Source organism: Nyctereutes procyonoides, unplaced genomic scaffold (genome assembly GCF_905146905.1).
Source record: "Nyctereutes procyonoides isolate TBG_1078 unplaced genomic scaffold, NYPRO_anot_genome, whole genome shotgun sequence".
Lineage (NCBI taxonomy): Eukaryota > Metazoa > Chordata > Mammalia > Carnivora > Canidae > Nyctereutes > Nyctereutes procyonoides.
Window position 1 is genome coordinate 5,462,339 of NW_026575029.1, and position 144,179 is coordinate 5,606,517.

A 144,179-nucleotide genomic window follows, 5' to 3' on the forward strand; every position below is an offset into this window, starting at 1 on the left:
AGGTAGTCCTGCACGTAGCAGGTGAGCAGCCGGCTCCGCTCCCCGGTCAGGAGCGCGGCCGACGAGTAGAGTTGCTGCTGCTGCTGCCCTAACATCCTGCCGCCGCCGCTGCTGCTCCTCGCCGCCGCCGCCGCCGCCGCCTCCGCATCCAGCAGCCACACATGCACCAGCCACGGCCGCCGCGGCTCCTCTGCTCGGCAGCTCGGCAGCCCGGCGCCGCGGGGACGCCGGCAGCCGCTCGGGAGGGCACCGCCGAGTCCCCCGATCTCCACTCCCCCCAAAAGCAGCCCTCACTCCCCGCCCCCGCGGGAACAAGCCCAGGGGCGGGGCGAGAGCGGGGCTCCCTCCTCTTTCCCCTCCCTCCCCAGGACTAGAGCAGCGGGGATCCCCCGGCGGAGCTGGCGCCGCGGTCCCCGGCGTGGACACCGCCGCCCCCCGCGGAGCCCCCGGCGCTAGCAATGCCGTCCCGTAGCCCGGGTCCCCATGACAAGCCCCTCGCCGCCCCCCTCTCCTCGCAGTCGCCCTCCGTGCCTGTCGGAGAGTCTCTCACTGGACTGCCCCCGCCCCTCCGCCTGCGGCCGCGTCTGCGCCTGCGCAGGACCCGCTCCTAATAAGGCCGGGGGCCCGCCCCTACCGCCCTACCGGAGGGTTCGCATTCTCCCGCCTTCCCTCCGCCGCCCGGGCGATTGGTCTGTCCGCTCTCGGCCGCGGGGGGAGGGTGCGGAGGACGGCCAAACGGCAGGCTGCGCCCCGCCCCCTCTTAAAGGGGCAGCGCTGTCAAGCCCGCCTCTTCGCTCAATGTCTGAATGGGACTGGAGAGGGAAGGCGGCTGGCTCCTTCTTCCGTCGTTCCCACGGGGAAGGGGACTCTCGGTGCGAGTCCCTCGGCCCGCTGTTACCCACATTTTCCTTCTGGGGGGGGGGGGGGAGCGCCCTGGCGCGGCGCGGCAAGTCGCGGGGCTTTAAAAGAGCAGCAGGCGGCCGGCCGCTTCTCGCTACGAGCTGGAGGAAGGCCGGCGGGAACTACGCTACCCAGCGTGCAGCGGGCGCGGCTCCCGGCATGCTCGGCGGCCGTGTTCCCGCCAGGCCGCCGCCTCGACGCGGCCCGCGGGCCGGGCGTCCTCCTCCTCCTCCTCCTCCTCCTCCTCCTCCTCCTCCTCCTCCTCCTCCTCCTCCTCCTCCTCCTCCTCCTCCTCCTCCTCCTCCTCCTCCTCCTCCTCCTCCTCCTCCTCCTCCTCCTCCTCCTCCTCCTCCTCCTCCTCCTCCTCCACTCCTCCTCCTCCTCCTCCTCCTCCTCCTCCTCCTCCTCCTGCACTCCGCCGTGCAGCCCGCATCTGCCCCCTCCCGTCCCCCCACCCCCCAGAAACGTGTTTTGTCCAACACACAACCTTTAGAAAAGGATTTCCCCCTCCTCGGGGTGTCGGAACGGGGGAGCCTCAGACGTGCCCACGCCCCCCGCCTCCATCAGTCCTCGCCCGGAGGCCGAAAACCGCAGGGGCTCGGGGGCGGGAAGAGGGGAGGCGAGAAGAGAAGCCCTGGTCCTCCTCCGTGCGGTCGACTTTCAGGGCTCAGTTTCCGCGCAGTGTTCGACGCGGCGGCCGAGCGGAGGGGCCGAGGTTGCTGCCACAGGGACTCTCAGGACGGGATAACGTGGGACTCGGGGAGACGAAGCGGCCCTAAAGAGGACGAACACGCGGAGAATGTCAGCGGCAGGCTTGCGAGAGCAGGTGCCTTCGAGTCAGACGGGGAACGTCAGGGGGCTGTCCCCCCGGACACCCCCCCCCCCCGCCCCGCCGCGTCCGGTGCGTCCGCAGGGGCCGCGCACCTGTCCGGGGACCTCTGCAGAGCACTTTTGAAAACCAGTGTTTGTACGAGTGCCCCTCGACGTGCAAAGAGAAGTGCAGGCTCTGACCTGCAGGAAATTTTGCATTTCAAGGCAAAACAGAGCAACAGCCTCCGGAAAACTCGGCCGCTTGGGGACAACAGAAAATCCTGCACGGGGCTGGGAGACGGCCTGGCGTTCTCCTGTGGCCCTCTTGTCCTCGACTACTCGAATATTACATTAACCCAGGCGGTACCGTGCGCTGTGTTTGTGAGAACCGTCTAGGGATTTCATTGCGCTCGGTCTTGAGCTCTTTCAGAGTCAACAGCCAGGTTAATGTCAAGAGCCAGTCACGTTAAAAATTGCATTTTACTGGTTTTTTTTAAATTTTTTTTTTTTTTATGATAGTCACACAGAGAGAGAGAGGCAGCACACAGGCAGAGGAGAAGCAGGCTCCATGCACCGGGAGCCCGACGTGGGATTCGATCCCGGGTCTCCAGGATCGCGCCCTGGGCCAAAGGCAGGCGCCAAACCGCTGCGCCACCCAGGGATCCCGCATTTTACTGGTTTTTACCTGAACCCTACTGTTCTGTTTGTTTACTCCTGGGTTTGATTCGGGTACTCTTTATTGGAGGCCCAGAATAATGCAAGATGCCCCCCTTTTTTTTTCTTTTTACTGATTCAGGTTAGACACTGAATGTACCCATGGATTTTATTCAGCCTGAGAAGTAACCTGCAGGCAGACAGGACACGTGGTTAGAACCTAGCGGTAAGAGAGGCGGAGACGCAGAATACTTAAGACTACCTCGTCCAGGAACCCAGAGCAAGAAGAGAGGAAAGGAGGCTGGGTATGATCATGAAGATCTATACATTATTTTCACCTTTCATAACTCTGTTGAACAGGCTGAAAGGAAGCAAAAAATCCAAATAGTGATTTTTTTTTTTTCAGCTTGTGTTGGTCTGTGCCTATAAAGAACACTGTAATTTGTGTGTGTGAGAGAGAATTATTTTGGATGTGCTTTGTTTTGGGATATTGATTTGTAAAAGTTTTTTTTAAATGTTCCTCCTTTATTTTTTTAAAAGATTTTATTTATTTATTCATGAAAGACACAGAGGAAAGAGAGAGGCAGAGACACAGGCAGAGGAGAAGCAGGCTCCATGCAGGGAGCCTGACATGAGACTCCATCCTGGGACTCCAGGATCGCACCCTGGGCCAAAGGCAGGCGCTAAACCGCTGAGCCACCCAGGGATTTCCCTGATTTATAAAAGTTAATGAAAGATGTATTCCTGCCATGTTTATGTAAGCACACTGCATGGGAAGAGTACTTTATGGAAAAAAAAATCACCATATTCCCCAAATTCAACTTTTTTTTTTTTTAAGATTTTATTTATTCATGAGAAAGGGAGAGAGGCAGAGTCATAGGCCTGCCTTCTCCTATAGGAGAAGTAGGCTCTTTATGGGGAGCCCGATGCAGGACTTGATCCCAGGACCCTGGGATTATGACCTGAGCTAAAGGCTCAACCACTGAAGCCCCCAGGTACACCCCAAATGCAACTCTTGACCTTTGGTTATTTATCATGTTCTTTTCTTCTCAGTGAACACTTAACTGGGCATTTGGTGGCTTTTCACATTGGGTCGCCTTGCTGAGCTAAAGGTAAAATTTTAAAGTCCCCAATTCCCTACGATGTAGGAATTAATTGGTTATAGTAAATCCTCTGGTAAAGCAAAAAACATCTTATATGCTTTTCAAAATATTTTCTACCATAAAGTAGCCCTTAAAAAGATAAGTAAGCCCAAAATTAGTAGAAGTGTCTGGGATTCCCTGTAATTTCAAAGTCAGGTTCTTTTAAGAGACCTCTGGTGGTAAATGTTAATGCCTCTAAACCTATGTCTTATAGCCCTTATTTATGTTGTGAGAGGGTAGGGCAACAGCTCCAAACAGCTTCAAACCAGCAGATAGTTCTGAAGGATTCTTAAAGATACCTCCTGAGAAGATTTAGTTCTTGCTTATGTCAGGCCAATTAAATTTGAAATGCTTTTCTTCTTTCTACTTCTTAATGTTTTGTAAAACTTTTTAATTACGGAAATTTCCAAACATGCTCAAGAGTAAAGGTAATAATACAATAATGCTAACACACTATTCATCCAGCTTGGACATATATCAGTATATGGCCGACATTATTTCACTTATGGCCTTCCACACTTTCTTTCCCTTGCTGGGTTGTTGTATTTTATCTGAAAATAAGTTAAGTATAGAGGGATAAGAAATTATTTTTTTTTTAGAAACATACCCACAATTCCATTATCCCATCAAAAAGATTATCTATCGTTTAATACCCAGATGAATAAAGTTTCCAGATATCTCTGTTGTCTCATCAGTATCTTTTTACACTTGATTTAACAGATTCCAAACAAATTCCACACCTTGCATTTGGTTAGTTAGATCTTTTCTAAACCAGTAAGAGGCAGTTAATTCTCTATTTAATTCAGTAAAGCAAATAGCAATGTTTTTCTAAGGAGGGTATTTGGATAGTTAAAGCATTATTAAAAGTGTAAGGAAATTTGGGGCACCTGGGTGACTCAGTGGGTTAACCGACTGCCTTTGCCTCTGGTCATGATACCAAGGTCCTAGGATTGAGCCCCATATCCAGCTCTGCTCAGCAGGGAGCCAGCTTCTCCCTCTCCCTCTGCCTACTGCTCCGCCTACTTGTGTGCTCTTTTTCTGTCAAATAAATAAATAAAATCTTAAAAAAAAAAGTCTAGGGAAATTCAAGAAAAGCACTTTAACAAAAACTCTTATGTTAAAAGATCACCAATTGATAGCCCACAGTAGAAATCTAATTGTACCTAATGCACGTAAGTAAATCATTACAAATCTAAGAGTTTTTATTAGAGTATAATTTTTTCTGGAAGATCCAGTGAAACAGTTTAAGTTGTACTGAAAATACCGAAAATTTCAAATCAGCTCATTAGTACAATAGGTAACTAAAATGAAGAAACAGTTTATTTCCATTGAGGTCAGTTTTAAAGTATTTTTAATTGCTTTATTGCTTAAGTAGTCCAGACTAATTGTATTTTAAAAAACAGAAAATAGAGCTAGAAAGAGGATACATAAAAATCACTACAAACTGGAGATAGCAGGGATCCCTGGGTAGCTCAGAGGTTTAGCGCCTGCCTTTGGCCCAGGGCGTGATCCTGGAGTTCTGGGATCGAGTCCCACATCAGGCTCCCGGCATGGAGCCTGCTACTCCTTCTGCCTGTATCTCTGCTTCTCTCTCTCTATGTCTCTCATGAATAAATAAATAAAATCTTAAAAAAAAAAAAAAAACTGGAGATCGCTTTTCTCGGAGTCTAAGTATACCCTCAAGATATAATTACAGTTTGCTTCTTTGTTTTAAGGAAATACTTTGGCTAGGAATAAAGGATGAAGTTAAAATACCAGATTCTTGAGGTGGAACATTAGAAACAGGAGCAAGGTTGGTCTGTACATTTGGCTTATGAGGTAGACAGCACAGATTTAAAATTGAGTGCATACAGTCAGTCCCACTATGAGTTATAGTATTGTTCAGCATTTAGAATGACTACTGTCAGCAAGATGATCACAGCAAAAAAATGAAGGGATTGTGAATGACTGGAACTGTAGTAAAGAAAAAATTCAGTATCATGAACTATCATTCCCATAGCCAAGGGAAAAAAAAGCAAACACATATTATCTACTTTGGTTATCTCAGAAAAAATAACACATATGGTATACTTTGCATATTGCTGACCAGAAAAACATTGAGTTTTCCCTAGGTGGTTACCATAGTTACATGAGCTGTTTATAACATCAAGAGGAGGAACTAGGTCACAGTATTGAAGGAGTTTGAATTATGCAATTATGTTTCCTAAAAACGGGAAGGGGTTTAAATTTTAGGGAAGAGAGATTATATTGTATGTTCAAAATTGAAATTCTGGTCTAATTTTGGCTGTGAAACTTAAAATTTTGTCCAAAATTAAATAGTTGTATCTATAGGTATAAATTGTTCAGTCTACACAAATGTGTAATAGTGTGTACTGTGATCCATAAGTGCGATAAGAGATGCCAATGCATATCTTGATGATACCAGTTTGTCTTAGTGAGTTATCTTTTTTTGATTATCTTATCTTACAGTGGTTTTGCAGGTAATCAGTAAACCCAACAGTAGCTGAGAATCTTGGAGTAGCTAAATCATGTGTAAACTGAAGGTTTGACATCTTACCTTCTTTGAAATCTTGAGATTAAAGCTTGGCGCAATGCCTGTCAGATGCTACTCTTAATCTGTCATAGAGATTTTCCTATTAATTTCATGAAATGAATAAAGAAAAGCAGTAGGGCAGGAATGTTTTGAAGTTGTGGTAGTGGAGCACCTGGTTGGCTCAGTCGGTAGAACAAGCAACTCTTCATCTCAAGCCCCACGTTGGGCTTAGAGCCTACTTTAAAAAAAAAGAAGAAGAAAGAAAAAACTTGAAAGCTGTGGTAGCCTAGATGAATACTAATATATGTGTGTATGCATATAATATCTATTTTTATATGTACCTATGTACATCCTATATATATATATATACATATATATATATATATTATATATATATATATATATATATATATATATATATATATATATATTTAAACTAAGAACCTCACAAAATGATTATTTTATTCAGGAGCCCTGCACAGTGCTCAATAAATAAAAGATACAGGAAAAGAAAATTAAAAATTGCACCTCAAGATTACAGGTATTGCAGACAGTTATTTTTTAATCTCATGATCAGCCTAGACTCCTAGACTTTTTTTAGCTCAGAGTAATCTCAGATCAATGATTTCCCCCAAAGGAAGAGAGAATAGGTAACAGGCAGCCTCACTGAGAACCTGGGTAAACCTCTACCACTGATAGTAATTTATCATAACCATCGTGGCTGTAGGGATGGGGAAGGGCTCAGGGGTCCCTGTTAATAGACCACCTCTCTACCAACATTTTTTTTTTTTTTTTTTTTTTTTTTACAGATGATGGTTTGGAAACCCAGGGAAGTTAATTAATTTGCCCAGGATTACATTGCAATTTATGAAATAAGTGTACACCTAGAAATTTAAGAGTAAAACAAACATTTATTTGTTTTATTATCTGGCTGGTAATAATCATTACACAGGACAAAAGTACCCATAGGGTGAAAAATTAAGAACTTAGGATATTATAAAATTACTTTTCCTGAAAAGTCTTGCAGCAAATTTAACAAAATTACCTTTAAAGGGAACTTAGAATTTCTTGAACAATAATATTCAATATAATCACAAAATCAAAAGTACTAGAAACCATGTTTTCTTTAGACTATTATTGGCAACAAAGATGCCTTATGCCTTCAGTTCTAGCTGAAATAATATGATCTTTTATAAATAATATTAATACTACTAGCCAGGAGCCTTTTGCTAAATATTTTTTTCCTTTTACATTATCCTAACTCGGGGTACCTGGATGGATCAATCAGTGAACCATCTGCCTTCCGCTCAGTTCATGATCTCTGGGTCCTGGGATGCACCCCCTCATCAGGCTTCCTGCTCAGAGGGGAATATGCTTCTCCCTCTCCCTCCCCCACACCCTCCCCCTTTGTGGTCTTTTGCTCTCTCTCAAATACATAAGTAAATAAATAAAATCAATCTTTAAAAAAAACAAAATAGGGACGCCTAGGTGGCTCAGTCAGTTAAGCATCTACCTTCAGCTCAGGTCATAATCTCAGGGTCCTGGGATCAAGCCGGGTCTGAGCTCTGTGCTCAGCTGGGAGTCTGAGTCTCCCTCTCCCTGTGTGCCTCCCTTCTGCTTGTTTTCTCTCTTTCTCAAATAAAATCTTTTTTAAAAAATTCTTAAAAAATAAATAACTCTCATTGATTTTTTTAAGAAGACGGAATATATTTTATTTAACAGGTTTCTAGCTTTATTAATTTAAATTTTTTTTCATTGTTTTTCTCCATGTGTCTCTCTTTTTTTTTTTTTCGTGTGTCTCTTTCTTAATTGAAGCATGCATACAATGTTATATAGTTTTAGGTGTACAACATAGTGCTTCCACAGTAGTATTAGGCAATCCTTACCATGATAAGTATAGTCACTATCTGTTACCATATAAAGTTATTAAATTATTATTGACCATGTTCCTATGTTGTACTCCTCATCCCTGTGACCTATTCCTAATTCATTATTTAATGAGGCTTTATTGGAGCTACTGTTCCATTAATCACTCTTGGCCTGGTTAATTTAATGCACCATTTTGGTAAATATTGATTTCTCTTCTGAGGGTGACAAATTTTTAAAAATTGCTTATCCAGTTTTACTGCCATAAATTGAGGTTCTCTGACTTTTTTTTTTTTTTTTAGTGTCTTTTGGGGGTAGGCATTTTGTTTTATTTTTTAGTGAAGTATAATTAGTATACAATGTTACTGGTTTCAGATGTACAATATTGATTCAACAATCCTATACATTACTCACTGCGCACCACAATAGTCATCATCTATCACTCAAGGTTATCACAGCACTTTTTTTACCATATTCTCTATGCTGTACTTTTCATTTCTTTGAGTTATTTATCTTATAACTGGAATTTTGTACCTCTTAATCCCCTTTATCTATTTTACTGATCATCCCACTCTATACTCTTCCATATACAAACCCATATATCTCACCCTATGTGTTTCTGGAAAACTGTGCTTAAATCTTACTTACTTGCTGTAAGTAATTTTAAACTAGCCATTTATAAAATAAGAGATCCAAGTTTTGAAAATATTTATTTGATACAAATAATTTATCTGTTTTTCTTTTATTTAGTAGAATGCCCTCAAGTATTTTGTTCTCCTTGAGAAAACATATGTTGTGTCCATCTAATTGCAGCCTAGGTTTAGTTTCTTTTGCTTGTTTTAACTGTGGTGTACATTCCAGATACTTTAGCATGATATCCTTTGGTCACAGAAATGTCATCTTCAGGGAGAAGACTTTGAAGAAATCCCCGAAAGTGACAGTAGAAATGTTTTCTTCTGGTATCTGGCAAAAGTAAGTACTAGAATTAGAAGGATGAAAAAAATCAAAGACATAAAAGCAGGGGGAAATTTGCATAGAATATAATAGAGGCTAAATAGCTTTCTATGATGGGAAAGTAGAATCAGAGAAAGGAATGATTATTTAAGCCATTAATGGTAGTAGTATATTAAAATTAAAATTTAGGGACCATGATACATAAATTATAACTATGGAAACTAGTTGTGATACTTTCATGTGTAATGAAAAGACAGTTGTAATACAGGGTTGGGCTAATAGTATCTCTAACTTAATCTTTGAAAATTGGCATGCTGATTCAAAAATAACTTCAAAAGAGCCTAGCGACTTCCTTATATGATAACATCTTAGAACATCTCTACCTTTTTATATTCAGAAAATATCTCTGGAAGAATAGTCCAGCAATATTTACTGATATTAGTTGCCTCTAACTTAAGACCTGGGGATCTAGAGTTGGAAGGACACTTAGTTTTCACAAATACCGTTTTGTACATTTAATTCAAAAATTTTTATTTGAGTATAATTGACACAATATTACATTAGTTTTAAGTGTACAACATCATAATTCAGACAAGTTTATGCATTATGCTGTGCATTCAAATTTTTTGATACAGGTATTACTTTAATAAAAGCTAAACTTTATTTTAAATATAAGAAAAAAGCTATACATTCTGGAATATTTAAATGCATATGTACACTACCTACTAGGAAAGGAGCATATAATCTAAATATTTACATTCACTTTTTTGGGGGGAGAGGGATACAGGGAGAGGGAGAGAGAGAATCTTAAGTAGGCTCCATGACCAGTGTGTAGCCCACCACAAGGACTCAGTCTCAAGACCCTGAGATCATGACCTGAGCCAAAAAAAAGTGTCGGATGCTTAATCGACTGAGCCACCTAGGCGCCCTTAGATTTAGTTCACCTTTGTGAGAATGTTTCCACTACTGTTGTTAATATTGTCTGCACTTGGCATACCAGTATTATTATTGCATTATATATTATTATGTAAATTAAAACCAAGAAATGCAATTGGCAAATTTGAAACTTTTGAAGACTTCCCCCTGGAGGAATTAATTTAGCAGTTTTTGCATCAGAAACACATTTTTTTATGAAGGTTTTTTTTTTTTTTAGCAGTTTAAAAGAAGTTCCATGTAACCTTTTTCTCATTCAATGTAGCCCTCAACTTCATAAGAGCTTTTGAAATCTTTGTGTGATCTCATTTGAGGACTTTATGTTAAGGTAGAATAAATTCTTTAATCATTTTAATGAATTGAATGTTTGAAAATTCATATTTAGGTCGATATTATATATTAATGCCATCTATTACTTCTGCCTGCAATCTCAGGCAGGACCTATGAAATATGTCTATCCAAAAGGAGTCCTTCCCTGAAGGACTTTTATTGAGCTGTGGTCTTCTCTATAGGATTGAAATTTAACAAATGTGTCTAGTCAAGAAGAATCTGAACATAGCAGATGAGAAAGGGAAAAGATTGGGAGAAGAGTCCACATGTCATAAAGCAAAGAGAGGATGATGTACACGAAGCAGCTATTATTTGCTCTGTTGCATGCCTCAAAGAACTCCCAAGAAATTGAGTCCATCCCACTGGATATATCTTTCAATTTGGGATGGAAATTAATTTTTTCTAATAAAATAGATATTAGTAGATATATAACACACAGGAAAACAATTGAGCATAGTGGCCTAAGTGGTTACAATACCTTATATAAGAGATGGTCTCTTATATAGAATAAGAATAGAAAGCTATTCTTCAGCATATGACATGTTGCTTTCTAGAAAAGAATCAGAGTGACCACACTGCTGTAATGAATAATGGCCTATAGGGAGAGAAAAGGGGGAGCAAGAAAGGAGCAACTAACAGGGAAATGCAGTCATATGGAAAGCACAAGACAGATTCAGGAAACTTCTAGGAGGTAATACCATCTGATTTTAGTGACTGTATTTAGGGGATGGGAGAGAAGTGATCTAGAATTTTGGCTTGGGCCATAAGCAGATCAAGGAAGGCAATGCTATATGAAATATTTCTATTTGCCTCCAGGAGGCAAAGCAGGTTTGTGGCAGAAAGATTTAAACCATACAAGGATATAACTGTAGTTTTTACATCTTTGGGCTCTATCGATCTTAGGCCTCCTCTGTCAAAAAACATAAGCTATTGCTTCCAGTAAGTAGCTTACTTGTTTGTAAAGAACAGCCAGCTCTTGAAATTGGAGTCTGGGAATGTGTTGGGAAGAGTAGAGAGACCAGAGGAAACGATTTAGATATGTTGTCTTTTTTTCTTTTTTTTTTGTTGAAGATTTTATTTATTTATTCATGAAAGAGACACAGAAGCAGAGACACAGGCAGAGGGAGAAGCAGGCTCCCTGCGGGGAGCCCAATGCGGGACTCCATCCCAGGATCCCAGGATCGCACCCTGAGCTAAAGGCAGATGCTCAACCACTGAGCCACCCCGGTGTCCCAGAGATACAGTTGTCTTAAAAATGATTCCCACATGCCAGGACTTAGCTTTGTATGATTTCTATTAGTAAGCCAGGAATTGAAATAGATGATAGCAAGGATATATATATAAAGACCCTTAAAAAAAAAAAAAGACCTTTGTGAGGAAAAAGTTAATGTGGCAGGTATTTACTTATTCCTTGCACTTCTCCAAGGGAACCATAATTGATTCTTGGCCAACCCTGTGAATTTGGCCCTTGGAGTGTTTTTATGTTAATGATAATTATTTTGTTACATACACTTGGAGCAATTTCTTTGCACAAACGTGTGCACTTGGTTTCATCGTTGGGGTCCCAAGTTTCAGTTGCCATGGCTGATTGCATAGCAGAATATACGTATATTAATAGACCTCCATAAAAGCCTTAGACCCTGAAACTCAAATGGGTTTCCATTGGCAGAGGCATTCCACAGATGCCTATAGTTTGCTGCTAGAGAGAGAAAGAGAATTCCTGTAGAGCTTCAGACAAAGGACTTTGGAAGTCTATGCTGAACTTCTCTGACTCCACCAATGGGTCTTTTTCCCATTGCCTTTGCTGTCTACCATTTGCTGTAATAAATTTTAGTCATCTGTATAACATGCTCTTCATTGAGTCTTGTGAGCTTTTCTGGGAGTACCAGATATACAAAGTGCTGAAGAAACTTAAAACCCAATTTTTCCATCCAAGTCTTAGTAGGATTTACTGGGGGGAAAAAATTAACAGATGTAAGTATGTATCTGCATGTGTAGATTTAAACTAAATCAAGTCTTTGGCTCATATCCAGAAGACATTTATAGTCTCTATAGGGATATAGGACAAAGATAGAGTGTTGGGAAAATGCTTATAGGCATAAGTATAAATAAAAGCAAATTAGAAATAAATATAGAAGCAAGGCAAATTAAAAGATTAAAATTGGTAAGAGTCAGCCAAGATTTAAATATGGTGTATATTTAAGAATAAATATGGGACCATCTTGTCAAGTAGTAGTAGCTTTTGTTTTTTCCCCCATGTATACGTCAGCAGTAAATAAAAAATGTAAAAGAAAGAACTTTTTCTGGGTTTTAGCTGATAAGTAGTGAGTTGAACTTAAGTTTGAATTATTTGGGTGGAATCAAAATTTGTACTAAATTAAAATGTAAGTATTTTATGTAGTGATTGAGTTCAATTATTTCAGCAATGAATATCATTCTGAGGACTTCACACCAATTCCCATTTTAATCAATAAGCAATATCTCATAGTTTCTTCAGCTATTTACTTAAACTGCTTACATCCAAAGATTAAGAATGAACTTTGAGGGACACCTGGGTGGCTCAGTGGTTGAGTGTCTCCCTTTGGCCCAGGGCGTGATCCCAGGATCCAGGATCGAGTCCCGCATCTGGCTCCTTGAAGGGAGCCTGCTTCTCCCTTGGCCTATGTCTCTGCCTCTCTGTGTGTGTGTCTCTCATGAATAAATAAATAAAATCTTTAAAAAAAATTAACTTTGAGAGCTCTGCTTCTGGTAATGGCCAAATAGCTATCAGATCACGTATATTAAAAGAAAAAAAAAGGCACTGGGGAGCAAGCAAAAGAAGGCAAACTCCCAAAGGAAGTCAACACTTGGAAGATTGGAATGGCACATTAGGAGTTTCCTATTTTTATGTCTTTTAGCCTGAAGCATCCAGTCATGTAGGATGGCCTAAAACTTAGATTTGCCTGATGAACCAGAGAATGGAGTCCAGGGCAACCAGAATATGGTATAAGGCCTAAAATTAATATCATATACTGTTTTGACATCTGGTAAGATCAGGAGTGTCTTGAATGGCCTAAGTCCAAGGTCCCTTCCCCCTCTGCTCCGATAAGGTCCGATAGCCAAATAACCCTATAACCCTCCTTGTCTTGGGGACCACATATATTTCCTCCTTATCCCTGCAAGCTTGTGGAATTATTCAAACAAACCAATCACATCCTCCCATGGGAATCAGGGCCTACTTCATCTCCTTGATATTAAAAACTTGCCACCCACAGTGCCTGGTTACGTAACTCTAGAGTATAACTTCCACATGGCCCTCCACAGGGTTTGGTATCCTCCACTCAGACTGTGAGTATATGCGACTAGTAAACTGCTGTTGATCTTATCTGTCCAGTACTGGGTGTCATAGCACATAGGATGGGAATTATTCCCTCCCTTACCAATGAGATGAAGAGGCAAATAAAAAGTATTGGAAAGTGGGAGAGAGACATCCCAGAAAGGAGAGAGCCAGAGAGAGGGAGGCTTAAAGTCTGCAGAAACTTCTCAAATCTCTAGCTAACTCCTAGACGACACATGTGCAGGGTAGACTCCAAGCAGCCCAGATCAAGATCAGGCTAAAAGAACTGCACTGCATCAGAGTTTGAGTTTAGCCAGGTTAACTACCTGCTGAAACAAACAAACCAAAAAAAAAAAAAAAATGCTCTTTAGAGAAACATAACAGAACCAAGCATCTCTAAAGTACATCATTCACCATGTCCAGGATAATATCTAAGATTACTAGACGTATGGATAGATAAGAAAATGTGACCCAAAAGTCGATACATAGATATCAGCTCCAAGATGAACCAGATGTTGGAATTAGAGGTAGGGATTTTAAAGCAGCTGTTAGAACTGTGCTTCAAGGACTTAAGAGAAAATATACTCAAAACGAATGGAAATATGGGAAATCTCAGAAGATGAAAAAAATTCAAGAACCAAAAGGTAATTCTATAACTGAAATGGTATATCTGAACTAAAATTTTCACTCGATAACCTTAAGATCAGAGTGAAATTATAAAGCACCTGTGAATTTGAAGGTAAATCCATAGAAAGTATTCAATCTGAAGATCTGAAAGGAAAAAATACTGTAAAATAAATAATGAATAGTACCTCAGGGACCTTCAAGATCTAATATATAGAGTTACAGAAGGAAAAGAGAGAGAGAATGGGCCATAAAATCTTTTTGAAGGAATGTGGCTAAAATTGTCCGAAATTTGGTGAAAGACATAAATTACCACCAGATTCAAGCAGCTCACTGAAGCACAAGCAGACCATAATGAAAATCGCATCTAGGCACAGCAAACTGCTAAAAAAGCAAAAGCAAAGAGAAAATTTTGAAAGTAGCCAGAGAAAAGATTAAATGAAAACAAAGATTTGAACTACTACTGACTTCTCATCAGAATCAATAAAAATGGCATTTTTAAATAAGTGCTAAAAGAAAAAGAAAAAAGTCAACTCAGAATTCTGTCTCTCAAAATATTTTTCAAGATGAAATTAAAATATCCTTCAAGAATGAAGGCAAATTAAAGATGTTTTTATTTAAAAGAAAACTAAGAGAATTTGTCACCAGTAGGCCTGTACTATAAAGAATGTTAAATGAAGTTCTTTAGACATAAAGGAAATAATACTAGACAGAAACCTGAATGTTCAGAGAAGGAATGAAGAGCACCAGAAAAGTAAATATAAAAAGATGTTTTGGTCATGATTTCTTTAAAATATATAGGGTTTTTTTTTTAAGATTTTATTTATTTATTCATGAGAGACACAAAGAGAGAGAGAGAGGCAGAAACACAGGCAGAAGGAGAAGCAGGCTCCATGCAGAGAGCCGGACGTGGGAGTCCATCTGAGGTCTCCAGATCACGCCCTGGGCTGAAGGTGGTGCTAAGCCGCTGAGCCACCCGGGCTGCCCAAAATATATACGTTTAAAACAAAAAGTGTAACAATATAATAGGGTTTATAATATATGTAGATGTTGTACATAGGGCAAGTAAAGGTATGGGTGGGGTGCAAAGTTCTTGTATTTTAGGTGAAGAGATTCAATATTAACTTTAAAAATACTGAAAAGTTAAGGATGTGTATTTCAATCCCTAGGGCAACCATTAAAAAAAAAACTCTCAGAGGTTTTGCTAAAATTAAAACGGAATTCTAAAAATTATTCAATTAACACCAAAGAAATCAAGAAAGGAATGACATGGGAGCAAAAAACAAAAACAAAACCCAGATGGAACAGATAAAATAATAATAAAATCATAGACCTTCATATCATCCATATCAATAATTACATTAAATGTAAATGGGCTAGGGGTACCTGTATGACTCAGTTAAGTGTCTGCCTTTGGCTCAGGTCATGATCTTGAGGTCCTGGGATCAAGCCCCACATGGGGCTTCCTGCTCAGCGGCGAGACTGCTTTTCCCTCTCCTTCCGCCCCTCCCCACACTTGTGCCCTCTCTCTCCTTCTTTCCCTTTCTCAAATAAATAAAATCTTAGAAAAAAATGTAAGTGGGCTAAACACTCAAGGGCAAGGGTGATCAGGATGCACTAAAAAGTAAGACTCCAGTGTCTGGGTGGCTCAATCAGTTAAGCACCTGACTCTTGTCAACTCAGGTCATGATCTCAAAAGTCGTGATATTGAGCCCTGGGTTGGGCTCTGCAGCAATGCGTGGAGCCTGCTCAAGATTCTCTCTCTCTCTCTCCTCCTGCCACTCCCTCCACCTCTTATAAAAAAAAAAAAAAGTAAGACTCAATTATATGCTGCCTGCCACTGATGCAATTTAAATATAAAAGCACAGATGGGTTAAAATTAAATGGATAGAAAAAGATATACACAAAGTATAAGCATAAACATAAGAGGGCTGGAGTGCCTATATATCATATAAAGTAGATTTCCAGACAAAGAATCGTCAGAGATAAATTGATAATGATAAAATGGTCAGTACATCACAAAGAATTTTAAGTGTATATGCACTCAATAACAGAGCTTCAAAATACAGGAAGCAAAAATGGACCCAATTAAGGGGAGAAACAGACAATTTCATAATCATAGTTGGTAATTTTAACATCTCTTCCTTTGGAACTGATAGAACAGGAAAGAAAAAGAAAGGGAAAGAAGGAAGGAAGGAAGGAAGGAAGGAAGGAAGGAAGGAAGGAAGGAAGGAAGGAAGGAAGGAAAGAAGGAAGGAAGAAAGAAAGAAAGAAAAGAATCAGTAAAGACAAGATCTGAGCAGTCCCATCAACCATCTAACACCTAACTGTCCAAAAACTACAAGAATGGACTTAAAAAATTTTATGGTGAATTTGAATGTCCTTCCCTTTGTTGAATCATATTTTTATTTACAAGTTTAGATTTCCATTCCTCTTTGGCTGACTACATTTAAAATTTTTCTAAATTTGAGGGGGCACCTGGGTGGCTCAGTTGGTTAAGCATCCAACTCTTGGTTTCCACTCAGATCATGCTATCAGGGTGTTGAGATCAAGCCTTATGTAGGCTTGGAGATTCTCTGCCTCTGTCCCTCCCCCCCATTCTCTCTCTCTCTCAAATAAATAAATAAAATCTTTTAAAGATAAATAAAATTTTTCTAAATTTGAGCTACTTTGTATTGTTATAAATAACATTTATTTTGAAAGTGAACATTTCTCTCTGAAAGAAGTAATGAATTTATTCTAAAGGGCAGATAGGGGCTGCTCATAGCCAACTATCATTCCTATTTTTAAAGTCTTCAGAATCTTCTAATATATATTTATTCTATCTCCTGAAAGTAATTGACCCAGAAATAGATTTTTCTGTATATAACACATTTCCCTTTTAATTATGTATAAATTCAGTTATTATAAACCCATTTAAAAAATGATTAGGGAAGCTGCTATGTTACATCAAGAAATAGTTTTAGTAAATCCTTAGATATTTGTTTATAACATTCTGTATTTCACAAAGTGTTTTCAGGCATATTTTTTACACTGACACTAACGTAGACAGTATTTCACAGGGATGGAATAGGCTTAAGGAGATTGAATATTAGGCTAAGATACTGGTCTGAGGTCAAATAACCACTCGATAGTGGAGATACGTATTCTGGTTTCTAATAAAAGTCTTCCCATTATCCTGATATAAATTAAAAGAATCTTTTACTACAAATACTCCTTCTATTTTGTTGTATCAATTCAGACTTTTATGATGATCATTTTCTTTAAGTGACACCTATTTGCTTGGAATTGCACTGAATTTATAGATTAATTTTGGGGGACTGAACAATTTTACAATAAGTTGTCCCCACCACGAACATGATAGTAATATTCATATATGCAGGATTTCTTGCCTCCTCTTTATTTCTGAATTTTTAAAAATTTGAATATTAACAAAAAGATACATGTGTGTAGTAAATCAAAATAGTAAAAAGGGATATACAGTGAATAGAATTATAGCTTCACATCTGACCCTGCCTCCCAGCATCTCTTCCCAGAAAAGGCAATTTCTCGTCAGGGTTTCCAAAAATTTTCTATGCAATACAGGTATATACATAATGGATGGAATGTTTGTTTTTTTTTAATATTTTATTTGTTTGAGAAAGAGAATGAGCAGTGGGGACTGACAGAGGGAGAGGGAGAGAGAGAGAAGCAGACTCCCTGCTGAGCAGGAAGCCCAATGTGGGGGCTCCATCCCAGGACCCAGAGATCATGACCTGAGCTGAAGGCAGACACTTAACTTACTGAGCCACCCAGGCATCCCCATAATAGAATATTTAAATGGAACTCTTCTCTGAAAATTTCAGCAGAGGGAAGAATTCCTTATATGTTTTATTATAAACAGACCACCATGCCAAAATTTCAGCATAGTTTAAGGTCTAAAGGGGTCAAAAGATTTGTGAAGATTACTTTAGAAATGGCTATGCTGTGGAGTCCTTCAGAGAGAGAGAGCAGGGAATACTTAAGGTCAAGAGAGAAGGATTTACTAACTCTCACCTAGAAAATCTAAAAGACAAAGAAGAGATAGCTAGTTCCTTAAGAAGGCAGGGATGAAGAGGAGTTGTTGATACTTTGGGATCAGCCTGCCACTCTTGAGTTTGTCTGGCCTACAGTTATTTAGGATCAGAGGAGGACCATAGAGCCTGCAGTTATTTAAAATCCTAATCGGGGCACCTGGCTGGCTCAGTCAGAAGAGTCTGACTCTTGATCTCCAGGTTGTGAGTTCAAGCCCCATGTTGGATGTGGAGATTACCAAAAAAATAAAATAAAATAAAGAACATCTTGACCAAGGCAAGCAATGGAACTCCAGAAAGGAGTCCCTGTGGAGTGGACCATGGAAGACTCTAAGAATGGTGGAAATATCAACAGGAGGAAAATACATTGCCCGAGTCATGGGAAATACAGTCACATATTCCTGGTAGTGATCTCTGAAGGACAAAATCACCTGCTGTAGAATGAAACAGTTTTAAATTCTTGCCAGGTTCAGGGAATGAGAAGTCATCTGATGTAGTTATCAGACTTAAATCACTTATGATCAAACATATGCACACAGTCGTGTTCAAAATCAAATGTTCTATAACAGTCATATCAAGGTCTTTTACAGTAATGTGGAGTATTGGTAACTAACCCTCAAAGTCAAAGCCAGGATTCTCCCTTCCATACTTTGAGATACAGAATATGGAGGCTTCAGTTGAGGGCTTTTTGGCTCCAGTTCTTCTAAATCTACTATTGATGGGGTGTTGACTCTCTTTTGCAGGCCTTCTCCACATGGGGTCAGAGGAGGCTCTCTCACACTAGATAAAACACGGATCTCAGGCTCTACGTGACATACAGAAATCTCCATCTTGCCACCTACAAACCTGAAACCTGAAGTGATTAGACCTCCTTTTAATCAAGATCAAAGAATGCCATCCCTACAGGTATTTTTCCATTCATAAGGGTTTTGAACAATTTTTGTGGTGGTGGTGGGTTTTTGTTTTTTTAAGAGAGGTAGAGTTATAAAAATGACATTGGTTAAAGTTAGAAATTTTAAAACTAGGCAGCACTGAAGAAAGAAAAGAAAATTGAAATCCCAGATTTACAATCTAACTCAAAGTTAAGTACTTTTAAAATGGTCTTGTTTATCTGTCTAGTTTTTTTCATGTGTACTTTTTTTTACATAGTTGAGCTGATAATGTATATACTGCTTTGCATAGTTTATATTGACTAAGTAATGTTTTATCATGTGAAAATACTATAATTACTTTATAATTTTTGCTCATTCAGGTTGTTTTAAGCTTTTCCTGTCTTATAAGATTAGATGATCATCTATGTGCTTAATTAATTTTATGTATTTCAAATTATTTTCTTTTTTTTTATATAATTTATTTTTTTTAAAGATTTTATTTATTCATTCATTGATACAGAGAGAGAGAGAGAGAGAGAGAGAGAGAGAGGCAGAGGGAGAAGCAGGCTCCATGCAGGGAGCCCGATGTGGGACTCGATCCAGGGTCTCCAGGATCACGCCCTGGGCTGCAGGCGGCACTAAACCGCTGTGCCACCGGGGCTGCCCTCAAATTATTTTCTTAATAGAGGCCCCTTTAAGCAGGACTATTGCATAAAAGCTCTTGCTACATGTTGATAATCTCTTTCCCTTCCTTCCTTCCTTCTTCTGAATCATTCAGCAATACCCACAGTGGTAGGTGCTTTTCTTCTGTGCTTTGGGATCTTGAATTTTTCTCAAATCCCTCTTTCAGTTACAAAGTCCTTTGAACCAAGACTGCCAGCTAACACAGTGGGACATCTAGGTATTTTAATGGCAGCCCCACCTAGAAAAAGAGAGAAAAACTCAAGATTCATATTCTATCCATCCTGCTTCCTAAACTCTTATCTCTTCCCAATGATCTTTACTTTAACAACAGAGATATGCATCAAAATTTAGAGGAACTAAATGTCACCAAAGTTCTACGTTGTGCAAATTATTTCGTGTATTTCATCTTATTTAACTCTTACAGCAATTAAATTAGGTTGGCCCTTATCTTTGTTTTATAGATGTAGAAATTGAAGTACAGCATTGAAAGATAGATTTATTTATTTATTTATTTATTTATTTATTTATTTATTTATTTATTTATTTATTATTTGGCAGAGAGAGAGAGAGTACAAGCAGGGCGAGCAGCAGAGGAAGGGGGAGAAGCAGTCTCCCCACCAAGCAGGGGGCCAGATGCAGGGCTCAATCTGAGGACCTTAGGATCATGATCTGAGCCAAAGGCAGTTGCTTAAACTTAAGGAGCTGAGCCACCCAGACGCCCCGAGGTACAGTATTTAAATAACTTGCCCGAGGTCATACATTAAATGGTAGACTCAAGATTTCAATCCAGGTTAGTCTGACTTCAGAGTTCTTTCTACTATACCACTATTCCTTCATAGTTAAAGGAAAACTGTGAACAAATGCTAGTGGATTAAGTTCTTAAATAATTATGTAGGGGAGGAAATACTTTCCTCTATACTCTTAGGCTCATGTCTGGAGCATGAGAATTAGATTTAAAAACATTCACAGGAGAAATGTTTTATATTTCAATTTTTTTTTTAATGTGCATTGTGGGCTTCACATAAAATGAGGATCCAAAGAAGTAGTTAGACTCAGGGGGGCTTATACACAACCTTAAGCCAAGGTAATGAATTGTAGAGAAGTGACAAAACAAAGTAAAAGAGGTTTGGTAAACTGTGGGGAGGTAAATCTATAGGGGAAACTACAGGAAGATAGGGTTGTTTAGTATGGTTTCGTTTATGCAGACTCATCTCAGTGCTATCTCCTTCTCCTGTGATAAAGATTTTTCCCTTTCTGGTACAAGAGAAGATGACACCTTCACAAAGGAAAATTTATGCCGGGCTTTTAGGCAGAAAGTGGGAGAGTAAAGGGTTTGTTTTGTGTCCACTGTTTCTCCATTGTCATCAGTTCAAAATAATCCTTATGTCAAAGTGGCATATTTTAGGGTGGCACATTCTGATCCTCTTCAATTTACCACTGCCAGTGATTATGTAAATAACTGAAATTAAGCTTCTCTTTATTCTTTAATTTTATCTATTACATTTTTCTCATGTGTAGGCCGCTTATTCTTTCAGTTTTTCCATTGGCCTTGGCTCCATCACTGTGAAATTGAAATTTTAATTAGGCAGCATGAAATGATTTTCTTTTTTTTTATAAATTTATTTTTTACTGGTGTTCAATTTACCAACATACAGAATAACACCCAGTGCTCATCCCGTCAAGTGTCCCCCTCCGTGCCCGTCACCCATTCACCCCCACCCCCCGCCCTCCTCCCCTTCCACCACCCCTAGTTCATTTCCCAGAGTTAGAAGTCTTCATGTTCTGTGTCCCTTTCTGATATCTCCCACACATTTCTTCTCCCTTCCCTTATATTCCCCTTCACTATTATTCACATTCCCCAAATGAGTGAGAACATACACTGTTTGTCCTTCTCCGATTGACTTACTTCACTCAGCATAATACCCTCCAGTTCCATCCACGCTGAAGCAAATGGTGGGTATTTGTCGTTTCTAATGGCTGAGTAATATTCCATTGTATACATAAACCACATCTTCTTTATCCATTCTTCTTTCGATGGGCACCGAGGCTCCTTCCACAGTTTGGCTATTGTGGACATGGCTGCTAGAAACATCGGGGTGCAGGTGCCCCGGCGTTTCATTGCATCTGAATCTTCGGGGTAAATCCCTAACAGTGCAATTGCTGGGTCATAGGGCAGGTCTATTTTTAACTCTTTGAGGAACCTCCACACAGTTTTCCAGAGTGGCTGCACCAGTTCACATTCCCACCAACAGTGTAAGAGTGTTCCCTTTTCTCCGCATCCTCTCCAACATTTGTTGCTTCCTGCCTTATTAATTTTCCCCATTCTCACTGGTGTGAGGTGGTATCTCATTGTGGTTTTGATTTGTATTTCCCTGATGGCAAGTGATGCAGAGCATTTTCTCATGTGCATGTTGGCCATGTCTATGTCTTCCTCTGTGAGATTTCTCTTCATGTCTTTTGCCCATTTCATGATTGGATTGTTTGTTTCTTTGGTGTTGAGTTCAAGAAGTTCTTTATAGATTTTGGAAACTAGCCCTTTATCTGATATGTTATTTGCAAATATCTTCTCCCATTCTGTAGGTTGTCTTTGAGTTTTGTTGACTGTATCCTTTGCTGTGCAAAAGCTTCTTATCTTGATGAAGTCCCAATAGTTCATTTTTGCTTTTGTTTCTTTTGTTTTCGTGGATGTATCTTGCAAGAAGTTACTGTGGCCAAGTTCAAAAAGGATGTTGCCTGTGTTCTCCTCTAGGATTTTGATGGAGTCTTGTCTCACATTTAAATCTTTCATCCATTTTGAGTTTATCTTTGTGTATGGTGCAAGAGAGTGGTCTAGTTTCATTCTTCTGCATGTTTTCCCACTCATTTATGAAATGATTTTCTAAGAAGATTGCTGTTAAGTAATAAAAAGCATTGCTGATTTAGGTACAGTTTTTAAATTAAGAAAATTGAGCCAAGTTGCATGCGTTTCTACTATAACAATAAACATAGTCTGATTAAAAGAACTTATGAATATTACCAAAATGGATAATATGTTCTTATTCATGTAATAAGTTGCTCAGGTCAATGTCATCCTGATTTACCAAGATCGTTGTTCTGGAAACCAATAGAGAAATCAAATTTCCAAAGCCCATGAACACAAATCATGCTCACAAGTGAGACAATAGAACCATATATGATCATGTATAAACCTGTGGAGAAAATGTATATCATTCAAGTAGAGAATTAAAAGGGGGAGGAATGCTAGATTATGGTACATTTATTTGGTCAGTACCTGAAAAACTTCACTGAAGGGAATACAAAAAGGCACCAATGTTAAATGGCAAAGCTGTGGAGGCAAATGAGTCCTAAAGTTAGAAATAGGGTTCTTAGGCCATCTTGGATGCCCTTCATCAGAATTATCTCCAGTAATTATTAGAAATGCACGTTTCTAGATCTCAGCCCAGTCCTAAATCAGAAATCTACAGAAGTAGGGCCCTAGAATCTTCTTTTTGAACAAGCTCCCCATGATTCTTTTACTCACTTAAGAAGAGAACCATTGACTTAGTATCTGGTTTCCTTTCCTGGGTGCCAGTTACTTGAAGAAGTATAGTCACCTTTTAGCCCAACATTTTTTATTTTTGTTTGTGGCTAAATGTTGGCAAATATTTTCCTTGGCCACATTCATAAAGTAGTTTCCACCAACTGCATTGTCTTTGGATGGTTTCTCAACTGGAATGCCAGAAAGCCCCAGGTTCTATAGGATGTAGCTAGGGGTTCTACAAGATCCTGTGACCAAAACAAAACATTTGTTTGAACTTTGCATGCCATGCAACGTTAGCACTTATAATGCTCAATTGTCCTATTAATTTCATTGGAAGGCAGGGCACAGTGGGACAATTCTCATTTTGTTGAGTCCATTCTCTGTTTTGGACACCGGATAAGGGAGTCTGTTGATAATTTGATAATCAGTAGGCACTACTGCAGCAGGGCAGTAGGGTGAGGGGAAGACGGTAGGCTGCTGACACCAATCAGCTTCTCAGTCTCCCCTTGTATGCCACTAAGTGATGGGAGTGAATAAGCCTACTGGTGTCAGATCAAGGGCTGGCAAACGTTTCCCATGAAGGACCCTATGATAAATAATGCAGGCTTTGCAGGCCTAGAGGGAAAAAATATATAAATTCCTATGGTGGCATTGGTAGGAGAAAAGTCTATAATGATGCCTATAATTTTAAGAAAGGAGTGGCCAAGGGGAGCCTGGGTGGCTCAGTCAGTTGGGCTCCAACTCTCGATTTGGGTGCAGGTCATGATATCAGAGTTGTGCGATGGAGCCCCACATCAAGCTCACACTAGGTGTGGAACCTTCTTGGGATGGGATTCTCTCTTTCTCTCTCTGCCCTCCCCTTGACCCCCACCCTCCCATCACTGCAAGTGCTCTCCCCCCCAAAAAAAAAGGATAAGAAAGGAGTGGCCAAAGTGACAATCTCTTTGTTCCACTTAGAAATGATCATAGTTCTGTACAATCATCCACTCAAAAGACTCATAACAGAAGGATGGGCCTCACGTGAGAAGAGAAAAACACAATGTTTTAAAAAGGCCAAACAGGGCATTTGACAGAGAGAATGTTATTGCCCTAAACTATAGGTAAAATTGGAAATAGGTAACTTTGCTTTTGATACCTGTTAGCACCATTCCATCTGTCAGTAAGTGTAAACCGCGTAGGTGTTTGGCACATAGGATATTGAATACATATTTGTTGAGTAAGATGTTTATCTGCCCTTTCCTTCTTTTTATTTCCTAAGAAATCAGTGCCCTCATGCTGCCCCCTGGTGGCTCAAGCATCTTGTCTTTGGACATTTTAGCTAAACCTGAACCTTCCCAGGCAATGCTACTGGCTGTACCTGAGCTTCTATGATTGACTTATGGTTTTCCTCCCTCACAGGAGATGTTAAGGATATTACAGGATAACAGTATTGTGAGCAGAATAAACACATTTTTTCCTCTTTTAAATTTCATACTCGATTTTTTTTTCACCTCATCTAAGTTGGTCTACAACTCTTATTAAAAACCTCTACCATGAGGGTAATAAAGTATAGTATGTGTTATATAATATGGCTAGGTGCAAGAGTAATCCTCCCCCATTTTAAAACTTTAACAAGCATCAAGAACAAGGACAGAAATGGTCCCATTCCAAATGAAAATGAAATCCATGGGGACATATTTCAAATTCACCTCAGCATCAAGTATTTGTACAAACAAAAATAAGCAGAGGATTCCTTTAAAGAAGCAAATTTTAGTCCTTACTTTTAGTTTCAGAAATATATTTTTTAAAGATTTTATTTATTCATGAGAGACACAGAGGGAGGGGCAGAGACACAGGCAGAGGGAGAACAGGCTTCCTGCTGAGCAGGGACCCCCCCCCCCCGAGGTAGGATTCAAACCCAGGACACCAGAATCATGACCTGAGCGGAAGGCAGATGCTCAACCATTGAGCCACCTAGGCGTCCCTAGGTTCAGAAATATTTTTTAAGGCCAAACAGCATGGAAACATTTAAAGGTTTTCCTGATCAGTGTGATTTTCCCAAAAACTCAGTTTCTTTTTAAATCCAAGAATCTTACAGCTTGAAGTCAAACATTTTCTCCAGGACCTTGGTAGATACCTGTTCAACTAGTTCATGTGATAGAGTGCTGACAATCTCTGTCTTCAAAGCATTCAGAAATCTTACTGTTTTCTCAAAGGAATTCCTTGCAAGTCACCTTTTAGCTCAAACAACCAGATGGAGAACTCTCCTTCTGTCAAGCCACCAGATTTCTCTATGTACCAGATTTATGTGCCTCTGTCCAGGTTTTCAGTGTTGAGAACATCCTCAAGTGAACTGGGCTTTGTTTAAATGCAGTTTATGATTTTTTGTAAAGTCATTCCGAACCTTTGGCATTTCATCTCCGTACATTTGTTACCTCAGCACCTGTCTGTAAAGAAAGCAGCATGTTGTGACATTGTCAGGACCTTTCAAAGAGCTGTGATGTGTAGTTAAGTTCTATTCCATTTGTTTGGAGCCACTGCTAGGTTTTTAGGTTGTTTGACAACACACAGAGAGGCCAACTTGGGTTGCCAGCCTACCTAAAGTCCACTGATAAGTAACTTTCACTGTTACTTTTTTGTGTATTCTCCATTTTGTGTATTCTCCACTACTAGTGTGGTGAAATGACTCAGAAAGTTGTAATAAGCCTTAGTCAGAATTGTATTCAGTGTAAACCTAGAATGTTCTTCAGTCTCATGTATTTTGCTAAAAAAAATTGCTACATTGGGCTGTAACACAAAAAGCAAACAAATACAGGGTACCTGGGTGGCTCAGTGGTTGAGCATCTGCCTTTGACTCAGGGCATGATCCCGGGGTCCTGGGATTGAGGTCCACTTTGGGCTCCCTGCAGGGAGCCTGCTTCTTCCTCTGTCTCTGTCTCTACTTCTCTCTCTGTGTCTCTCATGAATAAATAAAATCTTAAAAAAAAGTTAACAGATACAAAACAGAGGGCATAATAAAAAAAAAACTAGATAATCACAAGCAAAAAAAAAATTAATAATTCACTTCCACCCTGCACAATCTACATCACCAAAGCAGCAGGGCTGGGCAGCTGAGTCACTGCGCATCAAAAGATTCCTTCTTTATCTTTAATTGTATTTTTATTTAAATTCAATTAATTAACAAATAATATATTGTTAGTTTCAGAGGTGGAGGTCAGAGATCCAGTGCTCACCACATCATATGCCCTCCTTAATGTCCCACCACCCAGTTACTGCCTCCCCCCACCCCTCTCCCATCCAGTGACCCTCAGTTTGTTTCCTATGATTAAGAGACTCTCATGGTTTGTCTCCCTCTCTGATTTCATCTGTTTTTTTTTCCTCCCTTCCCCTATGATCCTGTTTTGTCTCCCAAATTCCACATATGAGTGAGATCATATGATAATTGTTTCTCTGATTGACTTATTTCACTTAGCATAATACCCTCCAGTTCCATCCGCAGCATTGCAAATGGCAAGATTTCATCTTTTTGATGACTGAGTAATATTCCATTGTATATACACCACATCTTCTTTATCCATTCCTCTGTTGATGGACATCTGGGCTCTTTCCATAGTTGGGCTATTGTGGGCATTGCTGCTATAAACATTCAGGTGCAGGTGGCCCTTCGGATCACTACACTTGTATTTTTGGGGTAAATACCTAGTAGCGCAATTCCTGGGTCATAGGGTAGCTCTTTTTTAAACTTTTTGAGGAACCTCCAGAGTGGCTATAACAGCTTACATTCCCACCAACAGTGTATGAGGGTTCCCCTTTCTCTGCATCCTTGCCAACATCTGTCGTTTCCTGACTTGTTAATTTTAGCCATTCTGACCTGTGTGAGGTGGTATCTCATTGTGGTTTTGATTTGTATTTCTCTGATGCCGAGTGATGTTGAGCATTTTTCATGTGTCTGTTGGCCATCAAAAATTCCTTCTTTAGAAGAAACATCCCACCAGTAGGCTTATTCACTCCCATCACTTAGTGGCATACAAGGGGAGACTGAGAAGCTGATTGGTGTCAGCAGCCTACCGTCTTCCCCTCACCCTACTGCCCTGCTGCAGTAGTGCCTACTGATTATCAAATTATCAACAGACTCCCTTATCCGGTGTCCAAAACAGAGAATGGACTCAACAAAATGAGAATTGTCCCACTGTGCCCTGCCTTCCAATGAAATTAATAGGACAATTGAGCATTATAAGTGCTAACGTTGCATGGCATGCAAAGTTCAAACAAATGTTTTGTTTTGGTCACAGGGTCTTGTAGAACCCCTAGCTACATCCTATAGAACCTGGGGCTTTCTGGCATTCCAGTTGAGAAACCATCCAAAGACAATGCAGTTGGTGGAAACTACTTTATGAATGTGGCCAAGGAAGGCCTCTCTCAGGAAGTGCCTTATGAATTGAGACCCATAGAATATGAGCTAACAGGCCTTGCATCAATCAGAATACCCCAATATCAATCTTAGAGACTCCAGTTTCTTTCAAAGTTTGTTTTTATTCATTCCCTGCATTGCTTTATGATAGTAGAAGACATTTAAGTGTGGACTGAAATGAATTCAAAACCGCTTTGGATATATACAAGACTGTGTTCCTTTCTGTCTGTTGTTGGCCTTCTATCCAAAGGCAGAGGAAAGCTCCAACATTTGAAAAAGACTGAAGCAGTTATTTTACTTGGTTTTTGCAGGGGCTTTCTTACGTGTGGAGGGTGTTGGTGTTGCCTTACAGACTTGTATTAGAGCACAGCAACCTAGCAGGGAAGCCAGAGGCTGTGATCAGCCTGGATATAGATCTAGGAATGCTCTAGAATTGCTAATAGACCAGGAACTCTTCCTGTATGCAGTAGAAGAAAAAAAATTAAGACAGAGTTCATATTTCGTTGTCTCTGGCAAAAACCATCAAAGAGTTACTGATGAAAGAGTTATTTTTAGGATAAAAAGAAGAAAACTCTGAATGTAGCTGAAGCCATAGCTCTATACCAGAGTAGTTAGTATACATGCATGGATATATGGATGGGTGACATTAACCAAGTTGTTTCTATTCAAGGCAAACAACAGCTAACACTATTCCAAGTTGAATTAATGCATGGTATATTTATCTGAATTCCTGTCTTAGAGAAAGATTTTTCATTTTCCTGTCTTTTAGTTTGAGAATAGGTCACCAGATAAGGTTTAAAATATATCTTTCCGGGATCCCTAGGTGGCCCAGCGGTTTGGCACCTGCCTTTGGCCCAGGGCGCGATCCTGGAGACCCGGGATCGAGTCCCACATCGGGCTCCCGGTGCATGGAGCCTGCTTCTCCCTCTGCCTGTGTCTCTCCCTCTCTCTCTCTCTCTCTCTCTCTCTCTCTCTCTCTCTGTGACTATCATAAATAAATAAAAATTAAAAAAAATAAAATAAAATAAATAAAATATATCTTTCCTTTTGAGCAGGCTATTCCTGGTCTCACCTGCCTTCTTGTCTGATAACATCTCAACCCCAGCTTTCTTGGGTAGTTTATTTTTTGTTATCATTTTTTTAAAAGATTTTACGTATTTATTTGAGAGAGAGAACACGGGAACCCTGGGTGGTGCAGCGGTTTGGCGCCTGCCTTTGGCCCAGGGCGCGATCCTGGAGACCCGGGATCGAATCCCACGTCGGGCTCCCGGTGCATGGAGCCTGCTTTTCCCTCTGCCTGTGTCTCTGCCTCTCTCTCTCTCTTTCTGTGTGACTATCATAAATAAAATTAAAAAAAAATAGAGAGAGAGAGAACACAAGCAAGGGGGAGGGGCAAAGGAAGAGGGAGAAGCAGACTCCCCCTTCCCCCCCACCCCTGCTGAGCAAGGGCTTCCTTGCTCAGGAACCTGGGATCATGACCTGAGCCAAAGACAGATGCTTAACTAACTGAGCCACCCTGGCGTCCTGTGTCGTCATTTTAATAGTACTTTCTATGTGCAAAGCAATGTAAGCACTTCTACACGGTACCTCATTTAATGTTTTTTACTTTTATTGATATATTTTTGCTTATCCCTTTATTTTCAAACGTTCTGCATAATTTTGTTTTAGTCATGTCTCCTAAATGCCACATAGATTTATATTTTGCTTTGTGATTTCAGTCTGAAAACTGTTTTCATTAAAAAGGTAATATGCGTGTGTATGTATATACACACATATAAAGAAATTTGTTGAAAGGAATTGGCTCATATAGCTTTGGAGGCTGAGAAGTCCCAAATCTGCAGTCAGCAAGCTGGAAAGCCAGGAGAGCCAGAGGTACATTCTAGTCATTAGTCTGAAGATCTGAGAGCAAGGAGAGCCAGTGGTATAAGCTCTAATCCAAGTCTGATTCTGAAGGCAGAAAATTGATGTCCTAGCTCCAAGATAGTCAGGCAAAAACAGCAAATTCTATCTTCTTCTACCTTTTTGTTCTATTCAAGCTTTCAATAGATTAGATGAAGCCCACCCACAGTGGGGAGAACCATCTGTTTTCTCAGTATACCAATGCAGATATTATTCTTATCCAGAAACACCCTCACAGAGACAACCAGGACAGTGTTTTTTTTGTTGCTCGTTTTTTGTTTTAGAGAGGGAGGGAGAGTATGGAGGGGTAGAGGGAGAGGGAGAGAATCTTAAGCAGGCTCCACGCGCAGGACAGAGCCCAACTCAGGGTTTGATCTCACAATCTTGAGATCATGACCTGATGAGCTGAAATCAAGAGTTGGATGTTCAACCAACTGACCCCCCTGATCCCCCATCCAGAACAATATTTAACCAAATATCTGAGCCCCATGGCCCAGGCAAGTTGACAGGATAAAATTAACCATCACACTATTTTATATACTATTCCCAAATTTAGTTGATTATTGAATATGCATACAATTCCCAAATTTCAGTGAGTATCTTTCTCACTACTCGAAAAAAAAAAAAACCACTATTATTTGATTCGCCAACCTTGAATGGTGACCTGTGATCCCAATCCATTACAGATGAAGAAATTTGCCTACTTATTACTACCTACCTTCTTACTCAGCTTTTGCACAAAATTTTATTAATTTTATCATTTCTATATTATCACAAAATATAGTATTTACTTTCTTTTCTGTCACTTTAATCTTCAAGTTTGCTTTAATCTCTGTTGTTATACTGTTAAACAAAGTCAGTAATCACTGCCAACATTTATGTCCTAGATTTCCCAGTTATCTCTTGCTGGTTAAATTTTCCGCTAGTATATTATTTATGAAGAGCTCATAGAGACAACATTCCTTGAGTTCTTGAATGTATTTTTCTTTTATATCAGAATCTATTTCCTTCTTATTTTATTTTATTTATTTTATTTTATTTATTTTATTTTATTTTATTTTTAAAGAAGGAGGGAGAGAGGGGGTAGAGAGGCAGAAGAAGAGAAAGCATCTTAAGCAGGCTCCATGCCCAGTGCAGAGCCCAATGCAGGGCTTGATCTCACCTCTCCGAGATCATGACCTGAGCCAAAATCAAGAATTGGATGCTTACCTGACTGGGCCACCCTGGCACCCCAAGGTCACATTTCCTTCTTAATATCTTCTAGTGCTGACTGTTGCTATGAAGAAGTCTAAGGCCACTCTGAGATTTTGCTTAAAAATGACTTAATCTTTTTGCTTGGACACCCAGAGGATTCTTTTTTAAACCTTTCAAGTCAGTAATAATGGGATATATCTAAATACTTAGTATTATGGATCTAGTTTTCCTGGAATGTGGTGTACTCTTTGACATGTTGAGTCCAGCTTTATTTTATTTCAAAAATATTTTCTGGAAATGTTATTATTTGTCCTGTTCAACCATTTGAACTTTCCTTTTTAGACGTTGCAGTTTGCTTACAGTGAATCTCCTTTCTCTGTTCTTCCCATATGTCCTTTTCTCTCTCTAACCCTTTCTAATACTGTTTCCGTTTCCTTCCACCCAGTTGGTTGCTTTCATTCTTATGATGACTCTACTTCTTTCTTCTACTTACTTGTTCCCTGAATTTTGCCAGTTTATGTCTTACATAGTCCTATTCCTCACTCTTTCTACCCTGCGTTATTGCATCTCTGCTTTGAGCTCCTGCTTCAAAGGACTAATTGCCTTTTCAAAGTTGTTGTTTTGAATTCATGAAGTAATACAATGGTCCCAATTTTCAGTCATTCTATGGAAACATTTTTCTTTTGTGGTTGTTGACTACTAGTTTTTTTTTTTTAATTTGTTTCTCCTCAACACCTATTTACTTTTTTTTCTTTCCTTGAAGTATGCTTTCATAGTTCCTGTACAGTTTCTTTTTTTGCTTACTCATCTCTGAAACAAATTATTCCTGGACCAGCTATTTGTAGGACATTATATTGGGGAGGAACCCAGATCAGGAACATGATTTGGGTTGGGGAGGAACATGATTTGGGTTCCTCCCCCACTCTTACAACCTACAGTTTTGTCTGTAGGTTTGGGAAGGTTTTTTTTCAAATACCAAATCTCTTTTCCCCTGTTGCTACAGAGACAGACTGCTTCCCCCATGAGAACTTACCCCATCAGTGCATGTATCCTGTTCCCACTGTTGCAAACAAAGGATTAAAGTTTTGTGCTTCATGATGATAGTATAGATTGCTGGCTTTACAACCCTTTGATTGCATTTTCTCTCTATATACTTCCATGCTTTTAGCTCATTGATCCTTACTGCTTTTCAGAGTCCCTCTTCTATTTTGTGATCTGGCATTTCTGCTGTCTCCTAATTTCTCTCTCTCTCTCTCTCTCTCTCTCTCTCTCTCTCTCTCACACACACACACACACACACACATTTTTATTTTTTGCTCATTTTCTCTTATGCTTTTGGATTATTTCCTGGAAAATAAGAGCAACTTGCCAACTTTAACACCGCCAACTTCAAACTCAGGAAACTGGTCTGGATTATAACAGAACCTTATAAACACATGATATATAACTCATATTTATTCCCAAATTATACACATTAATTTAAGTGCCAATTTCATTTACATTTTTACCTTGGAAGGCTTTATTCTCATTCCATCTGTGCTACTATTGGGCCATACTTTTTTATAGCCTCTTCTTTGTGAATTCTTTCCCAATTAACAAATTGTGGAGTCCTTTTTTTCATTGCTTTACAGTGTTTTCATTTTAAAATACAAAACAGTATCATTTATGGTACCAGATTTCTTAACTTATTTACAGAAGAGTCTTAGACTGACATTTGTGGGCTCATAATATTACTCACAGGGTCAAATATGCCTGCTGTCTACCTCAGGGCTCCTCAAGCTGCTAGGTTTTAGGTATGAAAATCCCCTTTGGAAATACAGATCAAAACTACAATGAGATACCATCTCACACCGGTGAGAATGGCTAAAATTAACAAGTCAGGCAGCAATAAATGTCAAGGATGTGAAAAAAGGGGAACCCTCTTCCACTCTTGGGAATGCAAACTGGTGCAGCCACTCTGAAAAACAGTGTAGAGGTTCCTCAAGAAGTTGAAAATAGAGCTACCCTATGACCCAGCAATTGCTAAGGTATTTACCCCAAAGATACAGATAGAGTGAAATGATGGGACATCTCCACCCCAATGCTCATGGCAGCAATGTCCACAATAGCCAAACTGTGGAGGTAGACGAGATGGCCTTCGACAGATGAATGGATAGATGGATGAATATCTACTATTTACATCAATGTGTATGGAACTGAAGGATACTATGCTGAGTGAAATAAGTCAATCAGAGAAAGACAATTATCATGTGGTTTCACTCATATGAGGAATATAAGAAGTAGTACAGCAGACAATAGGGTAAGGGGGCGGGGAGCTGAGTGAGGAAAAATTAGAGAGGAAAACAAACCAGGAGAGACTCTGGGAAACAAAGAGTTGCAGAAGAGAAGGTGGGTGGGGGGATGGGGTAACTGGATGATGGGCATTAAGGAGGGCACATAATGTGATGAACACTCAGTGTTGTACTGTATGTTGCCAAGATGAATTTAAATTCAACTATGTTTATTAAAAAACATAATAAAATTAACCAAAAAAATCCTCTTTGAGGAAGGTTAAGTATTTTGGATGACATGGGTGAGTATGCCTGATGTTAGGATAGTGCTAAAAAGCAGCAGTCACTTTGTGCTTAGTTAGGATGTGCAGTGTGTCATGTGCCTCATTAACGTTCCAGAATTGCCTGCTAAGTATTCTCAACAGTTCCTGAAGACAGGGCATTGTGTTCAATACAAAGACTTTCTCATGGAAGGTGGAAAACACTAAAGAACTAGACTGGTATCAGACTCTCTCTGCATGGAGTTTGTCTGAAAAAACGGTCCTATGGGGCTGGCTCTGTCCTCTCCAGAGGAAGCAGCACTTGCTATTAGTGTGCTATCCTTTGGTTGTGAGATCCAACACGAGTACTTTTTACTGGTAAAACAGAGAAGATTGAATAATTTATTCCTTTTACAGATTATATCAGATTTAAGAGCATGTGCTGTGTCTGTGGTTGCCACCTCTTAGCTGTTGGAATGGAATAAAACATTGGAGATTATCTTGGTGAGAACAGCTTCTTCGTGAAGTCAGTGATAACCAAAAAATTAGGGTAGCAGCAGAGAGCTGCTTCCCCTGTATGTGACAGTAGTTTGAAATCCAGGAGAAAGGAAACCACAGTAACCAGACTGAGGTGAATCCATTGTGGGAAAGCACCTGCGCCACCCCATTCTGATCAGTTTTAGGGGGGAGTTTCTGAGGCAAATCCCTTGCCTATTTTTCTTTCGAGGGCATGATTGCTTGAGGTACTTTCAGAGAAAAAAGACTTTGAGAATGGGGACAGAGTGTGCTCCAGAACCTGGGTAGCTGGGTAGGTTTAATGACTAGCTCCTTAGGGAGTGGGGCACAGGAAGCACGCGTTGGAGATCCCGACAACTAATCATTCATATAAGTCACTCTACAGGACCTCTGTTTTGGCAAGCACATCTTTCCCTTTTTATAATTAAAACATCCCTCTGGAGAATGATCCCTGAGGCAGAGAGAACTTGAAGGAACTGTCATCTCCTGCCACCACCACTGCACCACCCCTGCCTGCACCCACGCCCAGTCCTGTGGTCTCAAGAGGATGTCAGTCAAGGGCCTGGCTCAGGATTGCCCCTTTAGCTGGTTCAGGAGCTATCACGGACTTTGTTCTGCTCCTACAGCATTGAATTCGAGTATGTTCTTGGCTCAAGCCATGCTATCTTGCAAAAGCTAAGAGCAAGAGATGAAGTTTTTCCAGACCTAAAAGCACTATATATTGAACCCTAGAAATCACAGTGCACAGAACCTAACTCTACCATGGGGTGTGTTTGGTGTGTTGGCGAAGGTCCAACAGCCTTCAACATATTAGACAAGCTGTCTCTCAGACTGCTAGCCTCTGAAATGTGGGCCTGAGGGGTGCAATTGAGCTCTCAGAAGGTCTGATGTGACCCTTGCCAACTCACCACATTATCTTTTGAGGGTCTGGGTCCAGAAGTTTCAACTTCTCTTTGTCTTTGGAGAATATTGTTGATCTTTCTGCAGAGTATCCCGACTGTGCTGACTTCATTCTATATCCTTTAAAAAAGTAAGTTCTGATTTATCCAAGTGGTATCTAGGTCTGGACCTTCATGGAGCCAAAACTGCTGTTAATATTGGTCAGTAAATTATTCATGCACCTCCACCTGCACCCCATGAGACAGACATGTAACCTAAGCTTAGCAATTTGGATTTTCTTTCCTGAGAACATGAAGCTTGAGTTAAATTACAGAACATAGAATGGTTGGAACTGGATTGTTTTGATGACAGTACCTTGATGAAATTGTCTCTGGGGCACCTGGCTGGCTCAGTTAGTAGAGCATGTGACTCTCAATCTCATTGTTGTGAGTGAGTTCAAGCCCTCCCTCCCCCCCAGGAGTAGAGTCTACTTTTAAAAAGAGAGAGAGAAGTTGTCTGTTTCTGCTACTTAGATTTTTATTTTCAGCATAGTGGTTTTTAAAAGTTTTTATTTTAGGGCAGCCCAGGTGGCTCAGCAGTTTAGCACTACCATCAGCCCAGGGCCTGATTCTGGAGATCTGGGATAGAGTCCCACATCAGGCTCCCTGCATGGAGCCAGCTTCTCCCTCTGCCTGTGTCTCTGCCTCTCTCTCTCTCTCTCTCTCTCTCTCTGTCTCTCATGAATAAATAAATAAAATCTTTTAAAATAAATAAATAAGTAAATAAAAGTTTTTATTTAAATTCTAGTTAGTAAACATACAGTGTTATATTAGTTTAAAGGGTACACAATATAGTGATTCAGCACTTCCACACACCATCTAGTGCTCATCATGACAAGTGCACTTCTCCTATTTCCCCCATCCCCAACCCACCTCCCCTCTGCTAACCATCAGTTTGTTCTCTTTCATTAAGAGACCTTCCCTCTTCTCTTCTCTTCTCTTCTCCTCTTCTCTTCTCTTCTCTTCTCTTCTCTTCTCTTCTCTTCTCTTCTCTTCTCTTCTCTTCTCTTCTCAATAGGCTCCACACTCAATGTGGAAGTCAAACTCATGACGCTGAGATCAAGATTCACCTATTCTACAGACTGAAACAGCCAGGCACCCAAAAAAACTATTTATTGATTTGTCTCTCTCCTTTTCTTCCCTTTGCTTATTTGTTTTGTTTCTTAAATTCCACATATTAGTGAAATCATATGATATTTTGTCTTTCTCTGACATACTTATTTCACATAGCATAGTATTCTCTAGCTCCATCCATGTCATTGCAAATGGCTGAATAATATTCCATTGTGTGTGTGTATATATATATATACACACACACACACATACATATATGCCACATCTTCTTTATCCATTCTTCTACTGATGGACCACTTGGCTGCTTCCAAATCTTGGCTATGATAAATAATGCTGCTATATAGGGGTGCATGTATCCCTTTGAATTAGTGTTCTTATATTTTTTGGATAAACCCAGTAGTGCAATTGCTGTATCATAAGACAGTTCTATTAACTTTTTTTTAAGATTTTCTTTATTTATTCACAAGAGACACACAGAGAGAGGCAGAGACACAGGCAGAGGGAGAAGCAGGCTCCATGCAGGGAGCCCGATGTGGGACTTGATCCCAGGACTCCAGGATCATGACCTGAGCCAAAGGCAGATGCTCAACTACTGAGCCACCCAGGTGCCCCGTTCTATTAACTTTTTTAAAAAACATTTATTTATCCTAGAAAGAGAGAGAGAGAGCACATGAGTGAGGGAAGGGGTAGAGGGAAAGAATCTCCAAGCAGACTCGCTGCTGAGTGCAGAGCCTGATGGAGGGCTTGATCCCACAACCCCAAGATCACGGCCAGAGCTAAAACCAAGAGACAGACCTTCAACCAACTGAGCCACCTTGGCACCCCTCTATTTTTTGCTTTTTTAAAAAAAGTATTTATTCATGAGAGACACAGAGAGAGAGAGAGGCAGAGACACAGGCAGAGAGACAGGCAGGTTCCACACAGGGAGCCGGATGTGGGACTCGATCCCAGGTCTCCAGGATCACGCCCTGGGCCGAAGGCAGGCGCTAACCGCTGAGCAACCCAGGGATCCCCTATTTCTAGCTTTTTGATGAAGCTTCATGCTATTTTCTACAGTGGCTGCACCAGTTTGCATTCCTACCAATGGGGCAGGAGGCTTCCTTTATCTCCACATCCACTCCAACACCTGTTGTTTCTTGTGCTATTGATTTTGGCCATTCTGACAGATGCAAGGCGGTATCTCATTATAGTTTTGATTTGCATTTCCCTGATGATAAGTGATGACAACCATCTTTTCATGTGTCTGTTGGCCATCTGTGTGCCTTCTTTGGAGAAATGTCTGTTCATGTCTTCTGTCCATTTTTTAATTGGATTTTTGGGGTTTGGGGGTATTAAGTTCTATAAATTCATTATTTATTTTAGATTCTAACCCTTTATCAGATATGTAATTTGCAAATATCTTCTCTTATTCCAAAAATTGCTTTTTAGTTTTGCTGATTGTTTCCTTCACTGTGCAGAAGCTTTTTATGTTGACAAAGTCCCAATAGTTTATTTTTGCTTTTATTTCCCTTGCCTCGGGAGACATATCTAGAATGAAGTTGTTATGGCCGACGTCAAAGAAGTTACTGCCTATGTTCTCTTCTAGGATTTTAATGATCTCAGGTCTCACATTTAGATCTTTAATCCATTTTGAGTTTATTTTTGTGTATGGTAAGAAAGTGGTCCAGTCTCATTCTTTTGCATATAGCTGTCCAGGTTTCCCAACACCATTTGTTGAAGACACTATTTTTTCCCCATTGCATATTCTTTCCTGTTTTGTCAAAGATTAATTAATAAACCCCCATAATTGTGGGTTTATTTCTGGATTTTCTATTGTGTTCTATTGACCTATGTGTTTTTGTGCCAGTACCATACTATTTTGATTACTACAGCTTTGTAATATAACTCGAAGTCCAGAATTGTGATGTCTCCAGCTTTGCTTTTCTTTTTCAAGATTGCTTTAGCTATTTGAGCCCTTTTGTGGTTCCATACAAATTTTAGGATTGTTCATTTTCATTCTGTGAAAAATTCTGTTGGTATCCTGATAAGGATTGCATTAAATGTACAGACTGATTGCTTTGGATAGTATAGACATTAAAAATATTTGTTCTTCCAGGACACCTGGGTAGCTCAGTGCTTGAGCATCTGCCTTTGGCTCATGATCACTCCAGGTTGTGATCCCAGAGTCTTGGGATGGAGTCCCACATTAGGCTCTCCACAAGGAGCCTGCTTCTTCCCTCTGCCTATGTCTCTTCCTCTCTCTATGTCTCTCATGAATAAATAAATAAAATCTTAAAACAACAACAACCCCCCCCCAATATTTGTTCTTCCAATCCATGAGTATAGAATGTCTTTTCAGTTCTCTGTGTCATCTTCATTTTCGTTCATTGGCATTTTATAGTTTTCAGAGTACAGGTCTTTTACCTCCTTGGTTAGGTTTATTCTGAGATATCTTATTTTGGGGGGTACAATTGTAAATGGGATTGTTAATTTTTCTTCTTGCTACTTCATTATTGATGTATAGAAATGCAGCAAATTGCTGTACATTGATTTTGTATTCTGTGACTTTACTAAATTTGTTTGTCAGTTTTAGCAGCTTTTTGTTGGAATCTTTCGGGTTTTCTACATATAGTTTCATTTCATCTGCAAACAATGGAAGTTTTTATTTCTTCCTTACCAATTTGTCTTTTATTTCTTTTTGTTGTAACTGTTGTGGCTAGGACTCCAGTACTATGTTGAATAGAAGTAGTAAGAGTGGACATCCTTGTCTTGTTCCTGATCTTAGGGGGAAAGTTTTCAGTTTTCCCCCATTAAGGATGTTAGCTGTGGGTTTTTCAAATATGGCCTTTATTAGGTTTAGGTATGTTCCCTCTAAACCTACTTTGTTGAGGGTTTTTATCATGAATGGATGTTGTATTTTTTCTATATCTATTGAAATGATCATATGACTCTTATCCTTTCTCTTGATGTGATGTATCACACTGATTTGTGACTGTTGAACCACACTTGCATCCCAGGAATAAGTTTCGTTTAACTATGGTGGTTGATTTTTGTAACGTATCATTGAATTCAGTTTCCTAGTATTTTGTTGAGAATTTTTGAATCCATATTCATCAGGGATTCTTGCCTATGGTTCTCTTTTTTAGTTGTGTGTTTATCTGGTTTTGGTATCCAGGTAATGCTGGTTTCATAGAATGAATTTGGAAGTTTTCCCTCATTTTCTATTTTTTGGAATCGTTTAGGAAGAATCAGTATTAATTCTTTAAATGTTCGGTAAAATTCGCCTGTGAAGCCATCTGGTCCGAGACTTTTGTTTGTTGGGAGTTTTATGATTACTGGCTCAATTTCTTTGCTTGCTATTGGTCTGTTCAGATTTTCTATTTCTTCCTGTTTCAGTTTTGGTAGTTTTTATGTCTCTAGGAATTTAATCCATTTCTTCTAGGTTGTCCCATTTATTGGCATATAGTTTTTCATAATCTTTTTTTTAAAGATTTTATTTTTAAGAAATCTGTACACCCAGCATGGGGCTCGAACATACATCCTTGAGGTCGAGAGTTGCACACTCCACTGACTGAGCCAGCCAGCGCCTCCCTAATATTCTCTTATGATTGTATTTCTGTGGTGTTGGTAATTATTTCTCCTCTCTCATTTGAAATTTTATTTGAGTCCTCTTTTGTCTTGATAAACCTGGCTACAGGTTTATCAATTTTAGTGATTTTTTTCAAAGAACCAAGTCCCGGCTTCATTGATTTGTTCTATTGTTTTTTTTTTTTTTTTAGCTTGTATATCATTTATATCTGCTCTAATGTTCATTATTTCCTTCCTTTTGCTGGTTTTAGGTTTTGTTTGTTGTTCTTTTTCTAGCTCCTTTATGTGTAAGGTTAGGTTGTTTGAGATTTTCCTTGCTTTGTGAGGAAGCCTTGTATTGCTATATACTGCCCTCTTAGAACTGACTTTGTTTTGTTGTTTTCATTTTCATTTGTTTCAGTATACGTTTTTATTTTTTCTTTTACTTCCTGGTTGACCCATTCATTATGTAGTAGCATGTTATTTAATATTCATGTATTTGTGGTCTTTCCAGATTTTTTCTTGTGGCTGACTTCTAGTTTCATAGCATTGTGATCTAAAAAGATGCGTGGTATGACTTTGATGTTTTTGAATTTGTCGAGACTTGTTTTGTGGCCTTATATGTGATCTATTCCGGAGAATGTTCCATATGTACTTGAAAAGAATGTATTCTGTTGTTTTAGGATGGAATGTTCTGAATATATGTTAAACCCATCTGGGGACACCTGGGTGGTTCAGCTGTTAAGCGCCTGCCTTTGGCTCAGGGCGTTATCCTGGAGTCCTGGGATAGAGTCCCACATTGAGCTTCCTGCAGGGAGACTGCTTCTCCCTCTGCCTATGTCTCTGCCTCTCTCTCTGTGTCTCTCATGAATAAATAAATAAAATCTTTAAAAATAAATAAATAAATAAACCCATCTATTCCAGTTTGTCATTCAAAGTCATTGTTTCCTGGCTAACGTTCTGTTAAGATGATTTGTACATTGTTATAAGTGGGGTGTGAAAGTTCCCTATTTATTAGTTATTTTATGTTTGTTATTACCTGTTATTATATATTTGGGTGCTCCCATATTGGGTGATAAATATTTACAATCATTATATCTTCTTGTTGGATTGTCCTCTTTATTATTATGTAGTGTCCTTCTCTGTCTCTTGCTAGTTTTTGTTTTAGAGTCTATTTTGTCCAGGAACTCCTGCGTGGCTCAGTGGTTGAGCATCTACCTTCGGCTCAGAGCGTGATCCTGGAGTCCCAGGACTGAGTCTCACATCGGGTTCCCTGCATGGAACCTGTGTCTCTGCCTCTCTCTGTGTCTCTCATGAACAAATAAATAAAACCTTAAAAAAAAGAGTATTTTGTCTGAAATAAGTATTAACTACTCTGGCTTTCTTTTGACATCCATTTGCATGATAGATATTTCTCCATCCCCTCACTTTCAATCAACAGGTGTCTTTAGGTCTAAAATGAGTCTCTTATAGCCATCTGCTGCCTACATTCTTGAGATCTGGTAGTTTAATTTGTCTTTCATTTCAATGAGTAATCTTTCAATAATTTTTGTTTTGCCATTTTAGAATTAATTTCTGTAGCTTGAAACAAAAGAACCCTAACTGAATGGCAAGAAATGGTAAGATTGGACAACTTTTGGGTTAAGCCAGTTGACAAATGACACAAGAGCCCTTAAGTGGGGAGTAGTGAATTATCAAAACTAATGAGTTAATTTGAGGCCTCATCTGATAAGTGCATTTTGTACCCTAAACTCACGTAAAAGTAAAAATAAAATCAATCCACAAAATAGAAATATTTCCTACCACTAAATAAATGGGGCAATTCTGAAGAATATGCCTCTGGAACCAAAGGCAATTCCAAAAGAGGCAGCTTAAAAATGCCTTGAAGATGGTAAAATAATGAAATACAGATATTCTTTCCAAATAAAGACACTCTTTCTTTGAAGCATACAAAATTTCTGTTTTGTAAATTTGCTGCTAAAAAAATCAGATAACTCTGATTTTAGAAGTATACATATTATCTGGAGCAAAACATGTGCTGCCATGTTCCTCATGAACATTTTTCCTTTACCTCTTTAGAATACTCGCAATGAAATGTTAGGTATTTGAAGATAGCCAACATGATTTTTCAAATGCCTAGGATGTATTTAACCATTATGACTATAGAGAATGTTCAATCATGTGTTTTAATAACTATATATGCCATTTGGCTATTTGTTCAGCTCTACTTGAGAGTTATAAATTTAAGATGTATTTGGGGCACCTGGCTGGAGTCAGTGAAGTTTGCGACTCTTGATCTCAGGGTTGTGAGTTCGAGGCTCACATTGGATGTAGAGATTACTTAGAAATAAAATATTAAAAAAGAAAAAAAAATGTAGGGCACCTGGGTGGCTCAGTTGGTTAAGTGTCTGACTCTTGATTTTAGCTCAGGTCACGATCCCAGAGTCCTGGAATCGAGCCCCACATTGGACTCATCACTTAGTGGGGAGTCCACTTATCTTCCTCTCTCTCTCTCTGCCCATCTCCCTGCTCTTTCTCTCCCTCTCTAAAATAAATAAATAAATAAATCTTAAAAATAATTAAGATGTATCTTGCTCAGCAATGACTTGACATTTAACATTAGTGAGATCAGTTAGGCACTAAGTAAATGAAATTAGGCACGGAGCACTTATTTTATAGCTCTTACCACACCCACCAGCCTCATTATGATAAAGATGTAATTCTACTAGCCCCCAAAGAAGTCTTGAAAAACTGCCAACAATTTGTTTGCCATTATAGCTATTATTGTATGCCTATTATCTGACACTTAAGAGGAAGTCATTCTTAAGGATACTGGGAGTAGAAAGAGCCTCCCTTATTAGACTTTGAGGATTAAATGGCAGAGAAACGACTTGTGACCATTGTTTAAAATACAAATATCCATTTTTACTACATCAATTTATTGAGCTGCACTGTGGGACTCATTTTTAAGCTGCACCACTTTCCATTCTGCATCTGCTCAGCAGGAAAGCAGTAAACACTTGTCATTTATGAAGTTAAAAAGCCGACATTCATAAGATAAATGGTGGTGGTGCTGGTGGTGAATTTGAATCTCTATATGGTAGGCAGAATGATAGACCTCCAGGATATCATGTCCTACTATGTCTTAAGCCCTGAAGCTTGTGAATATGTTACATTACATGGCAAAGGAGAATGAAGATTGCAGATGGAATCAATAAAGTTGATCAGATGATCAACTAATCAAATTATCTTAAAATAGGGTGATTATCTATGTGAACCTGATGTAATCACAGGGGTCCCTCTGAGAGTAGATGGAGATGTCAGGGGTAGGAAAAAGGATGTGATAGCAGAAGCAGGGTCAAGGTGATGCTATTTGAGGACTTGATCCACCATTTCTAGCCTGTAGATAGAGGAAGAGGCTAAGGAACAAGGAATATAAGCGGCCCTTGGAAACTGAAAAAGGCAAACCGATTCTTCCTCCGAGCTCCCAAAAGGGGACATAGAGCTGCCAACAACTTGATTTGAGCCCTGGAGACCTACATTGGACTTCTAATCTATAGATTTGTATAGTTTAAGCCACTACAGTTTTGGTAATTTTTTATAGCAGGTGTAGAAAATCAATATGTTGTTAATGTTATTTTGGTTTTCCTGTTATAGGTCAAGACTCAGTGGAAAAGCTTTGCTTTGATATATGATGGCATGGATTTCCTTACATGGGATAGAATTTTAAATTCTAAAGAATCACCAAAGTCTACACAAAATTCATAGGTCCATTTGATGGGAACAAAGTTGCTTGAGCTGATCTTATTTTCTATGATCCACTCTTTCCCCTCTTGCTTTATACCGACAGAGATCAAAAGGGGTCAGCAATTTTCCCTTTCACTTTTCTCCTAGACCCAACATCACTGAAATTTATGGGATGTCCAACTTCTGAAGGATGTACTATCTTCCATGATTTTAGAAAGTGAAACTCTTAAAAATCTCTGATTTATGTTAGCTCACCTCAGCAAAGTTAACAATCAGGAGAGAATTAATGGAGCAAAGAAATAGATCGAAGGGAAACAGAGACGGATGGTGGGTTTACATTGAATGTGCAGAAGCAAACCTGATAATTAAGGGACATTATCTGTCTGTGGGAGAGAACACAGAGCAGATTCTCTGTTATTCCATATCTGAGCTGACATAATTCTTCATCTGCCTAGTTCCTAACTTGCCCCCAAGCTTTGTGAATGGAGAAAAAAAATCCTTAAAATAACTCAAGTAGGTAGTGGAAAGGGAGGTGGGTGGGGGGTTAGCGGACTAGGTGATGGGCACTGAAGGGGGCACTTGACGGGATGAGCACTGGGTGATATGCTATATGTTGGCAAATTAAACTCCAATAAAAAAAACATAACCCAAGTAACTTTGCATCAACTGATATGATTTGATTTTACACTGTTGTCTTAGAATAATTCTTCCTAGACAGGAATGTGTTGGGCAAAGTAATTCATGACTAAGTATGTATAAATAGTGCCCCCGACATGGTCAAGTACCTTTAACATACACTAGTCCCAAGAACAGTTTGGTTTTTTTGTTTTGTTTTGTTTTAAAGATTTTATTTATTTGAGAGTGGGGGAGAGAGAGAGCAAGCACCTGCATGCCAAGAGCAGAGGGAGAGGGAAGCAGACTCCCCACAGAGCAGGGAGCCCAACATGGGGCTCTATCCCAGCACCCCGGGATCATGACCTGAGCCAAAAGCAGATGCTTAAGTGACTGAGCCACCCAGGTGACCCTAAAGTAAGATTTTTAAAATAAGTTTACTCATATAGCAATCTCAGGGGGTTCCAAAAAGGGCCACTTTGTTCCACAACTCCAAGGGACATCATTCCTTGGATTAAATGACATCCACTGCATTCCATGTGAATGATGCCCCCTGGTGTTGTATGACTCTGTGGCTCTGGACTTAAGATCCTGATGCCTTCAGTACTTCTCTTTGTTTGGATCTCTTGGACCTCACTAAGGAGTGACATGCTCTTTGATTACAGTCGGGATAACAAGGCAGGCTCAGTAAATGAAAACTGTCATTACTCCCACTGCTGCATTACTGACCACTGAAGGTCATGCTATAGACTAGAGATCAGGACCCATGTGTCTCATGCCTGCTTCCCTTCTTTACCCTTCTTCGCCTCAAAATCTACCTTGCTACCCCTGGTATGGACTTCCCTAAAGTCATATAATCCTTTCCTGGCCTGTAGGAGTTATAATAGCAGAATGACTGCTAAAGAATGTGAATTATGGTGGGGGGGGGGAAGGACCAGTATTTTCAAAATGTGTCCTTATTTTACCTATATTATATTTCTCTTGATTGCATTGAAGATTTTGAGATGAAAGACAAGGACAGAAGGTGTACATACTTTATCCTATATTGGTTTCACAACTGCAGGTTACTATTGAGCACATTTGGGAACTCCCTCATTGAACGTGGCCCACTGTCAGTGCACACAGGTAAGATAAACTAGAAATGCCTCCCTGGACCTCTATTAGTTCTTATTTCATGAAAACCAATTTTCTTTAGCTGGTATACAAAAAAAAAAAAAAAAAAAAAAACCTTAATGATATACAAATGGTGAAGGGTAATGAGACAGGATTCATAATTCGTTTCAACCATTGATTACATCATTGATTATACCATTGCCTCTGTGAATTGTCCTTTGAAGTCTACAAATAGAATGGCTAGAAAATATTTTACAATAATTATTTCAGATACATAGTTGAGCAGTTTCCTTTAAAGTTTACTTCTTTAGGGATGCCTGGGTAGCTCAGTGGTGGTGAACCCGGGATCCTGGGATCTAGTCCCACATGGGGATCCCCGTGGGGAGCCTGCTTCTCCCTCTTCCTTTGCCTATGTCTCTGCCTCTCTCGGTTTCTTGTGAATAAATACATTTTTTTAAAAAAATAAGTTTACTTCTTTAGAAGCTTCCTAAATAGTCAAAGTTTCTCAAATTTTCCTCAAAGTGTGATTACACGTAGTACTTTCTGGAACATAGGAAACAAAGATCATGGTACCGCATGTTTCATTGGCGTTCACATTGACCGCCATAGATTAGAACCAAGTCATAGCTTAGTCTTCGGTGAGAACCCTGGATTTGAGTCCGTGCTTCAACATAACACTAGTTCTGTGATTTGAGAGAAACAATTCAAAATGCTCATCAGGGGATCCCTGGGTGGCGCAGCGGTTTGGCGCCTGTCCTTGGCCCGGGGCGCGATCCTGGAGACCCAGAATCGAATCCCACATCGGGCTCCCGGTGCATGGAGCCTGCTTCTCCCTCTGCCTGTGTCTCTGCCTCTCTCTCTCTCTCTGTGACTATCATAAGTAAATAAAAATAAATAAATAAATAAATAAAAAAAAACAAAAAACAAAAAACAAAATGCTCATCAGTTGTCTCATTTGTAAAGATCAACAATATCAACCTCCTCATAGAGTTCAGGAAGGCTTAAATAATGCCTCAGTATGGGTTTGTGGCCAGCTCAGTCAGTAGAGCATGTGACTCTTGATCTTAGGGTTGTGAGTTCAATTCCCACGCTGGGCATAAAGCTTACTTAAAAAAAAAAAAAAGAAAAGAAAAAAAAAAAGAAAAGACAGGCAAATTAACACATCGAAGGCACCAAATAAATGGTAGCTACTCACATGGGTGTTCTTGCAATACTGATAGTCTTATTTTGTAAACTAGGTATGGACATTCAACTAATAAGTATTGGATTTTGTGCACTTCCACAATTATATTTCACAATAAAAAAGAGATGGTAGCTATCTTTAGTTTTATTAAAATGTTAATTTATGTGATGGTCCTTTAAGGCTTACTGGAGTCCCTACTAATTACAAATCCTATATGGTATACTACTTAAAAACAGAGTAATTAAAAAAAAAGAGTAATTCCGTTTTGTAGTAAACTGGTGACTTTCTAATACTTGTTGCAGAAGGAAGCTACCTACAATGAGGCTTACAGTTGTTAAGCCCCCTTCTGTTCATGGTCCATAGAGGTGCTGAAGGAATTCTGGAGTGCCACCCTTCTTGAACTAAAGTAGTTATTTTTTTAAAAAATTTATTTATTTATTTATGAGACACACACATCAAGAGGCAGAGACAGGCAGAGGGAGAAGCAGGCTTCCTGTGGGGAGCCCGATGGAGGACTTGATGCCAGGACCCCAGGATCACCACCCGAGCCAAAGGCAGATGCTCAACCACTGAGCCACCCAGGCGTCTCTAAAGTAGTTCTGCTCCTCTGTTTTATATACTCAGGGCTCCTATTTTTCTTTGAGGATATATGGCCAAAGTAAAGTTTGAAAACCACTGATTACATATTCAGAACTAGGGTTTTATCATTTCGGTGTGTCTAAGCCGTGGTAAACTGATGTACATGACAAATTGTAAGGAAAACACTAGGTGGTTCTTAGCATTTTGGCATGTTACTTTACATCCCTTTTCAAGTTTTATACATTCCTCTTCTATATAACACAGTTTGGTGTATTTACCACTTATGTTGTGATTAGTTTGGTTGCTTCCTAATGACTGCTAACGTGGATTCAGATTCTACTCATAAAAATTCTACTCATAAAAATTCCAAAAATCACAAAAGGTATGTGATTGCTTCCTGTTACAGTTCTGGCATATGAAATCTCTAGTTTTTTAAGAGCGTCCTGTATGTAACCCTTCCTTTTCAGCATTACATTTTTTCCCCTTTCCAAATTAGCCAATTTAGTTTGGGACTTTGTCCACTACTTTCTTGTTTTGTTTTGTTTTTTTTGGTGTATAAACAGGAAAGGAACAGATAAAGAAAACTTTAAAGATTAATATTCATTTGCAGGTAATAATTCAATCTTTTTTATTCTTTTTGAGAAACAGAAAAGTAGAGTGGTATTAAAGCTGGTAAAATGGGAAGCAAAGTAAAAAGGAATGGTTGCAGCTCGTTAACAACCAAGGTGCATCCAAGAAAGCCAGGAAAACATGAAATTCTACCAATATCTTTCATGTAGAGTAGTGGGAAAAATCAATGGCTTGACGACCCCTGCGACTTTCTATTTTTGCTGAAATGGTAAAAAGCTACAAAGAGCATTTCTATTCACCAGCTATATTAAGGATTTTTCAAAAGTCATGGCTGAAATTGATACCCAGAGATTTGCCAGTGAAGTGAGTCAATATAGGACTTTAGCACAATCTTTGAAGAAAAATACTCCAAATTCCTCTTAAACTACAGTGACACAATTGTAGGACTGACCTGGTTCCCAGTTGAAGCTGGCTTTGGTTACCTTCTCACTGCTGTTACTAGGATCTAAACAGCTAACAGCTAGCAGAAGTGTGTACCCAAGAAAGCTGCACTTGGTAAGAAAAACAATGGTCCTTTCACACATAAATTGGAGGCTTTTTCTATGTATTTTATATACATGTGTATACATGTGTATATGTATATAATACATATAAAAGGCCTTAGAATTACAGATATCCTTATGACAATTACCCTAGCCAATGGGAGCAGTGTCAGGCCCCCAAAATCCTAAAGTTTAGGATAAAAATTCATTAATACCATTCTTCAAAGTCAATTAAGTTTACCATTAAAAGAAAATCCTGGGGATCCCTCGGTGGTGCAGCGGTTTGGCGCCTGCCTTTGGCCCAGGGCGCGATCCTGGAGACCCAGGATCGAATCCCACATCGGGCTCCCAGTGCATGGAGCCTGCTTCTCCCTCTGCCTGTGTCTCTGCCTCTCTCTCTCTCTATCATAAATAAAAATTTTAAAAAAAAATCCTGATTTTTAGCACCAACAAGAAAAATCAGTTTTAAGACATCATCTCACCTCAACATTTAAAAAATGAAATTCAGTTATTTCCTATCTTGATTACTCCGTGCAAAGTGAGCAAGAGCATGAGCGGTGGGGGAGGAATGGGGGATGGTGGTGGTGGTGGTAGGGAGGTCAGGAGAGGGAGAAGCAGACTCCAGAAGCAGGTTCCTTTCTCAGGGCACCCAATCCCAGGACCCGGGGATTATGACCTGAGCAGAAGGCAAAATGAAGGCAAATCTTAACCATCTGAGCCCCAGGCACCCCTACGGAGCTTTCTTTAAAAACTAATTTCAGGGGCACTTGGGTGGCTCAGTTGGTTAAACTCAGGTCATCCCAGGGTCCTGAGATTAAGCCCCACATCAGGGTCTGCAGGGAGCCTGCTTCTCTCCCCACCCCCCAATGGGCCACTGCTCCCCTTGCTCCCTCTCTAATAAATCTTTAAAAAAAATTCAGTTGCACTCTGTAAGGGTTAATTCTCTAGGTGAGAATATTCAAGACATGCAAATACCAAGTAGAAGGATTCATTAAGGAGAAGAGCTCCGCATATGACTCACTCCAAGGAAATGAGGTTTTGGGAAGATGTTTTGTCACTTAATAAAACTGGTAGAAAACTACTGTCTGGAGGATTTTCAGAAATTTTAGCATTTAGAGAAATGAGAAAGATAAGCAAGACAACAAAGCAAGAGCTAGTGCTCTGCAATCAGATATGGGCTTGTATTCATTCCTTCACCAAATTACTTCTGTTTCAATTGAAAAATGGGCCGAATAATAGCTACTCCTAAAGTTGTGAGGCAATGAGCATACATAAGCAATTAACTAACTATGGTATATTGCACCGTACCGGACAGTTTAAACGTATCTCCTTTAATCCTCACAGCTCTTTGCATAGGGTGTTAGTCCTATTAGTCCTATTTTACGGATGAAATTTAAAGGTTTTACTTCTCAAAAGGAGCCAAGATTCGATCTCAAGAATAACAGATTGCTACCCAAACCTTGTTTTCTTCTGCACTATACTATCTTGAACTATTGTAAAATACGCATTTCTATCAGGGAGGCTTTACATTTTTATTGAGTATTTTATAAGCTTTTCAAAGACTATATAGCAAATATTTGTTTATAAACATTGTTTTTACACTAAGCAACTTCCTCCAGTTCTACCTATCAAAAAGTTACAATTTAAAATATTTTCAGTAATGTTTATACTAACTTGAAATAATTTAGATTTAGAAAACTGCCAAACCACGTAATTAGATACATTACAGAAATTTATTTGTCCTTTGTAATATTTGGCTCGCTTTTCTGGCAATTGTCCCACGAAATACACATTCCAAGACTGAGGAAAGTCAAGTAATCAGAAGTGCTTTCATGACATTCATGTTATTGCTTCTCGCATCTAAAGGCAGCCCACTTACAGAATGTAGACTTTGGGATCTAATTTCACATCCTCAAAACTAAATCATTGAAGATTATCTGGTAAAATGAAAGGTGATCATTTCAAGTATATAAGCATCCTTGTCTATTTCTAGAATGTAAAATTGAAGTAACTTCTGAAAATTGTGCTACTTATGCTCAATTTTCCTATCCCAATACAACTAGCATATAAAAGGGCATTTCTTTGATTTTTCTCTCAACATTATTGCCACTACTGCTCAAGGTGCAGCCGCTAGACAGAAGGCCATAAAGATAACATTCTGGGTGAGTCTGAAGAAAAATTAAACAGAATATATAAAATAAACAGAATCACCTAAAAGACACCAGATTCCATTTCATTACTAACAGATGTAATTCAACTGAACAAGCTCCTAAGAGCTGTGCGTGGCTGTTCCCAGTGTTCTTCTAGACTTACAAATTAAAAAACCATCTAGTTCTAGATTTACAGACTATAACCTCTCTATCCATACAAAGTTGTGTATCAGCTATGAAAAATTACCTGATTGTAATTCCTACTGACGAGTAGTGGGAAGCCCATTTGCAGGAACTCATTCTGACTTAGAGCGGGAGAAGAAAAACACAACTTCTTGAAAAGGTAAAATAGCTTAAAGCATTTAATATCTAAACAAATCAATCTGTTAATAGTAGTCACAAAATATGCTTAATATAGAAACCCACATTTATGTCTTTAAGAAAAAAGTGTAAATTTTATTTTACCTCAAACATAAATTAACCCACTTAAAGAATCTGCAGCGGTCAAAATCATGGTGAATTTTAAACAACTTCAGAATAAAATTACCTTAAGTACTTTATACTGCTTTATATCTAAAAAATGCTTACAACTTCTCATAAAAATAGTCTGAGGCAACTATTTTTTCTTTTATTCTTTAACAGACATGTTCAACATTATGGGCAACATTCTTAAAACCTTAAGCTTCACAGACTTTCAGACATTCAAATACTATGGTCCCCTTTTCTTTGATGTGGAGGTTTATTCAGCTAGGGAAAAAAAAAAAAGCATGGTAGACAACTTAATACATTTTCACCAAATTGAAAGTAGTACAAAAGTTTTAAGATTCTACAGAACTACACATCGTACCTAATGGATCATTAAAAATAGAAGACAGTATTTTCTTCAGCAAATAAAACAGCATAATGGTATGCTGTTAAAGCATACTTTTTAATATGTACTGTCAATCATAAATTATTTACAACTTCTACTGTGTGAAGAGAACTAGAATGTAAATTTTCTGCAAAACTGGAAAAAAGCAATACAAAATTTGTGAAAGCCTGTGTTTCATATTATACAAAAGTAAACCAGTTTTTCTCTTCAAATACCAGACATATGCAGTGGTATTCTGGATGAATTATAACAATTCTTGAGGATGTTTTAATGCTGGCGGTAAGTTTACCGGCCTTGACTCTTCATCAAGGAGGACCAGATCTTCTATTTCACTGCCTCTGTATTTCCTTTTACATATCTTTACCACTACTTTCTTCTTGAGAAATAACTTCAGTGCTTCTCTTGATGCAACAGCTTTTGCGTTTTCTTTGCTTTTTCCACAGCCAGTGCCCAAATACACAGACTTGCACCTCAATTCACAAACAATACTTTCTTGAGAGCTTTTATTTTGAGGCAGATCTGCTAGTTCTTTTAGCGGAACAAAAAACACATCCAGTGTTGCCTTCAGAGCTTCAATAGCTGCGTTTAGGAGCTCGCCATGATTCACATTGGGACTAAAGCCACCAACAGCTACCAACTTCCACGCCACCGTCTTATACAGTCTGTTGAAAAACGGCTGTTTCTGTTTCACATCTTCATTGGTTAACTTGCAACAAGAAAATTTGACAGAACTCTCACTTGACTGTGAAGTACTTTTAGAAGGCAACTGTGATGTGCTAGTCTGAGAACTACTCTTAGCAGCCAGCTGGGACACACTTGCTAAGGAAGTGCTTTTGGAAACTAGAGATCCGCTGGTCTGGGAGCTGCTCTTGGAAGCTAACAGTGATGCAGCTACCTGCGAAGTGCTTTTGGAAGTCAGCAGAGATGTACTTGTCGATGTGCTGCTCTTGGGAGTTAGTAGGGATGTGCCTGATGAGGAAGTATTTTTAGAAACAGATGAAGAAACACTTGCCTCTGAACTAGTTTTGGAAGTTAACCCACCTGAAGCTGTCTCTGAACTAGGCTTGGAAGACAACAGTGGCAGCTCTCCTTCTGAGCTTCCAGAGGAGCCCAACAAGGGCACCTCAATCTCCGAGATACTTTGAGAAGCTGAGGCTGAAGAACCTTCCAAAGCACTCTTTTTAGGTGATCCACTTTGTTGTCTGGAATCAGTAGATTGGGTCATGTGACTATTCACACTGGATTTCAACAACGAAGAAACAATTGAGGCTGAACCATGTTTATCTGGAGCTTCTGATTCCAAAGCTTTTCCAGACCCTGCCGCTGTTACCTGAGAGGAAATGCTGCTACTATTTTGGCTGGAAAGAGATCGATCTCCATCACCTGTAGAGCTATTCTGACTCGAGGCGCCAGAGCTTCGAGTGGCGTTCCCACTTTCTGGCTTCACAGATGACCCCGTACATGTTGAGCTGTTTTCCTGCTGAGCTGATGCACGTTCTGTTTTGGCAGAAAGTTTTGCATGCTCTTGCTCAACTGCAGAATTGTTTCTTCCTTCTAGGAGTCGTTTCTTCGCTGGCTCTTCTACCCCTTCTAAAAAAGAAGGAAAACAGATATGTGACTAAGTCTAGCTCATACGCATCACCTGAAAACTTACAAGACAGATACTTGTCAAAAGAAAGGCAGAAGTCCAAAAAAAAAAAAAAAATCAGGACTAGTAATTTCTTTAAGAAAGAAAATGCGGAATAACTTCATTAATTTCTTACAACAGTGTTGAATAATAGAATTTAATTTCTGATGTTAAACAAAATCAACGGCATAGACATTCGACACTTGAAATCTAACGTGGTCAAAGTTAACTATCAAAACCAGTGCCTGAAACACACACACACACACACACACACACACACACACACAATTTAGGCTTTAACATTCCAACTTGATTAATAACATCGTATACATTCTAGCTTGTTAAAAAAAATTAGTTAATTATACAATTCCTAATTATGTCAAACTTATGTTCTAAACTCCTATGTATGTTCACATCTATGATCTGCTAACCATTGCTACTCGATATCCCTCTTTTCTTCACCTTGGCAACCAGTTCGTCTCTTGTTGTATGGATTGGAGCATCTGTCACTTTGATGCCTTCAGCCATACTAAGTATTTTATCCATAACTTTTTGTGGGTACCTGAAAGAGGAAAAACAAAACAAAAAACAAAAAAAACAAAAACAAAAAGACACTTTTAAAAAGTGTTTTTCCCCAAGCTACCACTCTGGGTGTGCAAACACAAACAAACAAAAACAGGCCACAGGAACTGCATTTCCTGGTTGTGATCAAGAAAAGTGTACGACCCGCCAGGAACTTTCGGTTTCCTGCAACCCCAGAAACCCACGCCCCAGGGGCAGGGGGGCGGGGTGCTCCCCGAGCGCGCGGCCGGCCGACCCCCAGCGGCCTCCCCCCCCCCTCCCCGCCCAGCGGGGGGCCGGCTGTTGCCCGCCGCGGCTTCTGGCTGAGGCGCCCCGCTCGCCCTCAGAGGGCGGCCCGAGCCGCGGCTTCCCGCGCTTCCCGCCTTCCCCTCGCCGCTGAGGCCTGGGGGCGGCTGACACAACCGGGAGGGCCGGGCAGGGGCGCTTCCTCACTCACCGGCACCCGAGAAAGACGTGGTTCGCCCAGGCCATGGAGAAGGAGACGAGCTGCTGCAGCTGCCGATGGCGGCTCCCGCTCTCGGCGTCGGCAGCTGCCTCCGCGTCAGGGCCGGTCGGGGCCAGGCCCCCGGCGTTGCGGAGCAGGAACTCCCGGCGGTGGCGCCAGTGTTTGTCAGTCTCGCCGTCGCAGCGCAGCGCCTCCACCCAGGCGGCCGCCCGCGGGTTCTGGCTCAGGTACTCCGACACCTCCTGCGCCATGTTGGGCCTGCGGGGCGCGGAGGCCGCGAGCAGACGCTGCGCCGGGAAGAGAGGCGGGTGCGCGCGGGCGGCGAGCGGCCCTGTCAGCGCGGCCTGCACCGCGGCCCTCCGGAGAACGCCCCTCGCGACGCCCGAACGCCACACAACAGCGCCCGCGGCCGCCGAACCGCCCACTTCCGCCCGCCGCCGGCTCCTTCCCTTTTATAACCTCGCCGCCGCCGAACGCCCGCGCGTCCTTCCGGCGCGGGCCGGCTCTCCCAGGACGCTTTGCGGCGCCCCGGCCGGGCGGCGGGGGAGGGGGCGGAGCGGGCGAGCGCAGGGGGAGGCGAGCGCTGGCGCCTCCCGCTCCCGCCTCCCGCTCCCGCCTCCCGCTCCCGCCTCCCGCTCCCGCCTCTGCCCGGGGCGCCCCGGCTCCGGCGCCGGCCTCGGCGTCCGGCTCGGCTTTGTGACGCCGCGCGCGCTCCCGCCGCCTCCCTCCCTCCCTCCCGCGCCCCGCCGGCCCCGGCGCGCGTACGGAGCGGGGCCCGAACGCACGAGAGCCCGCCCCCCGTGTTTTCGGTCCGGTCCGAGCGCCGTGCCGGGTGTAGACGGGCGAGGCCTTCGGAGGCCGCCCCGGACCCCGCGGCGTTTTACGAATGTGCAAGGGTTTCCGTGTAAATAGCAGGAGGGGGGCGGGGGCGGGGCGGGGGCGGCGTCTGGGCACGTGGGCTCCCGCGCGCTGGCCCCGCGGCCCGGGCCGCTGCGAGCCTCTCCCCGTGCCCGGTTTTCTCCCTCCTGGCGTTCGTTTCCGCTGCGTGACGTCCACGCTTGACATTCCTGGAGGCTTTTGCAGCGTTTTCTTCCCCCTTGCGTTCGTTTCCATTGCATGATGTCCACGCTCAACGACATTCCTGGAGGCTTTTGCAGCGTTTTCTCCCTCCTTGCGTTCGTTTCCACTGCGTGAGGTCCACGCTTGACATCCCTGGAGGCTTGCTTAGCGCCACGCGTCCAGTCTCAGGTACACGTGTTTCGGGATGAATCCCTTTTAGTAAAGGGCGGTGCAATCATCCCAAATTACAAGGCACAAAGGAAATTTTCCTTGCGTTCAGTGTTTGTGGACTTTGGTTCGAAAATGGCTCGAATCCGGATGATCAAGCCAAAAAAAAAAAAAAGCCACTTTAACTCGATTAAGATTCTTTTTTTCTTTAACGTAATTTATATACATGCTGGAGTGATCACCATCTATCATGTGAAAATAACAGCCCACTCTCCGGTTAACACCTAGTGAAACTTGGTAAAAAGGCGGGCACAAAGGAGTTTTGAAGCTTAGGATCTCATTTGGTTCTTCTTTCCTCCTTTTCTTTTTTTAAAGATTTTTATTTATTCATGAGAGACACAGAGAGAGAGAGAGGAAGAGACACAGGCAGAGGGAGAAGCAGGCTCCACGCAGGGAGCCCGATGCGGGACTCGATCCCCGGTCTCCAGGGTCACACCCTGGGCCGAAGGCAGGCGCCAAACCACTGAGCTACCCAGGTGTCCCTCTTTCCCCCTTTTCATTGAAAATTTCTGAGACTTGAAGAGGGGTGAAAGGCTGCGGAACTCTGACAATTTAAAAGACAAGACATTTTATGGGTTTTGCTTTCATGAAGTCTTTGGCCGTGGGGGGAAAAGGGTGAGTAAAAGAATCGGTGATGACATACCTCCATCATATGTGTGCATTTTAAGCCAAGGGTTTTCTCATTTCCTTCTTGCCATGTAGCCTTCTACCTATGAGGTTTCATTGCCTTGAGAACAAATAGTGCCCGGATTCCAAAATGATTTTTTAGAATTACAATAAAAGCAATATGGTCTGAAAGCTGGAGTACTTTTCAAGAGCCAGGTGCTTGCCAGAAAGAAAAGAAAAGTGTATTTTTCATTCTTAAAAAAGTTGACTTTATATATAGAGAGAGATTCAGGGCATAGACCATGGTCCACAAAGTTAAGAAGAATGGCATATAGGGACACCTGGTGGCTCGGTGGTTGAGCCCCTGCTTTGGCTCAGGTCCTGATCCCGGGGTCCTGGGATCGAGTCCCACGTCTAGCTCCCTGCATGGATGGAGCCCGCTTCTCCCTCTGCCTGAGTCTCTGTCTCTCTCTGTGTGTGTCTCTCATGAATAAATTTTAAAAATCTCAAAAAGAATCTTTAAAAAAAAAAAAGAATGCTATATATTCAAAAAAAGAAAAGAAAAGATACGTGGGTGGCTCAGTTGGTGAAGCATCTGCCTTTGGCTTCAGGTCATGATCTCCGGGTCCTGGGCTGGGGCCCCCACATCAGGCTCCCTGCTCAGTGGGGAGCCTGCTCCTCCTTCTGCCCCTCCCCCTACTCATTCTCTCTAGCTCTCAAATAAATTCTTTTAAAAAATATCAATATTAAAAAAAGGAAAAATTGTTATCACCCAATGGAGACACATTCTTTTTTGGGGGCTGTGGAAGAAATTCAGAGAAAAAAGGCACAAAGAGAATTTAGAAAAATCAATGTGAGTGGAGGAGAAGGTTAGGGGGAAGTGTTGGCTCTGTCTGGACTTTTGGGAGAAAACTGCCCATTTAGTGCCCTGAGCCACCTTGGGCTGGCCTCTAGAGATTTTGTTTATTCATGAGAGACACACACAGAGAGAGAGTCAGAGACATGGGCAGGAGAAGCAGGCTCCCCATGGGGAGCCGGATGCAGGACTCGATCCCAGGACCCCGGAATCACGACTTGGGCGAAAGGCAGATGCTCAACCATTGAGCCATCCAGGTGTCCCAAGAAGAGAATGTTTTAAGAAGACAGTGGTCCCCTGCGTCAGTAGCTGGGGGAGAAATTGAAGAGGGATACTGCTGTTAATGGATTGAGGTTGGAACCACTGGTGAGCTTAACACAAGTAGTTTTGGTGGAGTGATAGAGACACAACACTGGAGCTCAGGAGGAGGAAAAGGAGATGTTTGTGAAGGAGAGAAGAGAAGGGAAGCTGGACAGGGTCATGGCATCCATACAGCTTTGAATAAGGTGGGAGAGGCTTGAGCAGCTGCATCTGTGACTGGGAGGAGCCAGTAGAGCGAGAGTTTACAAAAGGAAAAAGGGGTAACAATTTCTGAAGGGATGGGAGAGGGATCCTACACAGAGATAGAGAGATTAACCTGAGGTAGAAGGAGAAACACCTCCCCGGTTTTCAAGGGAAAAAAAGTGGGCTTGTAAATTTGGAGGTGAGAAGCTGAGATGGAGCCCATGTAGTGGAAGATGCTGGAAATGGACATTCTAGATAGGGAGCAAGCTGCCTAGATGAACAGATCCTTTTAAGTTCTGGCCAATGTTTTAGAAATTAAAAAGTATGCATGCTCACAGAAATGAAACAGTTAAAGGGAAATAAAAGGCATAAAAGGAAAGTAAAAATATCTCCCCCCTTCTCATCCCTAGTCCCACTGTTAAAATAACAGCATTTATTTACAAATTTATGTCCTCTTTTATCTTTGCTTCTTTGGGCGGTTATTTTTGTAACTAGGTTATGTGCTAATGTTTCTATTTCTTGATTTTTCAACTTTAAGAAGTATTTATTCCTCTGAATGTGAAAGGTGATAAATCCTATCACTTGTACTATCCCTTCCTTTTCCCGATTGTTGTTCTATTTTTATTATTCTGTTGGCCACCTGTCATACATTTAAATATTATACTTAATCTTTAATTTCTTAGTCTCCTAATTTTAGACAATCAGCTCTGGATATCCATATCATGTAAGAAAATCCTGGAAAAATTGGGCACCTGGGTGGCTGAGACCTGGCCTTTGGCTCAGGTCATGATCACAGGGTCCTGGGATCACAGGATGTAGCCCCGCATTGGGCTCCCTGCTCAGTGGGGAGTCTGCTTCTCCCTCTCCTCCTCACTCATGTGTGTGCTCTTTCTCTCTCTCTCTCAAGTAAATAAATAATCTTAAAAAAGAAAATTCTGGAAGAGAGACCATAAGGTAGATAATTGGGCATTCACAAAGTCTGGCTTTCAGAGAAAATGCAGTCGCCAGTGGTAATTTCACAAAAGGTGGAAAATTCTGAAGTGTTCCTATTTCCCTGCATGATTTGTGCCATTTGTGTTCACAGTAATCCCTAATATTGATAAATGTCAATGAATTTGTTTGCTTCTTTGAGAATTAAATAAGATTATGAAGTTACATCTTTCATGGGGGTTAGCTTCCCAAATCAATATGTAAATGAAGGAGATGATATGATTTCACTACTTTTTTCTGTGGCAAAGCAATTACCTCAGTTTTAGAAAGACCCCTTGGGCATCTACTGATGTGGAGAAGTGGAGAATTAGGGACTTTCTCTTTAGGCTCACAAATTCTAGTTTGATTAATTTTCATTGCAAGTGACAAAACAAATTATGATTTAAAATGGCTTCTGCTTAAACACAAAGGGGATTTATTGCCTGTATTTTTGACAGACTAGGGAATAAACCATGGGATCCAGGTACTCAAATAACACAATCGAGAAGCCTATTCCTCTTCATCGCTTTCTCTCTGTCAGCCTCAATCTTGGGCAAGCTCTCCCTGCATAGTGGTAAGATGGTTCCAGTAGCCCACAGCATCTACATCCTCTCTAGCTCAGCAACATGAGAACTCTTTCTTGATAGTTCCTGCCAATGTCTGGAGGTTCTTTTGGGAATCCATTTATTCCTTAAATAAACACTCTAGCCAGGGGTATGAAATATTCCAATTGTGTAGGTCTGAGTCACGTGGTCACCATGAGAATAAAAAAACACTTGAGTAGGATTGGTATCATGCAAGGAAAAATAAAGAAGTCAAAGAATTTACACTCAAGGAAATAGAGATAATAGGCATATAAGAGGGATCACCAAATACCAGAAAATATTTTACAGAATGGATGGTAGTAAGCAATCCCACAGGACACAAGACAATAGTCCCGTGTGAGCTCTTGTTATCAGGATGACTTCTTTCCTTCACATCTTAGCCTAAGTGATAAAATCTTTTTACGGCAATTCTTACGTTCCTTTATAGAGTTATTATATAGGGTCTTCCTGAAAACAAACTTTCCTGATGTTGCTTGGAAATACCCTGTGCATATCCGACATTCGATAATTGTTGAGTGACTGAATGAATAATGTGTGGCTTTCTTATATATGGAGAAATTGTTTCTACATGCATGTAGGATGGAGACCAAAGTTAAACCTCCTGATTTCCTTCTCAGGATAGCGAAGTAAGTATCTATTGCAGTGTAACAGATTACTCCAAAATTTAGCACCTGAAAATAGCATGTGGGTGTCCATAGTGTCATCTAGGAGCAGCTTAGCCAGGTGTTCCAACCTCAGGTCTCTTCTGAGGTAGCAGTCAAGGTGTTGACCAGGATTTTGGTCATCTGAAGACTGGGCTGTGGATCAGCTTTCAAGCTCACACACTGGGCTGTTGGCAGGCCCTAGTTCCTCTTCATAGGGCTGTTTGACATGGCAGCTAGTTTTCTCCTAGAACAAGTGGTCTAAAGAGAGCAAGAGATCCCGGGACTCAAGCTACCCTCTTGTATAATCTAGTCTTGGAAGTGACATAATTCTGCTGTATTCTATTTGTCACACAGACCAATGCTAGTACCAAGTGGGAAGAGGGTATAAATACCAGGAGGTAGGGATTATTGGAACCATCTGGAATGCTGGCAGCCACTGATGGCTATTTTATTTATTTTAAAAATGTTTGTATTTATTATTATTATTGTTATTATTATTTTTAGTAATCACTACATCTTTAGTCTTCTTATTTCTCCTAATGCTAACAAGATGAGATATTATTATATGTAATTTCCCATCTCTGTGAAATGAAACTCTTTACCTGTGCCTTATGCCAAAATGTAGGAAATTTAATTATAGAACCAAGATACAGATAGAAAACAGATCATGTTTGGAGAAGTACAGTTCAAGTTCTCATAATAAACTTGATCTTGGTTCTTCAGAATCATAGAAGGTTAGAGCTGGAAGGGAACTTTAAGATTGTGTTTATTTTGTAGATGAAGAAACTGGGAGTCAGAGTGGTTAAGTGATTGCTCAAGATCATCAAACAATTGGTTAATGGAAGAGCAAGAATGAGAAACCAAGGACCATAGGCAGTATTGACTTCTGGTCTAGGACTTTGGTCTGTCACATTTTGCTCCTTGGTGAAATTTAATTAATCAGCAATTTTGGTGAACTCGCAAGGTGTAGTAGTTGCAAAAGTGAGCTAAAACTTGTTAAATCAGGGCACTAAGATTATGACAGCAATAAATCACATAGTTATTGGGCAATTTGGTAACTAGGAGCAGGAAGGATATGAACTTTGTGTTTCTTTGTACCCAGGGCTCCAGTACATCAATGTGTGATTGCCTTGAAGCTACAAATAGCAGGGTAGAAAGGAACATTCCTGGAGAGACAGAGGAAGCCAAGCAAAGGGCCAGTGTGTAGCATAACTTAGTGGTTAAAAATATTGGCTCAGTCTGTAGACAAGCGACTCTTTTTTTTTTTAAGATTTTATTTATTTGAGAGTGAGAGAGAGAGCAAGAGAGAGAGAGAGAACATGATGCAGGGACAGAGGGAGAGGGAGAAGCAGGCTCCCTGCTGAGCAAGGAGCCCAACAGGGGACTCCATCTCAGGATCCTAGGATCGTGACCCCCGCCCAAAGCAGATGCTGAACTGACTGAGCCACCCAGGCACCCCAAGCAAGTGACTCTTGATTACATTGTTGTGAGTTCAAGCCCCACATTGGGTATAGAGATTACTTAAAAATAAGATCTTTAAAAACAGAATATTGATTTCAAAGCCAGGTATTCCTGGGTTTGAATTCTGTCTCCATTATTTATCACGTATGGCCTTGGGCAAAGTATTTAACTTCTCTTGGGGCACCGGGCTGGCTCAGTGGGTAGAGCATGTGACACTTACTTGATCTTGGAGTTGTGAGTTTAAGCCCCATGTTGCGTGTAGGGTTTACTTAAAAAATTTTTTTGAACTTCTCTAAATCTTTGTTTCTCTAAACACAAAAAGGAGGTACTTGCACCTATGAATTGTAAGGAATATAAATGAGATCGTGTATATAAAGAGAATAGGTCAGGGATGCCTGGGTGGCTCAGCGGTTGAGCGCCTGCCTTCAGTCCAGGGTGTGATCCTGGAGTCCCGGGATCGAGTCCCACATCAGGCTCCTTGCAAGGAACCTGCTTCTCCCTCTGTCTGTGTGTCTGCCTCTCTCTGTGTGTCTCTCATGAATAAATAAATAAAACCATAAAAAAAGAAAGAAAATAGGTCAGACCTGGTACATAGTTTACACTCAATAAATGCTCTTTAGAAACAAGTTTCAAGTTTTATTTGGTCATTACACAGTTTAATAATTTTTTTTAATTTATACAAATAACATCTTTGCAAATGAACCGAATTCAGGCAGGTACAAATCTCAGTCCACAAACTCAAGGTGACAAAGAAATGTATTTTTCTATGATTGAATTCATTTTGCATTTTAAGGTCCCACTTCACCAAGTAATGGAACCTAAATTTCAGTCCATTCAAGCTTTTGAGTGTCCATTCCAGGGAGCTTACACAGCATGGAGGCACCGAAGCTCAGGGTGAGGGAGTCAAGGTGAGGAGTTCCCAGGCACCCTCTAAAACATTCATCTTTTTTATCAGCTTTTGTCCTTGTGGGTCTATATAGGCCACTACTTCATCCTTCTCACTCCTGTGAGATGCTCCTCACACCTGTCTCAGGCATGGGGAACATCCCATGGCATAGGGTACCATGTTTTCTCTGTGAGGCTGTCTCAGGTCCACTGGCCCAGACACAATGGGGGAACATTCTAGTCCACTCATCCATGCATGCTGGGTGGAGGGGTGCTCTGAATGTCTTCCAGCATCCCTGGGTCCTTGAAACATGGGTCACTTTGCTCAAGGACCCCCCAAGCCTACTGAGTTGTTCATCATCTGCTCCTTCTGCTCCTTCCTCTGCAGGTGAGCCTAGGGAGTGGCGGGACAGGCTGTGGAGACCAGTAGTCATTCTGTTGGTTCCAACCCTTTCCCTTCAAGGTCTCCTTTCCCGTACAGAATTTCTTATCTGGATCAGAGCCTGGTTCTTTATCTAATATTCTTCTTCCCTTATAGCTATTATTCCTTTCCTGGACTTCTGTAAAAGTCAGGACTTTGCCTCTTTGCCTTCAACATTCTGCTGCATCTTGCAAAAGGCAGTGGCCACAGGACACCCCACAACTCAAATACTAGCCGGAGGGTTATAAAAGTTAGCACCACTTCTGGAATTCCAGAGAAACATGGGGAAAGGGAGCATCTTTAGCCATATCTACCAAAGCCCGCTCAGATTTTAATACTAGAGATATTTTATTTTTTCAGAAGCGATTTAACACCAAAGGATGAGTAGAGTTGTGGAAAATTTGCAAGCTAATCAGGAATATCTGGGTGGATTAATTTTAGCAAGTACCTATCAATTAATCCCTACCAACAGTCACACCGATGACTGGTGTTATAAATCTTCTGGGAAAATAATAAAGCAGAAGGGCAGAAAAGATTGCTGCCAGTGATCTAAACAGAAAGAACACACTGAAAACCGTTGATGGTCTACCAAAGGCAACATTTTAAAATCCCATCTTCTCTCCTTCCCTTTCTATGCAACTGTTGGTTGAATAAGGATGAGTTTTTAAAAACCTCAATTAATTTTAAGGAAGGAAACAAAGTAAGTGTTTTTCTTCTCACCAGGGAAGGCAATTTTGATGTTAAACACCTCATTGATAGTGGTAATACTATGCAGTTAATTTTAAAGATGGGAACAAAAGAAGTGTTTTCATTCTCACTAGGGAAGGCAGTTTTAAACACCTCATTGAGGGTAGTACTGCCAGGCTCATTTGGGACTTGATAATAGCTCCTCTTGACAAGACAATGCCGAAAACACAGGGTGAAACCTACCAGCACTTAGACGAGTTTTCACCCCCACCTACTAGCAGAGGCACATTTTCTCTATTTCCTGAAAGGAGTGTTCGTCTGCAGTGCAATCCAATTATTTTTACAATGCCAAGTCCCATGGAAATGAATTCAGGAGCTTACCCCCATTGATTTCAGTGGGGCTTGGTGTGGTAAAATTGATTCCACAGGGCTTTGATAGAGTGAGGAGAGGGGAGAATTTTTATTCACATTTATTTATTTTTCCAAGCTAAAGCTTAAGAGGATCAGAGTGTGCCTTTTATCGCTGCCACACGAAACTAAAACCAGTAAATAGGAAGGGAAAAGAACAGAGTTGCATTACCCCCGTGGCCAAGAATCTACTCATTATTATGGGGTAAAATCTTTCACTAAACACATAAATGGAATCAGACACTAGTAGAAGGCTTCAGCTTGCAATCACAAGAGGAGCTTGAAGTGCTGGGACCACCCTGCTTCCCAAAGTGGGCCTTGTCACTGCCTTAGTGACTCTGGGTCATTGGACTCTGGACCTAGTGTCACTTTTGGTTGTCTTGAAAGTCAGAGAGCATAATGTTCTAGCCACTGGTTCCAAGAGAGGGGACGTAATACACCCATTTGACAAAACGTTGAAGGGGCACCTGTCTGGCTCAGTTGGTAGAACATGTGACTCCTGATTTCACTGCTTGTGCGTTTGAGCCCCACATTGGACAAAGAGCTTAGTTTTTTTAAAAAAAAAGAAACAATAAGAGAGAAAGAGAATTACTTCCATTCTAAATAACTTCAATTCTCCTACGACATCAGAAATTCAAGGAATTCTATTACTGGAGCAGTCTCCTTAGGGATGGATCATTGAGGCTGTTTTCTTATTTTTAAGAAATTTAGGACCAGTTAGGAAACTAAGGTTGAGAGAGGCCCTTGAGCAGTGCCTGACACTTGATTTCCAGGCCAGCATTCCTTTTACCCACCCTGGTGTCAAGAAGAGAAGAGGTTAGCATCTAGCCCCTTGGATTCCCCAAGTCAGATACAGAGAAACCACCACTACCTGGTACAAGTGGATTTACAGCTAACCTCGTTGGGGGGATTCATGGTGCCAGAAAAGACAAGGAGCAAATGGAGTACAAACCCGGGCACACCACATTGCAGGGAGCCTTGGTAACCAGAGTAGGGCGTCCTTTTGAGGAGGCCACAGTCCCCTGATGTGTAATTGGTTCCTTTTCCTGGGCCTGCCTGAGCAGTCTGACGCGGAGAACCCCCCCTGTCTGGAGATTCCAAAATGGAGCCCCTCTGAGCCCAGTGGGGAGAGTGAAGTGTTGCCTGCGAAGTCTGTTGTGTCGTCTCTTCCCTATGGGGGACTTCTACATTTAGCAGCCTAACTTCATTCTTACTGAGGCATTCTTGACTGTTTCTGTCAGTGAGAAGTAGGTTTTGAAGATATTAAGGGAAATTTGTAGAAAGGAAACATGGTAGAGCAATAAGAGAATGTTGGCCAAGTGCTCTGGCATTAAGATCTTCAAACAATGAAAGCACTCTAGAAAAATAAAGCATATTATTCTATTTATTTTATTTCAGAATAATATGTATGATATTACCTTAGCTTTTACCACGTTAGGCCATTTTTTTTTCTTCCGGGTGCGGTGATATCTCTCCCAACCCAGCTGAGAACAAGCTTCAATAACTTCAGATGTTAATATCATTTTTCTATGAACTCTGTCACATTACTGTCTGTAAGAATCCACTCTTGGATGTTTCAGTTTCCCTCCGGGTTAGCAAGAGACTTTCATCCCTCCTTTGTGCTTGCCTGGCTCTCAGGAATGTGAGGGAAGTTGCTGATTGCTCCAGGCTTTGGTTCTTTATTAGCTTCAATCTGCTTAACACTCCACTTTCGTGCCTCCTTTGAAGATGTGTGAATTCCCGCCTGGCAGGAGTGCCAGGACCCAAACAGCGTAAGGGGGGGGGGGGCCGCAGAGCAGGAGTGCACGGGAAAGCACACCAACGGAAACCTCCCTCTGAAGCATATGCTCTTGCCAGCTCTCCTGGGCTTTCTCACAATTCTAGATGCAGCTTGGGAAGACAGGCAGTGGGGAAGAGCTATATATTCTTAGGGGATGGCTCTCAAGTCTACTGACCTGGTCCTGAGCCCCCCTGAGGAGTCAATAAAGCCTCAAGCCTGTTTCTGGGGGCTGAGAGAGCTACTTCTTCTAGTGCAAACTCCCATTTGTCTTAGGATCTGAGAGTCCCTTCTCCCAGCATGCTGGTGCAGAAAGTCTTCCAAGACAGAGGCATCTTAACTCTTTTGTTCCTCATGGAAACCTAAGGGCAACCTTCACTCTCACCATCAAAGCCCAACAAGGGATCAGAAGGCTTTGACCACAGTTGCCTCTGGCTTCCTAGGTGAATTCTTCAATAGACATAGGCTACCTTTTAGATTTCCTTGAGACAGTCATCTTGGGGTTGCCATGACAGTATGCACAAGGGAAGGCTTTGATGGAAAGGGATGAATCTATAGTATCTAATACAAGGAATAAAGAAAGCATCTCCTAAATTTGGGATTATGGGCTCAGTTTCAGTGAGCCAGTTTGGGTTGGATTTCTGTCACTTGCAACCAAAGGATTAATGATTATATACCAACTTTACTGATTTATATATACTCTATATAATCAGGATTTTAAAACTGGGTTTTAATCTAAACTCAGTAAATTATGAATAAGGTTCTGAGAAACTCTGGGGTATAGCTTCGCAGACATATCTGTCAACACTTATGTGTGCAAGGATGTATGTATGATGATGTCATGGCAGCATTTCCTTTCTTCGTTCATTTGTTCCTTCCTTCCTTCCTCTCTCTCTCTGTCTCTCTCTCTCTTTTTGCTATTGGTGGAAATTAGAGTTAGCAGTAAGAGTATGGTCATATAATTTTGTTAATCTATACTATTAAAAAGAATGAGGTAGTTAGGGGCGCCCTAGTGGTTCAGTCAGTTAAATGTCTGCCTTCAACTCAGGTCATGATCCCAGGGTCCTGGGCTAGAGCCGGGTCCTGGGATTCAGCCCCACATGGGGTTCCCTGCTCAGCCAGGAGCCTGCTTCTCCCTCTTCCCCTCTTTTCCCCCTCCTCCTACTCATGCTTTCTCTCTCCTTCTCAAATAAATAAGTAAAATCTTAAAAAAGAGAGAATGAGATAGTTATTTATGTATTAGTAGGGAAGGATGTCTTTGGAAAAAATCAAGTTGCAAAATCAAATGCATAGCATGATTCCGTTTTTGTAAAAATATTTTAAAAATTCTTCCCAGAAGTAATATGAGCAATGGATATGGACAGGCAGTTCATGGAAAAGAAATGGAAAATGGCCAGCAATTATATACAAAGAGGCTAAAGCATGATGGTAGTCATGTAAATACAATTGAACACACCAGTGGTGGGCTCTTCTGCTCATCAGGTCATCACTCTTTAAAAGTTTTTCCCATATCCATGGTAGTGAGTAGGGAAGCGGATTCTCTCATACACCACTGAAGAAATTAAATTCAAAACCTTTCCAGAAAGTATTTGTCAGTATTTATTAAAAATGTTTGAATGCGTATACCTTCCAATACAACAATTTTATTTCCAGAAAATTATCTGACAGAAATAAAAGGTAATTGTTTCCTAATATCCTACCATCCTGTCTTCCTCAGTTACAGAGCTTGAGCTGGGCACATGGCCCCAGGAATAATGGCTACATTTCCCATCGTTCTTGTCGTGAGCTGCGGCCATGCACTCCAGTTCTAGGCAATAGTGTATATGCAGAAGCAGCAACTTCTAGGAGGTTTGCTCAAAGGCAGGAGTAAAACTTCTGGGGCTCTGTTTTTTTTCTTCTCTCCAGAATGCTGATTGCTGGCTAGAGTTCTGGTAACAAGCATGAACACTGAGGTATCCTAGAGTTCTGGTAACAAGCATGGACATTGAGGTATCCTCATCCTCTGAATGAGGTCAGAGCCAGCAAGTTGAGAAGGAGACTGGGCCCAGGGCTCCAGGAGGATCACACCAGCCTTGACCGGATCACTGCCAGGCTTCTTGAACATAAGAGAGAAACTTAAATATCCATCTTGGTTCACTCACAATATTTGAGGTTTTATTTTACTCTCCAAGCTCAATCCTCACTAATTCAAATGCACAGAGGTAGATATCTACAAAGGTAATTACTGAAGTGTTGTTTAGAATACTAAGAAATAATCTGCTGATAAGGCAATGGTTGAATGTATTTTATGGTCCACTTGATTATTCATTCGCTCACCAGATATTTTTGAACATCTACCCTATGTCTTTAAAAAAATTTTTTTTATTGGAGTTCAATTTGCCAACATATAGCATAACACCCAGTGCTCATCCCACCAAGTGCCCCCCTCAGTGCCCATCACCCAGTTACCCCAACCCCCCGCCCACTTCCCCTTCCACTACCCCTTGTTCATTTCCCAGAGTTTGGTGTCTCTCATGTTTTGTCACCCTCACTGACATTTACACTCATTTTCTTTCCTTTCCCTTTATTCCCTTTCACTAATTTTTATATTCCCCAAATGAATGAGACCATATAATGTTTGTCCTTTTCCGATTGACTTACTTCACTCAGCATAATACCCTCCAGGCCCCTCCACGTTGAAGCAAATGGTGCGTATTTGTCGTTTCTAATGGCTGAGTAATATTCCATTGTATACCTAGACCACATCTTTATCCATTCGTCTTTTGATGGACACCGAGGCTCCTTTCACAGTTTGGCTATTGTGGACACTGCTGCTATGAACATCGGGGTGCAGGTGTCCCGGCGTTTCACTGCATCTGTATCTTTGGGGTAAATCCCCAGCAGTGCAATTGCTGGGTCGTAGGGCAGGTCTATTTTTAACTCTTTGACATCTACCCTATGTCTGACAGAATTCTAGTCACTGGGCTCATAGCAATGGATAAAAGAGACAAAACTATCGCTTTATAATTTGTGTTCTAGTGAAGGAACATGCAAAGTATGGGATACTATGGAGCTATTTAAAATGAAAAGCTATTGTATGTGTGCTCCTGTTCCCAATATATCATTTGGTTTTAAAAATTAGAGGTATGTTGTGTTAACTATATTTTCTAATGTTCTGCTTTTGTGGTTCTGGCATCTGAGGTCTTGCTGATCCTGGAGACACTGCTCCTCCCAGGGCTAGCTAATTCCTAGCAATTACACCTTCCATATGCAAACCAACTAGTCCAGAGCCTCTACTGCCCACTGCCTCCTTGATGGAGCTCACAAATGAGCCACTAGCTCCCTGTCCTTTTGGCCCCAAGGCCAGGGACCAGGCATCTAGGGCCAGTCCCTACATCTCTAATTCAAACTAGACAATTCTACAGGATGCCTGGGTGGTTCAGTGGTTGAGCCTCTGCCTTTGGCTCAGGTGGTGATCCTGGGACCCCGGGATCAAGTCCTGCATCAGGCTCCCCTCAGGGCACCTGCTTCTCCCTCTGCCTATGTCTCTGCCTCTCTTTCTGTGTCTCTCATGAATAAATAAATGAAATCTTTAAAAAAAAAAAACCCACACACAACAAACTAGCCTAGCCTGCTTATCTTGCCTGCCCATTTCTTCCCACAAAAACCACCATAAAGGCTCCTTCCCATTCCTTTCCTTTCCTCCTTCTGCCTTCCTTGTGTAGCCCTGGGTGGTGCAGCATCCTCCCCTGTGTGTGAACTGGGAGAAACAAACTAGCTTTTCTTTTCTTTCTTTATTTTTTCTTAAGATTTTATTTATTTATTTATTTGAGAGAGAGCAGGGGGAGGAGCAGAGGGACGAGCAGACTCATGAGCTGAGCCCAATGTGGGGCTTGATCCTAAGGCCTCGAGATTATGACCTGAGTCGAAATCAAGAGTCAGACTCTCAACCACCCAGGAGCCCTGCAACTATCTTTTCAATGGTGAGTTTCTCATCTGTTAGCCTCCCCATACCTGCACAATGACAAAACCTACACTTAAAAACACATGTATAGTGTGATCTCACTTTATCTTTAAAAATCGATAAAAGCACGTGTGTTTGCATATGTTTCAAAAAAATAAAGGAAAATTCATGAAAAGATACACAAAACTCTAACAGTAATCACATCAAGGAGGTAAGAGGGCACATTCCAGCTCCTGGAGGATGGGAGGCAAAGGACCGTTCATTTTACTTTAGGCATTTCAATATTAATCAAATTTTACAAGGAGCATATGTTACTTTTTGTAAGAAAAATATGTAGGTATATTTTTCATTTCATTAGTCTAACCCCTTCTTTCTCTTGTCACACCTGAACTCTGCACATCTGGAGCTTCTTCCTCTTCTTTTTTTTTTTTTTTTTTTTTTTTTAAAGATTTTACTTGCCTATTTGAGAGAGAGTGCATGAGAGAGCGCAAGAGCTGAGGGGAGGGGCCGAGGGAGAGGGAGAAGCAGACTCCCCACTGAGCAGGGAGCCCAATGTGGGGCTTGATCCTAGGACCCTGGGTTCATGACCTGACCTGAAGGCAGATGCTTAACCCACGGAGCCACCCAGGCGCCCCCTCCTGGAGCTTCTTAAAGTGGTGCCAGGCCTGGGCCACTGTCCCCTGGGCCATGACATCGCCCGATGGCAGCTCCCCCAACGCTGCGTCATACCCTCTAGAATTATAATTATACCTTCTGTAAATCTGTTGAAGTCTAGTCTGCTGAAGGTTCCTCTCTATATCTTTGACATTGTCAAATTAGTGCTTTTTTATGACTTGTAATAATGAGATCACCAGGAGGAGAAGAACAGGCATCATGGAAGCTTGGAGATCCCGTGAGGGAGGGTGTCTCTGAGTAAGTGCTGAGAATCCAGGCTCTCGTCACACATCTCTGAGTGTACCTAGATATGCAATGGCAGCCACAGCCAAGGAGGGTGGAGAGGGCTAGGTCCCGCCCTCCGTGGAGATGGAGGCAGGTCAGACCCCAGGAAAACAGTGAATCTTCTCTTACTGGGGCCACAGGGGAAGTCAGTCCAGCAGACTGGGGGCAAAGAGAATATGTGGAGCGTGTCTGACTAGCAAATGGCACACAGTGACTTAGTCTGTTGGGGGCTTAAGCGACAAACATCTGTTTCTCACAGTTCCGAAGGCTGGGAAGTCCAAGGGTCAGGTCAGGCACTGGCAGATTCAGTGTCTGGTGAGGACCCTCCTCCTGGTTCATGGATGGCTGTCTTCCAGCTGTGACTCATACAGTGGAGGCAGGAGGACTCTCTCTCTCTCTCTTTAAAGGTTTTATTTGTAAGTAATCTCTACCCCCAATGTGGGGCTCAAACTTACAACTCTGAGATCAAGGGTGGCATGCTCTACTGACTGAGCCAGCCATACGTCCCTCTGGGGTCTCTTTTATGAAGGGCACTAATCCCATTCGTGAGGGCTCCATACTTGTGACCTAATCATCCCCCAAGGCCCCAACGCCAAATACCATCCCACTAGCTGTTAGGTTTCAACAGATGAATGTTGGGGTGACACATTCATTCCGTAGCGCACAGTAGGCAAGCAGTTGGGAGGGATGGGGAGGGGCTTCCATTACAGCCAACATGCCATCGGATCGATCGTGAGGCACAGCAGTGGGCGTCAGGGCAGATGGCTTCAGGAGATCCAGTCTGGCGTCAGGCCGACAATGAGGGAAGTCTGCCCAAGTTCAGGGGAAGGCAACCGCGCCCAGGTAGGCATTAGGTATTCACCAGTGTCCGTGGAGCACAGCAGGCCGGGCCTCCCCGTGGGGAACAGCTGCACCACAGGATCCTCCACGGTGAGTGCTCCCCACTGCGGCTCAGAGCACAGGCCGGATTCTGTGAAATGACAGCTGCCTCTCACCAGCTGTGCCACCTTCGGCCAGCTCCTTAAGCTCTCTGGGTCTCATCAGTCTTGCCTCTAGAATAAAAACAATAAAGCCCAGCTCATGGGGTTGTTGAGTATTCATGAAACTAAGGCTCTGTAAGAGCAAACACTCGGTCACACTGGGGAAGCTCACTTGCAGGTGGCCCAAGTGGCTGTGGAAATGGAAACCGGCCTCACATCCTGGCTCGGAGACCTTTGGAGATTTTTTTTTTATAGATTTTATTTATTTATTTATTTATTTATTTATTTATTTATTTATTTATTTATTTATTTATAGAGAGGCAGAGGGAGAAGCAGGCTCCATGCAGGGAGCCCGATGTGGGACTTGATCCCGAGACTCCAGGACCATGCCCTGGGCCGAAGGTAAGCACTAAACCACTGAGCCATCCTGGGATCCCCACCTTTGGAGATCTGAATGACTCCACCTACCTTGGAAGATGAGGGCAGTCTGCAGATTTGAGTTAGAATATCGCAAAGAGGGGGGAAAGGGTACCTGAAACTCTTTGAAACTGATCATTTTAACCTGCCTGTCTATGAGGAGGGAGAGGGAGACACTCTCTATGGCTCCCAGGTCCTTTCTACCTTGACCTGTTTCTGTCCCGTGCTGAAGAAAATGCTGAGGGGGCCTTTTGCAGGTGAATAGTGGATGAGTAATAGTGCTGTGTTTATCTGGCCCCTCTGATCTCAGGCCTTCGAAGAATGTTAGACAAATACCTTGCAGCAGATAAGGGTTTTCTCTATCTTCTAGAAGGGAAGTTGGAGGCTCAGTCAACAGACAGTGATGGAACCAAGAATATAATCTAGATCAAGCACTTCAGAGCCGAGAAGGGATGTCACAGAGGCATTGTGGTTTTCAAACTTGAGTATGCATAAAAAGATCACATGAGAAAATGTCTCCGTATACTCCATCCTGGACCCTACTCTGAGAGATTCTGATTCAGAAAATCTGGATGTGGGCTCTGGATTTTTGAATTTCAAAGCAGGCTTTTAGGTGGTACATTTATCCCATTTTGAGAAATGCGAGTCTCGTGAAGAGTCAGAAGGAAGTGTGGCCTTCTCTGTGGGGCTTGGTCCCTGGGTGGCCAAGAGAACCTTCTCTAGGCATTTTATCCAGGGATAAGATTGATATGATTTCTATCACAAAATTTTGTCTTCTAGTGGGAAAAGGCATGGAGAGAATACAAACTCCAGTGACTTGGAGTTGGAGTTGACTTGTCACTGCCATTCAAGGCAGCATTGCATCTCCTTTTGTCCTGGATAAAGGGTGAACCATCGTGATCTTCTTTCTCCTTGGGAAGCCTTCCCTGGAGCTCAGCTCTTTGTCTGTCCTTCCTGGCTCTTTCTCCCCAGAGCCCATCAGGCCCATTCCCTCTCAAGATCAAGGACAGAAGAACCTTCCCACTTGCTGCCTGCCCTTAGAACTCTAGCCAGAGAGGGCATGTGGGGTGCACTGCAGGATCGGGGTGCATAGGGTGCTTTTGGACCAGTTTTCACTCTTGCTTAGCATACTTTTGCTCATATTTTATTTAGAATGTGCATGTAGTGGAAATGATAGTGGTCTTATGTGTGTGAGTGCATGGTGAGGTATCTGTCAGCCGTTGCTACCAGGGTTATGTTAACTTCAAGAAATGAACTGGAAAGCTTTCCTTCTTTGCCTATGAGCTGAAGCAATCATAAAGCATGGATTATTTATTAGCAATACCCACTTGAGCTGGCCTTAGTGAGTTTGTGCAAAAACAGCACAAAAAAGGAGCAATTAGAAATACTGCTTGGGGGTGGTCATCGGGACTGGCAGACAGATCATCCTGTTTCCAGATGTTTGCTGTAATGGAACAGATTGTGTCTCTACTTCCCCAGCTGGCTTGGAGGGTAACCTCCACTGACCTCACAGCTCACTTGTCAGAATTTTGCAGAACCCTCCAGGAGAAGTCCAGGCCGACTCCCTGAGCTGTCTCTTTCAAGTGCTAAGCTCTGGAACGTAGAGGAGCATGGAGGGGCCGTGAAGACCGGGCCCCCCAGTCCTATGAGTCAGAGGCAGCAGCATCTGTGGGTCTGTGCGTAGGAAGAGAAGGTTGTATTGCACAAGTGCGCTTTCACCATCGGCTTTAAAATGATGTGCACAGCTGGGAAGAAGAAGAAGAAGAAGAAGAAGAAGAAGAAGAAGAAGAAGAAGAAGAAGAAGAAGACGACTGTAAGACTCAAGGAGATTAGACTGTGGATCTAGTTTTCTTTATCTTTCCAGAAGAGGTTTCATTTGAAAGGTTTTATCACCAGCAGGGTGATAGGCTGCTGTAGTCTGTGGCTCCGTTTTGAATAGGCCTGGAAAGTCATAAAAACCTCTTCCTATTTTAGAGGTGCTCCTGCACCTGCCAGCTGGACTAGATATCATGTGCTGTGGGATGATGAAAAGGAATGGTGGAAAGCATAGGACCCTCCAGATAACCTATATTTATATGTAATACATATGTATCATGTATATTGTATATAAATTAAACATATTAACAATAATATACTCAAATTAAACTTACATCTGTTATATATGTTTATATATTCCATACTTATGTAATATCTATATATAATATGTTTATATAAAATATCTATTTGTTTATAATACACATATACATTATATGGTTATATAATATATATTTACATACTATTTATGTTTATATACAATATATATTTATAATATGAAAAATAAATGAGAAAGACAAAGTGCCGTTTCACTTAATAGATAATGTTCATTTCAATATATGGACATTTTAACTAAATGACATAAAGGTTTTTCCTTCTGAATTTCACCTCAGGGTTTATGAATTAAATGCCATTCTGACATGGTTTTAAATGACCAGATGAAGATTTAAAATCCGATTATCATGTGGCTGGAATAATAACTGACATAGAAATAATTGCTTTTTGACAGGTGGTCCCACAGTTTCGTGATTAGACCTACAAATTCAATGTCAGCAAGCTGTCCAGAGGCACCTTCCCTGGATCTTAATGAAGAATGACCTGCTTCTCTGAGATTCCACTTCCTCTGAAGCTTAGAGATGCTAATAGCAAAAGAAACTTAGAAAGAGGGCAGAAGCATAGAAAAAAAAGCAGGGAAATGTGGTAACCCAGGAAGGCAAGGGAAGAATGTTTCTCAAGGAAGAGATAAAGAACTGGATTTACTGCAGACGGTGGGCCAGGGACAGTGAGGTCCGAGAAACTGGCCATTGGGGTCAACCACATGCAGGTCATGATGGACCACAAGTGGGATGAAGTTCCAAAGTAGCCAGAAATCTCGGCATGGAAATATGACATGCAGAGGGAAGAGTGGAGAGGCCTCCCAGAGCAAGAGAATGAGAAGCCCCACAGAAGAAGCCCATCCAGAGAAAGTGGCTGAGTCACAGAGTGATGGGGCACTGGACTTTCCTGGCCCATCCATCTGTCCCAGCCCCTCACGATGACCTATGCCCCCTGATGTTCTGGAGTCCCTGGTCCCTGTCCCTGTGAGTGTGTACACATGGGAGCTGCTCTACTGAGGCTCCCCTGAGTGCACTGAGCAGACCCCAAAATCACAACTGTCTCTATTGTACTAAATCAGAGTCGCATGCAAGCAAGATGTGGTCAGAGGGTCCTGAATTAAGACAGAAGAACAGAAACAAAATGGTGAATGGGATCAATGCAGAAGGCATCAGGATTTATTTGTGGTGTGGTAACAACATAAGGACCTCTCCAGAGGTCTCATAGGAAAGGGATCAGTCTCTTCTGGACTTCTTCCTCAGCCTGATTATGGCAGGAAGTGATGGAAACCTGAGGAAAGCCTGCTTTTTGTAGTGATGATGATCAACAGTGGTTGTCTGGGGGTGGCCATGGTAGGCATCACCCTAAACCGAGAGTCCAGATGAGCTGGTACCTTGGATTCCTGAAGTGTGGGTGCTGAGCAGTATGCATTTGTGAAAGATATCCCTAGAGAGACCTTTGACTGAGGTTGGCATTCTTGGTGGTAAAATTTGCTTTTTTTTTTTTTTTCATAACAAATGTACAGAATTCAGAATTTGTTATAGTTCTGGGCACTGAGGTCAAGTAATAGCTGGATCACCCAAGAGATCAGGAAATCTCTCACACTTAACCATCTTGGGAAGGCTTTCCTGGATGTCTGCTTTAGGTCACCAAGGAAGAAATTTCTAGACCTATTCCAGGCCCATGGATGTTAAGACGTTAAGGAAATATTCATCAGAGTCTAGATGATTTTGATTAGATTTAAATGTAGACTCTTTGTTTTCATTTTGTGCTGTGTTGGCCAAGTTTTAAGATTTTTTTTGAAGCTTTTATTTATTTATTTGAGAGAGACAGAGACAGAGATAGCAAGAGACAGCAGGAATGGTGAAGAGAGGGAGAAGGAGCAGGCTTGATCCCAGGACCCTGAGGTCATGACCTGAGCCAAAGTTAGATGCTTACTGACTGAGTCACCCAGATGCCCTAGTTTTAGGCTTTTCACAATAAGATTTATTGAACAACTACTTTGTGCCAAGTTGTACCTCAATGCTGGGAATGTCGCATGAGTCAGCAGCAGTGCTGTTCTAGTGCCGAGTGGTGGCAAAGAAACTCAGCCCTTCACAATTAAAGGTGCAGGCACGCTCTGCAATAAAACCACCCAAGAATTATTCTGGCTTGCAGCCTATTAACTTTACCACTTCCTTAATACAAAGAGATTTTTATTACCAATTTACTCAGCAGGTTAGATTAATATTTGAGAGATTCACGGAGGCTGAGAACCCTTGTGAAATTTCTAGATGCCTCTTGTCAATGCCAGATCTTTTCCTAGTCATCTTGGGGCCTCTCAACTGTGACCTAAAATACTTAGCACCTTCTTCTTCTTCTTCTTCTTCTTCTTCTTCTTCTTCTTCTTCTTCTTCTTCTTCTTCTTCTTCCTCCTCTTCCTCCTCTTCCTCCTCTTCCTCCTCTTCCTCCTCCTCCTCCTCCTCCTCCTCCTTCTTCTTTTTTTGGTAGATTCAATGGGTGCGCTGGTCCTCATAGAGGATTTTCTCCTGAAGAACGAGAATGCACAAAATCCTTTAAAAAAGCCACGAAGAATCTTACTGCCGTTTGCATTTGGTTAGTTAGTTATTTTGCTACTTGCATTTCTACTGTTGAGCCCAACCTACTGCAGCCAGATTGGCTACCTGGCTGAGAGGCCCTCTGTCCTCTCCTGCCCCCTGCCTGGAGGTGCAGATACATTCTCTCTGCCAGCTGACCTGCCCTCACCCCTCCTTAGCACATTCTTAGGGCTACTGTCTCCTTTTTTTTTTTTTTAAGATTTTATTTATTTATTTGACAGAGAGAGAGAGAGAGAGAGAGAGAGAGAGAGAGAGAGAGCCAGAGAGCACAAGCCAGGGAAGCTGCAAAAGGAGCTGGAGAAGCAGGTTCCCCGCTGAGCAGGGAGCCAGATGTGGGGCTCGATCCCCTGGATTCCAGGATCGTGATCTGAGCTGAAGGCAGATGCTCAACCCCCTGAGCCCCCCAGACCCCGGCTACTCCTCCTGCAAGACTCTGCAGCCCGCTGCTCTCCTCTTGGGCTGGGGACACTCTTCAAAGGCAATTAAATGATCAGCCTTGTTCTGTCCATGCCCTGCTGCCAGGCTGGGGATCTGTGGCCTCCGGGGAGGTGGGGTGCAAACCGTCTGGGCTGAGGAGTCACCAGGCTTCACAGAGACCAGGCTCTGGGGACAGAGGAGCGCGGTCAAGTTCCGAGCCTTCTTAGCTGTGTGAACTTGGGCATAGAGCTGGCATGCAACACGTGGCCTCAGTCTCCCCATCTGTACAAAGGGACGGTCCTACCAGCCCAGGGACAGGCAGGATAGCGCGACACGTGACACACCGTGTCACTAGGTGGCAGCTCCTTCCCGTGTTCTGTCCCCTTTACCCTCCTGCTGGAGCTGGGCCGCTTGGAGGTGGCCGAGGGGCAGGTGGCAGAGAGAGAGGAGGGCAGAGAGGTCCAGAGGACTGATTCCACCTCCCCGCCCCCCCATCCAGCCAGTGGCTAGAGGTCGGAAGAGATGGACAGATGGCCAGTCTGAGGGCAGAAAGTGACACAGTCTCTGAGTTCCCACCACTGCCATCGCCTCAGGCTGGCACGGAGCTGTTCTGTGACACAGGCCCCCTGGGGCATCCGCATTTTCGGATTTGCACACGAGATGACCTCTCCAGAGAGTTGTTTTCCAAAGGTGTCCACTGAATGTCTGCCACCGCTTTTGCCCCCTCCGTCCCCAACCTGTTGGGTCATGGTGAGAACCCAAAGGATGGCTCCCTTCAAAGCCCTAAGGAAGAGGTGGGCCCGAGGGGGGCACAGAAGGGTGAATGGGCCCCACCAAAGCACTCACAGTCCTGGCAGCGATGAGGGTGTCCCAAAGCCAGCCTCTGGCATCGGTGACACTTACTGCCACTCACTGAAGGTTCACCTTGTGCATATGCTGCTCTTACAGGATGAAGGACGGAGAGGTTAATTTGTGTTTTTCACATTGCTGTTCTTGATTTTTTCCCCCTTTGCCACCATGTTTCGATGAAGGATAGTTGGAAGGAAGGCAGGCAGGGACAAGGGACACCACCCCCCACCTCCCACCCTGGCCTAAGAGGAAACCACCCTTAAAGGGATTTTATACCACCCCAGAAGGAGCCCTCTACCCTTTCCCACGTGATAGAGAGATGGCAAAAACCTGATTGGATGACAGGCATGAGGGTTAATCAGATTAAAACAGCTGGCCGACAAGCCCATAAAAAGCCCTAGACTTAGAAACTCTCAATCATAGGAAATAAACTGAGGGCTGTTGGAGGGGAGGTGGGGGGGGTCACTGGGCGATGGGATGAGCACTGGGGGTTATATGCAGCGGATGAATCACGGACCTCTACCTCTGAAACTAACAATACACTATATCTTAATTAATTGAATTTAAATAAAAAATGTTTTAATAATAATAATAATAATAATAACAATAATAAAAGAAAGTTCGGTGGCAACCCTCTCGGATCCCCTCTCCTCGGGAGCTTTGTACTATCACTCGACTCTCGCTCAATAAACTTCACTTTCACCACGACTATCTGGTCTACCTCTTTATTACTCTTCCAAGTAGCTTAACCAGGCACTGCCAGGCCCCGGAGGAGAAGAAATCTTGTAATTTTGGCTTTTTTGCTTCCTTTCTAAAAAAAATTTTTTTAATTTTTAAATTTTTAAATTTTTTTTTCATTTGTTTTTACTAAAGGTCAATTTGCTTCCTGTCGGAGATTGTAGGTGATATTTTTCGAGGGTATAGGACAGAGTTTGATCTTTGCAGGGGAAGAGGTGAAGGTGCCAGTGTGACCAGAGGTTGCAGAGGTTCCCTCATGGCTGGTTTCTGCGAGTCCTACAGGACCCATCACCCCGCGCAAGGCCCCCAGCAGAAGAGGAAAGAACTCAGGGATAGGGGAGAGAAAAAGGTTTTTCTCTACCCTCTTAGACTTTGCAATGGAGGCCTGTGAATTAAGCGGATGAAGGGCGGGTTAACAGGAGAAAAGATGTGAAATTAAAAATATATATTTTAAATGTTACATGCACAGGGCTTCACAGGAAAGAGGAAAAAGCCTCAAAGAAGTGGCTAGATGTGGGGACTTACATTCCATGTTAGCACAAGGACAGAAGTTGCAGACAGGCGACCAGACGAGGAAGGGGATCTGGGCTTCCGAGGGCTAATAAATCGTGGCAGAAAATCATGGAAGATAAAGTTTGTTTAAGCAGATGATCTTGGTGTTGGCCTCACCTGCTGTGGTAAGGGTTGTTGTCATCCTGGGACAAGAGAGGGGGATATTTATGCCCTGAGCCGGAGGAAGACGCTCAACCCCTGAGCCACCCAGACATCCCTCAATTACCTTTAACTAAAAATAATCCTAATGCCAAAGGGCATATTTCTAACCCTTTGGAGGAGCCCCGTAAACAGGCCAGAGCCCACACTCAGGGGCTGACAGTCCTTAGGGACCAGGCTGTCTTAGGCATCAGTGAACATTGGCAGTGACTGTGATGGACTTAGGTGGGAGGCCCAAACCTGGTTTTCTGGACACCACAGCTATGCCAGCCATTCCTGGGTGACCCTGGAGAGGAGAAGGAGACCCCAAACATGACTGAGATTGAGTTTCTCACCACGCAGGCAGGTTGATGGACTTCAGCATGTGGCATTTTTTTTTAATACTCATGTTTCAGAATAAAATTCATAAAACATGGGATCCCTGGGTGGCACAGCGGTTTAGCGCCTGCCTTTGGCCCAGGGCGCGATCCTGGAGACCCGGGATCCAATCCCATGTCGGGCTCCCGGTGCATGGAGCCTGCTTCTCCCTCTGCCTATGTCTCTGCCCCTCTCTCTCTCTCTCTGTGTGTGACTATCATAAATAAATAAAAATTTTAAAAAATCATAAAACATTTAATATCTCTTACCTCGTTCAAAACTTGCAATATAATCCTACGAAGGAGGCACCGTTGTGCTGCCCTTTTGCAGAGGATGTGCAGCCCTCAAGGGATAAGTCGCTCAGTTCCTAGCAGCTCTTAGCACCCCAACTGGGGGAAGGGTTGTGCTCGAGGCCCCTTAACCCCCCTCTACTTTGCATCATAATTGCTGTGGCTATTTCATTTTCAAATTTGGCTGAACCTTTACTTTAAATTGGTTTGCGAGAAATTGAATTAATCTTACAGCACCCACTGTGTAGATCCATTTGGTCACCACGGGCTGGATGGCAAAGTTGCTTGGTGAGCAGGGGAGGTTTTCCCCTACAGGTGGGCACTGGGGGCCTGTCACCCATCACACGTCTCCAGGGTCACCTGCTCTCCACCCGGAGGGGAAGAGAAATTCAGGCTCAAGTTGTATTGAGAAACTTAAAAAACAGAGAGAGAAAGAAGAAAAAAAGAAAGAAAGAAAGAAAGAGAGAGAGAAAGAAGGAAGGAAGAAAGAAGAAAGAAGAAAGAGAAGGAAGGAAGGAAGGAAGGAAGGAAGGAAGGAGAAAAGGAAAGAAGAAAGAAGAAAGAAAAGAAGAAAGAAAGAAGAGAGAGAGAAAGAGAAGGAAGGAAGGAAGGAGAAAAGGAAAGGAGAAAGAAGAAAGAAAGAAAAGAAAGAAAGAAAGAGAGAAAGAAGGAAGAAAGAAGAAAGAAGAAAGAGAAGGAAGGAAGGAAGGAAGGAAGGAAGGAAGGAAGGAAGGAAGGAAGGAAGGAAGGAAGGAAGGAAGGAGAAAAGGAAAGGAGAAAGAAGAAGAAAGAAAAAGAAAGAAGAAAGAAAGAAAGAAAGAAAGAAAGAAAGAAAGAAAGAAAGAAAGGGCGCGAGAGGCGTGGAGAGGGGACCCCGCATCTGAGAGCCTGAGCGCCCGGGGAAGTCCCGGGGGAGCCCCGCCGCGAGTGGGGCGCAGGTGAGGTCTGCAAGGCGCCCCCCGCCCCGGCGGCAGCGAAGCCCGAGGGGCCGGCCTCGACCGCGGCTGTGGAGAGGTCGGGGCTCTGTCTCCCAGGCGGGCTCCCGCGGCCGCCGTCACGCGGGGCGGTTTGCTTTGGCCCGAGAAGCGCCTCCCGGAGACAAAGCGGGTTTTCGGCCGCAGCCGCGGGGGCGCCCGCCTGCCGTTCCGCCTGCGCCCGCGCGGGGGCGCCCAGGGGCCGCGCTGGCGGCCGAGCTCCCGGCGCCGCGGGGGGAGCCCAGGCACGGAGCCGAGCGCCGGCCTCGGAGCGGAGGGCGGTGGGGCCACCTGCGCTGCGCACAGCCCTCCCATGTAAACAGGGGGTGGAAGCGTCTTCAGACGGGATGGCTGTATTTGGAAGATGCTATTTTTAAAAAAATTTTTTTTTACTTATTCAAGAGAGACCTAGGCAGAAGGAGAAGCAGGTCCCATGCAAGGAGCCCAACGCAGGACTCGATCCTGCAACCCCGGGGTCACACCCTGAGTCAAAGGCGGCACTAAACCGCTGAGCCACCCAGGCTGCCTGGAAAGTGCTACTTTAATGCAGAGGTAAAAAATAAGTAAATAAAAAATAAAAATAAAAAATAAAAAATAAAAAATAAAAATAAAATAAATAAAATGCAGGGGTCAAAGGCATTAGGGTGTGCACCTCGGCGTCGCCCTTGCCAGCTGGGCCCTCCCGCCTCCCACCGAGACTCAGGCCCACGCTTCCTTCCTGGGTGGCCTGGCTTCTGCACTAGTGCAGGGGCGCCAGGATGGCCTTCCCCTGTGTTCCCGGCCCCGCCCCGTCCCACCTCCCCTCCCCTGCTCTCCTGAATAACCTCGCTTTGCAATCTCCATCTTTTTTTTTCTTTTTTAATTTAAAGATTTTATTTATTTATTTGTGAGAGACACACAGAGAGAGGCAGAGACACAGGCAGAGGGAGAAGCAGGCTCCATGCAGGGGGCCTGATGCAGGACTCGATCCCAGAACCCGGGGTCAGGCCCCAGCTGGAAACACCTAACCGCCTGAGCCCCCCAGGTGCCCCCTTGTTGCCCAGGTCTTCCCTCCTCTTCTCAACAAACGTGGGGCTGGACTTGCCTGTAATACTGCATCAACTTCCTTCCGCCTTACTTCCTGGGATCCACCCTGAGTTAATTTCTGTCCCTTCAGCTCCACTAAAACTGGCTTTGCCCATAATCCCAAATCTAGGAGATGCTTTCACCTTTTTTCAGTTAAATCGGGTACCTACCTTCCCGATCTGGAACCTGGTCCTGTCTCCGCTCCTGCGACTTGCTTCCCTTGAGTCAGCTCGTGGGCCTGCCCCTCGTTGAGCCCACCCCCCTCTTGGCCCCACATGGCATCTGTTTTCCATAAAGCACTGTGTGTGGAGGTGCCAAGGGCCCCAGGGCAGCAGGGGGTATGGACTTGAGTCTGGGAAGCAAGGTGACTGGGGCCCTTGGTCTCTGTGTGTTTTTACTGAGTTAGAGTGAAGTTGGCCAGGATCCTGAGCATAGGGCAGGTTCCCAGGGTCAAAGGACACATAGGGGATAGAGGGAGAGAGGTTGGGATGCATGGGAAAGCCAGTCGGCACCGTGCTAGCAGTGACCAGTGTCTAGACCCAATCTCACAGGCCCACACCGGGATGGCCTGACCAGTGGCCATCCGAGGCTTAACCAGGTGGCCGATGGGGTCTGTGGCTTTGACAAGATCAGGATAGGAGAAGGCGCATTTCTGCTCCATCTGGGGTCAGCTGGGACAACTCCCCGGGGATGGGGAGTGGCCGGGGGACCCGGGGACAAGAGGTTTCCTCGCACAGTTGGGGATCGGAATGGCTGTAAGGCCGTGTTTAGGGCCAGGGTTCTTGGCCTCTGTCCCCATGGGCCTCTCCAGGATCTGCTTGGGCATTCTCGCAGTCTGGTGCTGGGGTTCCCAAGAGCCAGGAGGTGCCTATGGCCGCTTTCTTAGGGTCAGAGTTAGGAACCCAGCAGAGCAGTATTTTGCATCCACTGTATTCAACTGGTTACACAGTTGCAGGGCTCCAGTTCAAGAGTCCCCGCCTGTTGACAGGAGTAGCAAAGACTTGGGGCCCATGTTTTTAAATTGCACACCTAGGCCACTGCCTTTACCCATATTCTCACGTTCTCCTTGTTACTCTCTGCCTCCGTCCATTTAGGGTAGGGCCAAGTGGGGACGGTCAGCAGAATTGAACCCAGAAAGTTCTGACTAGGGCCTCCCACCCGCCCTTCTTTCTTCACGCCAACATCAGGACTAATGCTTTCAGCCATGGCCAAACTTGCGGGTGAAAGCTAGGCTGTCCATAGTTGGAGCCCTGCCTCTTGCTGGAGGGTGGAGAGGAGGGTAGGAAGACCAGATGGTGGAGCTCCTGGCACTCCATTTGCACACAAGAGGGATTCTCTGAGTGAAGGGAAGAGTGCCGGAGCCAGGGAGTCAGTGCTTCTGCGAAGCCCCAAGCTTGTGGCCTGCTCCGTAAGCACGGAGCCCAGTTCCTGCTATTTTTTATTTTATTTTTTATTTATTTCTTTTTAAAGATTTATTTACTTATTTATTCATGATAGACACAGAGAGAGAGAGAGAGGTGGAGACACAGGCAGAGGGAGAAGCAGGCTCCATGCAGGGAGCCCGATATGGGACTCAATCCTAGGACCCCAGGATCACACCCTGGGCCGAAGGCAGACGCTCAACCCCTGAGCCACCCAGGCGTCCCATCCTGCTATTATTCCTGTTGTTGCACGTTGATTTTTATTAGTGGAATGAACTTCAGCTTCTTATTCTTGTCTTCCATTGAGCTTCAAAAGTGGTAGAAATTAAAGGCCCAGCCAGTCCAGGCGTTTTCCTTTGAGGTTGGAGACAAGGACGTGAGATGTGGTGCCAGCCAAGGTAGACATCTGTGCCACCGAAGCCACTGATTTACCTCGTGGACGCTGCCACGAGCTATAAGAGTAACGACCGTCTCACTAGAGACCCACACAGCTGTGAGCTCGTGAGCTTGAGCGACATGTGTGACAGGCCATCTGCAAGGCGGAGGATAGCAAGTCAGTGGAGTGGCTCCTTCTGATGATGAAGGTGATGAAGGACATAAGGATACCAAGTATGGTGGCTTGGAGGCTGGCACGGTGACAGTGGCCCTGTGCCAACAACTGTTGTGGCCTTTTTACACCAAACTAGGTGCATTTCCCTCATGCAGCCTCCTTCCTTTTGCAAGCATTGAATTAATTTCCCTTCCACATGTACACGCACCCCCTCTGTCTCCCTCAGACCAAGAGCTCAGAGTGGCTTATAAAGCGCCACTTTATAAGCCACTCTGAATAACGTGAATAAGGTGGACGTTTATTGTAAAAGAATTTCCACCCGAGGGGACAGGAGAGTCATTGGAAGTCAGAGCCGAGGCTGTGGTTCTGCTTCCACAGACATCTCAGGCTGAGTGGACTAGGGCCTCCACAGGGCTCTCAGCTGCACCCTGATGGAGGGAGAGGATTTAGATCATCAAGGAGGAAGGCCAGGGGGGTGGCCGAGGGAAGAGGAGCAGGGATAGATAAGAAAGGAGACAGGGGGCACCCGGGTGGCTCAGTGGTTGAGCATCTGCTTTTAGCTCAGGGCGTGATCCCAGGGTCCTGGGATCGAGTCCCACATGGGGCTCCCTGCATGGAGCCTGCTTCTCCCTCTACCTTTGTCTCTGCCTCTCTCTGTGTGTCTCTCATGAATATATAAATAAAATCTTAAAAAAAAAAAAGAAAAAGAAAGGAGGCAGTGGGACGAGTTTACTTATGGCAACGAAGGGTACACACATTAGGGTCCCATGGACTGAGGTTCGCCTTTTGTTCTCATTACTTAGGACCTTTGGCAAGACCCTCTTTAAGTCTTGGTATCTAAACATCTGAATTCTAAATATTTCAGTAGCTAAAAAGTGGAGATTAAAATAATGATCTTACTGTAATTTGTGAGGATTGAATGAGATTGTAGATGTCTGGCGGCTGCCTGAGGCCTGGGAGCGAGGATGAGACCTACCCTCCGGAGGGGCTGCATGTGTGCACCTGGAGGACGGGATCCGGTCTGCCCAGAGCGCAGGGCTGGTGCAGGGGTTGGGTGGGGGGAAGGGATCACCGTGAACCATAGGGTGCGATTATGAAGTCACCCAGGATATTGGTGCTGGAAGAGTGGGTATACCACCGTCCAGAGAAGGAGTGTGAGCCCCAGAGAGGTGGTCACTCATTACATGAACGCTGCATTCATGATACCATCTGAGTAATTGGACTTCTCAAAAACAGAAGCTCTTTGGGGCACTGGGCTGGCTTAGTGGGTAGAGCAGCTGACTCTTGATCTCAAGGTCGCGAGGACGAACCCCAAATTGGGTGTAGAGATCACTAAGAAAAATAAATAAAAACTTAAAAAAAATACAAGCTCATGAAGGCAGAGACTATAACTTACACATCTTTGCAAACTCCTGCAAAATCCAACAGGATTTTGTGCTGGTGCATCTTCCTATTTTCTTGAATGAGGGGAGCAGGAGCTCATTAAAAAAAATGTGGTATCGGGCAGCCCCAGTGGCCCAGCAGTTTAGTGCTGCCTTCGGCCTGCGGGTGTGATTCTGGAGACCCGGGATCAAGTCCCACGTCGGGTTCCCTGCATGGAAACTGCTTCTCCCTCTGCCTGTGTCTCCACCCCTCTTTCTCCCCTCTCTCTCTGTCTCATGAATAAATAAATAAAATCTTAAAAAAAAAAAAAAGGAATGGCCATACTTCTAAAAAAAAAATGTATCTATACTGATGGTGTAGTACACAGTTCACCAACCAATCAGATCCAACCCCATCTGTCTTAGAGTGTTTAGGTACAGACCTATCTGACTGAGGCAGCTAGATGACATGGCTCCATAAATAGTTCTAGGATTCTAGTTCTGACTTTGGCACATTAGTTATGGGAGGGAACCAAAGGGAAAAGAAACTGGAAGAATGGGGGGCACCTGGGTGACTCAGTGATTAAGCATCTGCCTTCGGCTCAGGTCGTTATCCCTGGGTCCTGGGATGGAGTCCCACATCAGAGTCCCACATTGGGCTCCCTTCGGGGAGCCTGCTTCTCCCTCTGCCTATGTCTCTACTTCTCTCACAGTGTCTCTCATTAGCAAATAAATAAAATCTTAAGAAAAATAAATAGAAAAAAATAAACTGGAAAAATGGGTAATACCCGATACTAGCAAAGGTGCAGATACATAGCACTCGAATGTGATTCTTACGGTGTTATAAGTTGGCACTACCCTTTAGGAAAGCAATTTTATTCAAAGTTCTATAGCCTTTGAGCCAATCATTTCACACAAGTAGATTTTTATCTATCTGTTTTCTTTTTTTAATCTTTTTTTAAAATCTATTTGTTTTCAAACAATATCTGAGTTAAGGTGGGGCCAAGGAGGGTGGGCATCCTCAAAGGGTCATGCCCGGTAAGGAATGCAGAGGCCAAGCTGGGGGAGGTAAGGTGTCCACATGTGTGCAGAGGGAGGAGAGGGCAGGGTGTTAGCACCCACCTGGGGTAAAGAGCCATCCCTGCAGGGGACAGTGGAGGCATTGCCAGCCCCCAAGGAATGAGACCAAGCAGTGGTGGAATGGGGGGTGGGCAGTGGGAGATTTGATACAGGAAAGGGAATCGGTTAAACGAGTAAATACAGCCAGGGTGCCAAGAGGCTGGTTTTGCACTTAGCAGCACAAACTACGGAAAGCAAGAACAGAAGCCTGAAGTGTAGACTTGAAAATGGAGATACTGATGTGAGCTCATGGTTGCAAACTTCACAGGTGAAAAATTTACCTTTAAACAGAGATAAGTGAAGTTGAACATCTTTTTTGTTTGCTTATCGTGCATTTTTAGGGTTTCTTTTTTCCCTGTGAAGTGTCTGTTGACATCTTCTGACACGAAGAATTTTTGGAATATTTGTAAACGTAGCCATTCATTCCTAACAAGCAGCATGAATATTTTCCCAAGATTTTCAGTTCTATGTTGTTTTATAGCCAAACAGACTTTTAAACGTCTTATGTATTCGGGCCTGTCAAATGCTCTCCCCCAGATGCTTCCTGGGTTTTGTATCAGGCTTAGAAACAGCCTTCTCTTCTCCATTTCTCTAAAGGGATGCACTTATGTTTTTGTGACACACGTTTCTGATTCCACTGGTCTCATTTAAAGTCTGATCCGGGCGCCTGGGTGCTCAGTGGGTTGAGCCTCTGCCTTCACCTCAGATCGTGATCCCAGGGTCCTGGAATCGAATCCCCCCCTCCAGCTCCCTGCTCAGTGAGGAGTCTGCTTCTCCCTCTCCCTCTGCCCCTCCTCCCCGCTTGTGCTCTCTCTCAAGTAAATAAATAAAATCTTAAAAAAAAAAAAGTCTGATCCAGCTGGGAGCCCTGGTGGAAGGCCTGCCAGGGACCTCAGGCAGCTGGGGACCCCAGCTAGGCGTGCAGGCCTCCCAAGGGAGCAGAGTGGGCGGGGCTGGCCAGGCTAGGGGCGGAGCTAGCTGGGCTGTGGGCGGGGCTAGCTGGGCTGTGGGCGGGGCTAGCCGGGCTGTGGGCGGGGCCGGCCAGGCTAGGGGCGGGGCCCTGGCGTCAGCCGCTGTGTGAGCTTGGGCAGGTTCCCTCACTCTCTGTGCATCCACTTTCTCCATCTGTAAACTGGGGGTAACGACAGACCCCCCGCCCGGAGCTGTGAGGGAAGAAGTAATTGCGGCGATACAGAATGTAGGGCTGCGTGTGGCACAGAACATATACTTAGGAAACCTTAAATATGCCTGTCTGTCTTTTAAGGACCTTCAAGATGACGGGCCTCAGTCTGCACCCCCGCCCCCCCTCCCCCCAGCATCGTCCCAGCGCCAGGGGGCTGCCCCAGGGCCCGAGAAGCCGCCTCGAGCTGTGCCCGGCGCGGGGGGCGGGGGGCGGGGGGCCGGGGTGGGGCAGGGCTTCCAGAAGGCGGCGGGAGGCCGCAGCTCAGGCCCGTCGCTAGGAGTCTCTGTTGCCCCTGGAATCTCCAGTTTGCGGGCTGATTCTCGGAATGAGACCTCTGGGCTCCTTGCGGCCTCCTGCAGCTGTGTCGTCCCAGTAGGGACGGTGCTTACACACGCACGCACGCACACACACGCACACACACACACGCAGACACACACGCGCGCACACACACGCACACACACGCACACACGCGCGCACACACGCACACACGCGCACACACACACGCAGACACACACGCACGCATACACGCGCACACACACACGCACGCACACGCACGCACACACGCGCACACACACACGCAGACACACACGCGCGCACACACATGCACACACACGCACACACGCACACGCGCGCACACACACGCACGCACACACACGCACGCGCGCACACACACGCACACGCAGCACACACGCACGCGCACACACACGCACGCACACACGCGCACACACGCGCACACACACACGCAGACACACGCGCGCACGCACACACGCAAGCACGCGCGCACAGACGCACACAAGCACACACACGCACACGCACACACACGCACACACACACGCGCACACGCGCACACACGCACACACGCACACACACGCGCGCACACACACGCACGCGCACACACACACGCACACGCAGCACACACGCGCGCACACACGCACGCACACACGCGCACACACACGCACACGCACACACACGCACACACACACGCGCACACGCGCACACACGCACACACGCACGCACACAGACGCGCACACGCACACACACGCACACACACACGCACGCACACGCGCACAAGGTGCTTTTAAATAATGAACAAATCGAGCTTAAGGACAGCGACGTCCCGGCCTGGGCGGGGTGGAAGCCAGCGATTCCCCCAAGGGCGGAGCTGGGGAACGGCCGCTGGAGGGCACGGGGCGGGGTGCACAGCCTCTGGGGTGGGATGCTCGGGGGACCTGGGGGGGGGGAGGCCCCAGGGGGGGGGAGGCCCCAGAGGGAGCCCCTCCCGCCCCCCACCTGGCCGCTGGCATTGCCTGCGAGGGGGGTGGGCACCGGGCCAGCCGGGGCCAGAAGCCCCACTCGTGGGTTTGTAAGCCCGTAGATCTCAGCCTTTCCCCCTTCGGCCCCACAGCTCTGCCCCCTTGGGCCAGTTTTTGTCCTGGACGTTGCTGGCTTCACAGCCAGCACTTCATCTTTACCTTCTCCGTGGCCGGCTGGTCCTGCCTCTTCCCCTCTCCCCCTCCTCCCCTGCCGGGCTGGATGGTAAAGGGCACCCTCCTGGAAGCCAGCCTGGTTGGAAGGCTCTGCCCCGGTTGGGGGGACACGCTGCTTACCCTCGCTGCTCGTCCCCCGCTGGCTCACACCGCTGTCAACCCACCAGCGCAGCTCCAGCCCCTGGAGGAACCCAGGCTCAGCTTCCTCCACAGCCTTGGCACCTGCCCCGGTGCCCTCCTGTCGCGTCTTTGCCAACCTGCCTCCTTCCCCTGCTCCCACTCTTCATCACCAGCGGTCCTGGTCTGGCTGTCCCCAGCTAGCCTTTCTGGTCCACTCTTTTATTTATTTATTTTTTTTAAGATTTTATTTATTTATTTATGAGACACACACAGAGAGAGAGAGAGAAAGAGGCAGAGACACAGGCAGAGGGAGGAGCAGGCTCCATGCAGGGAGCTGATGTGGGACTCGATCCCTGGTCTCCAGGATCACGCCCTGGGCTGAAGGCAGCATTAAACCGCTGAGCCACTGGGGCTGCCCATGGTCCACTCTTTTTTCAAAACCCTGTTCCAGTAGCTAAACTTTCTTTAAAACCTCTTAAGGCCTCAGAGCTTCACTCCCGCTTCTCTGCACTTCCTCTGAAGGCTGTACCTCCTCCTGTCCCACTACTGTAAGCCTAGTGGCAATTGCAGAGTTATGTGTCTGCTCTGTTTTCTCCGCACTGAGATCCATGAAGGAAGAGCTCACCTCTTATTTATTTTATTTTATTTTTTAAAAAAGATTTTGTTTGTTCATTCATGAGACACACACAGAGAGAGGCAGAGACACAGGCAGAGGGAGGAGAAGCAGGCTCCATGCAGGAAGCCCAATGCTGGACTCGATCCTGGGAATCCAGGAGCACGCGCTGAGCCAAAGGCAGACACTCAAGCTCTGAGTCACCAAGGCATCCCTCTTGTTTATTATTTTAATAAGGTATGTTAGTAGTAACTTACATATCTTTGCATTTTCAGAACCAAACACAGTACCTGACCTGGGATTCCTTTTTTTTTTTTTCCCTGAATGAATCTACCATTAATTAATCACTAACTCTCAGACCATGTCTCTAAACCTTCAGAATATTTTTCTTTTCTTTCTCTCATTTTTAAAATCATTTTAAAATTTATTTAAAGATTTTATTTACTCATGAGAGACACAGAGAGAGAGGCAGAGACACAGGCAGAGGGAGAAGCAGACTCCCTGTAGGGTACCCCATGCGGAACTCGATCCCAGGACCCCGGGATCACCAAAGAGCCAAAGGCAGACACCCAACCACTGAGCCACGCAGGTGCCCTCACCTCTTATATCTTAAACCTTCCTTTCCTCACCCACCGTATTCCTAGATATCCGCTGGTGAGAAAACCAAATTTCTTGAGGATTCACGTTGGAAGGGTGAATCCACAGAAGTTCACCAGCTGATGGTTTGTTCGTTTCAAGGGCAGGCTCCTTACTTATAAGAGTGAACTTGTTTAGTTCTTCAACATGGCAAGAGGAACAAATTTAGGGAGAGTAGATGGGGATGAAGGCCAGAAGCCCATTCCTGGGTCAGCCCCCCAAGCCCATGTGGCCTAAGAACAATTTCCAAGGGTCTCAGCTCTTGCAAACTAGGACTATCATTGTCTTCAGACAAAGACTGAAGTGGGCCGGGGTGGGGGGTTTTGTGACAAAAGGAAGGCCCTGCTGGGTTTGAAAATGGCTGGGGGTGGGGGGGGCATTGTTTCATTAATACTAATTTTAATATTCGCCTAAGGATAATGTTGTAAATACAGAAAATGGAATAAAGCATTTCAGGACTGATTATTTGTACTAGCCTAGGAAATTGAGAAGAATGGCCTGAACCTTAGATAGAATGAACCTAGGCCAGGAGGAGAGAATGGACTCATCTGGAAGAAAGCTGGGACACAGACAATGGAAAGAGAAACAGGAAGGAAGTGGGACCAGTTAGTTAATTTAATCTAAAGCAATTTACTCAGAACAAATCTAACCTATGATTCAGGTAACTGGGTGCCAAAATTGACTTCAATATTGATTTACAGGCTATCACTTGTCCCCCCACTGTCTTATGGGTCTGGGATATGGGATTGCAGAAAACTCTTATTCAAGTACTGTGCTAGCCTGCCTCCTGCAATAAGCCTGATTCATAAAACACCAGAAAATCATATACTCTCTGTTAATTTCTATTTTTTTTTAAATTTATTTATTTAATCATGAGAGACACACAGAGAGAGGCAGGGACATAGGAAGAGGGAGAAGCAGGCTCCCTGTGGGGAGCCCGAGGCAGGACTCGATCCCAGGACCCCGGGATCACGCCCTGAGCCAAAGGCAGACAAGTCAGTCGCTCAAATGCTGCTGAGCCTCCCAGGTGTCCCTCGCAAATTAATTTCTAATGACCGTTCTCATCCGGACAAAATCTGCTTTGAGCTATCCTGTTACTGACTTGGTTATTTCACCTCAAAATAACTAAAACCAGAACAAGGCGAAATCAAATACCTGATTAATTGCAGAGTTCGCTAACTGAACCCTCTGAAGCAGTTCCACCCTACAGATGTGGGTTTTTTGTTGTTGTTGGCTATACAGTGTTTTATGTTGATTTTTATAGTTTTCAAAATTTAACAATTTGCAGATTTCTCATAAAAATCCGGATTTCTGACTTGTGTTGGAAAATTGGAAGATTTGGGGACCCTGGCCCCTTCATCCTGAATGGTAACACTTGGCAGGCCCTGTTAGATGGGGCAGCTTATCTCCAGTTAATAGGTTCTACTGGTCCTGTTGTCTAATATATTCTGTTCATTCATTTATGTAACTGGCCTGTAGGTTATTTTGTTTAGCCAGTAGTTCTCTAGCTACTTTTCACTAGGCAAAAATGCCCTTATGTAAATGCTTCCTTTAAGTGTGGACTATAGCAGAGGACATGGGTTAAGGAAAAATAAAGGTGAAACCAGGCTCTGCTACAATTAAAATGAAATCTGAAATAGGAAGTCCTTCTCAAAGCTTACATGTCTATTAATTTCATGTGTGCATGCTATATGCCTATTATGTCTCCCTTGTTTTAGAACTGTTAATATCTTTGAGCATGAATTTTTATTGAATTATAGTATTTCTATTTGTGACTCTGGAGGGCTGGAGTTAGGAGAAGGAATTTCCGAACTTAGAAACAAAATTTGGGGCATATTCCATGTTTTTGAAAAAAATCTATATTTATAGCCAAGAGCTACATTTTTATTGTCATATTGAAATGTGTCTTGGTTTTGTGAACTAGGATAAAATTAGAGTTATACTAGAGTCAAAATTCTCCACGTACTACTTTGTCCTTCCTAAGGTGCTTTATAAAAGAGTAGATATAATAAAGACATTTCAAACGTCTTAGTTATTCATGGCCTTGCTCTCAAGCCAAGGATCTAAGAGACCGTCAAATTTCACACCAGCCATTTGGAACATGAATCTTAAATTCCCCCTTTACCTTGGAGAACAGTAGGTTTGCTCTCTACCACCACTTCCAAGACCGGCCTGAGTTATGGTGAAATACTACCTGAAGACTGGGCTTTTATAAGGGGAGATGTTTGAAGAGGACAGGTCAGAAAAATCAACATGTCAGTGTTAGGGGTAGTTTTCTACAAGACAGGAGGAAGAACACTAACAATTTTTTTTCCTACTTATTTATTTTAAAGATTTTATTTATTTATTCATGAGAGACACAGAAAGAGGCAGAGACACAGGCAGAGGGAGAAGCAGACTCCATGCGAGGAGCCGGATGTGGGATTCAATCCCAGGATCCCAGGATCACAACCTGAGCCAAAGGCAGACGCTCAACCGCTGAGCCACGCAGGTGTCCCTATTTATTTATTTTTTTAAAAATATTTTATGTATTTATTTGACAGAGAGCACAAGCAGGGGGAGTGGAGGAGGAGGAGGAAGAAGCAGGCTCCCCACTGAGCAAGGAGCCAGATGTGGGGCTCAATCCAAGGACCCTGGGATTATGACTCAAGCCAAAGGCAGATGGCCAAACCAACTGAGCCACCTAGATGCCCCAGATTTCTTTTTTTCATTCAATATTTCAGAGGACTTTTGTCAAATCTTTTTCATTGCTTCCCATTGGTTCCAGAGACAGGCAAAATGGAGCTTTACTAGAACTTGGTGAGCCATCAAGAATTAGTTCATGAAAAGACAGCAGGAAGGTGTTGCATACAGTGCATCTGAACACGAAAAATGAAGACCCAACATATCAATGAAAATGATGAAAAGCAAGAGTTTCTTTGAGTTCTGGTGGTAAGTCCATGGAGCTGTGTCATGGTGGGAGTCTTGCCATTGGGGTGAGGGCAGCTACTGTAAAGCCTAGCTCCTGGGAGGCACTGAACATAGATACTGCTGCCACTTGCCTGTGGGGAATGGATTTTGCCTCCAGTCCCACACAATTGTCCATCACTAGGGTCCTCCTTTGGGTGTCCTTCAGAAGGAGGTCCATAAAAATTGCTATTTATTGAGTGCTTTCTCTGCACCAGGTGCTGTTCTAGGCACTTGACATGCGTCAGCTCTTTTGATCTTCACCCTAACACTGAGGTAGGTACTATTTGATCTGTACTCTGTAAATGAAGGAAACTGAGACCCAGAGAGGTTAAGTAAATTTCCCAAGGACATCTTAAGTGGAGGGGCCAGGATCCCAAACCAGATACTGGCTCCAGAGCCTAGAATCCTGAATGGGTGGCTGTATTAGCAAAGCATGGCTGAAGATGTACGGAGGGAGATGCCAGCTATTGGCAAAGGTCTGACCCACAGCCATGAGAGCCGAGTGGTACTCAATACTTGACACAGGTCCTGCTTGTGGAATTTAAGACAGCCTTGGGTAGGAACAGCATCTTAGTGTTCGATTTTTCTCTTACGTGAATTGTCTGCCTTTTTCCTTTGTCCCTTCCGCTGCCTGGGGTTCATTGCTGGTACACCCAGCACATAGGAAACACTTATGCATAGTAAGTCTCAATAAATATTTGCCGAATGACTGAATAAAGGAACATTAACTCCTTGCCCGTCATTTCCTAGTTCACTGAAGCGTGTCTTCAATTCATCCTTGTGTGCCTACGTTTTACATGTTTATGTAGTCATATGCAATGATTTTTTTCTTCTCCATGGTTTTTCCATTAAAAATGTTTATAAAATCCTGGGGCACCTGGGTGGCTCAGTGGGTTAAGCGTCTGCCTACAGCTCAGGTCATGGTCCCAGGGTCCTAGGATCGAGTCCCATGTCAAGCTCCCTGCTCAGTGGGGAGTCTGCTTCTCCCTCTTCCTCTGCCTCTCTCCTCACTTGTGCTTCCTGTCTCTCTGTTAAATAAATAAATCTTTAAAAAACTAAAATTAAATAAAAATGTTTATAAAATCCTTTCTCAACCATATGTCCTCTAAATATCTGGTTATTTTTTCCCCTAGTTTTCTCATTGTGATTTTTTTTAAAATAACATTTACTACTTTAATTCACTTGCAGCTTGTTCTCTCCTGTGGTGGAAACAGGGACCATAAATAATTTCTTTCCAAATGGGTCTTTTCTTTTTTGACAGACAGGAAGTAGGATTTACTGGTGGGCATGAATAGGAAGGGGGCAGTGCCGAGGTTCTCATGAGTGCAGAGCCTTCCATTTGTCCAAGGGGCCACAATTAGGGATGTGTTTGACTGCACAGCCATCTAGGATGAGCTGCCTTTCAGCCATAATGTCTTCAAATTCATCTGCATAAAACTCCGTGAAGCCCCACTTCTTAGAGATGTGCATGTTCTGGAGGCCAGGGAACTTGAACTTGACCCTGTGTACGGCCTCAATCATATGCTCCTTGTTCTGCAGTTTGGTATGGATAGACACGATGGCTTGGCCAATGAGGACCCTGGCTACTCTACCCTGGGGCTTTCCAAAGGCACCCCACACACCCGTCTGCAGCCTAGATTGGAGATAACATGAGGTAGACCTCAAAATCCACTGGAAAGGGCAGTCTTCAAGATCCCTTAGGGCAACCCACACAATCAACAGGCTGTATACACTACCAAGGAGGCTGCTGTTTGCAGCCATGGCACACTGAGCCCCATGGAGAGAACCAAATAGGTCTTCAATGTTTTCTTAGCACAGCGTATTGGATGATCTACCGTCCTTCCCACTTGTTTGTCTGTCTACTCCTGTGCAAGTAAAACACCTTTAAATGATCATTTGTGTACATATGGGGGTGTGAGTATGTTCCATATATAAATATATATTTAAATATCTTTTAATACATGTCTGCCGTCACTAGTCCTTTTTAAAATTGTATCAATTGATAGTATATGTTCTAACTATAGAATTCAACCTAAAAATTAATTTAGGGTTAACTGACATAATAATATTCTTTTATTAAAAAATATTTTATTTATTTATTTTAAAGAGAACACATGTATGCACAAGCGCACATGAGCAGACAGGAAGGACACAGGGAGAGGGAGAAGCAGACTCCCTGAGGAGCAGGGAGCCCAGCATGGGACTGATCCAGGACCCGGGATCATGACCTGAGCCAAAGGCAGGCGTTTAACTGACTGAGCCACCCAGGTGCCCTGTGACATTTTATAACATTCATTTGAAACATGACTAGTAAGAGCTAGCTCTTTTTAATCAATTTTCTTGGGTTTCCCAAAAGACTAAAAATGATGGAAAATGTGTTGCTTGCTTTCTGATGGTTGTAGAGGCCAACCTATCAGACCCCAAAACCCGTGGCCTTTACCATCACATGAATTTGCCCCCTGGATTGGGCTCTGGAGCCAGAAGTGACTTAACTGTGCAATCTTGCAGAAGTCACTTTGTATTTTGAAAACCGGTGTCCCATTAGTTTCTCTGAAATGAATAAAAAACTGACTTGTATGCTCAGTGTGGCCCAAAATTACTTGATTCTGGGACTACCTCCAAGAACTCAGTGACTTTTCAAAAGTACTATGCATCAGTGCAATATGGCTTGAGGTAAAACTAGAAGGTGTTGGCAATAGCGCTACCTACACCCACACATCCACACCACACTCAGGCATCAACCCTTGAGTGACCTGAGAACCCACCCAGTCATACCTCAAAGATAACTCTGGTTGAAAGCTAACTACCCAAATCCTGTATTCTCTACTTTAAGTTCTGCAGCTCCATTATATATGATCTCTTCTTGTTATGATACTTTAGTACTTTAACTTTTGAAGCTTTACTTATTTATTTTTAATTGCAGCCTTATAGAGATATCTTCAGATATGAGCAAGTTCCCATACTTCCTACATCTTGTTGGTTGTTCTTCATTTTACAAATAGAGAGACACAAAGAACAGACACAAACAGACCAAGACATAGAAACTAGGTGTCCTATGCCAGCGACAGAAGGCAGGAGTCTTGACTCAGAATCTAGTGCAAACCACAGAGTGCTGCTCTCCACAGCAGCTGTCTTCATGTAGCCTGGGGAACTAATGATTTGACAACACTCTGGTGTGGGCATGTGGAAAATATGCGTGTGCATACAAGCACCTTCATATCAATGCCTATTTCAAATAGAAAAGAAAGTACAAACTAGCTTACTCTTTCATTCATCATTATAAAAGGAAAAAACAAATTCATCAGAAAGGGAAAAGATCGATGCACCAGATAAGGGGCTAAGAGATGAAACTAATCCCACTCTGATATGGCCAAATCCACGACCATTGCTGCTATTCCCCATGATAAGAGCAAAATGATTTTTGCTAGTCCGATTAACACTGCTAAACCCTTATTAAAGGCTCACTCTCAGACAGGGAGGGCATAAACTCAAGTGTCTCAGTGATCTATTTTGGCCAAGACTTTTATTTTGATTTATTTACTAATAAGAGGGAGGAAAACAATATGGCGCCACTCAACTAGAAAAGACAGAGAAAAGGACAAAGGAAGGAAGGAAGGAAGGGAGGAAGGAAGAGAGAAGGAAAAAAGATGGAATTGTGATATGGCAATCTTAGTGAGGAAATGAGGTAAATGAGAAGAGATTTAATAGATGAATGTGAGGAAATACACCTGGGGAGAAACAACATTGAGCAAATACAGGAAAGAGAAGGCTACTGTTGAGGAAACAGCACTGCAGAAAAAATTCAGGCAGTTATACTAATTACTTGCCAAAGATATGAATCCTTAATATTACAGCCACAACCATGACGGATGCTGTCTTGGACAGTGTGTCTAGGAGGATCCCTTAGAAAACAGAAGTGGCAATAAAGTTGCTTCATCCGGCCTTTGTCTGGCAGTTATTTTCCCTGTGAAATGCTACTGCAGACTTGCCAAAAGGAATGCTATAAAAAGGCCATAAAAACACTGTTGAATGTTGAAAGAAGAATAGCTAGGATCCTGCATATACACTGAGGTGGGAGTTTCAGGGGCTCAGTCAGATCCCATTTTTATTTAGAGACGTCAAATCCAGTTGGGCCCACATTTCTCTAGATAGGGATTTAAAGCAGGCATCGGGTTTGATGTTGTTTACTCTGCTCTATTTGTCTCCCTGTGGGAAGAGGCATGTCCTGTAAATGTGCTTGGTGGTATTTTCATTGGATTTCTGGCATTATTTAGATCCTCAAGAAGGGGAGGTTCCCTGACCTCGGAAACTGGTGTTCAGTCAACAAAATGCAAGTTCTTAGCCAGAATGAAAAATAAATAAACTCGGAGTTAAAGATGCAGGGAACCTGCTTCCTGTTTGGGTATTTTCTTGCACTGTGGGATTTTTTTGTGTAGTTCAATGCTATTTGTAGAGAAAAAAAAGTGCTGGAATAATGGGGATTGGAGAGTCTGGGCAAATTAAGACATCACCCTAGAGGTAGTATGTCATCCCACTAATTTACCAGCCATTATGCTTCAATTTCCCATCCGTAAAGAGAGCAGTTCTATATGGTACCCTGGCCAAAGGATAGCTCCTCAAAATGTTGAAATCCAAAAACCTGTGTGGGGCTCCTTTATGTTAATTAGTAAGGCATTACCGTCTAGGAGGTGTATCAAGGTTTGTTGCAGTCAATACAAAGGCTGATCCAGCAATGTTTCTCCTGGGCTCTTCCCATTGATATGGCCCAGGATTTACATTTCTGTTGTTCTCAAACTTCTCTGTTCCATTAGAACCTTCTGAGACCTTATTTTAAAACACTGATCTGGTGGGGCGGGGGCGGGGGGGGGGCACCTGGCTGGCTCCATCAGTGGAATGTGCGGCTCTTGATCTCTGGGTTGTAAATTTGACCCCCATGTTAGGTGTAGAGATTACTTAAAAATAAAATCTTTAAAAACTAAAACAAAATAAAAATGGGCTGATTTGGGAGCCCAACTCCAGAGTTCTATTGAAGTAGTCTGGAGTGGAATCCAAGGACCTAATTTCTTAGCAAGCATCCAGGATATGCAGATTGCGGTGGATCATGGGTCCCTCTTTGAGAAAGTCTCAACCAAATTTACCAGTATGACTCACCTGGCTGGTAAATGTCCATCCATGGCCCAGTTAGTACTATATTCCAACAACTGAGGAAAACCAACTGTGGTCTAGCAATGTATGAAGAACCTAAGAGTGGATTTGTTTTTCAGCCCAACATTCAATCATCCTGCTTTTCAACTTTTGGAGAACTGTCCATCCCCCTGCTCCCTTCATGCCCTTCAGGTGGGTCTCATCCTGCAGACCAGGGTGCCACACATGACCAGACCTGGCCAGTCAGAGCACTGGATCCCCTGAGCCACGGTGACTGGGGATGGACGTGTGACTACAGTCCAAGCAGATTGTGTCTCAAGCCTTATACAGAAACTGTCAGGATTGGAACTGAGGGTCTCTCCAGAGACCCTTTCCATGATGGAACCATGTTGCTACCATGAGGGGAATTTCTATTTAATAGATCAAAAGAGAAAGAGAGAAACCAAGGCTTGGTAATATAATTTGAGCCACAGATTGGGCCAAACCTAAAGCCATGTAGATCCATCCCTGCATTTTTCAGTTTAGATTGGGGGGAGGGGAATCCATGTTTCATCTTAAGCCAATTTGAATGGGGTTTGCTGTCACTTCTCACCATGAATTCTAACGGAAGTTGTTATGGCAAAGCATCTTACTATAATGTTTTTGATGATCATATCAAATATTCTATAGTCAAATGATTCTATAATTGCCTTGAAAGAAATATATGTCAAAAACGCCTATTTGGTAGGAACTCTTTGGAGTTAAATCTTAGTTTAGGTAGGAAGAAGCTGTTATGGTATGTTCTTAGAAAAAGGTCAAATAACAATAAAACCTATTATCTGTTGACCACCTATGAGGAGCTGGGCATTGAGCTTATGATACATTATTCCTAATTTTCACAACAAACCCAGAGTTTAAGGATGAGGAAACGAGGGTTCAGGGAGGTGAAATAAGTCGTCCAGGGTCACATAGGAGGAAATGGTAGAACTTGGACCTTAAGGCCTTCTGCCAATGTCACCAGCCTACCTAGGAGGCTCCAAGGTCATGCGAGGTTTCCCCAAGCCTTCATATCTCTTCCTGGCAGACCACAGTGTACCTAGAATTCAACATTACTGGTTTCCCCTGCCCAGACACCGACATGAACGTTCGCAATCTATTCTTCATCGACGTTTATGTTTTCCTTTTGAAATTGTGCCCTAATCATCCAAGAAACCCTTCTTGCAAGTGAATCACGATGGCTCATCCAACTGAAGATGCCCTCAGCTTTCTCCAGAGCCAGATGTCACTCTCCAAGGTCATGTGTCTGGTCCTGCAGGGCATTGCTCCAAATGGATTTGAACTTGGACATCTTTCCTTGCACACCACACCATGTCTTGCAGATTCAGCCAGACTCATGCACATTCCACTTCATCTTCATGTCATTCTTTCCTTCCATGCGGGGCCCTGGGTTCCCTGCCGCTTGGTTGGCCACTTCTTTCTATGCTTTCAGGCTGCTCTTTGTTGGCCTCTTGCTGCAAGTCTGCAGATAGTTTGGCTGGAACTCAGGGGATCTCGGTAGTGCCCAGAGCTTGGGCAGTAATGGGTGTCTGATGAAACTTTCACATCCCTGCAGGTTGTGCAACTGTCCCCCCCTTTTTAAAAGATTTTATTTATTTATTCATTGGAGACACAGAGTGAGAGGCAGAGACATAGGCAGAGGGAGAAGCAGGCTCCATGTGGGGAGCCCAATGTGGGACTCGATCCCAGGACTTGGGATCACACCCCGAGCTGAAGGCAGATGCTCAACCACTGAGCCACTCAGGTGCCTGCAACCGTCCCTTTGATGCTGCTTGTTCCTCTTTCCTAAATTGGTCTCAGCTATTAAGAAAAATTATTTTGAAAGACAATTGTGATATAGCTGTTAAGTTAAAAACAGGGGCCAAATAATATCCTTTTTTTTTTTTTTATAAATTAATTTTTATTGGTGTTCAATTTACCAACATACAGAATAACACCCAGTGCTCATCCCATCAAGTGTCCCCCTCAGTGCCCGTCACCCATTCACCCCCACCCCCCGCCCTCCTCCCCCTCCACCACCCCTAGTTCATTTCCCAGAGTTAGAAGTCTTTATGTTCTGTCTCCCTTTCTGATATTTCTCACACCTTTCTTCTCCCTTCCCTTATATTCCCTTTCGACTATTATTCCTATTCCCCAAATGAATGAGAACATACACTGTTTGTCCTTCTCCGGTTACTGTGGCCAAGTTCAAAAAGGGTGTTGCCTGAGTTCTTCTCTGGGATTTTGATGGAATCTTGTCTCACATTTAGATCTTTCATCTATTTTGAGTTTATCTTTGTGTATGGTGCAAGAGAGTGGTCCAGTTTCATTCTTCTGCATGTGGATGTCCAATTTTCCCAGCACCATTTATTGAAGAGACTGTCTTTCTTCTAGTGGATCGTCTTTCCTCCTTTATCGTATATTAGTTGAGCATAAAGTTCAGGGTCCACTTCTGGGTTCTCTGTTCTGTTCCATTGATCTATATGTCTGTTTTTGTGCCAGTACCACACTGTCTTGATGAACACAGCTTTGTAGTACAACCTGAAATCTGGCATTGTGATGCCCCCAGATATGGTTTTCTTTTTTTAAAATTCCCCTGGCTGTTTGGGGTCTTTTCTGATTCCACACGAATCTTAAAATAATTTGTTCTAAGTCTCTGAAGAAAGTCCATGGTACTCTGCGCCTTTTGATGGGGTCATTAAGCCCATTCACGTTCAGAGTTACTATTGACAGATATGAGTTTAGTGTCATCATGATATCTATTTAGTCCTTGTTTTTGTGGATTGTTCCACTGACCTTCTTCTTAAAGGGGAGTTTTAAGAGTCCCCCTTAAAATTTCTTGCAGAGCTGGTTTGGAGGTCACATATTCTTTCAGTTCCTGCCTGTCTTGGAAGCTCTTTATCTCTCCTTCCATTCTGAATGAGAGCCTTGCTGGATAAAGTATTCTTGGTTGCATGTTCTTCTCATTTAGGACCCTGAATATATCCTGCCAGCCCTTTCTGGCCTGCCACGTCTCTGTGGAGAGGTCTGCTGTTACCCTAATATTCCTCCCCATGAAAGTCAGGGACTTCTTGTCTCTTGCTGCTTTAAGGATCTTCTCTTTATCTTTGGAATTTGCAAGCTTCACTATTAGATGTCGAGGTGTTGAACGGTTTTTATTGATTTTAGGGGGGGATCTCTCTATTTCCTGGATCTGAATGCCTGTTTCCCTTCCCAGATTGGGAAAGTTTTCAGCTAGGATTTGTTCAAATACATATTCTGGCCCTCTGTCCCTTTCGGCGCCCTCGGGAACCCCAATTAAACGTAGGTTTTTCTTCCTTAGAGTGTCATTTATTTGCCTTAATCTGTCTTCGTGGTTCTTTAATTGTTTATCTCTTTTTTCCTCAGTTTCCCTCTTTGCCATTAACTTGTCTTCTATGTCACTCACTCGTTCTTCCACCTCGTTAACCCTCGTCGTTAGGACTTCTAGTTTGGATTGCATCTCATTCAGTTGATTTTTAATTTCTGCCTGATTGGATCTAAATTCTGCAGTCATGAAGTCTCGTGAGGCCTTAATGCTTTTTTCTAGAGCCACCAGTAGCTGTAGAATAGTGCTTCTGAATTGGCTTTCTGACATTGAAGTGTAATCCAGATTTTGTAACTCTGTGGGAGAGAGGGCTGTTTCTGATTCTTTCTTTTGAGGTGAGGTTTTCCTTCTAGTCATTTTGCTCAGTGCAGAGTGGCCAAAAACAAGTTGTATTGGAACACGGGGGAGTATCACTGGTCCGTCCAGCTGGTCTTCTGGGGGAGGGGCCTGCTGTGCTGATTTTCAGGTGTTAGCACTTGGGGGAGCTGCTCTGCCCCTGCCTGCTGCAGGGCTCAGCGGGGGTTGTTTACCCCGTGGGGCCCCAGGAGGATCAGCCGCAGTTGCTATGGCAACTCTGGAAGCCTGGATTCAGCCTCCGCAGGAACTACGGGGCTCGGGGCTCTCGGTTCTCCGTCCGCAGGGCCTGGAGGCTCCGGGGCGGGGCCGCTGATCTGCTCAGCTCGGGGCAGGAGCGTCCTCGCTGTCTCGGGCCCTCCCGGCCTCTGCCTGTCCCGGGGGAGGCCGGATCCTGGGCTGTGTCCCGGCGCCCTGTGCTCCGGGGCCTGCGCTGTTGGATTCGCGCTCCCGCCCCGCAGCCCCCTCCCGGAGCCGCCGCCCGAGCCCCTCCGAGCTGCTCCGGTCGGTCCCTCCGTGCGCGCTGCAGCCCTTAGGGAGCTCGGAGCACTCTCCCGGGGCGCAGGTGTCTGTTAGTGTCCCCGGGAGCCCGAGGGCATCCCCGCCCTCCTGGGTCCTGCTCCAACTCCCTGCGAGCCCCTTTCCGCCCGCCCGGGAAGGTTGGTGCAGCTCCTGCTCCTCCGGGACGGGGCTCTCCTGTCCTGGGGACACTCGCCCCGGCCTCAGCCCGGCTCCTCGCGGGGCCCCTCACCCTCGGAGGCCTTTTGTTTCTTTATTTCTTTTTCCCCGTCTTCCTACCTTGATAGAAGCGCGAACTCTTCTCACTGTAGCATTCCAGCTGGTCTCTCTTTACATCTCAGGCCGAATTCGTAAATTTTCAGGATGGTTTGAAGGTTATCTAGGTAATTTGGTGGGGACAGGTGATTTGGGGACCCTGCTCTTCCGCCATCTTGCCGGGAGCCCGCCAAATAATATCCTAAACTTAGACTCTCATTTAACATCTCCCCAGAAAGGTGACACAGCCACATCCAGGAAAGACAAGCTCCTTTGGACTCGTTAGCAGAACAGACCTCTGAGGCTTAATCTCAAATGCCCGAGGCTCTCAGGCCTCTGGAGCATTTGGATAACCTAGCCCTTGCCCCCTTCCCATGCCATCCCCCTACCAAGGGTTTCCCAAAGCATGTGGGAAGGAAATAGGGTGAGGACTCCTCGGTCTTCTGTGCATTTTCACAGCTTTTGTTCTATCAGCGTGCAAGAGGGGTTCCATCGGCATTTTGCTTGGGGAAGGTTCGGGGTGGAAGGACTGAAGTGGCTGGCACACTGCAGGATAGTAGCATCCCCGGCCTCTGTACATTAAATGCTAATTTGTAATAACCCAAAGCAAATAAAGAATGTTCCTATACATTTTCAAACACTCCCTGGGGCCGGGGTGGGGATGCATGACCCCTGGTTAGTAAACCACAGAGAACTGGTAGTGCCACGATAACACACCTTACCTGGGGCTGGAGGTGAGGAAACAAACTCCCCAACCTCCTCTGAGTCCTCCAAAAGCCAAACTCAGGGCTCTTGGGAGACAGCCTCCAACCAGTCAAGGGTCTCTCCTATGACTACTGGATTGTGTTATACAAGTGTCCAGCAAAAGGCTGAGCCTACACGGGCACTCCATAAATAGTTGCTAGTTAATTGCCATGTCTTGCTCACTATTATATACTCATTGAGACCACAGATTTCACATCCTCTATGTTGTGAAAAGCCCGGGGCAGACTTAATATAATGCCATGCTACTGATAAACCCTCAGGAAATATTAATTACTATTGATGAAAGTGGTGAATACTTTAATTTAGATGCAAACAACCAAAAAGAGCTAAATACCCTTGGCCTTTTGCCTCTGTTGCATTTGGAGAGACTGATTAATACAGTCTTACAATTAATTACTTGTCCTTCCATGTCTGGCACCTAAAACTCGGGTGCATTCAGGTCACCGAGCAGTTGTGTGGGTGGGTGAGAGACTTTCTTGGGCTTTAGCCAGAGAGCCAGGCTATTGGCAGCAGAGCTAGACTTTGAAGATACGGAAAAATCTCATAAATATGCCAAAGTAGGAGACAGGAACCAGGCCAGGTCAGGCCAGGTGAACAAAATGAGGCATCCAGAGAGGCTCGAGGCCATGAGGGGAGGCGTAGACACGAGATATGGGAACCTGGGAGTTACTTGGAGAGAACAGAGGGCTGGGGTGGGGTTTGAGTCCATGCGGTGTACTGCTTCCCAGGTCCCCACCCCCCAAAGCCCTGGTTTCACCTGAAAATGTGATCGCTATCTTGCTGAGTGCAGGCAAGATCAAATCTGTAAGGGACAGCCAGGATCCAAATGTCCATCATTCTTTATAAGTCAGACCAGCGGTTCTTATTCCTTGCCAATGGGTAAATTGTAAGAGTTTTATTTCCCAGGATGATCACTGTGGTGTGTTGGGCATAACATCATGCTCCGTGACTTCTTTCCAGAAGCATGAGAAAAAAAGTCCAAGGCAGGGCTAAAGCTTTATAGAGAATTAATGCCACTGCGAGTTTTAAAACAAAAAATAAACTCTGATTGTCATGGGCAGTCACGGGTATACCTATGCAAAGCTGCCTTCTGCTGAATAGCTGGGTGACCTGGGTTCATTTGCAGATTTGCAGATTATGCTCTCATTTTGTTCAACTTTTCTGCAAGAGACAATAACATTTGCAAATGGCTCAGACCTGCCTGGCCTGACTTTCCTCAAATATCCGGCAAGATTAAATCCATTTTGTTCTAAAGAAAAAGTAGAGGGAGTGGAGGATTGTGTTTTAAGTACAAGGTGCTCCTAAAACACATTCCCCTCCCCTTCCATTTATTCTCCAACCCCCCCCCCCCGCCCCAGTCCACATGGCAATTCCTTTTTAATTAGCCAGGAGGGTTAGATAACAAAAGAAAGCTATATTTTCTTCTTCCTTCCCAGGTGATCAGGATTTGGATCAGTAAATTTTGGCCCTTCTTCTTTCCTGGAGCTGGAGTGACAAGGACCCAAGACAGGATATCTACATTGATTTTAATGACTTTGCTAGAGGTCACTTTGGGGGAAAAGATTCAAAGACAACCCACACAACCCTGAAAGATGACACTACTGTTCTGTGTGATGCCCTAGGCACACCCATTCATAGGCGAATGCATGCAACATGTGAATTCCTAGGAAATGTCTTGTGGAGGCAAGCAGGCCACTTCAGAGTAGGATGAGGGTACCTACCCCGGACGACCGCCCCTTTTCACTGATCCCTTAGATCAGAGGCTCCTCTAGGTGTCCTCCTGGGAAGGTCCTCTAAGGTGTGTGAAATAATAGGAAGTTGGCTCGCATATTTGTAGGAAAAGGAAAACGTGTCATGTTTTTAACTCACGGCTCCCAGGCCCCTCTAGACTTAGGTTTTTATGATCACTTGCTTTGAATTGGCTCTGAGTCCTGGCTCGGCGACTTTGTGCAAGTCGTGAGACCTCGGGAAATTTTCACAAACTCGGAGTATCGGTTTTCTCATTTACAAATTGGAAGTGTTAATACTGACCTCACCTGCTGTGCGAGCATAAAGAATAAGGTGTGCCCGGCGCCCCACAAAGGGGCCCAAAACACGCAGAGGCTCATGACTGGCCTCCAGATGGTTCCTTCTCTCCGGCCACAGCTTCCTACAGAGGTGGAGCTGCTGTCGCCGAGGCAGCGTGGGGACACGAGGGAGACGCTCCTCGGACCCTGTGCTGACCACGGCAGGCCTTCTCAGAAGCTAGGAGCCAAGGGGGATGTGCGGCTGGGGGGGCTGCTGGCCCCAAGAGCTTCTCCACGGCCGCCCAGCCAAGCTGCGGGGTGCGGGCGGGCAGGAGCCGAGCGGGCTGGACAGCGCCCGGGGCCTGTGTGAGCAAAGGAAGAGGAGCCAAGAGACGTGACCTCCAGCAGCCCCCACCAGACAGTGAACCCCAATATTCTTTTTTTTTAATTTTTAAAAAGATTTTATTTATTTATTCATGAGATACCCACAGAAAGAGGCAGAGACACAGGCAGAGGGAGAAGCAGGCTCCTTGCGGGGACCCTGATGCAAGACTCGATCCCAGGACTCCGGGGTCATGACCTGAGCCCAAGGCAGACACTTAACCACTGAGCCATCCGGGTGCCCCGAAACTCAATATTCTAATGTAGGACTTGCCCCGTGTGCCCCCTCCACCCGTGGGTTAAATGCAGAGACAGTGTTTACTCACAGGCTGACTTGCCACTGCTCCCACTGGGTCTGCACTTAATTGGAGGGGATTAGTAATGATCAATGAGTGATTAACTGAACGAACCACACTTTCAGCCTCCTGAGAAACCAGATTTGCGTGTCTCCAGCCCCTGAGGAAAAGTGGGCATTTTGGAGGTCACCAGGTTCAAAGAATCTATTTTTCTAAAGGCCTCCCTCAGAAAACCTTCCGGGAATTGCCTTGGTGGCCACAGAGCAGGTGTGCAGGATCCAGAGCCCAGGTTTGCTGGGACAACATGGTTTCTGCATGCCTTTCGTGGTGAAATGCAGGAATGGTTTCTCTGAGGAATGAAATATGACCAGTCAGCTTCCGGATTTTCAAAAAAAAAAAAAAAAAAAAAAGAAAAGAAAACAAAAAACAAAACAACAACCCTCAAATCAACCAAAAGGCAACTTCTCTGCTCTCTTTGGCATTTGGCATATACCTTATCAGTGAACGTCCTCATACAAGCTTTTCCTTTAGACGTTATCTTTTAATTCTGTTGCTGGAAGTACTGAGTCATTTTGAGGCATGGTCTCAGGCCACCGTTCAGTAGCTCAGTCTTTGCCAACAAAGAGCCTTGGTTCTTTTTTTTTTCCTTCGACTCATCAAACATATGAATGAAACCATAACATTATCTGCCCAGTGGATCTGCTAGGATATGGGGCTATTGCAACTGGTTATCTTTTAAGCGATTGGCCAGCTTTCAAATCCTTCTTTATGAGAGTACATTTATACCTAAAGGAATAATTAGACAGGCAGTTGTCAATTTTTTGAAAAATAGAATCTGACAAATATGCTTACAAAAAAAATAGCTTATTTGTGAGGTGACTGGGTAGCTTAGTCAGTAAAGTGTCTGCTTCCAGCTCAGGTCATGATCCTGGGGTCCTGGGATCTTGGGATCAAGCTCCACATCGCATCGGGCTCCCTGCTTATTTCTCTCCCTCTGCTGTTCTGTCTGCTTATGCTCTCTCTTGTTTTCTCTGTCAAATAAATAAAATATTTTTTAAAAAATAACTTATTTGTAAGACCATGTGCTGGACCCCTCATGGGAGCAATAGTTTTCTGGTGTCCTCAATAGATGGGTGGAACAGGCTCAATAGAAGTGTATTTTGGGGAGGCTGAGATGCTTCCCAGGAAGAAACTCAGCCTGGGTTCCTGCTGGAAGACTGGTGTGGGAACTCAACAAAGCTCCTTCTTCAAAAGCCTTGGAAGTTCCTGGAAAGAGACTCATCCAAGAAGAAGAAATTGGGCATGAAGATGTTTGATTGGAATGCTGTGGGGTCAGGGAGCTGTTCCTCTCGCCTGTTCTTGGCCCCGTTTACTTGACACACACACACACACACACACACACACACACACACACACACACGTCTGGAGAAAGGGAGGACTCTACGTAAAAAATGGAAAGATCTGTTTTAATATACTCCATAATATTGGGGCTGAGACAATCCTGCTTTGATACTCCGTCCCTTTGGCACAGCTTACCATACCATAGGTCGGGAACCATTAGAACTGATGGCATCAAGGGTATCACCTGTAGGGAACAGTTATACATATACCCTGGAGACCAGCAGGATGAGGGCATGGTGCCTGGTGACACAGTGACAGCCCCGCATGAAGTGCTAGAGCTGGTGGGACACAGGGAACGTGGAGAACTACATAGGAGACACTCCCTGAGCATGCCCAGAATCACCGCAACATGGCATTCCTGTGCCTTTGAAAAGTGGATGATTACTCTCAATAGGACCTCTTCCAAACATTGGCAAGACCTAGAAAAACTTGGGCTTTATCATGTATTTGGTAGTCATCTTAGATCTTAAAATAATATTAAAAGTGATGGTCAGGTTTCCAAATGAGGAAGAATAGAAGAAAGGAAGGAAAGGAGGGAAAGGAGGAAGAAAGGAAAAGGTGGCCATTTTTTCCCATTATAAACTAAAATTGGCTAAACACTGTACATTTGTTATTGGAAAAAGAGTAGAACTCTTTTTGTTTTAAAACCCATTAATTAATTTATTTGTTTATTTAAGATTTTATTTATTTATTCATGAGAGACACAGAGTAAGAGGCAGAGACACAGGCAGAGGGAGAAGCAGGCTCCCTGTGGGGAACCTGATGCGGGACTCCATCCCAGGACCCTGGGATCATGACCTGAGCCAAAGGCAGATGCTCAACCACTGAGCCACCCAGGTGCCCCATAAACCCATAAAATATATTTAAACCTACCAAAGTGCTTTGCAAACAGGTAACTGGCCTGCAGTGTCTTCCCACAATCAGCCAAGCGGTTCACCCTAATCCATGTGCTTACTTAGGGCTCAGGACTCAGAGCTTACTTAGGGCTATGTCCAGTACTTTACCCCTGAAATACACTTTTGAAATTCTGGATGAAGGGTGAGTGGGACGAGAATGAGAAGTCCCAACACCAAACGAAGAGGGGCAGAATGAATAGGTAAGCAGAAAAGAACTAACCAGCATCTCTTGGCTATGTCCTCTTCTCTTTTGTCTTCTCTTCTCTTCTCTTCTCTTCTCTTCTCTTCTCTTCTCTTCTCTTCTCTTCTCTTCTCTTCTTTCTCTTCTCTTCTCTTCTCTTCTCTTCTCTTCTCTTCTCTTCTCTTCTCTTCTCTTCTCTTCTCCTCTCCTCTCCTCTCCTCTCCTCCTCTCCTCTCCTCTCCTCTCCTCTCCTCTCCTCTCCTCTCCTCTTCTCTTCTCTTCTCTTCTCTTCTCTTCTCTTCTCTTCTCTTCTCTTCTCCTCTTCTCTTCTTTCTCTTCTCTTCTCTTCTCTTCTTCTCCTTTTCTTTCTTTCTTTCATTCATTCATTCTTTCTTCTTCTTCTTCTTCTTCTTCTTCTTTCTTGCTTTCTCTCTTTCTTCTCTTTTTGGTTTCTCTTCTAACCAAATGTTCATAGAAGCTTTATTGCTTTTTTTTTTAGAAGACAGCATTGCAGAAAGTATTATTTATTTTTAAAAACACTTTACTGAGCTATGATTGACAAAAAAAGTTATACATATTTAATATATACATCTTGATGAGTTTTGAGATGAGCATACATCCATGCAACCATCACCCTGATCTAGGCCATTGAGGCTCAGAGAAGTTTAGCAAGTTTCAAAAGTCATACAGGTTTTATCAGCTCCCAAACCCATAAAATTGGGCATGGAAGTTGTGCAGGGTCATCTGCCTGGAAAGCCAAAGTGCCATCAGGAGGAAGAGGAAGAGGGGGACCTGGTTGGCTCAGTGGTTGAACATCTGCCTTGGGCTCAGGTCGTGATCCCAGGGTCCTGGGACTGATCCCGCATTGGGCTCTGTGCATGGGGCCTGCTTCTCCCTCTGCCTATGTCTCTACCTCTCTCTCTGTCTCTCTCATGAATAAATAAATAAAATCTTAAAAAAAAAAGAAAAAAGAGGAAGAGGAAGAATGGGAATAGGTGATGGTGCGGGGGGCAGGCAGGGGAGTGCCAACTGGTGAGAAGTCACAGGTCACACGGAAATGGGAAAAGTCGGTGACTGCAAAGCTGGATGCTATGCTAGTGATGAGGAAAAGAGGCAGAAAGGGAATTCCCATACAGCCTAGCCATTTTGAGAGTGATGAAAGGAAGAAACTGGAAGCTCAGAGAACAGGCTGATGTGGAAAATAGGAAGCAGGAGAATGGGTGGGGGAGCAGGGGTAAGGCTAGTGGCCCGGAGGTAGGAAGTACGGAGCTTTTGCTGTGGTCATTCTGGAGAGGTCGGTAGTGATAAGAAAGTCTGAATCCCCATATACATTGGAAGGACACGTGTGAATCGTGTGTCCCCACACAAGCCTTCCCTCTACTAATAATCTTAATGAAAGTTTCCACTTTTATTACTTAAAAAATCACCTACTGGATGTTTAAAAGCTTGGATTCTGCAGGCGAGTAGCAATTTCTGGAACTGTTCTTTAAGAAGAATTTCTAGAGCGTTTTAGTTTTTATTTTATGTGGAGATCTTTTTTCTTTTTTCTTTTACAAACTCTCCAACACTGGAAACCAGCATGTTAAAGACTACTGATTCCAGGAATTCCCTGCAGGGTCCTAAGTACCTGGAACTGGTGTTCAAAAGATCATTAAGAGCAGAGCATCTCTTCATTCTCTGGAGTTCCTGGTAATTTCTGTTTAAAGACCTAGACTCTAGCAGAGTTAATATTTACAGTGAGGTAATATATTATTTACATGGGCCCCAGACACCAAAACATCTATAAATTCACACATAGTTAACCTCCATCTGCTCCTTCCTTTCTTTACTTATTAAGTCAATTCAAGACTTGGACTATTATTAGATACAAGGTTCTTTCAATAATTTCCCACGCAAGCCCTTTAAGATGAAAGTTTAAAAAAGGGGGCACCTGGGTGGCTCAGTCGGTTAAGCATCTGCCTTCAGCTCAAGTCATGATCTCAGGGTCCTGGGATCGAGCTCTGCTTTGGGCTCCCTGCTGAGAGGGGAGCCTGCTCTTCCCTCTCCCTCTGCTTGCTGCTCCCCCTACTTGTGCTTGCTCTCTCTCTCTCTCTGTTAAATAAATACAATCTTTTAAAAAATAGAAAATTTCTTTAAAAATGAAGGACTTGCCAAATTCCCATTTAACATTTAGGAACCTTTATGGGTTTCAGAAGAAGTGGTTCTGGGTAAGTTAAATGATAAAAATGTGAAAGACAAATAAATTACCATTTTGTCTTTTGGGATTGCATACAAATTGCAGGGGAAGAAGTGGATTCCAGGGGATGAAGCTTCCTCCAGATTATAACAAGCTTTTCCTAAGGATTTTCAGGGGTGAAGGAGGGTGTATAGAAACACAGCTAATCTCAAAGGCAAATGATAGTGCTTGATAATATGGGCATTCATTAACATGAATTGACAAACTACATATTGCACAATATTTTTTTATTCATAGTTTTCAAGATTATTTTTAAATTTATGCACAAGCATTCTTAAGCAAGGATTTTCAACCAAGTCATAAAATACTGCACCTGCTGTTTCTTTTTCTGCACCTTCTGCAGCAACTCAGTGAGTCCAAGTCAGGCTGCCTGAGTGTCCAGGTGTTCGGGTGTCTCAAGATTTTACCCTTCGTTTAATCCAGCTCAGGCTACATGATCTGCTTACCTTTCAGGGAGCAGAATTAAGAGAATTTCCTGACTTAATTACACAGCAATGAGCAACTGAAAGCAGGTGGTGACTGGAAGGGCCTCTTGGGACCAGAGCAGTACACCGGTTTCAAAACTAATCCACACAAGAAACTGTACACAAATGTTTATAGATTCATTATTCATAAGAGCCAAAAAATGTTAACTCAAATGTCCATCAACTATTAAGTGGATGAATAAAATGTGGTATGTCCATACAAGGAAATGTTGTCTAGTAATAAAAGTAGAGGAAGAACTGATACACATTAAAATGTGGATAAATACAAATCACCAACATCAGGAATAGAAGGGGACATCACTACGAATCCCACTAATATTACAGGAATAATAGAGATTATTATGAAGAACTTTAAGCTGACAAGTTACTAACAGTTTAAATTAAGTTGGAAAAACTCTCTAAATAACTTATAAAAACTGATACAGGATGAAACAGGGAATTTGAATAGCCCGATATCTATTAAAGAAATTTAGGGGCACCTGGGTGACACAGTGATTGAGCATCTGCCTTTGGCCCAGGTCCTGGGATTGAGTCCTACATTAGGCTCCTTGCAGGGAGTCTGCTACTGCCTCTGCCTCCCTCTCTGTGTTCTTATGAATAAATAGGTAAAATCTTTTTTTTACAAAAGAAATTTAAATTATTATCAAAAACCTCAGGAAGGAAATTCTGATTTCATATTATTTCACTAGTGAATCCTATCAAATATTTAAGAAAAAAAATAATGTTTTTAAAAAACAGAGTAGGGGGAAACACTTCTAACTCATGTTGGGGGACTGGCATAACCCAAATGTCAATACTTGACCAAACATTACAAAGAAAGAAAAGAAAGAAAGAGAAGAAAATTAGAGGCTAATATCTCTCTTGATTCTAAACACAAGAGTCCTCAACAAAATATTAGTTAATCAAATCCAGCAATATATAAAAATGATAAGTATCATGACCAATTACTTTTACCCCAGGATTGCAAAGTTGGCCTAACATTCATAAAAATTAACCTATGTAGGGGCTCCTGGGTGGCTCAGTTAATCATCTAACTCTTGATTTCAGTTCAGGTCATAATTTCAGGGTCATGAAATCGAGCCCCAAGTCGGCCTTTGTGCTGGGTATGGAGCTTACTTATGATTCTTTCTCTCCCTCTGCCCTTCCCTGCACCTGCTCTTTCTCTCAAATAAATAATCTTTTTAATTTTTTTTATTTTTTAAAGATTATTTATTGATGAGAGACTCAGGGAGAGAGAAAGAGAGAGAGAGAGAGAAAGAGAAAGAGAGGCAGAGACATAGGCAGAGGGAGAAGCAGGCTCCATGCAGGGAGCCCAATGCAGGACTCAATCCTGGGTCTCCAGGATCACACCCTGGGCTGAAGGCAGGTGCTAAACCACTGAGCCACCCAGGCATCCCTAAATCTTTTTTAAAAAATATTTTAATATATTTATTTGACAGAGATAGAGAGAGCACAGCAGGGGGAACAGGACAGAGATAAGCAGGTTCCCCGCTGAGCAGGGAGTGTGATGTGGGGCTCAATCTCAGGACCCTGAGATCACAACCTGAGCTGAAGGCAGATGTTTAACTGACTGAGCCCCCTAGGTGCCCTTAAAATAAATAAATCTTTAAAAAATCAATCTGTGTAGTTTATCATGTTTATGGAATAGAAGACAGACACCACATAATTATTTCAACAAATGCAAAAAAAGTATTTGGAAAAAATTCAATACTCACTTATGAGAAAACAAAGAAAAAAGAAATCTATCAGCCAAATAGGAGAGAAGGAAAATCTTTCTACCTGATAAAGAGTATCTACAAAAACCCTAGAGCTAATATACTTGATGGTAAAGTATTCAATGGTTCCCTTCAAAGATCGGCAACAAAGGATATCCAGTCTCTCCATTTCTATTCTATTCAAGGTCTTAGCTCTTACAATAAAGCAAAGAAAAGAAATAAAAGACATGAAGATCAGAAAGAGAACTAAAATTGTCTCTGTTTGCAAATGTAAATGGTGGCTGCTATTCAGGAGACAGCAAGACAAAAAGTCCACACCACCTCAAGTGCAGCCTACAGGAACCTTTGCTGACACTTCTAAACCAGAGGCTAGTTCACACTCAAGCCTTCAAGGCTTCCATAACCATTCTGTGCAGATGCTCTCCCATTACAGACCTGCTAACTCTCTGGGTGTTCAGGTCTTGGGCTCCATAAAACTTGCAACTTCTATCTCCTTCCTGGTCTGGAGCAACCTGATGACCGACACCACATAGGTTTCCCTCTGTGTGCAGCACTGGCCCTAAATCAACTTCCAGTGGCTTATTCTAGCTTTTTAGCTTAATAGGCTTAGGCAATGTTATAATTTTCACTTTAAATGGTCATATGTATTTCAGAGACACTAGAAATGGAAAGTAATCTTTTATATTTAACCAGATATTAACCAATTTTTTCATTCCTTCCTTAATTTCCGTGTGATAAAATTGTCCTTTCCCTGAAGAACTTACATTAGAATTTCTTATAGTTATAGTTATATAGGGGCACTTGGTTGGCTCAGTTGTTGAAGCATCTGGCTTCAGCTCAGGTCATGATCCCTGCTTGGCAGGGAGCCTACTTCTCCCTCTCTCTCTGCTCCTCCCCATTTGTGCTCTCTGTCTGCCTCTATCTCTCTAAAATAAATAAAATCTTTAAAAAATTTCTTGTAGTATATGTCCACTGGCAATGATTTCCCTTAGACTTCTTTTATCCAAGATGTCTTTGTTTTATTTTCATTCTGCTGATTGATTGATTGGTTGATTGATTGATTTGAGAGAAAGGATGAGAGAACACATATTTTGCTGTCATTCTTGAGTGATATTTCATTAGATACAGAATTCTGAGTTGAATTTTTTTTTTCTGGCACTTTAAATATATTGTTCCATTGTTTTCTGACCTCTCATTGTTTCTGATGAATAGTCAGTGATAACCTGAACAATCGTTTCCCCCTTTGTCATTTTTCTCAGTCAACTTTCAAGGTTTTCTTTTTTTTAAAAAAATCTTTTTTTTAAAGATTTTATTTATTTATTCAGAGAGACACACAGAGAGAGAATGAGAGGTAGAGACACAGGCAGAGGGAGGGAGAAGCAGGCTCCATGCAGAGAGCCCGACGTGGGACTCGATCCAGGGTCTCCAGGATCACACCCTGGGCTGCAGGCGGCGCTAAACCTCTGCACCACCGGGGCTGCCCTCAAGGTTTTCTTTTTATCTTGGTTTTAAGCATTTGACTATATTGTCCGTATGCATGGCTTTTCTCATATTTATTCTGAGTGAATTTCCTTAATTTTCTTGAAGTTGAAATTCATGTTTTTCACCAATTTTCAGTCATTATTTCTTCAAATTGTGCTTGGCCCCATTTTCTTTTTTTTCTTTTGGGACTTTAATTATATATGTGCATAACCTTTTAATATTGTCACGTAGGTCTCTGAGTGTCTATTCGTTTTTTTCAACCACTTTTCTCTCTTTTCTTGAGAACTTGCCCCCAAGAAAATGAATAAATGTGGAATGGTTACACTGAAAAAAGAGCTGCTGATTAACTTCTGTTGATCACTGGACATATTCCTCTGTCATCTACATTTTGCTATTAAATCCATCCAATGGATTTTTGTTTGTTTGTATCTTTCAAATATTTCAGTTTTGTTTCATGTAGTACATTTCCCTTCTTCTTTTGTTTTGAATATCATAATTTTTTTTAATATCATAATTTTTTAAAGAATTTCAGCTTGATTCCTGTCACGGCTGGTGTTATGTGTTAATTTGACTGGGTCAGAGTGCTCATTTATTTGTTCAAATGTTATTCTTGATGTTTCCCTGGAGGTGTTTTGTGCTGAGATTTACATTTGAGTTAATGGGCTTTGAGTAAATCAGATTGCTCTATGTCATGTGGGTGGGTGGCATCCAATTAACTGAAAGCCTAAAGAGAACAAAAGCCTACTTCCCCCCAAGCAAGAGAGAATTCTGCAACAGATAATGTTCAGATTTCATCTGCATTGTGGTCTCTTCTCAGATCTATGGCAGACTGACTTTGGACTTTATCCTGTAACATCAGTTCAACCCTGGGTCGCCAGCCTGCTTGTTCACCCTGCTGATTTTGAACTTGTTAACTTCCATAATCTCATCAGCCAGTTCCTTAATATAAATCCCTCTCTTTCTCTCTCTCTCTCTGTAAATGTGCACATACACATCCTATCGGTTCTGCTTCTCAGGAAATTCTAATATAGTGTCTCTTTTCTGAAACTTTCTATCTTTTCATTCATTGTGAACATATTCTCCTTTTAGTTTGTGAGCATAGTTATTACAGCTGTTTTTAAATCCTTATGTGCTAAAAAATAAATAAATAAATCCTTATGTGCTAACTTCAATATCTTGGCTATCTCAAGGTAGATTTTTTTATCTTGAAAATGGGTCAAATGTTCTTGAACTTTTGGTATGTTGAATAATATTGGATTATATCTTGGATATAGGGCATATTGTATTGTGAAGACTCTGGATTCTGTTACAGACCTCTGAAAAGTGTCGGTTTTATTGATTTATTTTTAAAGGTTTTATTTGAGAGAGACAGAGGGAGCATAAGTTGGGGGAGATGCCGAGGAAGAGGGAGAAGCAGACTCCTTGCTGGGTGGGAGCCCAACATGGGGCTCAATCCCAGGACCCTGAGATCAGGACCTGAGCTGAAGTCAGACTCTTAACTGACTAAGCCACCCAGGCTCCTCCATTTTATTGTTGTATAGCTAGGCAATTATCTTGTTTATTTTTTAATTTTTAAATTAAATTTAATTTTTTCAATTATCTTGTTTAAATTCAGACTGCAAACTCTGTTTTTTGGGAAGCAGCTAAAATCTCAGTTCAGTTCTGCTGTCCTTAGCTGGACTGCCTTCAATCTGGTCTTGGTACATATGGATAAGAAGTCAAGGAGAGATTTGGGCAGTGTTAGACACAGACATGACTCTCCTTTTCCCTGGCACTCTCCTTTCTTGCCTTTGTCTGCCACTGTCCAGTGGCTATGTTTGTCCCAAACCAAAGTCTGTCTACTGTCTCTTCAGAAAAACTGCAGACTTTCTTTCTTTCTTTCTTTCTTTCTTTCTTTCTTTCTTTCTTTCTTTCTTTCTTTCTTTTTTCTTTCTTTCTTTCTTTCTTTCTTTCTTTCTTTCTTTCTTTCTTTCTCTTTCTTTCTTTTAAAGATTTTGTTATTTATTCACAAGAGACACACAGAGAGAAGCAGAGGCACAGGCAGAGGGAGAAGCAGTCTCCCTGAGGGGAACCTGATGGGGGACTCAATCTCAGGACCCCGGGATCATAATCTGAGCTGAAGGCAGATGCTCAACCACTGAGCCACCTAGGTGCCCCAAAACTGCAGATTTTCTTAGTAGGGTAACCAACTATCCTGGTTTGCCCAGAACTGAGAGTTTTCCCAGAATATGGAATTTCCAGTGCTAACCCTGGGATATCTCTGGGAATATTGGCTTGGTTGGTCACTCTAAGTTTTAGGCACTCTGTAAGTTGCAGACTGTGGTTAAAGACATGGAAACAAAGAACTCACCTTGTGCCATTTTTTCTTCCAGAAGCTCTTTTTGTCACTTTCCAGTGCCTTCAAGTTCAAGTATTGGCATTTTGTTGTTGTTGGGTTCTTTTTTGTATTTTGTTCAGAAATATCAATGTCATCTGTGGGAGAGCTGGTCTACTAGGAGTTTCCTTAGTCTTTACTGGAAACAAATGTCCCTTTAGTCCCTCTTACTTGACATACTGCAAACCCTACTCCATTTTTTTTCTCTGTCAGGCTGGGCTCCCCATTCTGCATAGGTACCCCTTTCCCCTCTCTCCTGAGCTACCTTCCTGGTCTCCAATGTTATGAATGTGCCTCTCCTGGATGGTGTTCCCTGAAATCCCTACCCAGAGAGAGAGGTGCAGTGTGGATTATTGATTGACTCTGGTCAACATCAGGAAGCAATTAGTGCCCACAATGCTTGGGCTCTGTTCCATTCATGATATCATCTGACCCTTATCACGGCTCTGCAAACTAGGCATTTTCCTCTCTATGCTATAGATAAGACAAAGAAGAGTCAATGAAGGTATTACCCAAGATCACAAAGCTGGCAAGTGGAAAACAAAACCAACCTTGTCTAACTAGGTGTTCTGACCCCTTATCATCTACGGGTGTCAAGACCGTATAAATAGATTCTTCTGAATTAGCATCCTGAATTTTATCTCTGTTGATACTAACTTGCTTCTCTGCTTGCCCCAGTATTTCTGGCACTAATTCTTCATTTCACACATGGGGTCTCTTATGTCTCAGACAAAATGACTGTGGCTGTTCAGTGTCCTGGTCCTTCTGAGTGGTGGGTCAGTGATCATCCCGGGTGGGAGCCAACATCTAGGAAACAAATACTTCCACAAATATTCCCAACATCCACTGTGTATGAAACTGCTAGGCAAAAGCCTTGTCTAAAATAATTAATAATAATAATAATAATAATAAAAATAAAATAACCTTATATATAAAGGGAAGGGAAGGTTTTTCTGGGAAGCAGTATACTAGCAAGAGTTAAAAAAGATATTTTACTGTGAAAGTCTGTCTTGTGAAATGTCATGCTGGTTAATTGTACCATTTCTTTCTTCTCAGTGGCAGGTTGAGTATATTCAGTGGGACCTTGAGAATTTGCCCCAAGGAAATGAGTAAATGTGGAATGGATGCTTTGAAACACAGCTGAAACACAGCTCCACAGGGGGTGATACTCTGATTCCCAGGTTCTAGTTAAGATCATGCTCCCCTGGTCAAGTGTTCCCCCCAATATTTCATTATAAACATTTTCCAACAGAAAAGTGGAAAGGACTTTATGATAAACACACATATCCCCATTGCCCTGGCTCTATCATTATATAACATTTTACCATATTTTTTGGTCAGATATCTGCCCACCTTTACATCCCTCTACTCATTTTGCAAACTCACCTTAATTTTTATGTAACTAAATGTCACAGACTTCCATGCCCTGAAAGTTTTTAAGCTCAAAATGTGTATCTCCTTAGGTCCCAGAACCTGTAAACCCTTCATGGTTGTTTGACCTCTGCCTCCCTGTCTCAGAGGGCTTGATTTGTTCCCAGAGGGGCCCCTCTGGGCTCTTTCCAGTCTTCTTCATCGGCTTCCCCAGCACCATGCACCTATGTTGATACCCATTACCCCTGAGCTGCGCAGGGAGGGAAAACCCACCCCTTCCAGGAGGCCACCTGTGTTATTAGCAGGAGGCGGTGACTGGGGATTAGGTTACAATACCAAGAGAGGCCCCATGGACACATGTGATATTGTAATTTAACATAAGACAACATAGATTTGGTTTTTGTTCTGGGTTCTGACATAGAGCCCCTAAAACCCTTGCAGTTTCCTAAGTTATTAGAGTGACAAAAGTGTCTTTTGCTATGTTGATGAGGTGACTTTTGGCCCCCACCTAAGGATGGGGGTGGGGGGGAGGGGGCGGGGGGGGGGGTCGGCGCTGGTGGCCAGGAGAATTCAAAATGTGATTGGAGGGTTGGAACACTTAGTCTCACCCCCTGGCCTCCCTTCCAGCCTGGGAGGCGGCTGGAGGTTGTGGGATTTAGTCATGCCTCTGTAATGAAGCCTTCCTAAACCTCCAAAAAGACAGGGCTCTGAGAGCTTACAGGTTTGTGAACATGTGGAGATTTGGAAAGAATGGGGTGCTCAGAGAGGAAATGGAACTGAGTGCCCGAGGTATTATCTTTTATAATATAAAAGGCTGTTCCTGAATGATATCCTTTTATAATAAACTGGTAAGCTGGGAAATAAAATGTTTCTCTGAGTTCTGTGAACACCTCTAGCAAACTGATTGAACCTAAGGAGGGGAGCCATTGGACCCCCCCAACCTGTAGCCAGTTGGTCAGAAGCACAGGTGAAAGAGGACCTCGGTTATCTCCTTTTAGATGTCAGACTTTCTTTTTATAAATTTTTAAAATTTAAATTCAATTAATTAACATATAGTGTATCATTAGTTTCAGAGGTAGAGTTGCATATACCACCCAGTGCTCATCCCATCATGTGTACTCCTTAACGCCAGTCACCCAGTCACCCCATCTCCCTCACTCCCGCCCCCCCAGCAACCCTCAGTTTCCTAGAGTTAAGAGTCTCTTATGGTGTGTTTCATGACCTCAAACTTTCTAATTGATTAACTTTTATTCCAGTATGTCTTTGCTCAGGCAAAAGACCCTGTAGGTAAAGCATCCTCTGATGGAAATCGAAACTACCCCCTTGAGCAATAAGGACTGTCCCAAGCCAGCAAGACCCTGCATGACTGACCCGAAGACATGGAGCTACCTGCCCTTGACTGCCCACCTGCACATCCTCACTGACCGGTGCCCCACATTTTTCTTATATAAACCTGGACGAATTTTCAGCCCTTGAGAGATAGTCTTTAAGATATTAGTCTTCTCTCTTGCTGCTGTTGGCCTCACTGAAATAAATCCCTTTCTGGTTTCACCACCAATTGTTTCTCTGATTTTGGCAGCAGCAAGTGGCTGAACTTGGTCTGTTTGAACTCCTGGAGCCAGGTGCTCATCCATCCCTCTGCTGGGACTGCACCATGACAACCTAGACTTATGGTTGGCATCTAATGGGTGGGCAATGCAGTCTTGTAGGATGGAGCCCTTTACCTGTTGGATCTGAAGGTATTTCCAGGTAAATAGTGTTAGAATTGAGTTGAATTCTAAGCCACTCAGCTGTTGTCTGAGAATTGAGTTCATAGTGTGGAAATACCATCCCACTCCTGACACAATAATTGGTGATCAGAATCTTAGCTGGTGTCAGAACCCTCAACACACCATGCATATCCTACCACACACACACACATGCACACATGATTACCATCAACACCCCTACCACCTATAAAAGTCAGGGAGCCATCAGTTGGCCACAGCTGTGCAATTTTCAGACTTGCTCCAAAGTGTTTTTTGATATTGGTGGTGGCTTCTCTCTCTTCATTGGTTGGGAGAAGGAAACCATCAGAAACATTCTTTTTAATTTTATTTTGTTAAGATTTAATTTAGGGGCACCTGAGTTACTCAGTGTGTTGAGCATCTGACTTCGGCTCGGGTCATGATCTTGGGGTCCTAGGATTGAGCCCCTCATTGGGCTTCCTGCTCAGCAGGGAGTCTGGTTCTCCCTCTCTTATTCCTGCTCTCCCTCTCTCTCTAATATAAATAAATACATTAAATCTTTGAAAAAAATAAAATAACGATTTTATGTATTTATTTGAGAAAGAGAATGCACAAACAGAAAGGGCAGAGGGAGCGGGAGAAGCAGTCTCCCTGCCAAGCAGTGATTCCCCCGGGCACTCGATCCCATGACTCCAAGATCACGACCTGAGCCAAAGGGAGATGCCCAACCGACTGAGCCACCCAGGCATCCCGTCAGAAATATTTTATTAATGAAAGCCTTCTTCTGGTCTTGTGCTAAAAAAAACCCAAATCAGAACAAAAAATTGAAATGAAATACACTATGAAATCTTTCTGTTGGGGTTGGCTAGCTGATTCTTATTTTGTATGGATTCTGCTTCATTTTCCTTATCATATTGGAGTCACTGTTCACAGAAGAGCAGCTGAAAGCCTCCATGATTCCCATCACACCGCTCTCCTCATTTGCTCGGACTATAGTTTTCTTTCCAAATCTTCTCTGTGGGCTTCTAAGCTCTGTCTCCTCAGTGGCCACAGTTCCATCATTTGTCCTCCAACAGTTGTTTTATCGCATCTGTCTTATTTCTGAAATGTTCATGACTCAAGTGTCTCACATTTCTTAAAATCCCCAAAGCATTCGTAACCAACCCGCTTTCCCTTCCTCTCCTGCTCAGACTTCCAGAGGAGTCAGGGGTCTCTTCTCCCCACACATCCTGCTTAGAGTTGAGGGTTGAGCCAAGCACTTACGTTTTCTTCCCACTGAGTCAATCCCTTTACCTAGATGATCTTACAGATCAGTTCTCAAAAATCTAAGCATGGCCAGTATTTTCAAAGTAGAGGAACTTTTTGCCGGAAAGAGGTTTCCTTTATCTCCGAGAGATGTTCACCAGGGAGTATTATTTTTTTAAAGGACATGTAAACAAGGAAGAAAAATCCCACTCCTCGGATTTTACTCACCTATATCTCCTCGTTCATGCCCTAACTGCCTGGAGGGCTCATTCAACCACTTCTTTGATGATGGGAAAATGCCAATTTAAAAAAGGGCATAAATATCCCCTAAATCTTCAATAATATCTGACAACCATGTGACTTTTTTCCTACTCCTGACACATTTTGATAGTTTTATGGGTTAATGGATCTTCTCACTGAACTATTGAGCAGAAGCCTTAAATAAAAACATCAAAGAAATCCTTTATCTTATTCTTTCCCAGCCATAGGACAGGCCAACCTTGCAGCCCACCTCCTTATCAGAATATTAACACCGTCTGATTTATTCTCGAGGCACGCTCCTTGGAACTGGGTTCTGCTAGAGGGGCTCGCTGCTCTCCTGCCCACACACCGCCAAGCCCTCCCGGTGGGGTAGGGAGTCCTTTCTTGGGTCTGGAATGGAATGATACTGGCTTTTCTACAATGGACTCACTACATAGCATTCTGATCCTGCTGACCGATACGAAGTTGGGCAAACAGTTTGGTCTTCACACATTAGTTTACTAACAGAAAAGTTAAATGTTTTCTAACTCAACAACTATCTTCCATAATATCTAAAAGTGTATAACTTTATTCTACTCCCAACACCTTTTGATCATTTCGTGGGTGAATGGATCTTCTCATTGAATGATTGAATCATTAAACTTTGAGTAAATAGTGGAAGCTCCTCTTCTGAGGTGGTCGATGAAGTGGAAGTTTGCCAACCGTCTGGTGGATTGTGGCTGTATAGACCACCAATCTGGAAAATTCTGTGTTCAGTTCCATTTTTCCCTGGTTATATTTCTAGGCTGGGTAATACAGGCTAACACAGATCAGAAATTGAAGTGAGCTGGATTTCTGTAGTTGTGAGATTGACTTTTGAAATACAAGTATACTTAATGATATCTAACATCTGGATGGGTTCCTGAAAGGTTGTGTGTGAATTCAATTTTGGTCATTGTATAATTTTCTCATTTACTTATACTATAAATTTTAAGATGCTTTACCTTGGCACCTAATTATCTTTAAAAGGTAGTTATTTCCGACATTTCTCTTTCTGTTTTTCTACTCATAGGCTTCTGATAAGTAGCTATTACCCTCTTAATGAATGCTTTTCCAAGTGCCTCGGAAGCTGGTCTTGTAATAAGACAATGCTTTTACAAGGCCTTAATTTATTTCTTTTAAACACAATTTCTCATGTTGGAGTTTTTCTAAGCAGAGCACACCTATGCTGGGCAGCTTCGGTGATCTGCGCTATGGACCCTAGAAAGGGCTACACTTTGAGAGTGTTTTCTGTTCTGGGTATCTATTACTGTGACCAACCACCCCAAAACTTAGTGGCTTGGGGTCTCTTACATAGTTGCAAACAGATGTTGGCTGGGCTAATCACCTGAAGACAATTGCCTGATCCTCCAAGAAAATTCTTTAGCTACGTGTTGTGTGCTGAGACCAGGGTGGCTGGATGGGGCTGGCTGGGCACCTCTCTCTCCCCAAAGCCTACGCAGCTGGCTAGCTTGGGCTTCCTCACAGCAGAGTGATCTGAAGGGGATAGAACTTCTTTTTTTATATTTAATTTATTTATTCACAAGAGGCAGAGAGAGAGAGGCAGAGATACAGGGCAGAGGGAGAAACAGGCTCCATGCAGAACTCGATGCAGAACACTGGGATCATGCCCTGAGCCAAAGGCAGAAGCTCAACTACTGAGCCACCCAGGTGTCCCCTTTTTAAAAATTTTATTTTAAAATAAAATAAATAATAACAATAATATCATAAAAAATTTATTTATTTATTTATTTATTTATTTATTTATTTATTTATTTACTGAAAGACTGAATGGGGGCCGGTACAGAGGAGGGAGAGAGAGAATCTCAAGCAGACTCCATGCTGAGCTAGGTGCCCCACAGGGCACTTGAGTGCAAGACCCTGAGATCACAGAGTCAAAATCCAGAGCCAGACTCCTAACAGACTGAGCCACCCAGGCGCCCCAAGGTAGCAGAACTTCTAGAAGTGGCAGTGCCTTCTCCCAGGGCATGCCGTTCAACAGAGTCCAGCACATAGTGCAAGGCTTCTTCTGATGTAGCCTTAGAACTCAGTGGGTTAGGGGCAGGCGGCGCTAGGTAAGGAGAGACAGGGAGGGGGCTACATGATCAGGCTCACAGAAATTCCAGAAATGCTGAGGCATCAGGAAACCAGAGATGAGGGAACAGACCAGACCATCCTGCCCTGGGTGTCCGAGGTGGGCCCTTTTTATGACAGTCAACTTGTGACCAACAAAGAATGACCAGACCCTAAAGAAGAAAGCTGTTAAAGACATTATTACCAGTCCTTACTCAATAGTACTATCAGTAATGACGTTAGAAAGACTTAACTTCCTTGGTCAGTTTTATATAAAAGGCCAACCCTAAAAGCCCCTATTGGCAACCCGGTAGGGACCCCTCTCACTCCTGAGAGCTTTTTCTGTATCTTTGCTTAATAAAACTAACACTTTGCACATTCTCTTTTGTCCGGGAGACTCATTCTTTGACTCTGTGAGAGAAGAAGCTAGTAGCTCTCCTGCTTCATTAAGAGGGTCAAATCAGGTTCAAGGGGATGGGGCTTGGCAAAGGCATGGACGCGAGGAGTTGTAGTTCATCAGAGATCCACCTTTGGAGTGTAGTGATTACACCCTGGCTATATGCCTATTGTTACATTTTTTTGAAGATTTTATTTACTTATTTATTAATGAGAGACATAGAGAGAGAGAGAGGCAGAGACGCAGGCAGAGGGAGAAGCAGGCTCCATGTAGGGAGCCTGATGTGGGACTCCATTCTAGGACCCTGGGATCATGACCTGAGCCAAAGCCAGACACTCAACCACTGAGCCGCCCAGGTACCTTGTTACAGGTTTAATATATCATCATGTCTGTAAAGTGGGTTAACTAGAGTTAATGCTGCTTCCTTGATTTGTCCTCCTGGGAACACCTAACATAAGCATGATAATAATAATAATAATGCCATTCATGGAGCAATTGCATTCTCTCCTATGGGAGATAGGATTGCACAGAAACAAATAAAAAATTTCTGCTCTCAGAAAGTTTGCCTTCTAGGCAGGGAGAAATACAATAAAATAAAATAGAATATACATAGTACGTCAGATAGTGATAAACGCTATGGAGGAAAAATTAAGCAGGGAAGTGTGTGTGTGGAAGCAGTTTTAAATAGGCTGGTTAGAGAAAGCTGCCCCCCTGAGGGAATGTTTGAGCAGAGATCTGGAGAACATGAGGGAGCGAGATGTGGTCTTGGAGGATAGAGCCTCACGGTAAAGAAAGGGGCTGTGTGGTTGGGGCTCAGGCATGGGAGGTGTTGGGAGACAGGGTCAGAAGGGTGGGAGACCTGGAGACTGTGCGGGTCCTATGAAGCCAGTCACTTGGCTTTTCCTCTGAGTGTCAATGGGAAGCCATTGGGATGTCAATGGGAAGCCATTTGAGCAGAGGAGTGACTTTCTCCGTGGAAACAGTATGAGTGGAAGTAGGGAGACCAGTCAGCACGCTCCTGGCATCATCCAAGCGGGGGTGGATGGCCATTTGCATCAGAGTATTGGCCACAGAGGTGGTAAGTAGTGAGATATCCTATTATTACCTATTTTGAAGATAGAACCAACAGGATTTGATTCCAGATTGGATTTGGAGACAGGGTCCAGAGAACACGGTTCTGGGAAGTTTTGCTGTAAGTGGGAGAGAGTAGAGAACTGATGTGGAGGCCTGAAGGACATGTGGCTCTCTAATTTTTTTTTTAAGATGTGAATAATGTTTGGGGTGCCTGGATGGCTCAGTCAGTGGAGTATGAGACTCTCAATCTTGGGGTTGTAAATTCGAGTCCCACGTTAGGTGTAGAGATTACTTTAAAAAATATTTTTTTAAAAAAAGAGATGTGAAGAGATTCTGTACACTGGTGGGAATGATAGAATGGTCCAACCAAAAAGGAAGAGTTGGTGATGCAGGAGAGAGATGGGTAATTGCTGGCAGGATGTCTTTGAACAGTGAGAAGGGTGGACTTAGGGTGCAAAGGAGGGGTCCCTCAGGTAAGCACCCCAACAGCTCTCCCAGGATAACAGCAGAAGGACCAAGTTTACCACAGAGGGTGGATGTGGCACTTCCAGGACTACTGATTGTCTCCACCAGGTCCACAGGAGGGCTCTGGAAGGGCTGAAGGGGGACTATTTGCAAAACAGTCACCGAAATGCAGGAGGATTGAACCCCAGGGACAGGAGACAGGAGCCCCCTGGCCGATGCTTGGGCTTTATAGTGGGCACAGTGGCATGGCTGTGTTTTTCCCATTTTTCCAGCTTTGTGGATGGCAGAGCGTTGGTGGAGGACTGGATGTGAGCAGGGTAGGAGGTTGGCAGGTGAGTTCAAAGAACAGAAGGGAAGAGAAAAGGAGATGGGAAGGTCAAAACAAAGCCCCCGCCCAAGACCCCGAGGTCTCCTATAGTTAAGGAGGGAAGGGAGGGGTCTCGAATGAGTAGGGGTCAGAATTTAGGGATCCTGGAGCTCTGAAATAAGGCTCAGGGCTACCCAGATGGTTCCCTACCCAGGTTCAAGGGTATTTTTTTAGATCCTGCAAACTTTTCTAAAATTGTCTAAAAATATCTTACGGGCTTAACAGAGAAACCAATTCCCTCATGTCAAATAACTGGCCCCTCAAACCAACTAACAGAACCACAGAACTTTTAAGGTTTCCTGCTCTCAGGTCACCACTAACTGCCCAGCTCACAGGGACACCCCTTGTCTCCCTGCTGGCTCCCCTCCCACATCCAGCACTCCCCTCCCTCAGGTGTGTCCCCCTCTCCCCTGGGACTGATCCCCCCTCCCCTGGCTGGCAGGGCCCACCTAGGACCCACTGCAGGCAAGGGCAAGGGCACTGGGGCTCCCGCCCACAGCCAAGTGCCCTGCCAGCCTGGAGCCTGAGTGTTGGGAGGATCTCAGATGAGGCAAGGATGGCTGGTCCATCCTCCATCCAATAGGACTGCAGATTTGGGGCCTGGGTCACCCACAGTCCTCTCCTCTGCATATGGAACACTTTCCCTGCCAACTCCTGGCCAACCCCCCAAGCCCCAATTCAGGCTTTAGGTTTCAACCCAGAAGACTTGCCCAAATCCCTGATCGGTGTGGGGGCCCTGGCATGGGGCATCTCCCCCGTTCTAGCATAGCTGTGGCAGGGGTAGTATCAGCTGTTCACTTTTCAGAATCACCAACACGGCCAAGAAAGGAGGGCCTTCAGCTGTCTCGTTCACAATTGGATCCACTGCACTTAAAACACTTTCTAGCCACAGAGGGACCCCAGAAAAATGGGTGACATGAGTGGTGAGTCTGCCCCGCCCCCTTTCCTTTTTTTCTGCCAGAGGGAAACTGAGTCTCCATGAGCCAGACCTGCTCACAGAGATCAGACCTGCAGAGCCAGTAAGTCCCAGACATGAAGTGGGCCCTCCGGCTTGCTGTTTCCTTCATCCCTTTAGTCTCTGTTACTCTGGGTAAGGATTCCAACTCCAAGCTCTCAAAAATCAGTGAGCAAACTTGTAATTGGGGTTGTATTCTCCTTTTTGCCCGATTACAGACCACATTTCAGCTCCAAACTGCACTGCTGTGGCTGGCTTCCCGCATCTGGTGTGTACTCTGACCTTTAGTGACAAAGAGCAAAGAATGCAGGTGTTTGCTCTGGATTTGATCTGAGGGAAAGTGCCAGTCAGATTGGTTTTAAATAATTTCAGGAGCTGGCTCTCTGGCTGTCTGCTGGTTGTGTAACACCGTTAAGAGGGTCCGCTGTCCCCAAGGGGTTCACAGTGGAAGCAAGTTTTAAAAGACTAAAAATAAAAAGTCAGGGACACCTGGGTGGCTCAGTGGTTGAGTGTCTGCCTTCGGCTCAGGATGTGATCCCAGGGTCCTGGATCGAGTCCCACATTGGGATCCCTGAAAGAAACCTGCTTCCCCTTCTGCCTGTGTCTCTAACCCTCTCTGTGTCTCTCATGGATAAATAAATAAAATCTTTAAAAATAAATAAAATTAAAATTAAAAATCAATCATGAGGATTGTCAAGCTACAGTAACCTGTACACCATTGGCTCTTTTTCCAAATCCCCACAATCAGTTTCCAGCCCTGACAGCAAACCTCAGAGCTGTGGCTTGACGTCCCCCATCCCAGCTCCCCTTGCTGGCCTCGGTGGCTGTCGGCCTAGCCATTAGAACCACTGGCCCAGTGGGTTTCTCTTTGCAGTGACTGGCTTCGGGCTGGGGGCCCCGTGAGGTTCCTGCGCAGACCAAGACCCAACTCTTTCCTGTCAGAGTGAACGACACAAATAGCCCAATCATCCATGAAAAAATCACTTACAAAAACACTAGGAAGATACAATAGTACAGAAACTACAGTGAAAATTAATTAAAGCACCGGAGACGCTGCCCTTGCAGATGCTGCTCGGCGTCTAGGTTGTGGGGCACCTTAGAATGGCCTCTGTTTTCTCACTGGGCCCGATCGCTAGGGATTTCTTGCCTTGGGAGAAAAAGCTATGCTACCATTAAATCAAAGGAGGATATAATTCTCCTATGGAAGTGTAAACATTCAGGAAGAGCTAAAGAAAAAAAAGAAAAAAGAAAGGAAAGGAAGAAAGGAAGGAAGGAAGGAAGAAGAAAGAAAGAAAGAAAGAAAGAAAGAAGAAAGAAAGAAAGAAAGAAAGAAAGAAAGAAAGAAAGAAAGAAAGAAGAAAGAAAAGACCAACACACACACACACACACACATACACACACAAAACCCCCACAGTGTCAGAGGTCCCCCTGTGCCCTATGAGATGATGATTCCCTTGGGTGGCAGGCCCCCGGGGGCTAGGGTCAAGCTTTCAATTCTGCAGAGCTTCTTTTTTTTTATAATAAATTTATTTTTATTGGTGTTCAATTTACCAACATACAGAATAACACCCAGTGCTCATCCCATCAAGTGTCCCCCTCAGTGCCCATCACCCATTCACCACCCCCCCTTCCATCACCCCTAGTTCGTTTCCCAGAGTTAGGAGTCTTTATGTTCTGTCTCCCTTTCTGATATTTCCCACACATTTCTTCTCCCTTCCCTTCTATTCCCTTTCACTATTATTTATATTCCCCAAATGAATGAGAACATACACTGTTTGTCCTTCTCCGATTGACTTACTTCACTCAGCATAATACCCTCCAGTTCCATCCACGTTGAAGCAAATGGTGGATATTTGTCATTTCTAATGGCTGAGTAATATTCCATTGTATACAGAGACCACATATTCTTTATCCATCATCTTTCGATGGATACCGAGGCTCCTTCCACAGTTTGGCTATTGTGGACATTGCTGCTAGAAACATCAGGGTGCAGGTGTCCCGGTGTTTCATTGCATCTGTATCTTTGGGGTAAATCCCAAGCAGTGCAATTGCTGGGTCGTAGGACAGGTCTATTTTTAACTCTTTGAGGAACCTCCACACAGTTTTCCAGAGTGGCTGCACCAGTTCACATTCCCACCAACAGTGTAAGAGGTTCCCTTTTCTCCGCATCCTCTCCAACATTTGTGGTTTCCTGCCTTGTTAACTTTCCCTATTCTCACTGGTGTGAGGTGGTATCTCATTGTGGTTTTGATTTGTATTTCCCTGATGGCAAATGATGCAGAGCATTTTCTCATGTCTGCAGAGCTTCTTGATGAGGCCTCAAGAGTTCTGGCCACTTTTCTGCTTAGAGAGGAAGAGAAGGGATGAGGAGGACTAGAAGAAGAAAAAGTGAGAGAACATCCTTATATGGAGAAAGAGGCAATATCGCCCTAGAGTCGTGTGGTTTTGAGTCCTGAGTTAATGCAGTGGGGGAGCCCCTCCAACCCCCCTCCCCCCAAGGAAAACTTCTTTCTCTTTCTGGTGTCTCTTGGTACGAAGGAGACAAGCTGGCATGTTTGGAAGGTCGCTGACAAAGGAAAGCAAGAAAGAACACAGCTACAGAAAATATCAGAGGTATCCAGAATCAGATTTCCCGAAGACAGATTTCTGGTCCTCCGGTGGTGGAATTCTTAGCCCGTAGGACAGATCAGCTCCATGGGTGCCAGGGCTGCTCTCTGGTGATGGGTGGCAACTCAGTGCAGGTCACCCAGAGCTGGTCTCCCCCCAGAGATGGGGGCAAGGCCCACTCCCCACGTGCTCTTTCTCCCAGGGCTGGTTTTCCACGAGGGATTCACCCTGAAAAGAGGTATTGCCAAGCCCACCTGCCAGAAGTGGGGTCTGAAGATCTAACGTGAGAATAGTTGAAATATGCAATAACTTGTGATCTCTGTGTAACAATATGGGCACACTTGGCCCCTCAGACGCGGGGGCCTTGCACAAATGAGGACCTTAATGACTATTCGTTGAGCAAGTAAGGGGATGGTGTTTTATTGTTCAGATTGATTTCCAAAACTGCAATGGCTCACGGGTCCACAGCCCAGCAAATGGTTAAATAAGCCTGTTGTGGGATTTACCAACGTCCTCAGGCTCCTCTAGACGGGATCATTATTTAAATCCCTTGCCCTGTTCCTGCCCTCCTTCCGTCCACCCAAAGCCTGCTGCATGGATGCGTTTTGTGCAGCAAGGTCAGGAACCAGTATGCATTCCTGAGAAGCCCTCCTCCGAGCTCCCTGGAGCAGGGATGGGTATTATCCAGGGCAAGTAGGGCTGAGAGCAGCCCCCGCATGGATGGAAGGAAGCATGAAAGGGACGTGCCCGGGAACACAGTGAAGTCAGGGAAGTATGGGCAAAGGACAATACAAGGGACCAACTTCAACTTGTGAACAATTTGCTGGAGGTGTGAAATATAAGCATACCTTTGCAAACTTAAGCAATTAGTATTTCGAAATCATACACACGTGAAGGTAACATTGCTAAGTGTCTTCTTACACGTGGTTAGGACAACAGAAAAGTAACCAGAAACCCAATAATATACAATGAATTGCTACGAACACAACAATGAGAAACAGTTTGGCCTCTGGATTGGCTAAGATTAAAAAGGATGTGGGTGCACAGGGTTGCATGTGGAAGGAAGGGCACAGGCGCTTGCAAACTTGCTAGAGGGAGGATCCATTAACCCAAGGTTTCTGAAGGAGCAATTAGCTAAGATGGAGCAAGAGCCATTTTATTTTATTCTTATTTTTATTTTTTTTGCAAGAGCCATTTTAAAAGTGTCTATCCTGGGCATCTGGGTGGCTCAGTGGTTGAGCATCTGCCTTCAGCTCAGGTCGTGATCCCGGGGTCCTGGGATCCAGTCCTGCATTGGGCTCCTCACAGGGATCCTGCTTCTTCCTCTGCCTATGTCTCTGCCTCTCTCGGTCTTTCATGAATAAATAAATAAAATCTTTTTTTAAAAAAAGTGCTGATCCTTTGAACCAAAATACTCTGTATTTTCCTCATGAAAACACTAACCATGCTTTATTTGGATTCCTTGTTTAACACCCAGCTTCTCTACCAGAGTAATGACTCTGAAGGAGGGACAGGGTCTGTCTTGATTATTGCTCTAATTGCAGTGTCAAGAGAGATGTATGTGAGGAAGTACTCAAACATGTAGTCATGAATTATGAAAAGTCCCCATTTCTAAGATGGATCCCCAGGAAACAGACAAGTGTGCAAAAGTGTCAGTAAAAGGCCCTTTATCTCTTGATGGCTTCTAAAATGTCTCAAAATGAGAGATTGGCTAAATAAATTAAAGGAATCTATTCAATAGAATACTATGCAACCATTTAAAATGATGTGCCAATAAATAAATAAAAATATGAGAAAAAATAGAGATAAAGGGAAAAAAATGTTCCGTATTTAATGACATGGAAAGAGTCATGACATAGAGCCGTGGAAAAAACGAAGCCAATTACATGACTGTACACCATCTATTGTGGGATTTTTGTAAAATAAAAAAGCTGCGTGGTAGGAGACCAGTTATTTTTATTTTCCTCTTTAGATTTCTGTATTGTCTGGTTTAAAAAAGTTTTCTTTAAAAAAATCCCCTTTACAGTGTGAAAAGCCAATAAAACCACTTCCATTTTGAAAACAATGTAATTGTTGGTTCCCGTTTGGCCTTTCTCCATATATGGGACAATTATGTGTTGCTCTCGTGAAAGGAGGAAAAATGGCTTCAATTAGAGAACACAAGAAACTAGCACCTCATTAATTGAAGGAATTAAAAAGAAGGAATTGTGTCTGCTAGAGGCTCTCTCCTTTGTGGCAAACAAAAGGACCCTGAAAAGCAATTTAAAAAAGCCAAAGAAATAAAAATGCATCAAGGGCTGTGAGTTGACTTGGGGCCCGATGAAGACTCAGAACAGCAAATCTGGAAATGATGAATCACAAAGGCGTTTTTCCCTTTTGATCCATACACATAATAATGCATCATTGCAACCCTGTGTCACCTGCCTGGAGGCCCCCAGGTCCCCCCCAGCCTTCTGTAATCATGTTTTAAAAAAATATCTGAACATTCACTTAAGAGCCTATGCCATGCTCTGGTTATAGGATGTTTTTGGCCTCAACAAGATTTCTGATGACACCCCCCACCTCCAGGCCCCCAGATTTGGAGGTAGGGGTATGAGTTTATATTCCCATGGTCATCTGTTGTACATACTGCTTTTACTGAATCTGGGTGACCTGTCCCATCTTCTCACTTAAGGCTGCTCGCTCTCCACACACTGCTTTGTTCACCCTAGACAAGGCTCTCTCTCATTTCCCAAAGCACCAATAGCACCAGAATGTGAGGAATGTGTGAGGCCTACAGAGGCCCCCATAGCACTCTCAGAATGGGTACTGACTTGCAATGAACAATCAAACATCCCAGCTCCTTCTCTACCCCTCCACCCCTCCACCCTGTTCCTTGGCCATTCCTGCCACAGGGTCCTTCTCCCCAGGTCCTGGAGAAAGGTAGTCTTTTCTTCTTCTTCTTTTTTTTTAAGATTTTATTTATTTATTCATGGGAGACACAGAGAAAGAGAGACAGGTAGAGACACAGGCAGAGGGAGAAGCAGGCTCCATGCAGGGAGCTGGATGTGGGACTCGATCCCAGGACCCCAGGATCATGCCCTGGGCCAAAGGCAGGCACTAAACCACTGAGTCACCCAAGGATCCCCAAGGTAGTCTCTTCTAAGTGGCCCCGGGATGTATAGTTACAATTTCTCCTCAGCTGATTCCAAGCTATGAATAATTTAGAGTTGCATTGCCACCCCTAGGTACCATTGACTATGCAACAAATCTATTTTTTTCCCCTCTTTCTGTCTCTGATTGCCCTGAAAACATTTAATAGAGCATCCAGCATTGAGTTTGTGTCGACGTATTCAAGAAACAGGACCGGAATTACCCAAGAACATGTATGTGCATTGACTGGAACCAGTATAAATATTGTCTCAAAGTCATGTCCGGGAAGCTTGATGAACTTATTGTGGGTATCCACATTCTGGAGGGACATTTATAGCAATAGCAAAAAGGCCAGATAATGGCCCCATTTAGAACAGCCATTTAGTACCATAAATACATTTCCTCAAATAAATCTGCTGATTATGCTTGCACTGACTTGACAGCTCAGTCAAGTGGTTTGCCCTAAACCCTGCAAAAGGCCCCGCCGTGTGTCCACCCACATCAGGGACCTCAGATGAAGAAATACAATTGGCAGGCCCTTTTCGGAAATGATTGCACAAAATGAGAAAAGAAATGGGGAAAAATTCTCGAGGGAGCAAGCATTTATTATCTAGCCAGTTGCCTATATGAAATCCTAACTACTGCTTCAGGAAAAATTGGCCACAATTCAAGACCCAGAAAAGCATCACTACAAATATCTTTGAGATGACAAAAGAAAAAAAAACAAACAAGTTTTCTTTCGGATGCACTATAAAGATGAGGTGGACGGTGGGGTGCTGGTTGGTTAACCCTTCCGGGGGATCGGCTTGTTTAAAATCCTTCAGAGCTTCCCCTTGGCTTTCAGGATGAAATTTAATTCCTTAAGAGGACAGAAAAGACCCTCCGTGGTTTAGCAGCATCCTCTCTGCCCTACAAGGGTCTCACATGATCTGCTCTCACCGGAAAGAGCCACCAGCAAATGTCTCTTGCTCTCTGGAGCTCTCTTCCTTCTGCCACACTGCTTCCTCTAGTCAAGACTTATTTGTCATAGGAATTCAGTGGACAGGTCATCCCCCCACTGGGAAGTCTTGCCTGACCCTCTTCCTCCACCCCTGACTGATTTGGTACCCAACCCTCCCCACTCCCAGCTCTGGTGGCTGCACTGGCCACCTCGTGTCTTTTTTTTTTTGTCTGTCGTCCAGTAGGCTGAGAGAAAGCACAGAGTCCCTGGTGCTGGAACACAGTAGGTGCTTGATGAACATTTCTTAGCTAATAAGACACATCATGTACCATGTATCAGGCACTATTCTTAAGTCCTTTACTGCCTTATCTTTCTCAGTCGTCCCTAAAGCCTTATGGGGTGGGGACTCATAATAACCCCATTTTATAGAGAGACAACTAAAGCAGAGAGAGTGTGAGGAACATTGCAAGGTCAGTCATTCAGTTAGTAAGTGTTGGGGTCAGGATTTGAACCCAGGCAGTTAGACTCCCGAGCTCCTGTTTTTATTTATTTATTTTTATTTTTATTTTTATTTTTCTGAGCTCCTGTTTTTAAATAGCACACTGGACTGAGTGAATAAATGGGTAAATAAACACAATGGTGGGTGACATCTTGATGCTATTTCTTGAGAGTGGACGAGGTCAGGAGAAACTAGAAACTGGTATCACCCGCCTAGCCCCTTGATCTCAGGAGCCTGATGCCAATATATGGTGCCCGCAGGGAGGCGGGTGGAAGCGGCAGGATGGGCCTGGGATAAGCTGCTCTTTCTCTTTGGCATCTTCTTGTTCCTTTGACTTCTTGCCAATTTATTCCTTTCGAGGTAAATAATTGTAGATTGTAGGGGGAGGCAGAAATTATTTCATTTTCTTGGGCTATAAGTAATAAGCCCCACTTGCCCTTATTCCTGCTACTCAAACACCAATATTTTAGAAAAAAGTGCCTTCTCTTTCTAGTCCAGATGTTCTTCAGACCAAATTTGCCAGAGACTCCTCCCACATGTGCTGGTGTCCCAGGCACAAACCATCAGTGGCTCTTTTGTTGCCCCCTTCCGGGCTCTGATGGGCCACCACTCAGATCCAGGTGGGACGAAGTGAGAGGCGATAAAGATGAATGGCAGGAACCAACCCAGGTGGCAGCTGAGATGGCAACTGGGCTCCAGCAGGGCTTTCCTCTAGTTTCCCTAGGAGAGTGGCTATTGGATAAAACCTCTGGAAAAGGAAGGAAGGAGGCAGGAAAGGAGGGAAGGGAAGTTGGTTGGAAGATACATAGACTTGAGTATTGAAGAGGAGAAGGCTTGACAGGAGACAAAAAGAACCATGGGTCATTTTTTTTTTAAAAACCATGGGTCATGTTAACTCAAGGTAGACTCACACCTGAGGGTGGGGGGGGGGTCTTTAGGGTGGTGAGTTTTATTTTCCACATCTTTCCCTCTGTCTTGATTTCTCGTAGGTCTTGAGTAACCATGAATGAACAAGTTGCTGCATTGGGATTTTAAACAACCTCCCAGGTCTTGTGTTGGTGGCTCAGAGACAGACCCTCTCCGTCACAGCTCTTTTCTGAACTTGCCCAGCCTCTCATGGTCCAGATTGTCTTGTGAGGCCTCTTGAAACACGAAGTGAGCTTACAATAGGTATATTTCGATTTTAGGTAGAATTGGTCTTTAAATAGCAGAGAATGGCTCTGAGATGTCGGAATGGATTATGGATTCTTAGTTCCCTCTGGTTGCATTCCCACAGTCTCACCGCAGAGGCCTCCTAGTGAGATTACATCCAAGCGTTACCCAGTTACTTGTTTATTATTTTTCCTGGGTACGCCTGGATAGATGGCGATGACAAACCTGAACTCTGATTATTTTATCACAATGAGGTCAGCCCAATGAGAGATCTCATGGCTGAGACCCAGGAAATATCATAACTCACTCAAGATAAGGTCAGTGTCGTGGAGTAAATCACAAACTCTATAGTTAGAACAACCCCTCTCTATACGCTGACATCCATTTGCAGACGTGCTCTTAATCAGTTCTTCCAAACAATGCGTTCTCTATTTGAAGGGTTTGCTGCTTTAATCTCAGACAATAATGGTCATTCACTTTCTCAAGCCGGCAGCTGCCTTCCCCTCTCGACTAAAATTCCTTAATTGGAATCACCCTCTCATTGACCTAAACCATTCATTACAAACTATTCCAGACAAGCTCCTGATAACCCTGTAGGAGAGGCGGCTCTGTTTTTCTCTTATTTAAGATGCTTTTCCACTTCAGGAGGCTCTAGTCACCGCTCTGAAAGCTAATTTCTTTTGTCCTCACGTTCATAATGCACAGCTTTGCATTTAGTAGCAGACCTGGGACCACTCGATCTTGGGGTTTTATTTATCCAACAAGGTTGATTAGAGCTGGAGCTAGGAAATAGGTATTTTCCTATGCTCCTGGTGGGAGTGTAAGTTGCTACAACATTTCAGGAGGAGCAGTTTTGTGCCATGTGTCAAATGCTTTAGAGTTAAATCATTAATGAATAATTAATATTAAATACTGATTTATTATACCTAATATTAGATAGGGAGTAATATTAAATAAATTATTAATAATTTAAAAGTATTTGTTCAAAGAAATGTCTAGAAATTTATCTTAAATAATCATGTCCGTGTCAAATGATGTGACTACAAAGATGCCCACAGAGACTTTTTTTTTTAATAAAAGCAAAAAAATTAGAACCACCGAAATGCATAATAATAAAGGATTGGTTCAATTAATTTGTGAGTTATAAATACATTTTTTTTTAACTGCAGAACCACACAATGAGCTAGACAGGAACCACAGGGACAGTGCAGGAACTCCCAGCAAGCAGAACTGGTACCAACCTTGGCCATCCCCCAGAGGGACGTGGAGTGAGGGGTGACCAGAACTTGGAGGCAGAGATTGCTGTGGGGACCCTGAGGGGAGCAATGAGCATTGGTCAAGAACATGGCCACCCCAAGGGACCTTGCAGACTGGAAGCCCTTTCTCTCTGGTCTCCAGCTCAGGCTCCTGTGACTCAGGTAAAAACAGCAGCAAAGGTAATGGGTGCTGTGGGTGGCGTCCATACAGGGCAGACCCAGATGGGAAGGGGTGAGAAGAGTGGAAAGTGCATGTCTGCAGGAGCAGCATAGTTTCCTGTGGCCGCCATGATACATTGCCACAGACTCAGTGGCTTGAAACACGAGCATTTATTCTCTTGAAGTTCTGGAGGCCAGATGTCTAAAATCAAAGTGTCCACAGGCTTAGTTGCTTCTGGAGGCTCTGAAGGAGAATCCAATCCAAACTCCTCTCCCAGCTTCCACCAGCAATCTTCTGTGTTCCTTGTCTCGTAGGCTCGGCACTCAAATTTATGCTTCTGCCTTCATAGGTCTTCCTCCTCTGTGTTTCTCCTTCCTTCTCTCTTCTTCTGAGAACACTTGTCACTGGATTCAGGGCCCCACCAGCTAATCCAGGACAAACCCTTATTGAAATCACCAATTTAATCACATATGCAAATAAGCTCATATTCCAAATAAGCTCATGTTCACAGGTTCTAGGCAGACATATCTTTTGGGAGGGGAGCCATTCAACCCACCACAGGCAGGCAGATGGTATCTGGCACAACCATGGAAAGATACTCATACAGGTTATAGGACCAAGAGGGTGGCAAAAAAAATTTGTGTTCTTGTCCTTTTTTCTTTTTTTGGTAAGAGAACCGTGTACGCGTATATCTAGGCATAAAAAAATCATTGTGAAAGAACCCCCAGAAGTGTTGAGAATGGCTCTTGGTCTGTGGTAAGATTACAGATGATTTTTCTTTGTTTTCATTCATCCCTTCACTTATTGTTTCTACATTTAAAAAAAAGATGATGCTGTATTACTTTGCACCATGAAAAAGCACATAGCAACCAGAGAAGGAGAGAGAGAGAGAGAGAGAGAGAGAAGGCTGATTGACAGCCAGTGTTTGATCTGCATTAAAGAATGAGGAGTTTGCCCACATATAAATATAATAAAGCCTCAAATGTGGTCAAGTGTGACCCACATTTCCGTCTGGATAACATGAAGGGAAAAGGACATTCATGCTTCACTTTTTAAGCCCCAAGGCAATTTTACTATTTTCTGTGGGATCTTCAGCCACTGGCTTCTGTCCCATTACAAAAAAGAAGAAAGGCCACTTCTTGACTTTGAGAGAGTGGGCTTAATTACAATTGCTTACCTGGCACAGGGGTGGGTCGGTCCCATGGTGGGAGCACGTGGGGCGTCCGACTGCTTCTGTCCCTCAGCGAAGTAGGCCGTGTCGCCGTGTGATTCTCCGGCAGCCCCTGGATTGGCACGGTGGGTGGGGTGGACCAGAGAATCCAAAAGGTATCCTTCTCGTCGCAGGGTTAGGGGACGAACCAAAGTCAGGGGCAGGTGTCCTGACTGCTAGGACAAGGCTTTTCCCACGGCACTACTCTGCCCCATGCCCCTAAAAACAGATGGGCGGCCTGAAGCTCTCCCTGCTGCCCTCCCTGGCCCCTCGGAGGCCTGCCAGGGGGTGCCCCACGCAGCAGGTGCAGCCCGTGGGCTGCTCCCTGGAGCTGGACTCTCCCCACTTGGGTTGCACTTGCCTTGAGTTAGCGATGCTTCTTCTTAAACCTGGTTGGGTCTTTTCTCTTTGGTTTTGATTTATTTTACCATACTTAAAAAAAAGATTTTATTTATTTATTTGACACAGAGAGAGAGAGAGCATAAGCAGGAGGAGCAGCAGACAGAGGGAGAGGGGGAAGCAGACTCCCCGCTGAGCAGGAAGTTGGACGTGGGGCTCAATCCCAAGACCCTGGGATCATGACCTGAGCCGAAGGCAGATGCTTAACCGACTGAGCCACCCCAACACCCCTCTTTGGTTTTGATTTAGCTATATCTCACAGAAACTGATTGATATGAGTGGGAATAAAGTTTGTTTCGATGAAAACTAGTTTGAATGCTTTGGAAAAAATTGATAAAGGTACCTCCAGACTGCTCCTGTATTAGGTGTTGGTGAAACAACTAAAGGAGATTAGGGGAAAGCCGTAAGACTCTCGACGTCTTCTGCACCTGAAATGCTCAAGTGCCTTAAGTTTTCACTGCACTTTAAGGAAAACAAGGAGCAGACTTGCTAGGTACCACATTCCGGTGTGGTTTCTGCACAAAAGTCAGAGTTGCTCTGGTCAGCAGACCACAATCTCCTCAACAGCCTGGCCTGACGTCCCAAGGTGAGTGGATGAATGTGTATTTATGTCTTTGAAAATGAAATGATCTGACTAAGATGAGTGTGTATCATTTCTCATGATTCTCCACTTTGGGACTGTTTCCATTAAATGACTAACTACCAACGCTGACCTTGTCTGGTGTGAAGGCTTCCGCTCCACTCAGCAAGTTACTCCTCCCTTATCTCCCCTTGACCAGGGATTTGCACAAATCAGCAGTGGCTGTAGGCTCACACACATCCCTTTAAACCGTCCTCGGCTGGCATCTGCCTCTGAGTCAAGCCCACACAATCTTTGACAGCGAGATGACAAACTCAGATGCCCATAGGGGTCAGGCAGGTAGTGCGAAGGAGTAAAATGGGCCAGGTATAAGAAAAACCAATACAGATACACTTCACCTTCATTTAAAACATGTAGAAATGGTCTTTACACCTACAAATAAATATAGCTAACCACACGTCTGTGGGGTTTGTGACTCTCTGGCCTGAGGCTCATCCCATCTCCTTCCTTGCCCGCCGAGAGGCAACCAGGCTAGGACCTGACCTTCCATCCTAACGGGCACTACCAACAGAGTGGCTGCTCTACCAGCAGAACATACCTTAGGCTCTCCAGGGCCAAAATATCACTAAAGAGGGACCAAAAAGTGGGACAACATATACTTTAAAATACTTATTATTTACAGTTACTTTAATAGAAAATGAAGCTATTGGCCATATAAAACAGGAATAAGAAGGCATTCATTTATGAGACTCAAGTAAAATGATGTGTTAAAGCTTTTCTAGTTGAAATAAGAGCCCGGTAGATGTGGTGGAAGGATTTGGACCAGACGAGGGGAAGTGGTGAAAGGTATAAGAAGCTGTCCGTGTATACCGAAGCACCGCTGATGGCAGCCATGGGGCAGTGTGGCCCACTCCACACTCCAACAGAAGCCAGAAAAAAATTTTTTTAATGTGGATTCTCTGAAATTTTATTTTTTAAAGATTTTATTTATTTGACACAGAGAGAGAGCACAAGCAGAGGGAGAGGGAGAAGCAGGCTCTATGCTGAGCAGGGAACCTGATGTGGGGCTGATTCCAGGACCCTAGGATCATGACCTGAGCCGAAGACAGACACTTAACTGACTGAGCCACTCAGGGGCCCCTGATTGTCTGCAATTTTAAATGTTGTCTCAATTTTAGAGAAACACCGAGAAAGCCAAATTGAGCACATGGTCTCAGTCTTTGGACTCCTGGTCTGCAAATTCTAAGGTCCAGTTGATTCATACTGTGTGAACTGCCGACAGTCTGTGTGATAATTCTTTTTCACATTGAAGATCAATTATAGCATGAATTACACTGAAGGTGGTAGTAGCCACACGCCCAACAGACAGTGGACTCCCATCATTTAATATCTTGTTTGTAACAGGCACCTTACATACATTATTCCATCTAATCCCTACAACTGCCCTGCAAGAGAGAATGAGGATCTCCATGTGTCTATAAGCTGAGGCTGAGGGGGTTAAGGAGAGCTGTGCCTGGGTGAGATGCACCGACGACGATGTACACTCCCACCAGCCCTAGGGGTGACAGGCAGGACGTGAAGCCTCCAAGCTGAGCAGATACCTTTTCTTGCCCTAGTGTGTTGTACAAATATCATAATTTTTTATGTCAAGCCTAAGAGATTGAATACACAAATGGACAACAGCCAGACGGTATATAAAAATAGAACTCAGAGCCACAATCTGCAGCAACTAGCCTAGGAAGCCAACCCATTATCTACAGTAACCAGTCCAGGAAACTCACCCATTATCTATGGTAACCAGCCCAAGAAGCCAGCCTGCTGTCCATCAATTAGGCAGCTGTCTCTAGCCCTGGTCCAGGAAGCCAAACAATAACCCCTGACATCAGCCCCATACAGCCAGGATTTGATTAATAACTGACAATTTCCCTGATTTTTGTCTCTGCTTCTGACTTAGGCTCAACCAGAGAAAGTCAAATATGTACCCCCCCAGCCAACTACACAGGATGCCCTGTTTCTAGCTAGCCCAGCTGCAGCTTCCCCGAACCAACAGCCTCCAAAATGACAAAAAGTAAACCTGCTCATTTAAAATGTTCTAATAGTGAACATTATAAAGGAAATTATGTCTTTCCCCCATGCTCCTCCTGAAATTCACATGCCACAAGGATAACTTCTCTGGGGCACCCTTTTGAACGTTTTCTTTGTGCATACAAGCAAACTCATAGTCATCATCACATTTGCACACTAATACAATAGGAGTAACATTTCGTGGAGGACTTTCTCTTCTCTGTTTCTGTTCACACCAGGGCTCCAGGGTTGGGGAAACTGAGAGCTGCCTGTGGCCAGGAGAAAGTCAGAACCAGAAAGGAAAAGAAGGGAAGTGTCTATCTGGCCCCCTCCTCAACACCCTCACTGGAAGTTTTTTGTATTTATTAAAGTGATACTTGCTGAGCACCTGCCACGTGCAGATGAGATACCTTGGGGAATGCATGAGGAGGACCACCAGCCCAGCCCTCCTGAAGCTTGCAGGAGAAGTGGCAGGAGACATTGGTAGGTGTGCTTGGTTTCCCACCCCTGCTGAAAGGCAGGAGGGGAGGGCTGAGGGGTGAATGCAGAAGGCCCTTTGCAGCCCAGGGAAGAAACCAGCCCCTGCGGGCAACGAATTATCATAGTGGTAACAGTGCATGGCAGGTGAGAGAGGGCTTGCGGAGGAAGTCCAGGCAGTGCTCTTGGCTCCTGCAAGGGGAGTGGAAGAAAGCCAGGAGATCTCATGGTTCCCAAGGCAGGGGATCCAGTCAGCATGGGAGATGTGAGGGTCTCTCCTGCCACACACTCCCTGAGATCCCAATCAGACCTGGAAGTACATCCAGAACCCTGGCAAAAGGCGAAGTGAGACAGCAAGAAAGGGCTTCCAGGCCCCGATCATACCTAGAGGAGAGCCCAGGCATCCTTGGTGTGCCAAGTCCCGAAGCCAGGGGGTGTCTGGAGGGAGGTGCAGACTGCCCTTACTCCAGGAAGAGCACCCAGTACACCCCAAGGATGGAAACATCTACCCTGTAGCAGAAATGAAGAAGGGGGGGATCCCTGGGTGGCACAGCGGTTTAGCACCTGCCTTTGGCCCAGGGCGCAATCCTGGAGACCCGGGATTGAGTCCCACATCGGGCTCCCAGTGCATGGAGCCTGCTTCTCCCTCTGCCTATGTCTCTGCCTCTCTCTCTCTCTCTCTGTGTGTGTGTGACTATCACAAATAAATAAAAATTTTAAAAAAAAGAAATGAAGAAGGGGACCTCCATGGTGGGCCTCAACCCCAAGGTCAGGAGGACGTAACCTTTCCCCTGCACCCAGGAGCCAACGTGGGCAGGAAGAAAGGGCTGGGAGGAATGTCTTTCCTGGAACTTGACCCTTGAGTTGCCTTTTTTTTTTTTAAGATTTTATTTATTTATTCATGACAGATACAGAGAGAGAGAGAGAGACAGAGACAGAGACACAGGCAGAGGGAGAAGCAGGCTCCATGCAGGGAACCTGATGTGGGACTCGATCCCGAGACCCCAGGATCACGCCCTGAACTGAAGGCAGGCGCCAAAACCGCTGAGCCACCCAGGGATCCCCCTTTAGTTGACTTATTTACTGGATAGACACTGCTGAAATTAAAAGGCCACCCAAGCTGGGGGAAAGTGAAATGTTAACTAGATGATTTAAATTCTGCTCCCTCAGCTGGAGGGATGGGTTACCTGATGAGGGTTTGATCAATTATGAAAACAGAGACCACGAAAGACGTATTTCCTTTGCACAATGCAATTATCCTCTTAATCTTCAACAATGCCCAATAATTTTTTTTTACAAAAATAAAGTAGTATTTCTACCTGCTTTTTTGGTAAACTATATATTGTGGGTATTTTTTCTAAGCCGAGACTTAAAGGTCTGTTTTTTTTTTTTTTTTTAACTGCTTCAGAGATTCCCACACTAAAAATTTAGTCAGTCCTTTATGGATGGAGATTTAGATGAGGCTTAATGTTTTCCCTTTTACAAAGTAATTCTGCAATGGACACGGTTGAGCAGCTACCCTTGTGTAAGGATGTCTTCAGAATCGATTTCCAGATGTAGAATTGCAGGAACAAATAGTATACATGTTTTATTTTGGGAACTGCAATATCTTCTGGTCCTTGTGGAGATTCTGGAAAGTTACTTAGAGAAGCAGTGATGGAGGTCAGCTCAGGGACTTCCCAGGGAGGGATATACTCTTCGTCACTCAACGTGGCCTGGTCCCCAATCAGAGCATTGTAAATTGGAATTCTAGTGAATCATGCTGGAGTATATTCATAGAGTTTATAACTTTCTAAATGCAGAAACGGGATGTATAATATGATGAGTCCAGAAATTTTAAATGAAATTAAATTTCCTCAGAAACTTCAGGACAGAATGAATGTCTCTGTTCAACCACATTCAAGAGTCTTTGGCACTCAAGCAACTAAGGAATAGATAAAGTGGATTTTCATCAAATTTAAAATTGTGTGCTTTGAAGAACATCATCAGGAGAGTGAAAAGACAGCCCACCGAGTGGGAGAAAAATATTTGCCAATCCCATATCTGATAAAGGACTTGCATCTAGAATATATAAAGAGCTCTTTCAGCTCATTAAATAAAAAGACAACCTGACTTAAAAATGGGCAAAAGATTAGAAGTGAACAGACATTTCTCCAAAGAGGATTTATGAATGGCTAAAGAGCACATGAAAAGATACTCAGCATCATTCACCATCAGGGAAATGCAAATCAAAATCACAATGGGATACCACTTCACACTCACTAGAATGACTAGACCATAAACGATAGATAATGGCAAGTTTTGGAGAAGTTAGAAGCCTCGCGCACCGCTGAGGATGTAAAAGGGAGCAGCCAACTTTGGAAAACAGTCTAGTAGTTCCTCGGAAGGTTACATGTAGAGTCACCATATGATCCAGAATTTCCACCTCCTGGGATATACCCAAGAGAAATGAAAAAGTGTCCATATAAAAACTTGCACAAGAATGTTCATAGCAGCATTATTAATAATAGCGAAAAAGTAGAAATACCCAAATGCTCATCAACTGATGAATGTGATCTATTCACACAATAAAATATTATTTGGCCATAAAAAGGAAATGAAGTACTGTTGCCTGCTAGAACATGGACGAACCTTGAAAACATTATGCTAAGTGAAAGAAGCCAGATACAAATAAATGACCACATATCGTATGAATCCACTTACAGGAAATATTCAGGACAGGCAATTTGTAGAGATAGAAAGTAGATTAGTGGTTGTCTACTTCTAGGGGTGATATTAGGGAGGGATGGCTAAAGAGCATGAGGTTTCTTTTTGGGGTGATAAAGATGTTTTAAGATTGATTGTGGTAATAATTTTACAGCTCTGAATATATTAGAAACTACTAGACTCTATATTTTAAATGGGGGAATTGTATGGTATATGAATTATATCTTAATAAAGCTGTTACCACAAAAGTAGTCTTTGGATTGGAATTTAATAGTAATAGAATAAAAAAAAGAGAATTGATGGTGACTATTTCCTGAAAGTCCCAGTTTGCACCAGGAGTGGAGCCCATATGCTTCTTAGTTATTAGACCCTAAATATCCTAAATATTGACTTGTTGCTCATTCGCTTCCTTGCATGTGACTTCTTTACATTCCAGTGCAGCAAATGCCACCCCAGCCAGACGGATGGTCTGGGATGACAGGAGGACATCTTGGCATTCTAAATCAAACTGGACATTTTCTGCCTCCCCCTGCTTAATCTCTGCCAGCGCTATGTGGAACAGAAATGAGATCTGTGGCTTCCGTGGCCCTGGGCCTGTGCCCAGAGCAAAGAGCTGTGTGTATCCCGTCCGAGGCAGGTGTGCAAGCACGACGTGCAGGTCAGAGACCAAGCAGCATTGCCGATGTCAGCTCGATGACCTCTCAGTGCTGTCACCGGCCAGGGCTACAGGGCTGCCTTGCTCCCAGGTTTGGGTTGTTTTCCTTCTAAAGAGACACATTCCCATCTGCCTTTTTAAAATGCGATTTTTAGGGGCGCCGGGGTGGCTCAGTCAGTTAAGCATCTGCCCTCAGCTCAGGTCATGATCCCAGCTCTGCCGCAGGCTCCCTGCCCAGTGGAAAGTCTGCTTCTCCCTCTCCCTCTGCCTCTCCCCCAGCGTGCGT

At 43.4% G+C, this 144,179-nt stretch overlaps 2 protein-coding genes, 2 long non-coding RNA genes and 1 other non-coding gene across 6 annotated transcripts in view; 1 reads left to right on the top strand and 4 right to left on the bottom strand.

Annotated features, from left to right (window-relative positions):
• ING2 (inhibitor of growth family member 2) overlaps nt 1-381 on the bottom strand; it is a 12,461-nt gene extending 12,080 nt beyond the window's left edge. Inside the window, exon 1 of the mRNA XM_055315656.1 lies at nt 1-381. This exon is cut by the window's left edge and continues 77 nt beyond it. Coding sequence (XP_055171631.1) covers nt 1-95 — 95 coding nt within the window. The 5' untranslated portion in view covers nt 96-381.
• Nucleotides 382-50,379: 49,998 nt separating this feature from the next.
• CDKN2AIP (CDKN2A interacting protein) lies at nt 50,380-53,721 on the bottom strand. 2 transcript variants are annotated; one of them, XM_055315654.1, is made up of 3 exons: nt 53,290-53,721; nt 52,703-52,833; nt 50,380-52,234 (listed from the first exon to the last, which is right to left on the bottom strand). In XM_055315654.1, the coding sequence occupies exons 1-3, from the start codon at nt 53,547-53,549 to the stop codon at nt 50,889-50,891; spliced, it is 1,737 nt and encodes a 578-aa protein (XP_055171629.1). In that variant the 5' UTR covers nt 53,550-53,721; the 3' UTR covers nt 50,380-50,888. The 2 variants fall into 2 exon arrangements, with proteins under 2 accessions (XP_055171629.1, XP_055171630.1); XM_055315655.1 differs by having other exon boundaries at nt 52,099-52,234; nt 52,734-52,833.
• Nucleotides 53,722-54,250: 529 nt separating this feature from the next.
• LOC129503526 (uncharacterized) lies at nt 54,251-74,848 on the top strand. Its single transcript, XR_008663192.1, has 3 exons — nt 54,251-54,546; nt 70,587-70,672; nt 73,230-74,848. It is a non-coding gene; the product is annotated as an uncharacterized LOC129503526 (long non-coding RNA).
• Nucleotides 74,849-74,988: 140 nt separating this feature from the next.
• On the bottom strand, nt 74,989-78,078 carry LOC129503527 (uncharacterized). The gene is made up of 2 exons (XR_008663193.1): nt 77,941-78,078; nt 74,989-75,342 (listed from the first exon to the last, which is right to left on the bottom strand). It is a non-coding gene; the product is annotated as an uncharacterized LOC129503527 (long non-coding RNA).
• Nucleotides 78,079-93,930: 15,852 nt separating this feature from the next.
• Nucleotides 93,931-94,062, bottom strand: LOC129503588 (small nucleolar RNA SNORA70). The gene has a single exon (XR_008663200.1). It is a non-coding gene; the product is annotated as a small nucleolar RNA SNORA70 (small nucleolar RNA).
• Between the last annotated feature and the right edge of the window lie 50,117 nt (nt 94,063-144,179).

What these genes read in the sequence shown, in the direction of transcription:
- CDKN2AIP (XM_055315654.1), bottom strand. Translation starts at nt 53,549, where the DNA reads ATGGCGCAGGAGGTGTCGGAGTACCTGAGCCAGAACCCGCGGGCGGCC. An exon ending in CACGTCTTTCTCGGGTGCCG is followed by an intron (nt 52,834 to 53,289) that starts GTGAGTGAGGAA and finishes TTCCTCTTTCAG; the next exon opens with GTACCCACAAAAAGTTATGG. An exon ending in AGGGATATCGAGTAGCAATG is followed by an intron (nt 52,235 to 52,702) that starts GTTAGCAGATCA and finishes CTTCTTTTTTAG; the next exon opens with AAGGGGTAGAAGAGCCAGCG.